The following is a 141,100-nucleotide window of genomic DNA, read 5'->3' as shown; positions in this document are numbered from 1 at the left end:
GTTTTCCATTAGTATAAGAAGAAGATACTGCAAAATGTTCACAGCAAAACTAGACACCAGCAATTAGTGTTAGGCACCACTAGTGTACCATTGAATTTCCTCTGTACCTTTTAATTTGCCTCTATAAAATTAGCAGATTTGAAATACTTAAACCCTTATAACAAAGGCCAATATATCGGCGACCAAGAAAAAATAGTGGAACTTCCACTTACAACTGTCAACACGACATGGGTTTTTTGCAACAAAAATTGCTAAAACCTAGATATGTGCTGCACGTGGAAGTTAGAACTACCATGATGGGGCTTCATGTTGACCAGCTAAGTTAATGTGGTAGACAGTTAGGTTGAGGTTGGTGCAAGTGGTTTTCTATCCAGTAAGGAGAGGTTAAGAGTTTGAATTATCATCTGTCAGATCTGGTGTGCACATGCGGAGTTCACTTGTATTTTGTCCATGGTAGGGCTGGATGAGATAAGCAAATCTAGACTGAATGAACAATGTCATTCGCCTATTGGGTCTGATGATGATTGGAGTGTCCAATCTAAATCGATCACCACTTACCATCTTTTATGAATATTTACAATCTTGTGAGTAACAGTATAAGCGTAAATATATGTTTTAAGTGTTATAAGACGTTTCTTTTATTTACTTTCCGTAAATTTAATAACCCATGCAATGCTGATCAAGAAGTTATTTTATGATTGGTAAAGGCAGGTTAGCAATTTTTACTTTCTTCCCCTATACAATAGTTGATGGAGAATGTATGGTTTTCGTCAACATTTTTAAGTTTGATTTTGGGTTCCCCTGATTTTAATGAAATTTGGTATGTGGGTACTAACCAACCAAGGTCCCACTAGAAAAACAGGCCATGCTGCAGCGCGGTCAGCGCAACACTACGTTACAGTGGTGGGTAGTTTTGTACTAAAGTTGCCAGATATAAACTGCCAGCTTATTTACATAAAACAGTAGCAGAATACCCGTCCTTCGTACGGGGTGGAAGTTTGCAGTTATACTCATGCTTTGTGTGTGCAATGGAAGAGGACGTGGTTTGAGAAAATTTGGTTCTTTTAATTTACGGAAGCTATAGGATAACACATATACCATAGCCATAATGTTATTCCATATTCCACTACACCTAAACAAAAAAAGTAAATTATTGAGTATTCACACAATATCAAAACATTATTAATAAATTAAAAACAAAAACATAAACTTAACTGTAAACAATCACAGCTCAAACTGTAAACAGTTTTCATTGTGCATCACAGCTTTTTGTTGCGGCTTAGTTCAAATTAGCTATCTTGTCATAAATGAAAAATAGCTTATTCCCTATATAGGAAATGCACTAAAAATTAATAGTGCTGCACCCTGTTGGTGAACCTTATAACTTTTAATAATATTGAAAATCATAGAACAACTTGTGCAATTGAGACAGCTGACAAAGTTCTTTAATCCCCTTTAATATGAATACTCATAAGGTAAACATGAGAAACTCCAGAGCCACTGGGGCAGAGCCCGAAATGATTTTTGAGATACGACTATGTCTATATGTTAATCGGGAATGTGAACTATCATCATACCAAATTTCAGCCCAATACGACCAGTAGTTAAAGCTTGAACTTCAAACAAACAAACAAACAAATAAACAAACAAACATACACACAAACTTTCACATTTAGTTCAAGCAAATAAGTTCAAATTAGGAAAGATAGAGGAAGAAATCTATGTATTCCCAATTTTTTCAAAAATGTGTCGGGGAGGGTCCCCTAATGAATATATGATAGGTGAGAATAAAATCACCCTCCCGCTCTCTGGTGGTGGGAGGTGTAAATGGCCCAATTTGCGGTTTTTTGTTTATAACTTGAAAACGGCGTGTTGTAGCTTAAATTGTTCAATGTAAAAGTTAAAGCTTATTAAATTTGCTACAACTTTGATCATATACATTATTAGTGAAAGACGCATAGTTTCTGAGATATCCGCGGTCAAAAAAATATAATGTTTGAAAAAAGATTTTCACCTCAAATTTTTCCTCCTTCCTTGTTATTTTCAGAAATATTAACGGAAAGGAAGGTTGTAGAGAATTAAATTTACTTCAATAATATATACAAATATGTAAATAGATAAGATGTAGGTAAAAGTTACAGCGTGTTTAAGATTAAAGAGTAAATCGTAATTTACACAAATAATTACCAAGTCTTGTTTTTTTTTTCATTGCATGATTTGTATGGTTTCTTATAATCATTTAGGCCAAACATAAGTATATTTAAGGTAAAAATTGGTAATAGTTATGTAAATAACAATTTGACAAAATATAAAGGTCTATTTATTACAATGATCCACGTTAAAACATACAAAATAAATTCATATTTAATTATAGTTCTTGCCACTGAGAAATACATCACAAATTCATGTTATGATAAAGATTGATCTCATTCTTTTTCATTGTCTTCTTCCCCATCATCGAACATTGTACAGAGCCTAGTCTCGTTTTCTTGTCGGAAAGAAAGTTCTCTTGCTTTATACAACTGCCCCACGGAAAATTTCGTACTTGATTTTTGTAAATGTACTAAAGATTAGCAGATATGTAGTCTAACCAAAAATTTGATGATGGAGATGTCCTTGATAGTGATTATCAGTTCCACATGACACTAGGTTGAGAGACAGAAGATGGACCCTCTCGTCCAAAAGGAGCCAGACCATGGATATTATAGTATTAAATCTTTGTTTCGGTAACTGTTGGTATAAATAAAACTGTTGTGATTTGAATTTTGGTTCTAGTTTACAGAATCATTTTCATTATTCGCATTTTCCCTCCTCCCCTTTTAAACAGTAAACAGGTTACAAACCATATTTTCAGGTAACTATTAGCACTATTAAACTAATGTTGATTCCCCTAACAGGAGAGGTTTACATTTCTTATCGTACCATTTTATATCTTAAATATACTTATGTTTGGCCTAAATAATTATAAGAAACCATACAAATCATGCAATGAAAAAAAACAAGCCTTGGTAATTATTTGTGTAAATCACGATTTACTCTTTAATCTTAAACACGCTGTAACTTTTACCTACATCTTATCTATTTACATATTTGTATATATTATTGAAGTGAATTTAATTCTCTACAACCTTCTTTCCGTCAATATTTCTGAAAAATAACAAGGAAGGAGAAAAAATAAGATTTTAACGAAAAATGTGAGGTGAAAATCTTTTTTCGGACATTATATTTTTTTTTACGCGGAAATCTCAGAAACTATGCGTCTTTCACTTATAATGTATATGATCAAAGCTGTAGCAAATTTAATAAGCTTTAACTTTTACGTTGAACAATTCAAGCTACAACACGCCGTTTTCAAGTTATAAGCAAAAAACCGCAAATTGGGGCATTTACACCTCCCACCACCAGAGAGCGGCAGGGTGATTTTATTCTCACCTATCATATATTCATTAGGGGACCCTCCCCGACACATTTTTGAAAAAATTGGGAATACATAGATTTGTTCCTCTATTTTTCCTAATTTTCTTGGGTTAATTTATAATATTAGTAAGATAAGATAAGGGATGGCAGGGAACCTTCCACAAGTGTGATCCTGCGGCATGGCCTGTTTTTTTAGTGGGGCCTTGTACTAAACCTATGGTAGTTCAGGTATAACATAACATAAAATGTGTTTATTTAAATTATTGTTTTCAATGGTGATTCCCCCCCCAAAAAAAAAAAACCCCTGATAAAACTGATTTTTTTTTTTTAAATTGCCCAGATAATTTTAAATAAAATTTAGTATGTTATAGCCCTTTAATTAACAAAAAAAATGGTACAACCCCATTGCTGTTAAAATTACGGTTAAAAAGTAATTGCAACTTTTGTGATTTTCCCCATAAAATATCATACTTACTCCCACTTAAATAGTATGTGGGACCCTTTGCTTACCCATGATAGGATGTTAACAAGCTAATTGGAGAAAGTATGTGTCAGATTGTTAATTAATATATTCTCAAAAGTTCCTCGTAAAAAAAATATTTTAACTGACTTTCTCTTATGGAGAACTGTCAAAAGATTAACCATTAGTATAACAGGAAGAATGATAATGTGATGTTCACATCAAAACTATTAAAGGCAATATCAAACAATTTTACTTAACACTAGCTGTTGTACGTGTGTCCGTGCTTTGCAACGGGAAGAGGACACAAAATAGAAACATTTTAATCTTTACATCTGTTGCATATAATAGTTACACATCCGCCAACGCTTTTAGAAACAAAATTCCGCCAACGCTTTTAGAAACAAAATTCAACTTTTGTAGCCTTAATAGAAACGTTTAAGTTATATGACTTTTAAATCTGGTAAGTAGTGGATACCACCATTTTGGTTTTGATTAATTTTAAATCTTGTGTAGGCTGATATGAGAAAAACTTACCAAATCTTCGAATAAAACATTGACATACATGCTTTATGCCTTCATCTTGATTGATTGTAAGAGGGTGGACTCATGGTCCAAGCACGTCAACCGAAGCTTATTGTGCATCCCGCTTGCCACTAACTGGGTAAGCCTATGCCTGTGTCCCTAACTAGGTGCAGGAGCTTTTGCCCAATGATAGCGTCTGGTTCCTCACCTGGCTGCTTTAGACCAAACAGAGACCTTCTCCTAGCCCTTAGTCCATCGCAGTCCAGAATATTGTGTTTTGCAGTCTCATCGGACTGGTTACAAAGTCGACACTCCTGCTTGTCATTGACAATTCCTAGAGTGTGGAGATGTTTCCTGAAATGGCCGTGTCCAGTGATAAGAGCAAGTACCTGCTTGACCTGCCCTCTCCCCAGCTTTAGTAGCCAGTGAGTGAAGAGGGTGCTAGGTTCTGAGAGCAGTTTTTTGCCAAGTGATTGTCCAGGATAATTACGCCAACGCTCAAGATGTTGTCCCCTGGACCATTTGTTGATTACATGTTTAGCGGCCGCTTTGCTGATGCCACAAAATGGCTCTGGTCCAAAGAGTGGTGTAGTGAGCTGACAGATTTATCAGCTGACAGATGTTTTAAATAGTTTATTGAATTTTGGGTTGCTATGAAAAGAAAAATAAACAAAGAGACATTCTTTTAGGCTTTTCAACCAAAGTGGTTCATTTTTATTTGCTCTAAACAATTAATTGTTAATTACTTGTAAAAGTATGATAAATTAAACAATAATATTTAGTGGAAACCTCTGGACTTTTATTTAAAGTATTTATCCTATATAAATGAGGTTCTTTTCACTAAAATTGGTGACCCCGACGTGAACACATCAAGAATACATAATGGAAGTCAATGAACAAGTATTGGCAAGACTAAAACTGATGGAAGAGCAAAACCAAAATCTCAGAAAACAACTTAATGATGTAATTGGAGTTGACTCTGAACATTCAAGACAAAATCATGATTCAGAAGAAGATCTTTTGGTTAATCCAATGAATCAGAAAACTCAAGAACGAAACAATTCAGTAAATCCAAGACCGTCTGAAAACATAACTTCAATTCAATCTCCACAATTAAAATTTCCCCATTTTTGGCGTGAGAAACCAGCACTTTGGTTCATACAGATTGAGGCAATTTTCTCTTTATAGCACATTTTTGATGAGAACCTTCGTTTCACACACGTTGTGACACACTTAGATGAGATGACTGCTTCCGAAATAGAGGATTTACTCTCAAACCCAAATCTGGAAAACCCTTACACGAGCCTGAAGAAAGAATTAATAAGAAGATTATCAGTCTCGGAACATAAGAAAATTAAACAGTTACTTGTAGAAGAAGAACTCGGTACAGATACGCCATCACACTTTCTCAGAAGACTGAAATCGTTAGCTGGCAGCAGCGTTCAAGATGACTTGCTGAGGATAATCTGGATGCAGCGACTTCCTGCGCATATTCAAGGCATCCTCCAAACCCAGTTAGGCGCTGGGGTCAGTACCGAATCATTGGCCGTTACAGCGGACAAGATCCAGGAGGTTCAACCTTTGAGTTCACCTGCAATGAGCTGTGACGCTATTTTGTCAAACCGAGGTAAGCCAACAAATACCTTTTCTCAGAACCCACATAGTCACAACAATCTCAATCAAGGAGGAGGTTTTGAGGCAATTTTGGAGAAACTTTCAATGCTGGAGGAGAAAGTTAACTGTCTTTCAGACGACTTGATGACATATAAAAATAGTAAGTTCAGATCGCAAAGTCAGAGCCAGCCCAGTAAACAGCATAGTACCTCACCCCACAATGACATCTACTGCTGGTATCATAAACGTTATGGATCACGAGCCACCAAATGCGTGACTCCTTGCACTTATCCTTCTACAAAAAACGAGCTAGGCAACTAGATGCGGTGTCGACTAGTTGTCATGTGCCTAGACGCCAAACTCATGAATCACCCGGTGACCCGGTGGTTGACAGCAACCACAGCAACAGGTTACAAGTAATTGATAACAATTCAGGCTATAAGTTTCTGATAGACACAGGTTCAGACGTAAGTTGTATACCACTAAATTTAGTCAAAAGACCCTTAAAACCATCTGGGATAGAACTCAGAGCTGCAAATAACTCTGAAATACCCACTTATGGTAGTTTATGTCTCAACTTAAATATTGGTCTACAAAGAACTCTAGTCTGGAATTTCATAATAGCTAAAGTAAACACTCCAATCATTGGTTCTGACTTCCTAGCTCACTATTCTTTATTACCTGATTGTAGTAACGGTTTCTTAATTGACAACATTACACAATTAAAAAGTAAATGTCAGTTCATGAATACTCAGCAATATAGTATTAAATTAATTACTTCCGACCCATCAAACTATCCACTGTTATTGGAATTTCCAGAAATCACAAAACCTTTAGGAGTAGCCTACCAAGATTTATTCCTCATAACACAGTGCATTACATAAATACGACTCCTGGCCCACCAGTCTCATCAAGACCAAGAAGGTTAGCTCCAGATAAATATAAAATTGCCAAATTAGAGTTTGAATCCATGGTAGCAAATGGAACTGCGTGTCGTTCCAAAAGCCCATGGTCATCACCACTTCATATGGTACCTAAAAAGAATGATGAGTGGCGACCATGTGGCGATCACCGAGCATTGAATGCTCGCACTATTCCAGATTCTTACCCTGTTCGACATATCCATGATTTCTCAAATTGTTTACACGGTAGTAAAGTTTTCACTGTGATAGATCTTGTAAAGGCATATACCCAAATCCCGGTTAATAAAGAAGACGTGCCCAAGACTGCAATAACGACCCCATTCGGTCTCTTTGAGTTCCCGTTCATGTCTTTCGGTTTGAGGAATGCTGGTCAAACTTTTCAAAGGTTTATTGATGAAGTCGTAGAGGGACTAAGTTTTTGTTTCCCCTACATTGACGATATCCTTGTTTTCTCAAAAGATCCTGTCGAGCACGAAGAACACCTCCGTATTCTGTTCAAGAGGTTAGTCAAATATGGCGTCCTTATAAATGTGAAGAAATCTGTATTTAACACTGACTCAGTAGTTTTTTTGGGATATCAAGTAACCGCTGACGGAACCAGGCCTGTGCCTGATCGCATTGACGCCCTTCAGAATTATCCTTTGCCACAAACTGCCAAAGGTCTTAGGCGATTTTTGGGAATGTTGAACTTTTACCGCAGGTTTATTCCTCACGCTGCAGAATTTCAAGCCCCTCTCCACACTGTCCTTTCGTCATTAAAAGGGAATCAGAAAGTCCCTTGGACCGATGTATTGACTGAAAAATTCAGTAAATGTAAGGATCATTTAGCCGAAGCCACATTACTTTGTCACCCCAACGCTAATGGTAAATTAGCATTTTTTTGTGATGCATCGAATACTGCAGTAGGATCAGTACTACAACAATTGAATCAAGATGGAATATGGGAACCTCTGTCCTTCTTTTCCCAAAAACTAACACCTAAGCAAGCCAGTTGGCCCGCTTATTATAGGGAATTGTTTGCCATCTATTCGTCTGTTAAACATTTCAGACATATATTAGAAGCTAACTCCTGTACTATCTATACTGATCACAAGCCCATCACTTTCGTTTTTCAACAAAAGAAGGACAAACTACCTCCTGTTCAAACTAACCATCTCTCATTTATCTCACAGTTCACGACTGACATTCAACATGTTTCTGGTGCTTCAAACATAGTAGCAGACAGTTTTTCTAGGATAGAATCTATTTCTGCCAACAAGACTAGTAAAATTGATCTGCATCTCTTGGCAGATTCTCAATCTAATGATGAGGAACTTAAGTCTATTCTCGAAAACAGTACTTCACTTTGTCTTCAACCAGTTCCAGTTCCTGGCTCTGATGTTTTTGTCTACTGCGATACAAAGAACGGTAGTGAACGATTGTATATCCCCAAATGTTTACGCAGAGAAGCGTTTAATTCAATCCATAACTTAAGTCACCCTGGTATAAAATCCATGAATAAAATGTTAACTTCAAGATATGTTTGGCCTTCAATAAATCGTGATTGTAAAGAGTGGACCTTGTCCTGTCGAGAGTGTCAACGTTCAAAAATTACTCGTCATGTTCAAACACCTATCAACGATTTCCCTTTGCCAAATTGTAGATTTGAACATATTCATGTGGATATCATCGGCCCATTACCCCAAGTTGGAAATCTTCGTTACTGTCTTACAGTAGTAGATAGGTTCACCAGATGGCCGGAAGCACACCCCTTGCAAGGTATCTCTGCAGAAGAAGTCTCGTCAGCTCTTTTCAATTGTTGGATATCAAGGTATGGTGTTCCCTTGCGAATAACAACAGACCAGGGTAAACAATTTGAATCTGCACTCTTTGCTGAGTTGGGAAAATTGTGTGGATTTTCAAGATTAAGGACAACAAGTTACCACCCGTGCGCAAATGGCATGGTGGAACGTTTCCACAGACAACTCAAGGCAGCCATCATGTGCCACTCCGCCTCCACGTGGGTCGAATCCTTACCCACAGTGCTTCTTGGAATAAGAAATGCTTTCCGTGTGGATCTGAACACCTCGTCTGCTGAAATGGTTTTTGGAGAGGTTTTACGCCTCCCTGGCGAGTATTTTATGCCAACAACCCAGCTAGCACCCTTAGAGGATCCGACTAATTTTGTGTCTCGATTACGACTCAAGATTTCATCATTAAAACCAACAAATATCAAGAGACACGGCATTAACCGAAGCTTCATTTTTCGTGATTTGGACACATGTTTGCACGTTTTTCTGAGAGTAGATGCTGTGAGAAAATCTTTACAACATCCATACACCGGACCTCATCCAGTGATCAAGAAAGACAGTAAAACTATCACGATAAAAGTGAATGGTTCTATTGTTAAAGTTAGTCTTGACAGAGTTAAACCAGCCTATGTCCTTCAGAATGATGAAGTTAAGCCCTCAACTGTATCTCAAACTTCAAAGGATGTGGATTTTCAAAAGTCATATACGACAAAGTCTGGAAGAAAAGTGACATTCAAGAATCCAATTTCAGTTTGATGGAAATCGCCTTTGTCCTTGCTGATATTATTATTTTTTTTGTTATTTTTTTTGTGACTTTTTGGAACCCTCCAAAACTCCATGGACTTCCAGTCTTCGTAGGGGGCTCCTGTAGTGAGCTGACAGATTTATCAGCTGACAGATGTTTTAAATAGTTTATTGAATTTTGGGTTGCTATGAAAAGAAAAATAAACAAAGAGACATTCTTTTAGGCTTTTCAACCAAAGTGGTTCATTTTTATTTGCTCTAAACAATTAATTGTTAATTACTTGTAAAAGTATGATAAATTAAACAATAATATTTAGTGGAAACCTCTGGACTTTTATTTAAAGTATTTATCCTATATAAATGAGGTTCTTTTCACTAAAGTGGCATGCTCGCACCTTTTTTTGCCAGCTTGTCTGCACTTTCGTTGCCGCCAATGCCTACATGGCCTGGGACCCAGCCGAGAGTTACAGAGTTCTGTGATGCAAGTCTGCAGAGGGTGTTGAAACACTCCCAGACCAGTTTTGAGGTGACTTCATTTGAGTCAAGAGCTTTGAGAGCAGCCTGACAATCAGATAAAATCACTATCCTTTTGTCTTGGTACCGTCTGGCTAGTCCTAGGTTGGCACAAGCCAAGATGCCATAGATTTCTGCCTGGAAGATGGTACAGTATTGTCCCAGACTTCCTGATAGTTCTCTTCTGGGTGATCGACAGTAAACCCCAAAACCAGATTTTCCATCGATTAGGGAGCCGTCTGTGTACCATATGAAGCTCTCCATATCTTGGAGATGCCCTTCCTGATGTTTCCACTCATCTCTGGAGCGGAATTCAACATTAAAGGGTTTGGTGAAAACTGCTTCCTTGCTTAGGAAGTCCGAGGTCATGTCAAGCACAGGACACTCAGCCAAAGTCTTAGCAATGGCGCAGTGGCCTGCCCCTGACAGGCCTTCCCTCCAAAGATTTGCAACCCTCAGACGGTAAGCTGCCTTGAGGGCCTCAGATCTGATGAAGATGTCCAGTGGTAGCAGCCCAAGAGCGACTTCTAGAGTAGCTGATGGACTGCTCCTGAAGGCTCCAGTGGCCTGTAGCGTGCCGAGCCTTTGCATGCTTTCTAGCTTGGCTATGACAGTTACCTGATTCACCTTTGTCCACCAGACTAGTGAACCATAGGTAATCTGAGGCCTGACCACAGCCTCGTATGTGCCTTCATCTTACATATCTTTTAATTTATTATTGACATTTTAAATTTCAATTTTGAAGTTGCAAAAATACTAATTATTAAATTTAAATGAACATTTTTAGCGAATTTCCCATATAGGGAATAAGCTATTACTGTAGTACTCATCGTAAGACCTGGACGCGGGACCGATTTTTTTTTTCGTTTTGAGGTCCCTAGAGGCCAAAAACACCATCCGTTCAAATTCATATATATATATATGTGTGTCCGTCAGCACGATAACTCAAGCAAAGATGATCCGATTTTGATGAAATTTGGTACAAACGTGTAAACGTACGTTTATTCGAACGAGTTCGCGATCCAGCATGATCGGACCATGGGAACGGGGGTTTACGGGGGGTTTTATGGGGTAAAAATAGGTTTTTCCCATTTTTGACCCAAAAAACATAAAATTTAGCAATTTCTTACCAAAGCATTTTGTAGAGCTTAAAAAAACAAATAATTAAGTATATTGAAGCGTTATTATGAGCCTAATGGTTACGGAGAAAATTCCAAAAAATGGTAAATTTAAAATTCCTATGTTATATTCTTACTAGCTGTAACCCGCGGGCTTTGCCCCGTTTAACTTCTTAATTTTCAAGATTATCTCGTTCGCATGGCTCAATCACGTCCTGGTTGAAGTTTGTTCGCTACGCTCACTCACCTTTAGGTTGGAGCTCGTTCGCTACGCTCACTCACCTTTAGGTTGGAGCTCGTTCGCTGCGCTCACTTGCCTTCAGGTTAGCTCGTTCGCTACGCTAACTTGCCTCCAGGTTGAAGTTCGTTCGCTACGCTCACTCACCTTTTGGTTGCAAATTAGCTGTCATAAATGTAAAAGAAATAATAGTGCTGCACCCTGTTGGTAATCCTTGTAACTTTAATGCTATTGAACATCGTAGAACAGAACCAACTTGTTTAATCGAAACAGCTGTTAAGATTCAATAATTCCATTTCTCATCAAGTTAACATGGGAAACTCCAGAGCCACTGGGGCGGAGCCCGAAAGGATTTTTGAAATAAGAATATGCCTATATGTTAATCGGGAATGTGAGCTATCATCATGCCAAATTTCAGCCCAATCCGACCAGTATTTTTCGCGTTCACTTGTCACAAACATACATCCATACATCCATACATCCAAACTTTCTCATTTATAATATTAGTAGGATGGAGAATAAGTAAACTGTTGTAGTTTGCTTGTTTGTGAACGTATTTTGATCAAATTTGGAAAATGTTTTTATTTCTTACTAACTATTCACATTTTACAAAAAAAAAAAAAAAAAAAAAAAAAAAAAACAGTTTTACGGTACCCTCCCTGATGCAGCAAACCTAAGTACTTGTTAAACTAATTCTATTTAAATCAAGAATAAATGTTATATTTTTAAGTAGACATTTCAGTGTAAATCCAATCAGTCAAATGGAAATTCGCTTAGTCTGCAGGTTTGCTGCGGCGGGGGTATTTTTAATTTCACTCTTCTTTATATTACATCACAAATCCTTCCATCTTCAGTTTCTTCACTCACAATAAATCATTAGCTAAGTCAGCTGTTATAAACTTTAGAAATATTGCTGTGCCTTATCAATACAGTTTTTTTGAAATATGAAAGAAACTATGTCTATAGGTACTATACAAAATTTTAAACAAATAATTTAGCATTAAAGACAGCAGACAAAACTAATATGATTATCAAAGCATCAAGGACTAAAAAATTTAATAGCAAATACAGTATATGTTTCATTGCATCTCTGATTCTACTCTACAAAAATATCAACAAACAACTTAATATACAAACCAGTACTTTTAATCAGTTTCATCGTCCATTGCCTTAACATTTTCACACTTACCATTAAGTAAACATAGTTACAGATATTTCATTGATTTTAGAAACAAAAAAACACTGTGTACTGCTTAGTTTTATGATATTTTCCTTGGTTTAATTTAATCAGTGGTGTGGCAAAACACAAATAATAAATGTATCAAATAAAGGAAATGTGAACTGAAAGCTACGTAAAGATAAAATAAGAGTATTTTGTACTATTTGATAGTCAAATATAGTTACACATATACAACAGATTTTAGAAAACAAAAATCAACGACGTATAATTTAGTTATTGAGCAAAACATAATAACTTAATTTACCTAAATATACTTATAAAAAACAATGTGATGTGCAAGTTATGTTAAGTTAATCTAACACATGTTAAGCAGTTAGAATTTATTTAAAGTAGCCTCCAAATTCATATAAAACATCTATACTTTGAAATTTTTATACTGTTTCCATGAAAACATATCAATAACATTATTTTCATAACTTGGACACTTTAAAAAATCGAAAGCAAAGCCGGAGTTGATACAGCAACGGTTATAGAATCTTTTTTTCTATAATCATTGACTTAGTTTTAGAATAAATAATCCATGATAAAAGGTTAGTTTAAGTAAACCTACCTCAAAGTTATGGAAAATATTATATTTAATTTCTTTGTATCAGCTGTCTGAAATTGTGAAATAATATGCAGTTTAGCAGTTCTTCTTGTTTACATTTAAATGTCAAAGCAAATGTAAACAAACATTGTTAGGGTTCTCATCACAGCCATGGAGACCAATCAATATTTACTTTTAAAAGGTTCACTTCAGAACTTTTAAAGCCAAAGGGGCAAAGCCTTTGGTCAGTATCGAAATGTGAATAGTCCTATAATGGTCCTTGGTATGGTTGCTATATTTTTGTACAATTTAAGCCCAGTTGGTTCAGTAGTTTTTGCACCTATTAGTAATACACATACAGACACCATTAGATGTTTATATAATAGTATAGAAGTATAGATATAGATATAGATATAGATAAAACCCCCTTTCTGAAAGTTACATCTTTATTTTTTTTTTATCAACATTAATAATTGATACCTATTTCATGGGTTAGGTTGAACTTCATGTACATTTTACGACAAAAACATTCATATTTCAATATCTTGTTTTACCTCTAATTAAAGGCTTGAATAAATATACCAATAAAAAAGTGTAATTTTTTATTAAATTAAAACCATTTTTATTTATTGGAAATTCTATTTCTTTTTTCTTCTGATCTTCTTAGGATTACTAACTACAGTTTTAATAGTCAATGGTTTGAATGAGTGAGATATGGGCAATTTTCTTTTCTCTATTTGATCTGGTTTTGATCCTTCTACTTTTTCCTTGAAGCTCTTTTTCTCCTTGCTCTTTTTCTTATGATTACCCTTTTGTTTTACTTCGCCGCTAAAGTATCTCTCATTGGTTGTTTTAGATTTTTTTATTCCCTTATTTTTAAATAGCTTATCATCAGGTGCAACGGCAGTTTGAGATTCCATGTCTTCATCATTCATTGGCTCCGTGTCGAGTAACATTTGATCAGGGTTGTTATCAACAAAGAATATATTGTCTTCATCTAAACTGTCACAATCACTATCATCGTCGTTGATGTTCCCTTTTTCAGAGGTTTTGAAAACATTGACACTTGAATGTTTTGAAATCTTGCTTTCACTTTTACTGAAACCTATAAAATCTGCATCCATAACATCTTTTGACGTATCACTAACTTTGATTATTTTCTCACCATTTGTTCCCATTCCAGGTCTAAATACTCTTTCACTTCCTTTATCTCTATAAAGATATAACACTTTTGGTTTAGTGGAAGGGTCACAGAAAACCGGTGCTTTATTTTTAACAACTGTGGATTCCTCTTGTTTTTTATTTACAAGTTGTTCACTTTTACTTTTGTCAAACGGTGTTGTCAAAACTGAGGGATTTTGGGAAATTATTTGATAGATAGGGTAAAACTGATTATTTGGAGTGTCTGCAATTTTCTGAAAGAAGAAAAAATAAGGTTATTAAATAATAACAATAAAAAACTTATATCCTTAGTAGAGTAAAAAATTATCAAATACAGTGATTGACTGTACACCATTGCCAACAGAACTTATAATGTATGACACTAAAATTTTTTTATGTAAAAGTGTTCAAACCCCTTAATTTTGTGTGTGTATGCCTGGGTTTGAATCCGTTTCACAAGCACCAAAGTCCTAGACACAACTTACTTACTAGCTAGTAACACACCAAATGCTTATGACAATGCTGGTAAAACAATATAACGTGGTAGCTCAAACATAAGACAGAATAAGGTCCATAAAGTCGGAAGTTACAAACATGTATTTGAATAACGTACTCAAAAATACAGGATGAGGATATTTGTATTTTACAGCTTCCTTAGACCATCCAAATTAGTTTATTTCAGATGGTCACTATATTAAAGTGATTTTAGTCAGAGGATATGTAAAAACTGTTTTTCATACAAAAACCTTTTAAGTCATACACTTTTATCCAGGCATTAGAATTGGAATGCCCTAGTCATAACTTATTTAATACTTCATCTAATGACAACATATTTTACTGTGAAATTTGAAACAAATAGAAAATATACAGTACATTTATGCAATCTCATGACTTGGTAGACATATGTCACAGTTCCTACAAAAAATAAATCACTGTGAACACTATCACATTAATTTAACAGTTTCCCATAATAAGAAATTTTAAAATATTACAGAAGGAACTGTAATGGATTTATTGGGGGCCCTGAGTATAACTTTCTAATTTGAATACACCTTGAGGTTTTTTCTGAAGCAATCTTGAATGTACCAAATATTTGGAATTCAATTTACACAATATACTTGATTAAAACTAATAGAAAACGTATAAACGACATTAATATGAATACTCTTGGTTCGATAGGCCTTGCACAGGTACGCAACATTGCCGGTAAGCGAACAGAAACAGACTTTTAAATGTATGTAATAATAAATGATAATAATAATAATCTCTTTATTGCTTTTTGACAATCGTACATTGTATAGCAAACGTCAGTCAATACAAAAAATGCAACATATAAGATAAAATATAATATATAGCTGTGTAAACTAAGGTCGGAAATTGGGTAGGTATTTATTTATAAAATCTATATATATATACTATGTAAAAACAGTAGGGAAATGAATAAACTATTAATTAATAACAATAAATAAACTCCTATCAAAAGAAATAACAGTAATTATTTTAATAAACATTCACTAAAATCTAACTAAACCCCTGGGGAAGAAAATGTTGTAATCAATTCAACTCCAACAGTATTTAGTGAACTCATCTACCCCGTAGAACACAAGATTCGTCAACTCTCTCTTCAGTCTTGTTTTGAACAAATGAGAACGTATGTGTCATGTATTCAAAATAGTAGAGGTTACAAGTTTCTCTCGTAGGCTCTTTTGAACGTCTTATTCATCAATAATGGATCTCCAGCTAAGCAATTTAAGTCATCAACATTTAATTGTAAACAAATAGAATTAATTTTGTACCTTGAGGCCCAACGCCATAGTTGAGAAGCCTAGAGTAGTCTTGGTAATGTGTTTCAATTGAGGGACTACCATGAGAGGAACATTGTTGCTGTGACAGTAACTACAGATGACTCTCGGTATCATGGGAGGACTGATGTCTCCGGCCATCATCACACAACTAAGTTCACCCTTCTCTAATCCTCTGGTAACAGACTGGAATCCCGGAGTGAGGTAGGATCTGAGAATGATTTACAATCAAATCTTTAGGCATTGAAAGTTTTGAAAATGATTAACTTTAACACAATCAGAATGTAACAGGATTAGGTTTTACCTTTGGCTGCTGATAAAACCAGACATTCCATCTCCGTTTTAAAGTTTTGCTGGATTCATAATAAAAAACAACATAGTTTTATTACACCAACGACAGAGTGCTGATGTAGCCTAACTTATTATTGGCACAGAACTACGGTATAATGAACGACGTGACGAAGGAAAAATGAGAAATTTTTTAACCAAGTTAAACTGGTAGAATAACTTTTTGTGAGCTATAGCATCTATATAATAATTAGGCATCCAAACAAGACAGGTAATTAGGCCTGCCTAAAGAGGAAGGAGGGCTCAAGTTTTTTGCATGTTCAGGACAGCTGGATATTTTTTGCAAATTGTCTGTAATTTAAGCTACAAAATGAGCTACTGTCACAATTAAGCAAGCTAGTTCAAATCTGACACCAGCACAGTTTTTCTTACTTAATTTACTACTATTGTAGCCAGTTCTCACCCATCTTTGATAATTAGTATTTAGGGCTACCAGGGTATAAATGGCCTTGATAGTCTCAAGAGAAGTCCCCTACAATTCGGGAGCCTTTAGTCACACTTTGCAATTCGCAAGAAAAAAAAATTGCTCCGATTTTTGTATGACGGAAATGAAATTCATGAATGACAGTAGTTGGCCAAACAATGTAAACACCAAGAAAATATTAACGACCACATGCAAACTCTTTCCACTTGATACGCAAAGCATTTACGTTTAGACACTTTTCTCCATTCAAGTCCGTATATACTTCAACAAGAGTTCACTCCACAGAAATATGATTATAACATGTGATTTATAACTATTCGTCCCATAGGGGTAGGAACTGATATTAGTGAAAGTAGTGAATGAAGTACAGAAAAGGCGCAAACATCATATTTGAAACCTTAAATCCACAGGCAACCTTTGTAACAGACAGGGATTTGTTCCAGGTCTTTCTCTAATGTAATATTTAATATGGGGAACTGCTTTCATTGTTTTACAAACTATTTTAGAAATGAAAATGTTGGTACTGTAGTTTTTAAGCGAAAACAAAATTTTAACCAATCGCTGAAGAAAATTTTCATAGAATTTGTTTAATAACGTATTCTAGACTACCTCTTACCTGAAAACATTGTTGTGCTTTTTTAATATAGGTTTTTCTGGGTGATTTTTTCCTTCAGCTTCTTTGGAAATGAGCTTGAGACTTTTGTTTTCTAATTTTGCCAATGGTAGAAGCCTGTGCAAAATATTGATAGTTATTCTCAATTACACACTCAAAAATGAAAGTGAAAATTAAGTTGTCTTTACTTAGCTGCAAAGGAAAGACCCTATGAAAAACTGTCACCCTCCGCACAGTTGCAGTGGGGATTGTAAAAATAGTCTGAAGATTTTGATAATACGAGGGCAGTTCGGAAAATAACCTCCATTTGCTTCTTGCGTGGGAAGTGGAGCGGGTAGCGCTGCCATGCTTGAGCCTGCGTGCGTCGCAGGTCAATCGGCGTCCAGCCGTAGTAGTTTAAAGGTGATCAGTTTTTTTGCCGTCGCTCGTCAAAATGAGTACTGCAATCGAAAATCCCGCCAAGTGTGAGGTGCGTGCTGTGATTCGGTTTTTGTAGCTAAATAGTATTCCGCAGCAGCTATTCATAGAGAACTTTGTGCTGTGTTTGGATCCAAAATAACAGGTAAAGGAGTTGTTCGGGAATTGGTTCACTCGTTTAAAAATGGCCGAACGAATGTGCATGATGAAGAAAGAAGTGGCAGGTCATCTGTGGAAAGTGATGAACTGGTTGAGAAAATCAACACAAATATTTGAAACAACCAACGATTCACCATCTCAGAATTTTCTGACGAATTTCACAAATTTCCAGGACTGTCCTGTACGAAATTGTGACTTCCTTAAGTTGCCATAGATTTTGTGCTCAATGGGGCAACTGTGTTTTAGGACTCCAAAGGGGTACTGCTGGTTGAATTTATGGAACGTGGTGCAACAATCAATGTAGATTCGTACGTTGAAACTCTGAAGAACCTAAGACGGGTGATCCAAAACAAATGCTGAGGTCTTCTGTCGTCTTGCGTCGTCCTTCTGCATGACAAAGCACATCCTCATACTGCCCAGAAAACCTTATAGACCAGTTCAAATGGGATGTTTTTCGCATTCTCCATAAAGCCTAGAATCTGAGCGACTACTGCCTCATCAATCACATAAAAAAAGGCTTGGCTCCCAGCGATTTGACGATGATAGGAATGAGAGGAACTGAAAGATGCAGTCATGGGATGGCTCAAGGCACTTGCGTGTGATGTTTTTGAAGGGGAAGTTAGTTCGAAGTGTTTAAATATCCAAGGAAACTAGTTTGAAAAGTAAAGGAAAGACGTAGTTTTAAGATGTATATCATAAAATTTGTTGTTTGTACTTCTGTATTTTATTTATAGAAAAACAGATGTCACTTTCCCAACAGCCCTCGTAATGAACAATTACCATAATCACAATCAATTTATACTCTGTTCCTAAATTTGTGTTTTTATATTTACTACTCAAATAAACATTTAAATTATTTGTTACTTAAGCATAATCTCTGTGGTTGCAGAAAAGTTTATGTTCTGAGTGAATTTTCTTTCTAACGACTATGCTAAAGAAGTAACTTTTAGAAACAGCAAATCAAGCCCTCCACAAGATACAACTTAATATTTTATTTCAAGTGACTTTGAAGCAATTAACCTATTCCACATAGCTACTAAATCAGCAAAATTACCTTGCTACCATCTTTGAAAAATCATGTAAAAATAAGTTTTTCTCATTATAGTACCTAGTATCTGATTATTATATTTGTAAATGCCGCCTCTTAGCTTTAAAAAATAGATGGCCAATAAATATATTATATTGCTTTAACAAACTGGATCTGTACAGATTTATCTCATTAATCATTATTCATAAGTTAATTTCATTTTACTTAGTGGAAATTATCTGTTCTTTAAAAACAGGAGTACCTCGACTAAATTAAAACTGGATTTAACTATGTCAACTAATTGTTTTACATAAATTTTAAGCATATAATTGTCTAAACTAGAACAATTCTTAACAATACATACTCTTCCAAGACTTTCTGAAGTGCTGCCACACATTCTGGATTACCGTCAGACCTAAAAAATTGAAGACATGAACAACTTGTTTTTATAAACAATTCACAGTTAATCCCTAGGTATGGGTGCTGACCATCGCTGAATCTTTATCTCTTTAAATTATACTGGGGGCCAATAGCAGCAATTGCTGCCACCACCTCCATTGTAATTTGGCCTTAACCCTATGCTGTGCACCATTCCTAAATACTCTCCTTCGTAGTCGGGGTCTTCCCCTACCACGATACAATTCAACACTCCATTACCGTTCCAACCTTAAAAAATTAAAACACTAAAATTAATAAACAAACAAATATGTAATGTTTACATCAGCTGGTCCTATTTAAAACAGCTTATAGAACCACTGTAGCAGTAATTCCAGTACAAAATTACTGGATCTTTGACGGCCTGTGTTGAAGAGCAAGGGTAATTTTTGACACTTCTGATATTTTTACTTGGACCTTAAGCTTTAAAATGAATCCTCAACATCCATGCTACCTTTTTCCTAGCTCGAGATATTTCATGGGGACCAATTGGCTTACAGGAATTAAATATATAGGCCTAGATTAGCTGAGTGTATATTTAATATTTACACTACACAATTTTTTTTATTTGTAATGAGAAGATTGTTCAGGACTGAAATGAGCTATGGTGACCATAATTTTGCAACAGCATCTAAATCGAGTACCGCTGTAACTTAGGTTACGTTGTCTTTGCAACAACCATTTTCTGGTAAATATTAAGAAACCACCACCAATGCTGATAATTTTACCTTAAGTAAAAGATATATGATTAAGAAAAACACTTGTTTATTAATTAATTCATTTTGTCCCCTTAAGTTACAAAGGCCAATATATTGGTTATCAATAGTGACATGACAAAAACTCATCTTAAGACTATTTACAACTAGTTGTTCTCCCTGTGGCCTCCCCGGGCCTCGCCACGGGGAGAAAACACAGAGAAGATCGGTTCTTTACCACCTCATCCAATGTAAATTGCTCGATTATGAGGTGCTTGTTTTTTATGTAAATTAGTTTAATCAATGTCCATGTCACAAGGCGAAATACTCTACAGATGGGGTTTTTTTTACCAGTTAGGCCTATAACACATAAGGCTCCTCCAAACTATGGTTATTGTGTCACTTAATTATATCTACAACATTTGTCTGCAACATAAATTGCTGTGGTTTTTTTAATACTGAGCTAACTTAATAAGTAAATAACATAAATCAATGAACATAATTTAAAGCTTTGAACACTATCCCACATTATAAGAAAAACGCACAATCACCTCTTTCGATGCAATATAGAAATTGAATGGAAGAATCAAAAGGTTAACTCAAGGAAAAGGAAACAAATACATGGGGAGCAAATTTTGTTTATGTATATGCCGAGTGGGCTGTATATAAATATATGCCGATACTTGATGTGAAATCTGTACGTGCATGTACATTCAATTTGATACCTCAATCATAAAAATAGGTTGGGTAGAAGAGCCAAACAAACTCGGGAAAGAAAACCCAAATTTAACTCCCATAAGAAATACATGGGAAGCAAATTTCGTTTACGTATAAGCCGAGTGGGACTGTAGATAAAAGCTTAGGGGTCTACAAAGTTTTACAGCTAGGAGACCAAACATCGAGTGTACAAATCCTGTCTCAGTCAGATCTGGTGAGATCTGGTCATGAAGAGTTCAACTGTTTGTGACAGAGGCTGACACAAAATAACCTGTTGATGGCCTAGGGCATAATCTTGTTGATTGTCTCTCAACTAAAAATTATAGTGACAACCACCAGATTGGCTGTATGTGTAGCTGGATATTTCTTCTTTTTTCTACAGATTTTAGCATCATATAACTCCCATGATCAAACATGGGGTAAAGAATGTTATGCCAGGTTTTAATGAAAACGAAGAGGATAAAATGAGTGCTAAACCATATTCATGTAAGCAGGGCCGCCCCGAGGGCGGGGCGACCGCACTGAGCGCCACGGCTAGTGAAGCGCTGCGGCTTTGGAAGGTAAAAAATTTAACAACTTTATCAGCAAACCTCAAAGGAATATTTTACGGGAAACTTGTAAACATGTAATCAATGACAATGACTATTCTAAAAAAAGGCAATCCATAGCTTTAGTTTTATTTATAAAATAAATACTGTTAATTAATATACAGGGTGACACAAAAGAACTGGGCGTTTTTTAAACAGCTGTTCCATTGTTGTCGCAAGTGATAGGAAGATTAAAGTTATGCCATTACCTTCAGTGAGGCTTGCCATTTTTGTTGAAATGGCTCAGTGGACCCTAGACCATCGCGTTTTCGCATACAATACTTTGCTCCGAAATGGTGAATCCGTCGTCAAATCCAGCGGGAACTTAGTCGAAATTTTAATATTGAACGCCATGAAACGGTTCCAAGCCGAAATACGCTATTAAGATGGGTTTTAGGGTTCCGACCGAACAACTGGGAATATAACAAGAAAGAAACCACCAGGCCTTGTTAGAACTTCGAGAACACCCGAAAACATCGCAGTATTGAACATTGAGAACACCCGAGAGCAGTATTGAATGAATGTTTCCTAACAAGGTGATTTCTCGCTTTGGCGAGACATACTGTGGCCGCCAAGATCACATGGCTTATCCACTAGTGATTATATATCCTTCGGGGGTTTCTTAAGGAGCGTGTTCATGCTCACAAACCACGCACTCTAGAGGATTTGAAGTTTGCAATCAAAGAATATATCAATGGCATTGAACAAGACCTCCTGACCCAATTTTCAGATGATTTTCAGACCAGAATGAACATTTGTAGATAAGTACATGGCCACCATATGTATGACGTCATTTTAAAAAAATGACTGTTTTGTAACAAAAATGTCAAATGTTTACCTCACTATGTACAGTATTAAAACCATTTTATTCCTTTTAACTACTGTGTAGCCTACTACTTATTTAAAAACATACGGTTCCTTTGTGTCACCCTGTACAACTCGTACTATTACTACTTTCACGTCTGGCATGTGACTTATTGGCAATACTGCGTATTCGCCCACACGCCCCAGCCCCACCTACACTTGCTTGTTTCTAACCTCAAAGCTCAAACTCTTACGTCAACTCATAGTCGTTTTGTGATGTCCGTTGTGAGCCGTAAATTCAATGTTTTTAGTAATTTAGTTCAGTGTAGTTGTTACGTTTATAAAAAGTACTTGCAAAACGTTTGATATTGATATATCGGATATTGATATTGATCGGATTTGATATTGATATTGACGCAAACGCCACAAATATAGGTACATTTTTTGGGGAGGAGGCGAAAATTTAAATCTCGCCCCAGGCATCTATTAGGCTACCCTCGGGGCGGCCCTGCATGTAAGTTATGAGAAGTGCTAACAAAGATTTAAAAAAATACAAAAAAAACAGACAAAATCACCAAGTAAGTAAAACTAAGCAACTGAGAAAGTCTTCATTGGAGCATGTTTTACAGAATAGGCCTAGGCTATTATTACAAATGCCTAAGTTAAAAAGGCTTTTGTATGCCGACAGTCACAAGAACGTTTATCCAATTTAACTTAGTCGATTTTTGATTTTTTTTCAGTGGAAGTTTTTTTCAATCAATGATGTTTCAATCAAGGTCAAAATTATTTCAAACAATTTCATGAAACATAGAAACAAAACCATGAAATAAAAATTGCAAACTTTTATTTTAAACAACCGTATTGTTTGCAACTGCTGATTGCAATAAAAGTTTGCAACTTTTTGTTTGAAACTCCGGTGTAAACATGGCTTTAATATTGATAAACTAGCTGTAACCCGCGGGCTTTGCCCCGTTTAACTTCTTAATTTTCAAGATGATCTCGTTCGCATGGCTCAATCACGTCCTGGTTGAAGTTCGTTCGCTACGCTCACTCAACTTTAGCTTGGAGGTCGTTCGCTGCGCTCACTTGCCTTCAGGTTAGCTCGTTCGCTACGCTCACTTGCCTTCAGGTTAGCTCGTTCACTACGCTAACTCGCCTCCAGGTTGAAGTTCGTTCGCTATGCTCACTCACATTTTGGTTGCAAATTAGCTGTTGTCATAAATGTAAAAGAAATAATAGTGCTGCACCCTGTTGGTAATCCTTGAAACTTTAATGCTATTGAACATCATAGAACAGAACCAACTTGTTTAATTGAAACAGCTGTTAAGATTCATTAATTCCATTTCTCATAAAGGTTAACATGGGAAACTCCAGAGCCACTGGGGCGGAGCCCGAGAGTCCGATCAGAATAAAAACAACTTAGTTTTCCGATTTAATGCCTAAAGAATCGGTGTACCAAATTGCAGCCTCCTAGGTAAATGGGAAGTGGGAGAATTAGTGATGAGTGAGTGAGTGAGTGTGTCAGTGAGGGCTTTGCCTTTTATATATTTAGATATATATATATATATATATATACACATCCTCTTTTATATATTGATAAATATTTATATTGTGGCTTTTGCCTAGCCAAACATAACTTACCATTGAATACTAAGTGGTGCAGCTAAAATGTTTCTTACATTCTTGGCTTTAGGTTTCTTCTGAGACATAGTTAGTAATTTTTCATTCCATTAATGACTTAAAAATACAAATTCATCTTAGCCTACCATATAAAAACATAAATAACTTAGGCCAGGCCTATAAAGTTAAACTTGTTTACAGTGTTTTTGAGCCATCACTATTTAGGTTAGGTTATATGTTTTGAGAGCACAGCAAACAGCGCAGACAGCTAGCTGTTAGCTGCATGGCTGCTGCATGTGGATGTGATCATAGTCTGGGTATTTTTACCCATGAGACCTCAATGTTCACTGAGTCAGTAGTAAACAAACAGAAGGATTGTGTTGTTTTGCTATAATTGCATTATGGTTGAAAGCAGGGTGGAAACGGCAATATTGAGGTTCACTCATGAACTTCGTCGACCCATGCAACCGTGCTTCATCACGGGATCACAGCCCTATTCACGGCCACCTTTAACTACCACGACCATCTAGCCATAGCTCCACTATAACTCCAGGCAAGGCACGTCCACGATGCAAGTATGGTTGTTTAGTGTCAGACGTCCCATAAGATAACATTGCAGACAGGTGACATCAGGTAATTATTTCGCAATTTATGGATTTAAATTTAAATCTATGGACATAAATTTATTAAAATATTGAAAATAAAACATATACAGAATTAAAAACCAAAACAATATGAATTGAAAATTTAATTCCGTGCATTTAAAGCAGGCAGGAGTCAATATTTTCAAACTTTTGATAAATTTATGTTCATAAATTAATATTTATGAACATCAATTTATTAAAAGATTGAAAATAAAACATATAGAACTGAGAACCAAAACAATATTTTAATTGAAAATCTATTTTTGTAGATTTAAAGTGGAGTCAATATCTTCATAGTCCAGTATAAGATTTCGTATTCTTAAAATGTATCCAGCAAATCCCATTAGTTGTATTCAAACAAAACAGCTGTTATAACCCTACCACTGAGCTATAATTCTCCCTACTTGCGATGTTGGCAATTCGAAGGCCGTGGCCTGGAGTTACAGGTCGTTGTGGCTATATGTCGTTATCATTTGAAAATATCTTATTTCCAAGTATTTTAAATTCCAGAAATACCTTGTATTATGCTCCTATATTCCACTCATTTCAACATTGATGTTTATGGCTTGTTAGTACCGTAGATAAAACATACTCTGTTTCTGGTTATTTAAAACCCCGTTTAACCAAAATAAAACGGAATTCTGTCCGGTGCACTGTAGAGATCGTGTTTTGTTTACAATTTGTTTCTTACGACGGCGCTGAAGGGCCATCAACTGTTAAAAAAATGTTGTCTTAATCTCTGAGTTAAAACTTAGAATTCTCAGTTTAAAGTCAGAATATAACAAGTGGGTGTTCCACTCTGAGATTAAAGTCAGAGAATTCAACTAGTGGGCGTCCCCCTTTGATATTAAAGTCAGAATTTAACAAGTGGGCGTTCCTCTCTGAGAAAAAAGTCAGAATATAACTAGTGGGCGCTCAACTCTTAAGTCAGAATTGAACTGTGGGCGTTCCTCTCTTATTGCAACGATATTATCAGCATATTGATGCTATCATCCCTTCTATCTTAGACAAAAGAAATAATATAAATTTCATTTCTGTTGTCTATTCTACTGTGTTCTTCTACTTGTAACGTTGCCAATTCTACCAGGCCGCGGCCTGGAGTTAAAGGTGGCCGTGAGAAGAGTATTTACTGACAGTGTATTACGGCCTATTCCATAGTCATCTGAACTATAGTTGCAGTTGTGGGGTCATACACCTGGTTCTAGGAGATCCTTCAGACTCCAGAAAAAGGCACTCAGAATTGTAACGTCTAGCAAAGCTGACGCCCACTGTAGACCTCTTTTCATGCGTCTGGGAGTTATGACATTGTTCAGCCAGTAAGTCTTAAACAGTGTTGTATACATAAAGAAAAACTTAGATGATTTTAGCTTCAGGGGTAACCTCTTCATAGCTGCAATACTCGTAACCGGAGCCAACTTGATCTTCCATCCCATCGGCTCAGTAGGACTGCAAATAGTTTCCCCACTCTGGCCATAAAGCTGTACAATAGTGTCAGTGTTGAAATCAGAAGCCTACCAGTTAAAGTGTTCGTAGCGCACATGTCAAAGGAAGTTGAAGACTAGGCCCCTTAACTCCATCAGGGAATTTTTGAAACCCCTGACTATGACTCAGTTTGGACATCATGATCCACCGCCTTGTATATAGTGTATATAGTCAAAGTTTTAATTTTTTATAACGCAATCCATCCAACTGTGGCTATGGGCAACGATGAAGAACCGGTAAAGGTAAAATTTACAATGGGATGGGGGCAGCCTACTTGTGTTGTTGGTTGGTCGGTTAGTCTATGGTGTAGTACGTTGTCGTGGGGTCACATATAGCTCATATTAATTTTTCAATTATATACGAATCCAATTAAGTTGTAATAACTTACTAATTTAGAACACTTTCAAGTGACAATTTATTTATTTATTCCAACGGTTTCTTCATTAAATACAATGTTGCCTAAAACTAGATGATTTACAAGATGGCAGTTCTGAAGATGAAAGTTCAAGATAAAAGTTCTAAACACGTAATTAATCGTGCTAATTCAAACTATGAACTATAAGTACGGTAGTAATATCAGTAGTAAGAAAAATCGTGCAATAATAACAAATATGAAAGCTGTCAATAAATATAGAACTACAATAAATAACAACAAAGTAAACTATGCATCGTAATTATATAATGGTAACAAGTAACAAGCAGTAATTTAATGATGGTATAACTTTACAACAAGCAATAACAACAACAATAAAATAATACCTACAAAAATAGACTGGTAACAAAGATAACAAATTATAAACTGTGAAAATAATATGAGACACCAAAAGATTAAAAAAGTATTAACACAAGTATAATCAGCAATTCGTTGGAGTGAGTGTGTGCATGCATTCGACATGGAAAGGACTCTGTGTCAACCACACAATAAACCATGCTTTCCGGATATTCTTTCCGGAACACTTCAAACCTTGCCATTCCCCGTCATTCAACTGCATTTTACCATAAGCATTTTCACTACAATGCTGTGAAACTCTTCAATAAACTTCCTTTCCCATTACAGACTGAACAGGATGTGGGTAAATTTAGAAGGTAGTTAAAGTCCATACTGATAGATAAGGCAATAGCGTCCGTGAAAGCTGGTATACACTTGAAAGACTAGTTTGTTGAATTAACTTGTAGTTAATGCTTGTAAATACTTATAGTTGTTTTCACTGTGTAAGATAAACAAGATGTTTTCAAGTAAGTATTAAAAGGGAGTATGTTTAATCTATGCTATAAATTTGACTTGGCTAATGCATGTATTGATCTGGCCTAATAAATTACTTATTGACTTAATACTGCCAATACTGGACGATTTGCAAATTGTTTTGAGTTTCAGCGTTTACAGCTATTTCCATGGATTGCACAACCCATTCGAAACCCAGCAATTCGAAATGGAAATTAATATGTTTTCTCCCGGAACGAAACCTGAACTCTTGTAGCGGAGATGTAGTTGGAAGGCACTGCATGGTGAACACAAGCAGAGCTGCGTTTATTTAAGGGCAAAGGTAGATTTTCCTAGAAGCCAAATTTGACAATGAAACTTCAATGCCTAAAAAGACTTGTACAACATTCAAAGTCCCGAGCCGTATTCGGAAACTAAATCCGACAGTGACAGTTAGGAAAGCCGGCTTCTTTGGTTTAGAGAAGAGGAGTGTTAAGATATCTTTATTTTTTAATACTGTAAATATCAATTTTTACATAAATGAAGTAGTTTTTAATAAAGAGCCTGATATTAATGATCGATACGCGGGTTCTTTTCTAATATTCATGACTAAAAGCAAGCATTTGATGAAACCATAGAACGAGAGATTGTTTATCAGTGATAAGTGATAAAACATTATTTTCTTAATTTCTCCTGCATGTCTGTTCAGGTTAATGTCACCCATGTGGCGTGAGAGGGAAAGGAAAGGAACAGCAGAAGCAGAGTCGTCATTATTTTTAGACAGGGCCGGGATTTCATTATTTTTGTCTATAATAGCAGCTAGTATCCCCGGCCCTGATTTTTAGACACTGAACTGACTGACACTGACAGAGACCAGAGACAGAAGGAGAGAAGACAGCAGAAGTTTCTGTCGTCTCCCCCGTCACCGCCGCGCCGCGTCGCAGTCGTCGTTCTCGTTCGTCGCCCTGTTTCATTTTCGTTTCGTTTCTTTCGTTCGATTCGAGTTCGCCAGCGCCAGGTTCGCGTTCGCCTTTCCCTTTCCCTTTGCATTGCTCGCGTCGGTAGTCGGACCGTACTTTCAGTCATTTCTCATTTGAGTCACAAAACAAATTAATTGTTTACTATAATAGAAAAGGTTCATTTTATTTTGTGGTTGGTTAAACAACGGAAATTTAAGTACTTCCTTGGAAGCCATCAAACACGTGAGTCTTAACACTATTCTATTTGTTTAATTTTGTTGACGTTCTTGACGTCTGGTAGCCTAGATACACGTAGGTAACTCAGACCTAAGGTGGTTTGGACCACATTTCATCAATCAGTGTGATTCATATCATATTCAAGAAATTAATTGCTGGGAAATGAATGCCATCGTTTCTGTAACTGTACTCATTTACCTTAAACCTGCAGGCCGAGGCTTATGTCATTGCTCCACGTCTAAGTTACAGTAGTTAAAACCTAAGTCTCTCGTACATGGAGAAAGTCTTAGTCTGGGTGAAAGCAAGATTATTCACGAATCACATTAGCTTATAGGAATCTAACATGTAATTTCCATTTCCAGTAGGCCTACCTACAAAACCTAAGTAACTTACAAGAGGTGTGCTTCTAGGCTAGGCCTAACTTAATCATGGTTCGAAGAATTAGGCCCTATTACCAAAAATAAACCTAAGGTAGTCAGTACTGTACTTGACCTAAGGTAGGCTAGGTGTAAGGGATAAAAGGCTCTTGAAACAGACACACCCAGCCTTAAAATTAGTCACGTTATTGTACTGTGGTTGGCTTTTAAATGTCCTGACCCAACTTCACTCCAGAAAAACCTGTGATAACTTAGACAGGTGTTTCCGTTCCAACTTCAACGTGTCCTTAAGTTCCTCTGTCTGAAAAGTTTGTCTTGAACACATTGTAGAGGTACAGTTCCGCAGAGAACCTGTTAACTTAACTTAATGTATATATTACATAATTAAGTGTAACTTAAGTACCAGATTAACTTAGTGTGTTTACTTAAATGTGCTAACGTTTAATATTACTTAATTTTGATTATAATTCGGTTCAATATAACTGAACTTAGATATCGCATTGAATTTAATTTTAAGTTAAGTTTAGGCCATGACAAAAATAAGTTAATACCCCTGCCTTAGCAAACTGGCAGACATAGCGAATTTCCATTTGCCTGATTGGATTTACACTAAAATGTCACATCACATTTATTCCCTATTTAAATAGAATTAGTTTAAGGAGTACTTAGGTTTGCTGCAACAGTTTATTTTGTTGGGAAATGTTTTATTACTGTAGCCTAACTTAGTTTAGTAAGAAATTAATGTAAACTTATTTTCAAAATTTTATCAAAATATGTTCATAAACAGGCAAACTACAACAGTTGACTTTTTCTCCATATAAATAACATGGGGATTTTAATTTTAAAATTATTTTGGAATTTCTCCATAGGCCTAACCATTAGGCGCATAACAACGTTTCATTATACTAAATTACTTATTTTTCAATTCAATGAAACGCATTGAGTACCGTACATTTGTTTACTAGGCCTATTTGAGTTTGTGTAAACATAACCCCCAAGACGGATCGTGTTAGTATGGTTTTATCTTAAATTTGTGTATTTATGGTTGTTTTGTGTCGCTATGACGGATCGTGTTAGCATGATTCTAACTTAAATTTGTGCAGATAAATATGGTCTGAGTTACACACCGGTAATCTTTGAGTTGACTCTTTAAACTCATTGTAAATATGACTGTTATTTGTTTTGAAATAACTCCTGTACCCTAATACATTGCAATTGCTCGAATTCGAGCAACATGTCACATGTTAGTTGCAAATTAATGCAATAGCAATAGTGATATTTTCTAAGTTTTTTGTTACCGATATGGTGTTTGATTAGTTTCTAAGTTATGTAAGTTACAGACTGACACAAATCACAGACGTTTTCAATCTTATTTATGACAATACATAACTTAACTTAAGTTATACGATGCATTAACCTAGACCTAGAAGTTGAACCACATCATCCAAAAGTGAAAGCTCTTCTCCGACTCCAAAGGGTTTAGTATAGTCCAATTGATAATCAACTTAATGAATTGTACAAATGAGGGTAACTTAATGATGAAAAACAGTAGGCTGTTTTAAACTTGTACTGTAGGAGGGGCACAGGCCTACTCAGGGTCACCGGCACATCAACCAACTGTTGACAATAGCCAAACCAACTGTCTCGAAATAGCCTAAAAACACGGGTTTACAGCTCTTATTTTCAAAAATGTTTTGTGAGGGGGCTGGAACTTCCCCCAGACCCCAGGTGTAACCCCCCCCCCTCCCTGGGAGTCATCCTAGTTATGTTTCCTTGTGTTTAGTACTTTAAGCTATATTATTTATTTGTATAATTATGTAAATTATTTTTCTTAGTAGAACCTACCAATTTTTTGAAGACACACTGTGTTTTTCATTATAAAGTTGACCATGCTCCATTACCGTAGTTGTTTTGTGAGTGTATATGAGAAAATAACTTTAAGCTCTAGATATTAAAGAAACATTATCTATTCAGTAAAAATTATGTTAGTAGTAAAACCAATGGTAGGGGATTAGCCCACACATAGACTGACATGTAATGCATATCAATCATAATGTAGCGCAATATATATTTTAAATTTCTTAGCACTGGATTTTATTTTAACTTATATGAACTATTTAGCAATATTTTCTTAATGTACAAAATAAACCCTGATGCCCAACAACATCAGGGTTAATTTTCTTCCAAATGGAGAACAGATTTACCGTTGCAATACTTGTAATTAGGGTGTAAAATGTATAGGCCTAGCTAGAATGCAAAACATAATTATTAGGCTATTAAAATGACAAGAGTGTGGTGAGAGAGGCATCAAGTGAATTAATTATAATTAGACAGTAATAAAGACACATTGGAAAATATTTTAAATCAAGTAGGATTGTGAATAGCATTAAAAAAGACTCTCTTCTTCATGTGGATGATTAGAAACTCAACACAATGTCACAGTGATAATTTTGGCTAATAAATGTATACATCAAAGTATTTTTGTTCCAGATACGGTACAGAAAAATAAGTAAAGATTAGAAAAAAGAAGAACAATATGTTGTATTTAGAAGACTATCTGGAAATGATCGAACACCTGCCGCAAGAACTGCGGGATAGGTTTACGAGTATGCGAGAAATGGATTTAGAAGTGCAGAATACATTAGAGAGTGTTGAGAAAAGAATAAGTGTATTTTTCTCAAAAGCGGAAGACATGAATCCACAAGGGAGACAAACCGAGTACGACGAAATAAAAAAAGATTACAGCAAAGCTATAGAAGATGCAGATGAAAAGGTTCAACTGGCAAATCACATGCACGAACTCGTTTCAATGTACTTGAGAAGGCTAGAACAGGAGTGTCACAAATTCAAAATGGAATTGGAAGCTGACCATGCCGGTATTACTGAAATTTTGGAAAAACGTTCAGAAGAAATGGATGTATCGACAAACAATTGTAGTCAGAAAGAAAATCGCTATTCAGTTGTAATGAATCGACCTAGCGGATCTAGCATGAGTGAAAAAAAGAGAGAATCGACTGTTCCAGAATACAAAAGATTATTGACAGTTGAAAAAATCCTGCCCGACATTCGACCCGTTAGTTCCATCCCTCAGCCTACTGTGTCTACTTCTGTGGCGACGCCTACTATCAACTACAGTCTTGGACATATGGGAGTCGGAGGAACTGCCATCGCTGCGGCTGCAACACAAGCCATCGCAGCCACGCAGCAGATGCAGCAGGGCAGGCGGACTGCCAGCCTCAAGGCATCCTACGAAGCCATCAACTCTGTAGTCAGTGGCCTGTCCATGAGTCACAGTAGTGAACTGGGTATCAGTAAAGAACTAGCAGGGGCCGCACAGACAGCTATTGCCGCTATTCAGGACACTAGTAAGAAAAACAAGAAGAAATCCACCACTAGTACTAGTGTGCAGCCTTCTCTGCCGGCCAATTTGCAAATGTCATCACAGAGCTCGACAGAATCGTCGTCCTCAAGTCGCAACGATGTTTCATACGATGCTAACGAACCTCGTTACTGCATTTGTAATGAAGTCGCATATGGTGGGATGGTCGCTTGTGACAACAAAAACTGTCCGTACGAATGGTTCCACTACCCTTGTGTTGGAATCACGGATCCCCCGAAAGGAAGTTGGTATTGCCCTCAGTGTTTGGCTGCAAAGAAACGTCGCGGCTCTAGAAAGAAGAAGAGCCACACCGGAACAGAAGAGAGAAATCCTCAAAGCAGCCTGAGACAAGTTTTGCAATCTTGATACTTTGGGAATGAATACAAGAAAGTTTGAACTTTCAAACAAGAAGTCTTCTTTTTAAGGCTATTTCATCTACACTTTTTCAATATTTATGATATTTTGAGTTTTTTACAGAGTTTTTAGTTTTGATCCTAAAGTGGACCAGTTTGACAAAGTGTTTTATTATTATATTTTTTACACATCCAAACATCTCTCATTAATTTATTTCTGATGAATCTCAAGAGTGAATCTGTTGTTTTCAATGTTGTGAAGGCTACTTATCTTGTCTACTCTCTTAAGTGCTAATGTAACTTGTACCCCACAAACCTGTTAAGTTGTGTTTACATCTCTACAAACACCTACAAAATAAGAGGAATAATTGATTCTATTATGGGTAGAGATACTCAGTTTGTTACTTTTACGACCCCATTCATATATTATATTACACAGTAGAACCACCATTTATGTTAAATCAGTGTCAGAGAACAAACATTTGTTTAAAGAAATCCAAGCAATAAAATACCCATGCAGCTGCAAACCTGCTGACTAAGTGAATTTCCATAGGTCTGAATTGATTTTCAATTAAATTTATTTAAATATTATTAGGTTTTACGAGTACCTAGGTTTGCTGCTACAAGGAAACTAATAAAGTGTATTTTTTTGTAAAATATTAATAGCTTAGTAAAAAAATAAATAAATTTGCAAAGTTTAATCAAAATATATCCATAAACAAGCGGCAAACTAGGTTTACAATATTTTTTGTAAGAATCACATGGGAATTTTAAATTTAAAATAGTTTAATCACCTAATCAGACAATAACCTGATTGTTACTACCATAAGTATGTATATATATTGGTTTTGATTTAATTGTTACTGTTTTTTATAATTTTTTCTAAATAGTGAAACGGCGTTTGCAATCTGAGTGACTTCAGCATATGACGGGAATATCACAGTCTTATGTATTTTCCTTCCACAATGGTGTTAGCTGATATGTTAACAAAACTATTAAATCATTCAAATCATCAGTTAATTCTATTGAAAATAGAAGTTTTATATTGGAAACTTACCAGCTTTTTATATCCAAAGAAATCAGATTTTATTGTAAAAGATTTTCTAAATAGGCCTAGTTAAGTTACGTAAGATAATTAAAAAAAAATCCTATATAGTTTTAGTTAACAAAAAATATTTGTATGTTTAATTTAGATATCATGTAGTTGAAACACATTCCTATTTATTATTTATTTTGATTGTTAGGATTCTTATTTAGTGACTTTTTTTTTCAGAACATAAACAATAGATGATTACATAACTGATAATTTCTTGGACAGTGCTCACAAGTTAGTTGGCACTAACAATACACACGCTCTCATAAATTCATAGGCGAAGCTGCGATTTTTTAGTTAAAGGTGCGTTGTCCAAGGCGCGTCTGTTGCGTCTGACGCAGAGCGATAATCGGCGAACGATGATCGCTGGGCGTCGATCGCTTAGAGGCCTGTTGTCCAAGAACGCGTCTATTCAGTTCAAAAGTTGGTTGCTGACTGTGTTAAAATTTATTTTGCTCTAGCGTTAAGAGCCAAGTGTTGAAGATCCTATTCATCGAAGAGATAGAAAACGAGGAAATTCTGGACCTTTAGTAAACCTCGATTGTGTACCCACAGTGTTTTCAAAAATAGAAGTGAGGAAGTATATTTTAAAATACTTATCAAAAACCACTTTAATACAGATAAGAGGCTGTTAAGTGATTTTTTTTTACCTTTTAAAGAAAACTGTTTAAGTTCCTTTGAATCCTTAAAAGTTAAAGTTGTAATAATTTAATTGAACATTAATTTATTATTATTTTGAAATTTTTCTTTACTTAAATACAGATATCCCCTATTCTAAATAACTCCCAATACGTAATCCATAGCTAAAATAAAAGTCAATACTTTGGTGAATTATTTTAGACTAGGTATAAAGAGTTTTGGGAGTTAATTGGGGTGACACTCCTCAGCGGACCCAACACTACAAAATAAAACCCTAAAACATTTTCTTGCAATTTTTTAAGGTCATTGACTTTACATTAAGATACTGTATATTATGGAGTATACGGGAGAACACAGAAACAACAATGCAATAGACGCAATAGACGCTGGCCGTCAGCGATCCCGTCTGCTCCTGGAGCAGTGCCCCGCGTCAGACGCTAGAGACGCTCCCTTGGACAACGGGCCCATTGAAATCAATGCTTAGCAGTCCCTGAGCGTCCATCGCCAGCGTCTATTACTCAGCGTCAGACGCAACAGACGCGTTCTTGGACAATGGGCCTTAAGTTACTACGGTATTTCCTCTTAGGTAGTAGGACCTACATTTAGTAACAAAGTTGAGTCCTCTTGATGTACAGAGTTGTATTAACATATTAGACAGTTTAAAATGGAAACTGATTAATGTACCCAGTATTATTTTAATTAAGAGGAACTTCAGTCTATAGTTCGGCAGCTTAGAAAGCGACCTCCTCCATCATTGGTTTAGCATTAGCGCGCAGGTCGTTTTCTAAGCGGCCGAACTATAGTTAATTGTTGTATGTGTACAATTGTGTGCTTTTTGTGATATCGATTAAGTGTGTTTATTTAAGAATATTTAAATATTTTATAATTATCAAAATGTATTTAACTCTTTATAACACATTTTCAGTGTCGTTATAGTTTTTTTTTTGTAATTGATGTTTTTCTTAAATGGTGTTTTAAAAATTCTATTAGTACATTTTTTATGCCCAGTCTGGATGTTCAAAGATTATTTTAACTTTTAACGTTTTTTATACTGTGACCAAGAAGTTATTTATTGCTTTGAATATGTGTATCCAAACAAACACTACATAGCGAAGAATATTGTTTTTACTCTCTATTAAGGTTTTATAGTACCTAATCAAATTTATTTTTTAATTCAGGTTTCTTTAAATCAAGTAATACTGTTTGTTGAAACTTTTTATATTGGAAATCTAGATGTGTATTCTTTAAATATCAACAAGCTATATAAGTGTCATTCAATGCTAGAAAACACTTGTATTTTTACTGTTCTGTGTTTACAATAATTGTAGAGCCAAATGATCAATAAATGTGAGAAGTAAACAATCTCAGAATAGTTCATTTTTACCTTGTTTAATTTTATTTTGTGTAGGTTTGTTTTTAAAAGAAAGTTATATTTTTACATTCAAGTTACCAAAATGTGAATTGGAAAGGAGATACTAAGGCTATATTATAACTTATTGAAAACTCTGAAAGTAAACTTGTGTTATTTTGCTGGAAATTGTACGCCAAAGTGCCTCTAATATTTAAAAAAGTACCTTTTTAATGTCACATTAAAAATTTATCTTAACTTTTTTCATTTGGAATAGGTGTTGTAGGAATTCTAAGTATAGTTAAAGCATTTACCCCCAGAAACATCTCAAGATTTACAATTTATGTCATTAAATAATATGACCAAAGCGTAGTAAGTCATGGACTATTTAGAAATGATTTTGAATTGAATTCTTTAAGATTATCAGATTACGTATTGTTGTCCTAGTTAACTTAAGCAGGCTACCATCCAGTTATGATAGAGAATAAATTCTAAAATGGTGGGCAAAAAACATTCCATGTCTTTGTTTTACACTTTCCATAATATTTAACAAACCGTGGGTAGAAAAACTTCTTAAATGAAACATTTGACATTGAAACAACTGTAAGTTTGGGGTTTCCAAAACTAAGAAATAAGTATTTTGACTTTATAATATTATAAGAAATCATTACCCACCACCTTTGTTATTTACGTTGTAAGATATAATGTTATTTGTGATGATGTATTCAAAATGAAAAAGTAGTTTTAATTGCAGACAAACTTAACGGCTATAAAAAGGATTGACGATAAAGAAACATAAGCCTAAATCATTTTATGATTTTTAATGTGTTTGGTGCTTTTTATTATTTTCTATGTTCTACAACCTTTTTGGCTATCTGATCTCGCTGATGCTAGTTTTTGCCGGATAACCAAGACTAAACTGTACTAGTAGAATCCCTGATGTCATCTGTCTGTCGGGTGTGGGAACCCTCAGTCCCCATCTCATCCAGTTTCATCCGGTCGGATAATCAAAACGAGCTAATCAATGGCCAGGAAATATTCTCATTTAAATTCTGCAAAATAGGATTTATTATTTGCAGTCGGATACAAGCATGAAATATTTTGAACTTATAATAAAAAATCTTGTGAACAGCAGTAAAAGGCGAGCACGTTTTAAAGTAAAGGTCATAGTAAACTTAACAATTCTAAATACATTAATATGCAACGTTAATTAGTGCAACAAAATAATGCTTGTCTCTAACGCAGATTATCAAATAAGACTACTTGTTAAGTAGACTTCTGATTGAGGTTTGCAACGCTTGATTGGGGATAGTACAAATTCAAGAACATATAAAAAAAAATTTGTTATCAAGAGTGACTTGCTATTAAGGGTCTTGTTATTGAGGTTCCACTGAACTTATATTAATTATGCAGGGCTGATTATGAAAGAGTGCCCAAATCTTCTTATCACCAATATATTTTAAATTTTTGACCAATAATTATTTCTTTAAATGTCTATTGCAGTTTCATAACTATGGCGAGAGGTCAACAGAAGGTGCAGTCGCAGCAGAAAGCGGCAGAAAAACAAGCAAAAATGAAGAAACAGCAGGGTCATAATGTCAATGAACAGAAGAAGGCGGCACAGAAGGCTTTAGTCTTTGCTTGCAAAGTCTGTAAAGTAAGTAATCATTATGTTCGATTACAGAAAAACTAAATTAAATTTTTTGTTGTCAGTTACTTCTAATGATTTCAAAATCAATCTTATAATTAATACGCAAACACGAAGTTTGTCGGTTGAACTCCTCCGCCATTTCTTAACCGATTTTTTCCATTGACGTCTCATTGGAAAGAGCGTGTCGCGTAGATTTGCAAACTGGCCTTGATTATTTCAAAAAGTCCCTTGGGCTCTGCCCCAGTGGCTTTTGAAGTTCCCATGTTATCCTTATGAAGAACATAATTGTTAAAATTTTGATCAGGCTGTATAATTTAATTGCTGTTATTTATTTTTCAATTCAACAAAACACAACAATTTACTGATTTTGTTGAAATTAAATATTTACTATTTTAATTTACATGCGTACATACTGTATTACAATGTAAAAAATCGAGAAAGCCTGGGCAATTTGATATATTTGACCAAATAAGGAAAATGAATTGACAGGGTACTGTAATTCTTGAGCAATCATTGAAAGGATTTGTTAACCATGGAAACATAGGACGCCAACAAGTAAAAGAAATATAGATAAAAAAAACTACTATCGTTATCATCCTTTATAATGAAGAACACCTACAGCTACAATATGAAGATTCCCACAAACAATGAACAAGGATGTTAGCCGAAGTGCTACTATTTTGTAGGAAACATGCACTTAACTTTATGATGATTGGCAAAGGAAAAGGAAAGGGTGAATTAAACTGGTACGGCAAGGACATTAATAATTAAATATACGTTTTCATGAAAGTTAAGTGATTTTAAAAGAATGTGACTAAAATGAAACTTTCATTGAAGGATTCACATTATTCACATATTTAAAGGAAACAAAAAAAAAACATCTGAACGACATTAGGCCTTTCAATTCTAAATTTTCTAGGTAAATATAATTTACGATATAACAGTAACCAGCCAAATGATGCCAATTGATGCAAATAAAACTGCGACAGAGAGGTAATGCAGAAAATCAGTTAGTTCTTAGTCAAGTAAACAAAACGTTATCGCTATAAAAAATTGACTGAAATTTGTAAACGTACTGGCGACAATGGGTGGTACCATGCAGACTACATTATCATTGACGAAGATCAACACGGACAACCTAATAGGGCTATAACTGGGAAACATTTAAAAAACCAGATCAGCTTTTGAAAAAAGATAAAATATTTGCAAGAAATGCTGATTATATGGAACTGTTAGGTACATAATCTATGAATTGAGTCTTTTAAACTCATCGGAAATTATGATGACTTTTATTCGTTTTTAAATAACTACTTTACTTCTTTACAATTGCTCGATTTCGAGCAACGTGTACACTAGTATATTTTATTCTGTGATTTAAAAAGTAGTCTGTGATTTAGTGGTAGGATGTTTGCAGATTGATTTTTAACAATTCAAAACGTCAAGATTTTACCTTTTCTTTTATACTACAGCAACACACCACTATATTTTTGCAGGTAGTTGAGATATTATAATTATCTACAAATCTTGTTTAGGATTAGGTTGTTTTAGGTTGGGTTAGGTTAGAACCGAGTCTTAACTCTAAAACGTTAATCGTTGTGTAATGTTACAAAAAATTTATATATAATAATTTAAATTTTGGAAGCATGTCGGACGTAGCCCTTTGGAAATCTGCCTGTGGGGTAGAGCCCTTAAGAAATTTGTACTTAAGTAAATGTAAGAAATGGCCTTAACCATTTACATAAAATTTGATTGTATCACTTTAATAATACAATAGTAATATAATGTAAAATTCCACTTTCCCCAGTCTGTAGCTCAGTTCTTGTTTTCTTGTCAGGCCCAGATGCCCGACCCCAAGACCTACAGGCAGCACTTTGAGAACAAACACCCCAAGAATGACCTTCCTGAGGAGCTGAAGGACGTGCAGGCGTGACTCACATTTCCATCACGTCTACAAGCTTCCAGTTGCGCCAACATAAAGAATTTCAGTTTTTCTTGATCGTCACATGTGACTGACAAACATTGAAAATTATTGTTTATTTGGTGATAAAGTGTAAATGTTTTTGGAAATTGAAACAATTATTCGGCACTTGTTTTTTTAACAGAGTATAAATTTGAAATGCCAAATTGCAATTTGATTTTAGAATAATCCTATGTTCCTAAAGAGTTTTCATGCATTTGTCATGTATAGTTGTACATTACAGCATTTTTGTATAATAAGTTGAGAAGCATTGCCGGTAGAATGTTAAATCTCAGCTTTGGAAATCCGATCTGCACAAATGTTTTGCGGTTCTTTTTGCCGATTTGCATGTGAGATTGTTTTTGTATAAAATATTAGTATTAAGTGTAGCAGCAGATTTTATTTGTGGTATATTCCAGTGTCCAGGGTTAGAATCCTTAAGTTTTTATTTTAATGTATTTGGTGATTGATTGCCTAGCTGCTTGTTAAACAGGTTTTGATAGTAAATCTTAAAACTTATTAATTTTTTGTGTTCTATTAATTGTTCCTAAGTCCGTACAAAAATTCTTTTAGTTATTAACTAGAAGTAAACTTTTAGTTTCTGATTTAACTAGAAGTAAACTAGTCTGATTTCTAAATTCTTAAACTCAAACTTTGCCTTGCTCAATCTGGAAAGATAGTCAGTGAAACCACCAAATGTTTGGAATTTTTCAATAAATACACATTTTATATACTTTTAACATTTAAAGAATCTTCAAGTTGTATGGATTGGTTTTGTTGTAAAAGAAAACCTTGTTTAAAAAGAAAATGGTAAACTCTTATTTAATTGGCACTTCCCTTGCTTTTGGACAATCGTCCATTTACCCAGTAAAATTTAAGTTTGGGTTCTAATCAAAACCTACCAACAGTCTCGACCAATACAAATTTTCATTATTTTGTCAAGACTTGTGCTTGAGATCTCCATATCAAGCCAACACAAGTCGTCCACAGATTGTTCATAGTAATTGTCCAGAATTTGTACTTATTATGTCATTTATTAATTGTTTTTAGTACTAATGCTAATTTAACATATAAGTTTTTGTAATAAATTTGGTAATCATCTGAAGTTTTTGATGATTTAAGTTATCTTGTAATTAATCAAAAACGATCTAATTTGTTTACACATACAGAGTCAATTAAATATCCGTGGCATCTTAGACTTGCTTACAAACTAAGAAAATTCATTGGCATTTTTTAGGTTATATCACATTGAATTTTAAGGCTGTGATAACAAGAAAGGGAAATAATTTAACCAGCAATTATAAAATAAAATTACTCATTTTATTTCTAGAAATGGCTTGTACATATACAGCTTACTTCTATATAGCTACCACAATCAACTCATTAGAAGATTTGTACATAAAAAGTTATCACATTTTACAAAAGTCAATCTTAAAATAAATTCAAAACTGTTAAACTTTCCTGATAAAATTTTACGAATAGAAATTTGCTCGATCGACATCACAGCTATTCTGGTAGTTTACACGCTATGTCTAAATAAAGCTAAGAATGTTGAGTGGTTGCTAAGTTAAAAAAGATTTACAAAATAAATATAAAATTATCGTACATCGATCACATAAATTAAAATCCTGGCCCGAAGCCTAGCAGCGCATATATACAATTCTCAACACCGGTACTCGTACGGCAAGATGCAGTTCTCTTATTGGCCAATGAAATAGACAATTACAAAGGCACTTTGTGACACTCGTCACGATTCTGTCAGTCAGTAAGAAAGTTTTGAACGATCATGTAACCAGTCCTTCCATTTTTTGGACGATTCCTCGGTTTACTCAAAAGATGAAGAAGTGGTCACATAGCGGTTTGAGCGGTTTTAGAATTATTCCGTGATGATCTCATTGTCTACTCTGCTGTTGCGTACTCCAGTCTTGCCAGTCCACGGGTAGATGTCCGGGCACGGCTGACACGTCCTCATGTACCTCACGCCTGACTTGTGCCACAGGTTACACACCTTGGGGTTCATACACTTCCTCGGCCTCTCCTGAAACACGTGGTAAGGATAAGAATTGTTAATTGTCATTAAATATTGTAGTCACAGTCAAATTTGATTTTAGGAGGTCACTTAAGACATTTTAATATCTTCCAAGACAAAAACACTTCTATAAAAGGCAATCAGTGGTGTAGTGGGACGGGAATGGCATTTCTATTCTGCTTTTTCATAAGAACCTATTGGTAAGTGACCCGTATTCTTACGCAACCTTGGCGGAACACTGGAAAATGTACTACAGTACTACACCACTGAATGCAATCGATTCGACAAAACAATCTTAAAAACAATTTCAATAATTGCAAATTTTTACAGAGAACAGTAGTTAAGTAAATGTCAAATGAACTGGCTGACTACCTGTACTTGAATTTTAATCACTTTACATTTTAACTTTTTGTCTTTTGGTTTTTCAACTGTTTCAATAGATCGTCTTAAGCCAATCTATTCTTTAAAACCCGATCATAATGATTCCAAAATTTCCAGAGCCGCCAACATTACTTACTCTCCTGTCCTGCTGACATTCAACAACAAAATGACTAAACCCTGTTCTGAGAACTACACACTGGACGTCAAGTGATTTTCCAGTGCAATTCCAGAATATATTTTTTGTGACTTTTACCACTTACACAAGGTGCAGGAGGCGGTGATAAAGTGGTAGCTGACTGCCTGTTCTTTTACTTTTTGATTTTAGCGAATTTCCCATATAGGGAATAAGCTATTACCGTAGTACTCGTGGTAAGACCTGGACGCGGGACCGATTTTTTTTTTTGTTTTGAGGTCCCTAGAGGCCAAAAACACCATCCGTTCAAATTCATATATATATATGTAAACCTACATTTATTCAAACGAGTTCGCGATCCAGCATAATCGGACTATGAAAACAGGGGTTTATGGGGGGTTTTATGGGGTAAAAATGGGTTTTTCCCATTTTTGACACTAAAAACAAACAATTTTCAATTTCTTTCTAAACCGTTTTGTAGAGCTTAAAAAAGAAATAATTTAGTATATTGAAGCGCTGTTGTATGCCTAACTGTCACGTAGAAAATTCAAAAATAGTGTAATTTAAAATTCCCATGTTATTCTTATATGGAGAAAATGAAAATTGTTGTACTTTACTTGTTTATGGATATATATTGATAAAATTATGCAAATTTATTTATTTCATCCTATACTATTGACGTATGGTCAAAAAACACTTTTTACCTTCCCCGTAGCAGCAAACCTAAGCACTCATTAAATCTAATGTTATTTAAATAAGGAATAAATAACCTATGTCTTATTTATGGAAATATTTTAGTAGAAATATAATCAGACAAGTTGAAATTCCCTTAGTCTGCAGGTTTGCTGCGGCGGGGGTATTTGAATGTTTCAATTGTTTTACAAAAATTGCAATTCACACAATTAGTTCACTAGTCCAATTTGAGAGTTTTTTCACTTGTCATTGAACCAAACTGATAGAACATAGGTCCGGTTACTTACAGGGTAGTTGCAGCCGAAGGGGGTGAAACCGTTGAGCCTGGACATAGGGGTTGGGTCTCGCACCCACTGAATGGCTTGCCAGTTGGTGACTATCCACACTTCAGGCATCTTGTTGATGGCGTCCATAAACGCTATGAAGCCTTCCTTGTGGTGAGGTTGTGTGAACCAGGCTGCATGGTAGAACAGGCCGAATGGTGATCTGAAATGTCAAAAGTAAGTACCAGGGTTACTAATACTAATGGTCATTGTGACAATGTATGTTAATCATATAACCTTTTTTATGCTCAAATGTGGACTTAACTTCAACCCTAACAGAATATGATGCCTGCAGTTAAAGATTCAATTTTGTTAAGCTCTGCTGAAGTTCAATAACTTAAACAGATGAAAATGTCGAGATATTTATAAATCTGGTATAAGGGACTTAGATAGAGGACTATAGATATTTCCCATGCGATCAAATTGGTTGCTACCTTTGGCAACATTATTTTCCAAAAAGACTCAAGGGTTAGCTCAGTGCTTGTGCTTCACACTTTTCTGTTCATGTCTATCTCAGTAGCGTTTTAATGATTGAACTTAAATTAAAACACTTTTAAGGGAAACTAGTCCAAGCTTTTTAAAATATCCACACACCAAGTTTAGGGATTCGAATCTGTAATTATTTTACCAAGGCACAAGATGATAATCATTAGGCAGGTAAGACACAAAAATAAAACTTAGAACCCTGTAAATTACTTCCCACCCATTGTTTTCCCACAACCCGGCTATTTATTAGGAGCTACTACCCTATCAATTCTTCTCAATCAAAAGCCCAAAACTTTAACTCACAGTTTAGTACACTTGTCACTTTCAGCATCAGCCATTTTTGTTTAGTTGATACTCGCACAGATAGTTGTACATGATAGTTAGGTTATGTTACTCTTTGTGTCTGATAGAGGGCCTGTCAGCCTTCAAAGATTTCATTGTTTGAATACAATTCAACTTACTGTATTTAACCTTTTCCGCTGTTATAAAAATCCTGAAAACCACTGTGTGACAATGTTCACAAATATTTTCTGTCATCAAGATTTCTGTACCTGTTGCTTGTGAAGTGTCTTTCAAAGTTCTTGATGAGCATCTTGTAAACCCCGTCAGACGTAGGTGGGTTGCTGCATGCATCACCCATCGAGCATCTGCCTCCGTTGAGATCCTGCCACATCACCATCGGTACTTCCCACACTCCTGCAAACAGATATATACGTTTGTATATAAGTAGTAAGCTGGTAATTTGTTTAACATTCTATTTCACTGATTTAAGTTTATGTTATTTGGGGGATTATTGTGAATATTTTCAATATCAATTAGTAAAAAATAATCATGATCTCTTTTTTAAAGAATTCTGTTTCCTTCCTAGGTTGAGAACGTAGGCCTACCCAAACATAATAAGATTATCTCTACACAAACCTAAAAAAGTTGGAAAATCACAAAAAAACCCATATAGAATTGTATAGGAGTCAAAACAAGAAACCTTAAACTCCAAAAGACGATATAGTTTGTACAAACAGAGGATGTGTAAGCACAACGGACATGCCTGTACAAGATTGCAGCTCAAACGAGACACCATGTTTGTTAAGTACTAATCATGGAAAAGTGTCCGACTGCAATCCCTCATAACATAAACCAATAATTTGGTTTACTGGTGTGAACAAACTATGGTTAAGTTCATGGTTTTTCATTGTTTACTTTTTCTTAATTTTTTTTACTTTTTCTTTTTTTTTGTTTACTTTTTCATAAATATTTAATTATCTTACAGCTTTATAAACCTTGTATTACCTGTTATTTTCAGCAGTAAAATTTTTTGTCTGTCTATCAAATTGAAACTCCTTCATGGATTTTCTCAACTGAATAGACAAAGATCCTACAGTATTATATGAACAGAGCAGATTTCATCTCAAAAACTATAGTAGACATGGATTGGAAGAGTACTGTAAGTTTAACATTTAGAGTTCCTACACTGCCCAATGTTGGTGAACATTTCCATGTTTTACAGTATTTCGTACAACATTTGTTTTTTACGAGTTAAATATTCCAAAAACTTTGATTTATTCATATTTTTAAGACTAAACTGGGGGAGTTATGTTTACCAGGGTATGAGCGAGTGGGGCAAGGAGGAATCATACAGTCGTGGAATATCTTGTAGTCCAAGGTGTAAGGCCAACTGGGTGGTTTGTTTTCATAGACCGGCATCGAGGAATCGTAAGTGAAGTTGGAGTCGTAGAGCATTTTAAACATCTTGTTGCCTCCAATCTGTAATAAAAAATAATTAAGTAATCAGTCCCAACTGGTTGATGATATCAGGAAGACTGTATGGAATCCAATATTGCTTAACCTCCAGTACAAAAGTTTTCGACTGTAAAATATTTATTTTCAGTTTAGAATTAAGAATATTCCATTTTTAAAACGTTAAATTTGTAGGATTCCTCAATTGTTTCAACTATGCATAACCATTTTCTGAAAAGAAAGCTACATAAATACTAATAATTTGATCAACTCAAGAGAATATATGGTGAGCGATAATATGTTTCCATCATTTTAAGCCCCCCATCGGGCTTAATACATCGGTGAGCATGTGCACGACGGTGTTGGCGGTGAACATGCTCGCCCATGTATGGGGCCTGCGAGCCTTGAACCGGTTCCTGTTTTCAAGCCAATTCATGCACCATATTTGTTCGTGGTTTGCATTTTTTTCTCATCTCCCAAACAAACAAACCCATCGCAAATAGCCACAATAGCGTTAGCATCCATTTTAAACACAGCTGGACTGTCACAAATGAACTGTCACAGCTCAACTGTCACAGCGCGAGAGAAACAAGAGTACTGGGCGGGCGGTGGTGGAGAGCACGTTCACCAGCATGCTCGGATCATCTGTCGGAATCACCGAGCATGTTCGCGAGCATACTCGACCATCCGTTGGAAACGCCGACCATGTTCGCAAGCGTTTTCGCCAACAGGCTAGCGAACATGCTCGCCCGTGTATGGGCTTAAGTCGCACAAAAAGTAATTTTTTATGTAAATAAAAGTTGAACAACACTTTCACGGTTACTTCTAAACATTTCTGTAGTAAATGCATGTTTACAACTGCACTGTCAATTGCACTGTTGTCAATCACATATGTATAAGGAAAAGTGGCTACTAACTTGATCATGGTACCTGACCAGAGGCATTTTAAAGATAAAAAGAAAATCTTTTAAATTAATTTTTTTCATTAAAAAAATCAAATGTTTACTACCATAGACTAGTGGTCTTTGTGGTGATCTAAAGCAAAGTATTACCATTACAGTAAGCCAGTTGGTAAATCTTGAATCAGCAATGTTTGGCTTTTCAGCACAACTTGCTACCATTGAGCTATATTGTTCTGTAAACCTTTCCTTCTTGAAAGGAAAATTATCTAAATCCCTCTCAGTCATCCCAGGAATCAAACCTACTGCTCAAAATTCAAGGAGGATAATAAGTATGTAATTAATAGCATGCCACAAAATTATTTAAAACTCATGAATATTTGCTGGATTTGAAGAATATTTGCTATCGTCAGATAACTCACAGCAAGGAAAGGCGCTCTCATGCCTCTGATGTCTTCTTGGCGAACTCCTCCGTAGGCTGATAGGATCTCTCTCTGACCAGCAATCTCCTTGGTCCACTTCTTGACTGAGAACTGCTCTCCGAAACTATGTCTGTAGCACAAAAAAAAAGCCATTTATCAGCACACACACGGGAGGTATTAACATAACAGTAGTTGATAAACCATCGAAGTGAAGATTTGTTATTACTGTAAGCCTTCAATACTTGAATCCTGATCTAAAATCTGATGTGCAAAGGCTTCTGATTGAGGATAAATGTAGCATTAGCAGAACAACAACTTTCCTAAGGAGGTGCTTATTTGTTTAATTTCCATGCAGAATAAAAGCAAGAGACCACAATCCAATCAGCTTCAATCAAACAAATGGTGACTGATTGGCTGTAAGGGACAAGAGAGATTTTCAGACACTGCAATGGAGTCCACCCAAACATAACTCATGGAAGGAAACAGTATTTTTTCTCCTATGGTTGTGAAAAGCACCCACAAAACTTGTAAACTGTTTACGCTTGTGGTGTTTTCTGTGAACATATAAAGGAAGACTATTGTCTATTGTCCATCCCTATTATAGCAATCCTTTCATTGGTCTGACTTTCTTAACTGTTTAATGTGATAGTTTCCTGGAGAAGAGGATTATTTTGATTTATTCTGAATGGAGAGATCCTATTAAAGTCATAGGACGTATACAAAAAAATAATCTGATGAGATATATTGCCAGAAAGTTGATTTGGGTAATGGAAATTTCATGTCAATAAACAATTTCATGAAGCTAAATAAATCCAAAAAGATTTTAAATTGAAGCATGTGGTTTAAGCTAATGTCTTCTTTTAGATAATTTTACTAATTTTAGTACGTAATCTCTATTTCTCTTGACTTACGATACAGAATGTGATGCAATTTCATGTCCGCCTGCGTAGAGATTCTGAACTTGGCTATAGTCGGTCCACTCGTGGGATACATAGAAGGTAGCTGAAATTGGACAACCATTGGGGTTGGTTCGTCCTTTCTCGAAAAGGTCGCTGTAAAGTCCCTTGTTCAGGTCGTTGACTGAGTCGTCAAAGGTCAGAAGAACGATTTGAGGCGTTTCTTCAACTGGCAGATCCCCTGGCACAAAATGTTCTCATGTCAAAATTCATGGTTTCTTGTTATGCCATTTGTAATGGGTATGCTGACCAATGGTGGTAGAATTAATAACGTTTTTAGGCCTAATATTTCTGTTTATTTTTAATGAAACAAACTTTTTTAGAATTCACTAAATTTCTAGATTATGTATAATACCATTAATATTGATAGATATTTAGGATGAAAAACATGTTAATATGGAATTAAGGTAAAAAAGGTTAGTTTAAAAACAGAATAACTGACACATATTATTTTTAGGTAAAAGCTTGGATTAAATAAAACTGTGTCATCCTATTTTAAACTGTTGTTCTTGTAACTGCCATCTAGGCCTACTTCTGAAGAAGCCTCTGAAAGAGGTGAAATATCAAGTATTATTATGTGTGTGTTTTATGTCTTCTTTGACTCGTCTGCAACCTTTCATCAGGTGAGTTAGCTGTGACATATATTATTGTCATTTTTCTCAAGTCTAGGCCTACTGTTGATTCCTCACCAGGAATTTCTTTTCCTCCACAGCTACAGTCGGGCAGCAGACAAACGTCCTTACGACACTTGGCGGCAGTTTTGTCAACCTGAGGTGTTGGGTAGATCGGCTCCGGCCTGTCAGAGGTAAACACAACTATCATTCACAAATCTCCCAAATCTTAATGACCGTTTGTTCAAAACTACGAGAAGTAATTTTGAGTACCGTATCACAATACTTTAGAATTTTTCCTTTAAACTTAAGGGAAAATTTGTGTGGAACTCAAAGATGTAACTAGAATTACTCGAATTTAAGCATAACGTTTTCTTTGGTGTTGTGTTTCATACCATGCAGCTCATTGAGCCACACGCACGGGTTCTCTAGTCTATAAGAGTCCTTGATAACGGCTACCTTAGATAATTCTAAACAACTGCTGAAGAGTTAATAATTATCATCCAACAATATTTTTTCAAACACAAAAGTGATCATAATTTAAATATCTAAAATACTGTGAGATTAGAAAATTGTTTTTGTAGTTTTGAATTGTTTTCCAAGGGAGTCCATGGAAGCCAACGGCCATCTTGAATTTGCCCACCATAAGAGCAATGTTAATTTCAAACAGCCGCTGAAGAGTTAATTACCATCTCAAATTATTTTTTCAAAAACCAAAGTGATTTTAATTTAATTATCTAGTATACTGTGAGATTTTACATTTTCATTGTAGTTTTTTAATTGTTTTATGAGTTAAAATGTCTAGGCTCCAAGGACTCCTGATTTTGAAAAAGTCTAACTTTTTCTCCAACCACTAAGCGCATCCAATAATTTAAGATAATCATATATACTGCCCTTAGCGAAACATGTGTTAATTTTATTCTTACCTAGAAGGTGGGAATCTGTAGATGTCAACAAACTCTGCGGCCTTGGACACAATAGAGGTTGAGGGTTTCAGTGTAGGTCGGCCCCTACTTTAAAAGTCAAGATGTCAGCCTAGATTTACTCAACAATGAAAATAAAACCAAACAAATTCTTTAGCACTGCAAGTTGATAAAAATAAAATTGGTAACACCTGTTTGGCCGTTGAATGAATAAGTTTCATCCAACCCTGTGTCCAGTTTAACCATCAAATAGGAGCTGCATTTCCCAGGATTATCCGATCTCCAGGCAAGCATTATATCCACTCAGACTGTGGTACTTCTTATCCATGGAGACCAATAAATATCTACTTCTAAATTTCCACTTGAAAACTTTGGACATCTTATTAGGGGTAGCTCGGGTGGCCTGAGGATATTTTAAGGTCATGAATAGTACTATATGTGTTGGGCGGATTCCTGATCTACTTTGTGAAATATCATCTAACTTGGTAAATTAGTTTCATGACAATCAAAGAACAATGCTCTTTCAAATTTGAAATCATATTAGTTATGTTTATTTTTTCTCAACAGCATCTACCTGAGGGAAGATGGTGTGCCTCGCTGGGGTGGCTCTGCCTCGTTGGGGGAGACAGTGTATGTGGCGCTGCCTCGGTTGCGGCTGCTTCCCCTAGACAAGACACAAACTTCGTAATGCACAACTCATAGAAAGGGAAAAATGTAGAAAAACCAAATAATGTGAGATGAAATTATTTTTATGAAATTAATTTTTGGTAATTTTTATTAGGTATTTTAAAAAGATTGTTGAAATTTTCTACACGAAAACAAGCTATCACAGCTCAAATAAGATCTGGATTTGATTTGGATTGACAAAGGTAAAGACTGTTTTCTGTTTTAGCTACTTTCACACCTGATTATATTCAAGATCGTGAAAGGTTGTGAACGCTTTTTTACATCTTTTGATGGAAAATTTCCTCAAAAGTCCCTAATAGCCCAAGCAAATTAGGAAAAATAGAGGAACAAATCTATGTATTCCAAATTTTTTCAAAAATGTGTCGGGGAGGGTCCCCTAATGAATATATGAAAGGTGAGAATAAAGTCACCCTGCCGCTCTCTGGTGGTGGGAGGTGTAAATGCTCCAATTTTCGGTTTTTTGCTTATAACTTGAAAACGGCGTTTCGTAGCTTAAATTGTTCAATGTAAAAGTTAAAGCTCATTAAATTTGCTCATTAAATCTTTTAATCTTAAAAATACTGTAACTTTATACCTACATCATATCTATTTACATATTTGTATATACTATTGAAGTAAATTTAATTATCTACAACCTTCTTTCCGTCAATATTTCTGAAAAATAACAGAGAAGGAGAAACAAATAAGATTTTACAACAAATCTGAGATGAAAATTTATTTTTGAACATTATTTTTTTTTTTGAGCGCGGATATCTCAGAAACTATGCGTCTTTCACTAATAACGTATATGATCAAAGTTGTAGCAAATTTAATAAGCTTTGACTTTTACATTGAACAACTTAAGCTACGAAACGCCGTTTTCAAGTTATAAGCAAAAAACCGCAAATTGGGGCATTTACACCTCCCACCAGAGAGCGGCAGGGTGATTTTATTCTCACCTATCATATATTCATTAGGGGACCCTCCCTGACACATTTTTGAACAAATTGGGAATACATAGATTTGTTTCTCTATTTTTCCTTATTTGGACTTATTTGCTTGAACTATAATATAGATTTAAATTATTGATCAATTATTAATGTTTTACAAAATACTGTAACATGCTATGACCAAAACTGTGAGGTTTTGGTTTGATTATTGATACACTGAGTTTATAGGACATTTTAAATAATTACAATTTATATTTCTCTAAACAAGTAATACGAAAATTAAAGCAAATCAAAAGGATATATTGTTTTATAACATTGCTTACATTAAATGATGCAATCAATACTAACTACATCCAAGAATTTATGTACAATTATGTTGAAACACAGAAAGAGAAGAGCGATGCAACAATGAAATTAGTAATACATAGATACAGCTTGACTCTTGAGCAAATACAGTAAAAAAAAACTAGGGTTGAAAAAGTTATCATGCTGAGATTTATGTAAATCTGTGCCGTCTAAAAATTCTAAGGCAACATATTTCAAGGCCAATAATAGATTGTTTAACCCTTCACCACTTAACTTTAGCCAAGCAGATGCAAACATGAAACATGCAAGTTAATCTGATGGAGACGTGTTAAGTGCTACGTAGTCTACAGTCAAACTTCCTACAAGTCAATCGTAATCACAATCAGTACACAGGGCTGCACACAGTTATTTGTTACGATTCACACCACTTTAATACACATAAAACAATCATTTACATACTACTTACTATACGTCTGTTTAAGCTTTTTTACAATCGATGCATCCACATTGTATCAATCATTGTATCTCAGTTGTAAATTTTGTCTCTCCAAACTTATGTATTGTATGTATGGGGAAGAAAATATTTTCATAAAATAAGTCACCTTCGATTATTTTGTTATAATGACAACTCTTCTTCGAAATTTACATCTCAATAGTCACTGTACGGAGTTATTAAACTCAACTTATATAGCCAAATACTATAGTCCATGCACAAACTTTTGGCAGTTTAAGGGCGGTTTCTGGGGTTTCATCACACCTTTTTTAGCTAGGCTTTTATTGGCTGTTGCTTCAAAGTTGGGGTAAGGTGAAGAGGGTGGAATAGTTACCCCTCAAACCGCCAAAATTTTGTGAACAGAATATCAATTACATCTTGATTATCAATTTTACAAGGGCTTGATTTGTACTTTAGGGAAAAAAGATTTCCATTGTAATAGCACACAATTTTCCTCCTAAATCTAGCATTCTTTTTACTAAGCTTACTTTTTAAAGCATTCTTGGTAAAAATCAATGAGCTTTGCTACTTCATTGACATAAACAACATTTATCCATTAAAAATCATCATAAAATTTTACAAGCTGTAGCTGGATGATTTTGCTGTAACCAATATTTTATTTGTTAAAAAAAAAGGTCTTTTTGGAAATGCACAACTTTGCTAGACGTTGAAACTACACATTTCTCTTCATCCAGTTTTACCTCTACATTTTTGTTACCTCTACAACCTGAATTCAGGACAATCCACCTTGTTCTTCATTCTTCGGCCGCTACCCTATGGCTAGTTGAAACAAAAAGGCATGATTTAGTCATGTTGGTTTCTTAGAGCCATAAAAATCGTGCAAAATATATGAGCAAGCATACACATTAATAATTTGATCTTTTGAAAAAATACAAAAATCGTAGGTGATTCTAAATTTGTATTGAAACCCATGAGTAGATCTACAGCAGATTTCATGTAAAAAAATCATACTCGCATTAATTGATTTATGTTCAATAACGCAACATATAGACCCAATTTGACACATAAGCTACATAATTTCCTGTAAGAGGATTGGAAATCTAAAGCTTGAAAATATTATGACATTTTTTGTAAGTAGAATAAACTATAAAAATAGTATTTAAACCATAACCAGAAATAGTTTTTTTGTCATACCATGAAATCTACTTTTCACACCATAAGCACTATAAATTCTGTGTTGGAGGTGATAGGTTGGATTAGATTGAAATTAAACATTTTAGGAACTAACTAGCCACCTGCCTTTTTGTAAAGCTTCAAATAGTGATTCACCAAAGGCATTGGATTTTTTTCTTTCAAACTGTACTAATGAGTTTGGGACAAAAAGAAATCATGACATTACTAATACAAAGTAGTGCTGTGTACCATCCACTACGCCGTTCATTCTGCATTGTACATTACTCTTTTGTAAAAGTTCAAACCCAATAATTTACAAACTTGATTACCCATCTCATGACCACACAAGACTAGCTGATTATGTGCTAAGAAATGAAATGTGAAAAAGTCAAGATATGCTTAAACCACCTTGCTTTATCAAATAAAATGTACAAAAAAAAAATATATATATATATATAACAGTGTGGCTAAATATTGTATGATTATCCTAAGCGAGGTAACAATAAATACAACTAAAGTGGTGTGATTTAAAATGGATGTGGTGTGTTACTGAATCCCATTTGCCAAGGTAAACCGTGAGTGTTCTAGTGGTCACAGTGTTGTAGTATATTGTTGCAAAGTTTGTGATGGTCGCTATTGTAATATTCATACAGTCCATATATATCTGATTCACAGTAAACTGTACATCTGTATAGTCTCAGTGCTACAATTCACAATGAAATATTGTCATTGTCAAGTAATGATGAGCGGCAAGCATGCATGGCACTCCCGTGCTAAAATTATGCACTTAATTAGCGGATTGAAAAAGTTAAAGACAGATGCTCAAGGATGATGGAAAATGTTTCAAATGAAAGCATGACCAGAAGAACACTGTAAAATTTGCTTCCTACCTGGTCAAACCAGGAGTTGACTGGCTTTCTGGGGAAGCTGATACTGGCCTGACTCTGTCATAACACAATCAGTGAATTAATCTCTGTCTAATGTTAACATCTTAAAATGTTAAGAGTGTTTTTTACAAGTGTTTGATAAAGTAACCAAAAATATTGTGAGTAGTACAGTGAGTATTAATCGATCAAATAGAAGAACAAAATGAGTGACGTATTCGTACCTTAGTGGTTTGTCGCCACAGTCTGCGTCGTTGTCCAGTTCTTGTGAACATTTGTCTGACAGAAGCGGCGGAGGCGTGTTGTCCTCTACACTAGGCTTGCGGCTGAAAGAATTCGAGGAGGGAACTGGTTTCGGGAAAGTGCCAAGTCTGAACTTGTCTCTAATTTTTTCTACTGTCGTCATTGCGTAAGGAGTTGTGCTTTCCACAGGAGTTGATGAGTTCTGACCCGCTCCTCTAAAGTATGAATTTACCTCTGCTGCTATCGGTGGGAATGATTCTGACATGACTGGTTTAGTTTCAAATCTGTTTGATCTTACAATGTTTCTCGGTGTGGTCTGGTAGAGTGTTGTTCTATTTGGGGCTTTGTTGTCATTTGTGAATGAAGATGATATCAACGAATAAGGATCAACCACTAATGGTACAAAGTTTGATTTCAAAGAATAGGTTTCTTTTTGTTGAGATTGAATACGTCCTCTTTCACGTGCATTTTGATATCTTTCCCTGTTATTTTTATCATCAGCCGTTTCTTTTTTCTGTTCTCTGGGAAAATCACTTTGGTCACTGGATTCAGTAAAAGCTGTTCCTTGTCTGATTGTTTTACTAACATCATCTTCTGCGGTTGGAGAATCGGTTGAGGTCTTATAGTATCTAACTTCTGGTTGTTCAGTTTGAAATCTTGCCGGTCGAACAGTTGAAATGTTTTCTGTCACATCCGTACTCGATGTTTCAGGTTGTACTGTAGTGATTCTGACTTTCTTTCTTATTTGCATTCTTCTCATGTTCTGTCTTCTTTTGATCACTTCTTCTATGTCCTCTGTAACATCATCTACCTGGTCTTCACTTGGTTTTGAAGTTGTTTTCCAAAATTGTCTGGCATTAGTGAATTGATACTCATCATAGTTAGGTACCGGGTTCGGTTGATTGTTTTCTTCCTCTTCTTCTTTTTGAATTCTGTCCTCGTTTCTGTTATCTGTAGAATCTGGTGATCCTTCATCAGAAACTTCCTTATCTAAGTTTACCTGATCACTTGCTTCATCCTCTGTCACAGGTTCAAATCTATTTCTATACCTCAATCTTTTGTTGGCTTGGTTTACTTTTCTAACGAAATCGGTACTGACAAAGTCTGTGTTTGGATAGCTCTGGGTGTTTCTGTTTTCTTGTCTCACAGTTGCCTCAGTAACCTGTTTCTCTTCAGTTGTTTGTGGGGTTTCACTTCTTGTTGTTGTTTCAGTTCTAGGAGGACTCCTTTGATGAGTAGGTGTTCTGAATGGCACAAAATCAAACTCTTCATTATCGTAACTCTCAGCATTGGTGAATCCTTTTGGTGAGTTCTGTTCTTCCTGTTCCTTTCCATTTTGACTATTTTGTTGTGTATAAATCCTACTTTGACTTCTCATTCTAATCTGATTACCGTTGTTATTTGTAGGCAATTTATTGTTAGCCTGATTGCCATCTTTTTCTCCAGTTGAGATTGGTTCAGAAACGTCTGTATGAGAATTTATGTCAGTTCTAGAAGTCTTATTAAATTTTTCAGGTGAAACAGTAATGGCTTCTAAGGTAGCTAGAACAAGACCACCTACATCCCCTTTCAATCTCCCTTCATCATTGTTGATTCTCAATGAATAAAGTGACTTTTGACCTGACTGTTCGGTAGTTTGAGATCTTGTCAATTGCCTACTTGAAAGATTATTGTTCTCATTTTGTGTTTGAGAAAGGCTTTTCTTTGGGTATGATGAATTCAAACTTTCTTTCACATTAGATTCTGTTTTCTTTTGTTGGAACCGTCGACTTAATGGCACATATGAAGGAGTATAATTTTCTAAGTCTGAATTCTCTTCTGTCACTTGATAGCTAGGTTGAATATTTCTCACAGGCGCACTCAAAGGAATTTGTTCTGAAGGTTTTTTGTAAGTATCATCCTCACTCAATTTTCCCTCATATTGAAATCTACTTCTGACAGGTTTTATAGGAATAAGTTTTACAACACTTTCCTCTATTGAAGGAGTAGTCACTAAACGGTTAGAATACCTTCTAACAGTCGGACCGTCATCTGAGACCAGTGGAGTTTCTTCTTTTGCTGAACTTCCATAAGATTTTTCTGTTTTATCCGCGTTGAACCTTTGAGGTGGACGAACATCGGGTAATTCTTGAGTGTTGACTTTGCTTCTAATTCGAACATCAGTTTCATCATTTGGGGTTTCTTTAGTGCTTCCATTTAGTGAATTTCTATCTTGACTGTTATAAATTAAGTTTCTTCCTTTTAATATATCCTGAGTTTCTTTTAGACTCAGTAGCACATCTTCTGTTTTCTTCTCGAGAGCTTGTATTGCCTTCAGTCGAGACTGTTCAAGTCTAATTCCAACAGTCTCTGGTGACAGTGGGGGCAGTTTGTAAGGTCTCACAGTCTCAGCAATATTGTTGGTTGTTGTCGATAGTTCTGATGTATCTTCATAGTGTTTGTTGCCTCTTCGGATAGAATACTTTGGTCTCAATGTAGACTCTTCAGTTGTGGTAGTGTCAGTTGGACTCTCGGTTGTACTTGGTACAACTATTCTAAACGGTCTTGTTTTTCGCTCCTTGGTTGTAGATTCAGTCGACTCAGGAGATGTTGTTGATGATATCTCACTTGTTTCAAGATCATGTAAAAAGTATGTATACTGTCTAGAACCTGTGTTGGGAGATGGTTCTCTCTGCAGGGTCTGTGAATTTAGTGCATATGTTTTAGGATTTGTTCCCGCCACCTTTGGCTCAGTTCTGGATGGATTATTTGCAGCAGCATTCTCCAATCGTATATAACTCAGTACCAGATTATGTGTGTCACGTTGCGGACCACTGCTCGGTGGATCTTCCACTCGGAAAGAGGTCAAGCTCGGCCTTTGTCTCGGACTAGTCTCAGTTTTTCTGGACGAGGTAACGGGTGTCTTATCGTCATCAAAAGAGAATGAAGCTGTCAGCGTCAAACGTTTGTTAGTAGGAATGTTTGGGTCAGCCTGTTTTTCAGTCAAGTTTTCTACACTGGTTGTAGGTTTTGCAGGATCTTGACGCTTAGATGTTCTGGATCTGAAGCAATACGATATCAACAACAAATTAAATTTCCTTTTCTATAAACGTACAGAGTTGGCATGGAGGATTATAAAGTAATTTACCAAAGGTGGAAAACAGTTATTGACTGTCTTGTTTGAAAAGAAGAAGAATTTTAAATGTGAGAGAAAGAGCTGTAATGTCAACAATCTATGAAGTATGTTGAACTTTAGGTAGTTGATTATTTTTTGAGAATAATTGGTACAATGTGGTTGCATTCTACAAAATAAATTTAGAACCCACTCTAGCCTTACATACCTACCATTCTGTCAATTTGCTTCCAACAAATAATTTTATTGCCAATATACGTACTGTGCAGATGAATAATTTATAATTAATAACCTTCATTTTTCAATATTGATCCTTTTTCAATAATTTGTACATTTGTTCAACTCAATGCTGTTATTTCTTCAAAATGATAGTAGTTTAAATGTAATACTTGTAATACGCAAAATAGATATGCTATACAAACTTCTGTGGTAATAACTTTGGTCAAATTCGTTTGATTTGGTTTCTCACTAGATTTTTGCTTTAAATTAACTGAACTTTTTAAAATATTAAAACATTTTGATTGAAGTTTGTTTAGCTCTCTTTGATGAAATTACAGTGTCGTCGTTTAGCAAAACAATTGCAATAACTTTAAAACATCCATCAGAATCTTCTAAAATCCTCATTCCTGTAGAGGTTCTAACAATGAATAATGTTAAAAGTTGTTAATTTTAATATATAGTTAAAATTTAGAATTTTATTTGCATTCAAAAATCCACTGGTTGTTCTACACACATAGTTCATACTCACTATTCCATTCATGTACCTATTTTGAACATTTATTAACAAATACATTTTCACATTTAGCACAATTAGTGTGATTTTCTGTTGCACAATAAACATCAAACACACATACAAACATTTTGATCGTCTACACAACCACCAAGCCAGGATATTACAAGAATGTGTTGGTTAATACAAGCAATATTGCTGACTAGGCATTCTGTCGATGGCATGCGCTTACCTGTTACCCTTCACATCTATATCAGCCTGCTTGTAGTCAATGTCTTCATCCTGGGAAAAGAACACCCATTTGAAACTTTAAAATAAGTTTTACTTATGGAGTTATGGTAGCAGTTGATTTGGCTCTTAAAAAATCATATACTTCAAATCTACAGTCAGCTAGTTTGGAGATATGATAATAACATTATACAATAGTAGTACATTTTGTTGATCAAATGTAAATACCTGAAATTGAATGATTTGGTATTGATCAGAGTTACGTTATTAAAGTTTAAATTGATATTTTTATCTGGCAATAATTATTCTTATTTTGTGTGTGTAATGTTGTGTACACAGTGAGACATAATAAGCCCTTCGCTAAATTCCCTACTGAAAAATACCAGAAATCAAGCATTTCTTCAAACACAAACAATAATTGAGTCATTTATCAGCTATTTATTATAATATGCCATGCATTTTGTACAGATGGTTCTAAAACTTTTATTTCATTAACATCAGTAGTGTTGCTAGCCTAGTGGTTAGCATCTCAGACTTTGGTGAAAGTGTACAGGTTCAATCCCTGACATGTACACAAAAATTGGAGGGATTTTGGCCGCTTTCCCTTAAAAGCGTCAATGATTCTACATAATGTCGTGCGCCTAGACAACCACAAAAATGAATAGAATAAATGATTCTAAAAGTAGTTTGTACCTGAAGGTTGTAGTTGTCACTGTAGTCTTGAGCCTGGCTGTAGACGTCCTGTTGTACCGCGTTGTATGACGGCGGGGGAGGGGATGGTGTGTACTGGAGAGTGGGTTTGCGGGAGGGAGGAGGGGGTGGGGGAGCTTGCACTTGCTGCTGTACGGGGGGTTTGGGCTGTGACTGGTATTGTTGTCCCTGGTATTGACTGTAGTCTGGAAAAAAATAGTCAAAGACGTTTCATAACATTAACAAAGAGGGAATGTATTGTACATTACATGAATAATAAAAAAATATGTTTATTGATATAAAACAAGTTTTTTATACTGAAAAAATGTTAATAATAACATGTATGTTTCAAAATTACCAGCTTTCATCATGAATGAATGCAGAACTTCCATTCAAGGTTATATTTACAGTTTTGAAGTAAAAAATGTACACAGTTGAATTGGCCCACCGACAGAGTATGGTCATTTAATGGATCCTGCCAAATAAGTTAAAATTTTGCCTCATGAAACCTGAACGTAACTTAATTATTGTAAATCAATCGAATACCTTCATATAAAAACTAGTGATATATAATGTTAGTATTCAGTTACATATTCATATTCGTATTCATTTGAGATGGGGACGCCATCTATGTGCGTATTTTAACCCAAATATGAGTTAGAATCTGACAAACAACCCGCTTATTTACCTCTAAAACATGGGATATGGCAATGAATCTATCCAAAGTGTGACGTCATGGATTCTGCAGCATGGACTGCTTCTCTAGCGGGGCTTGGTTAGGGGCACAAGGGAGACGAAAATTCCCCCGCAACGAAGAATGGAGGGGCTGCAATTATCTCGGGGCCCATAGTGCGTCGCTTGTAAACCAAATACCTGATCCATAAGCTACAGTACTGACTTTTCAAACCAGCAAAGCTCTGTTTATTAGTTACTTTATAGAGTAACATACCACCTTACCACCTAGTTTAAACTTGTTCATTTACCAATGTCCTTGTACAGATCGGAGTCGTCCTCGTATATGTTGTAGTAAGGGTCGTAGGGCGAGGGTGTGTACTGCTGCTGGGTCGAGTTGTAGCCTCGTCCTGTCACGCGAGTGGTCGTCTGCTCCACATATTGGGGCGGTGAGATGCTTTGACGGCTGTAACATTGTTATCGTCACAACATATGCTGTATACACATGAAATTAAATATTGAACATACAATTTTAAATCCGATAAAAATATACAAATTAAGACAGTGTGGTATTGTGTAGATGATACTCAAGTAGTTAGAAGATTGTACTGTAATCAGGGTATCTAAACTGTTTTGAAAAGCTAACCTTTGCTAACAAATAATACCGACTATATTTTAAAATAAAAACTAATGTTGAAATTCAAAGTTTTAAAACTGGACCCTATGTAGAAAGCAAAGTTTAAGTATCGCCATTTACTTTTGGGTACAGGTAGAGATCCCATCTATATGGACCAGTAGCATTTAAAAAATACCCCCGCCTCAGCAAACCTACAGACTAAGCGAATTTCCATTTGCCTCATTGGATTTACGCTAAAATGTCTCCTTAAAAATATTACGTTTATTCCCTATTTAAATACAATTAGTTTAACAAGTACTTACGTTTGCTGTAACAGGGAGGATAACATATTATTTTTTGTTATTTTTTTGTTTTTTTTTGGTTTTGTAAAATGGTTATAGTTTAGTAAGTAATGCATTTTCCAAATTTGATCAAAATATGTTCATAAACAAGCAAACTACAACAGTCTACTTATTCTCCATAAGAATAACATGGGCATTTAAAATTTACAGTTTTTGGAATTTTCTCCGTAATCATTAGGCGCATAAAAACGCTTCAATATACTAATAAATTTTTTATAAGCTCCACATAATGGTTTGGAAGTTTTATGTTTTTTGGGTCTAAAATGGGAAAACCAATTTTTACCCCAAAAAAGCCCCATAAGGGTTCCAATAGTCCAATCATGCTGGTTCGCGAACTCGTTCGAATAAATGTAGGTTTACACGTTTATACCAAATCTCATAAAAATCTGATTATTTTTGTTTGAGTTATCGTGCTATCAGAAACATATTTGAACGGACGGTGTTTTTGGCCTCTATGGAACTCAAAACGAAGAAGTAAGTCGGTGCCGGGTCCAGGTCTTACCATGAGTACTACGGTAATAGCTTATTCCCTATATAGGAAACTCGCTAAAAGAGTTTGATATAAGAACACAAAAAAACTGATAAAGGTAACTAGATTAAAAAAGTATATAGTTGAATAAATGAGCCAGCCACGTTTGTTTGAATGAGCAAGTGTAAGAATGCTAGTTTCTGTTTTAATTTTTAAAATTATTATTATTGATGTGATATAAAAGATGGCTTAGCTTATAGTTTGTTGTTCCTTAAGTTTGGCTTGGTTAAAAAATTACATATTGACAGAATTCAGCACTTAACAGTGAGCAATTTATCAGCGGCTTTCATATAAAAACTCATACATCAATCATCATTGAAAAACTGGCTACATATAACCTTAACAGGAATGAAATTTCTATTTCTGTAAACAATCAAAGGTAGTTTACAATTGAAATCTGACAAAATTCCATCAATTTTAGTTTTAACTGCCCATTTTAATGTTGCCCGTTCTCGTATGAATGATATAAAAATCACTGTAGGGTTGTGATTTTGTGAATATTTGTCATTTTGGTCAGTGAGTAAACAACAGTCAGTGGTTATTATCCTGCAACTTCACCTCAAGGCATTGATTATGTCAGTTTGTACAGTGAGAGACATTTTACTTACCCATGTGTGAGAGAGTTAGTCAGGTGATTGTTGGAGTTGGAAGTAAGTAGCGTCATGAGAGATCCACTTGTTTCTACGTCAGAAGTCGAGGTCAAGTTCGGTCTAGTCAAAGGTCGCTGGCGGAAGTCTTTCAGTGATTTAGGATTGTGGAGTGAGGTGGATGAAAAGTTAACTTTTGTACTGTCAGTGATTTGTGAGCTGTTTTGTTGTGATTGTTTCAAAATCGTGTCAGTAGGTTTAGGGAAAGGTTTAAACTTATTGCTTTTACCAGAATTCCGATTGACAGATCGATGAGTGGTCCCTTTATCCGCTGATAAGGCTTTGAGTATGATATCTTGTGGTATTTGGTTTGGTTGTAATTTAGGGGGAAAACTGTTTTGCAAAGTCTGTTGAGAAGATGTGGATTTGTTCGGTTTTAGCGGGATAGTGCTTGATTCTAATAGAGTTTTTATGAAATTAGTATTTTTGTCATGAGTCAGCGATGTGATGTTCATTTTAGGAGACTCATTTTTAAAGACTGGATGACTGACAGAATTGTTTTTCAAATTAGACTTGATCAAAGATTGTTGACTTTCAGCGATATCTTCCACCACTTCGTATTGTCCGGTTTTGAGAGGTTTCTGTCCTTTTCGTTTCTTATCTTGATCATAATCATAATCGTAATCGCTATTTTTCAAACTATCGTCTTCATACCTTTTATTAGTATTGCTCTGGGTACATTTGTGATTTTTGTATTTTCTTCTGCAATTAATCTCTTCATCCTGAGAATACGGAACATTTGGATCAGTGTCATCCTCCCTTTCATCTGAAGTGTCATCATATTCTTCATCATCTTTTGTTTTCTCAAACGACATAGAATCTATATTTTTTAACCTATTTGGAATATTAGGAGGTTTTATTGGCTTTAAATGTGGTGAATGGAGGTTTTCAAGGGATTGGTCCTCGTCAGAGTAATCATATTCCTCATTGCTATCATAGTATTCTTCATCATCATATTCTTCATCATCTTCTTTGTACTTTGACCGATCCTCATGTGGTAAACTACTCAAAGAGTTTTGCTGATGTACGGTGTACAATGTTGGTTCATCATTCGAGGATCCATACTTTGGATCTCTGTTAGGGTAGTAATCTTTATTTCTCGGATCTCCAGAAAAAGTATTGAAACTATTAGTAAAATTAAAAGTATAAGGTGTTGGTGACGGATATGCAAAATTATTGGTCTTGTGGTTTCTAGGTACAGTTTGAATGCTGCTGTTGTAATTGTTCTTGGACAAAAAACCACTTAACTTAGCAGTTTTTGTTCCAGAAGGAGCATTACCATTATGTTTTATATTAACATGACTGTTATATTCATCCTCTGAACTGTATAAACTAGGTGCAGATACCACATCTGATGGTCTGCTATTTGTGTACCTCAGTTGGTTATTTGAACCTCTGATTTGCTGAGGCGCTTCTGTTATATATCTAGATTGATTCAATTTCGGTTTTGACTTAGTTCTGTGCACGCTTTTTGTAGTAAGCGTTGGCCTTGAAGATGCTTGTTCAACATTAGAGCCATACTGATAAGGAACCTCACCTGAATCTTGATCCTGTTTATACTGTGATTTTTTATGACTATTTAAACTATTCACTCTATCTTCTGATTGTGGGTGATATTGTGTTGGTGGGTGTTTACTCGACAGTCTTGAGTCTTCAGATAAACCATCAAAAAATGTATCAAAGTCAAAATCAGGGTCTGAAAATGGGTTAGTGTCATCTTTATATTTTTTATTTGGCTCCTCGAAGAATTCTTTAGGTGGACGAGGAAAATCAGGCGATTCAAAGTCTATCGATGGATCATTTTCTTCTTCAGTGGAAGAATGATGTTTTGTTCCTCCATTTCTTTCTTCGTCTTCTTGAACTTCCTCTTCTTTTGAATCATCTTTCTCATCAGTCTGGCTCGATTCTTTTTGTGAACTTTCTTTAGAATCTGACTCTCCACCATGACGAATGTTCTTTTTGTTACTTTTGTTGGTGTTTGAACCAGTATTGAGTTTATTCTTTGTGTTGCGCTTCTCACTGTTAGGTTTGCTGGGTCTTTGCTGGTTATCTTCATCATCTTTATCATGTTCATATTTTGTAGGAGGAGCAAGTAGAGATTCTTCACTGTGACTCGCAGATGGGCTCAAATTCAAAGATGGTTTGGCACTAGGTTTTCTATGTTCGGTAAAAGTATCATTCTTTACGAAACCTTGATGCTTTCCCTGACTATTATTAGAATTGTTTGAGATTTGTGTTTGATTTACAAAAGAACTAGCTGTTTGTTGAGTGTGATCCTTACTCCCAGCATTGGGCAAAGCAAACAAGTTGGGAATTATAGGTGACGTGTTATTCGATGATAAAACAATTACATGATGAACTGTCGCATTAAACGGAAAGTTGTTTCTTGGCAAAGTTTCGAGATTGAAAAAAGCATAGTTGTCCGGCTGATTTACCGGCAAGTACGGGTTGGTTGTAGGTTGACTTGCGGCAAGATTCGGTCTATCTACACTGCTAGGAGTTATGAGAAGTTCAGGTGAAGGTTTTGGTAGTTTCACACCTTTCCCAACAACTGGGACAAACTCATCATGTTCTTTTATGGGAAATCTAAAAGGTCTGGAGAATTGTGTGATGGGTGCATGTAGCCTCGGAGGTATGTTCTGTTTGTTGAAGTATTGGCCATTGTCCTGACCGTAGTGGTGTAAGGGAGGAGGCCAAGAGGGTGCGGGAGGAGGGAAGGCGTGGGCGAAGGGGGAGGTGGCCGCCCAACCGAGGTTCGTTGAGGCGCTCGGATGATAACTCCGGGTATCTCCTGGGAAGCTTAAATTACAACACAATTCATTACTGTTTGTCTAAATGTAAAATATTGTTTGAAATGATTTATAAAATTACTGAAGTCTTCTGTTTGAGAAAACATTGTAAGACTCATCTTTATTTAATAATAATAGTTGGGGACATTTAATAAAAATAAAATCCTATATTGGTTTTAAAATATAACAAAAAAAATTAAACTTTGATAACAATAAATCATAAATACCCACAGAGCCAGACTAAGTAAGTTTATTGATTTGGTAAGTTGAGTTTTATGGTACTGGTAGTGCACGTTTTACTAAATGATTTATTAATTTACTTTTGGTTCTAGCCTACAAACCATCACTTTTTATCAAATGATATTTTAAAATAGCTAAAACATCCTTAGGGCGAAGAAAAGTTAAGTTTTTTTTTTATTTTGAAAGTAACATTTACATACATAAAACATAAGAACATGACATATTGACATGAAGAAAATATATTATAAATTTTACTTAATCACACACACAAGAATTAATCAGGATCTAGGTAACAACAATGAAATGTAAGAAAGGTAGGAAAGAGAAATAAAAAGGTTAACAAGTATAATAAATGGTAAGAAGGCATAGGTTCAATGTCAAACTGGGCAACATTCACTTACACCAAATAAAGAACATTCTTAAAGATAGTGTCGGAAAGAGTTGTATTTTTTACTAATTTCAATTATATTATAGCCATCACAAAGAGGAGCTTTTAGTTAAAGCACGAGAGAAGTACAGTATGTTGTGGTTCACTTTGACAAATTATTTCTTACTATTGGAATTTACCTTTTAATTTTCCAGTTTCTAGAAGATTTCTCTAATAAAACCTAACCTTCTTTACCATCAAAGTGTTTGATAGTAGTGATATTGACACAGTTAGTGTTTGAGAGTAATGATATTGACACAGTTAGTGTTACTGATATTGGCTGTTGTACCGATGGTAGTTAGTTTTTATTTGAAATAACAAAACAATATTATTTAATCATTGGCTAGAAAGATTAAGAAAGAGTGACCAGCAGTTTAGAAGTTTTAGTTTTGTAGGGTTGGTAGTGGTTAGTGATAACTAGGTTCAACTTTGTCAGTTTTAAGTTCACTGGAAATATGGTCATCTAAGTTGTGGTTGCTGTAGAAAATTGTAAGTAGTTTTAATATTGTTTAGTAATAAGATTTTAGCTGATTTATTGTATATAGCTTTGTAGAAATCACTTTTGGAAAAAGATGAAAAGGAATGAATAGTTTTCAAATCAATTTTAATGCATTTCACAAGGAAAGAAAACAAGTAAAGTTTATACAGACCTGTTGAGTTTTGTTCTAGGAGAAGCACATTTTCACAAGAAGTTGTAAAGATCTTAAATCTACTTTTAATTATTAGAATTTATAGAGAATAGTTTTTATTGGGTTTGTGTGATGTTTTCAGACAGAAATCAACCACTTCTTGGTACTACCACTTCTTGTTCACCTTCTTACGATTGGTCCAGTAGCTTTTGCACCACTTCTAGTTTGCATGGTATCTGCTAGTGCCTGTTCTGACCATTAAACCAGTGTCTCTGTTTAAAGTAAGATCTTTCCACTATTTTATTATTTAGTATAATTTTTGGAAGTAACAACTGGATATTTAATTTCATTTGGAAAGTGTATTTTGAGAAATTTGACATCCGTAAAATAAATGCATCTTTGGCCTACTTTGTCTTTTAATTTATCTCACTTCTACTACCAGCTTAAATTAGATTCATCCTAAATTAAAGTATACTACCTAATTGGCTACAAGGTAGGGGTATACTGTTTACCTGAACTTCACTTGTCGCTTTGTCCGATGGATCGCTCGAGAGGATGAGTGTCGCTTAGTCACTGAGTCAGTTCTGTTTATAGTCAGTCAAAACAGTAACCAGTGAATCAACAAGTCATAACACATAATGATGTGGTTTGTCGCAAACAATCGAGATTACAGTATTTAAACTTTTTTAGTCTTTTTTAGTCTTTTTTTGCCTTGTTAGATATACCCTTTGCACTCAATTACTTTGGTTCAGATATAATCATGCATGAAATTATAGTTAAATGTAAAACTACTATCATGCAAAACTATCTGATCAAATAGATTGGGTACAATAGATCTTCAAGAATAAATATCCAGCAAAGCCAAAATTTACTGAAATAGTATATTGATCAATAAGCAAATAAACAAAGCCTGAAAATATAACTTGCAAAAGTTACATCCCTTCTTCCTTTTATTCGCTTTTTTAAACAATCATAGGTATATTTTCTAAATTTTTTTGACTAGCAATAACTTTTGTAATTTTTTAAAAAAGTACCATAATTATATCCAAGCTATAGCATTTAATGGAGCAATAAAGTTTCAGTCGTAATTTATCGTAACTTACGTGTACTGCTGCTGTGTGCCGAAAGATATGACGGACAGTTTCTCTCTACCATTGGATGGTGTGATCTGCAAAAGACAGTCAATTCTTGAGTTAGTAAAAATTTACGTAGAATATAAGGCAATAAAATATTGAACTAGTAGGTTGGTAGTAGGACTACGTTAACACGATTTCCTTAGATTCGTTTAAAGATCGCCATGGAGATTATAAAAAACTGTCAAAACTGTCAGATAGGCCTGAGTGCGTTTTGACTCCCCAGAGTGTAAGATTAGTGATTCAGGGGAGGGGTATTAGTGGAAGGGGGTGTAGTGGGCAGGATGTAACGGAGACCGGGTACAGTTTCTTAACTAGGCTACCCTAATATCGATTGAAAATTAATATAAATTTGATTAGTAAACCTTCATTCAATTTGTTCATAATCAGCAAGTTTGGTTAGGTTATAACAGTGTCATTTTATTCTTAAAATAAATTCTGCTCATCCCCCCGGTCAATCTTTCCACTCCCATACGCGCCGCACCGTGGAACCGGTCACTGATACCAGGCCGGCACTCGCCCCGCCAAGCCTCAGGCTGTAAAATGACCCTCCTCAAAGTGTTAAGGCAAACGGCACTCGGCCCTGCACTCATTAAAAGTGCAACGATCAAGGACAGCTGGCTGCAGTTTGAACCATCCTAAAGCCATACAAACTTTCCTCAGAACTAAACCAGCGGCCTCATAATTATTTTGTGAGCTACTCCAGTTGTATTATTCATCTGCAATGCAGTTCATTCATTGTAAACAAGAACTGAGACCCCTTGACAATATGATTGCAGAGTTATATCGTTGCTTTATCTCACAACGTGTCTTTTTCTAGTCACTTTACCTGGATAGCGTTTGAGTGTCTGCTAAGACCGTCTCTGTCCCTCGCCACCTGGCCCAGGGTAGCCGGCTGGCCTCGGTACACTCTCTGTTGTCTGTCGCTCTCAACTTCTTCTGCCGGCCCAAGCTCCTCCTCGGCGTATAGGTGATGCTGGAACATACACAACAGTAATGGGAGATCTTAGGCATTAGCTGAGCACTCAGAAGGCAATTGTTTGAAGCAATTTGTAGCATTTGAGAGCTTTCAGCCTAACAAAACATTCATCAAACTAAAACGTAGGCATCTACAATAATTAGAATCTTGGTCTGGGGAGATGATGGAATTCGCAAAAATGCTGAGTGACATTCCAGATGCGTTGCAGAAATCCATCTTCGGGTTAGTCTAAAATTCAATTGCTGAATTGAACTGAGTTCAATTGTGGACTGCCCTAAAGATTGGATTACTGAAAAATACCCGAAATAACCAAGATTTTTTCAAATTCAATGCAGTTGTCTTCCGAAGACCATAATTGTAAGATATTCATCAAATTTGATTCGTAAGTCTGTTTTAAAAGAAGTAATGTAAAATCACTTGTATCAATTGTATAACATCTTGATACAAAAGACTGAATCAATGCGACAATTTTAAAATTCAGTAGCAAGAATGAAACATACTTTGGGGATGGCTTCCTCACGCTGGAGTGGTCTTTGTGGCACATACTGTTGTTGCTGCTGCTGCTGTTGTTGTTGTTGCTGCTGCTGTTGTTGTTGCTGCTGCTGCTGATGTTGATGCTGCTGCTGCTGTGGTTGTCTAGTCTGTTGCTGCTGCGGCCGCTGTCTAGGTTGAGGCTCTTGTGACCTGGCGGTGCTCACTACCTGAACATCAGGGGCCCCGCTGCTACAGCCCACATTGCGGGGCCAGTCACACGTCTGGAGCTCGTGGCTGTGACACATGAATCACATCACGTTGTGTCTTTTAACTTTAAAAATATACTTATGAGGATATATAGGGTGAAAGTCATTGTCCTGTCATTCTAATTTTTTTTTTAGTTACAAGGCCAAGGTACCAAACTTTCAGCGGGGCTGAGATCATTGGCTCAATCCAACTACGAATTTTTATTCTAAAGTTCCAGCTTTAACATGGCAATAGGATATCCAATTCTATTGACTCAAATATTCTAGTTCCTAAATACGATTCTCTACTTTTCTTGCTTCACTGGACCAATCGTATTGTCCCACAGTCATCATTACAATTATAGTTATTCATCATCATTCCATGGCAGCCAAGTCAAGGTTAACTCACCTGTACATAAGTCCGCCAGTGCATGACTCTAGCAGTGCACCGCCGAACACACACACGTAGTACTGGGTACAGTCGGCGGGGTGGGGGTAGTACCCGAACTCTTCTGGGCAGTCAAAGTCCACCACCTGAGATGCTGAAGCTCCTGCGCTTGAGCTGGACACACTGCTGCGGCGTTGTTGGCTGAGTCCACCATCTGGAACACGAAGAAACTGTTAGATGAACATTGGAGTTAAATTGTGTAGCAAGACTACCTGAGTCTGGTCTCGATGAAATACTGGAAGTTGTTTCCAAGGTCTAGAATGAAAATGGGTGATAAAAGAGGAGGAACTTTTAATTGGCAGGGCAAGGAAAAGTATAAACAAGAAGTCCAAAAACACATAGTGGCCTTAAGAAAACCACATAGACCCATAAAATGCCAAAACCCTCCATAGCGATCTGCTTAGCATATTTTATTTGCCCTCTAAAAAGGAAATAAAAAAATACAAACTCAGTAACAAAAGTCTCTTCACGTTCAGTGAAAAGTTACAGGTTGGTCAAACAAAACATAAAACACTGAATGTAAAGGCTATGCATCATTTCATATTAAGGTGTATTATTTTATCCTTCTATAGTAGAGATGGATAAAGTTTTGAGCGTAAGACATTCTGATTACTGATTAGAAACAGTTGTGTTCGTAAAAGCTTTATAGAATATTCGGAGCATTTATTTATTTATTTTTGGAACATTCGGAGGGTATAGGAGCATTTATTTAAAGCTGAGATAAACCGAATAATAAAATTTATTCACCTTTTTCACAAGGTACAGTTTCAGTTTTACTACCACATTCAAAATGAACTCAAGGAATTCGTTCGGCACAAAACTGACAAAAACTTTGGGTAGGAAATATTTTGCAACGCCAGAGATCAGTTCAAGAGTCAATACAGGTTTGGTTGGACCTCAAGGTGGACGAGTTCTAGTTTGTGGTTAATTATAATACCAGCAGAAGACTGTCAGTGGCCAATCCTGAGTAAACCTGCTGCAGATGAGCTTCAGCTTGATATAAATAATCCTGGGTTATAACCCCAGGAATTATCAATAAGTTGCAAGTAATGACAAACTAAAGGAAAGCTGGTCCTTTTGTTTGTCAGAAACGAGATTTTGTGACTTTTTATTGTGTGTATCATGGTCATTTGCGATTTTTTTGTTTTTGTAAGGTAATGGTCCAAATCTTTGTCTTTTCACCATCTAACGTTCATATGTTAGATAGTAGATAGTATTATTAATTAGCCCAATCACAATTGATAAATTATCCCCTTGCCCAGACAATATTTTTTAGAGAAAAGAGGGGTGCGAACAGCTAAATTTTGATCAACGTTGAATTTCCAATTAATCCATTGGCATTGCTTTAGACCTAATTTATGGTGGCGTTTACTGAATATTCCCTATTGTTGACTTATGATTTATGATGATTTAAGTCTCCAGAAATGGTTTTTGTCATTTTTTCAAAGCAAACTAAACCTAAACAATTTTACCCTGGCAGAGAAATTTTGACATTGGTTGGGTTCTTCTTAGTTGAAAAGACATAGGTCTCCAAATGTGTGAGTAAACTTATATCTTTATAAGTACATAAGATTTCAATTGATACTAAAAAAACTAGTATAGATGAAAGTCTTATATTTTTAAAAGATGCAAGTAAAAGTAAGTTAAAGTTTCCCTTTTTTGCAACAGCATAAAACTACATGAGTACCTTGTCATGGCAGTTTCCAAGCAGACATTTAAACCACAAATTAACTACCGTACACAACTAGAAGAGGCTTTATAACGGCAACTCTGTACTAAACAAGCTTGATTTACGTCTAAATTGATTGTAAAATAGCCAAGTCATTGTAGCTAATAGTGCATTGCAGGCTACGTTATACGATTCCAACAGACGACAGTTATAAGTTATAACTGACATTTTCAGCTAGGAGGATGCTTTGAACATTCAATTATATTTTATCTTAACACGCCTATTTAAGGAATCTGGTTAAATTAAAGTGGACTCAGAAATCGCCCTGAGATCTTTTTGTTGTTTATTTACGGCTTTTCATAAATATGTTTGGTAGACGTAAACTTTTATACTAGTAAATTCAGAGTGTATAGGCCTATAGTTAGTTAATAAAGAACATTGATTTACCAAACAAGATAGCTGGATCCATACTACGTTAAATGAAGTTAGTTTAACGTTATGGTAATGTATAGGGATAGCGTACGGACATCGCGTAGATGTACAATAAATGTGGGTTCAATATTGTTAAGTGCTTGTGAATTGTTGCAAATAAATATTACTTATCTTTAAGGTTTTAAATTGACTTGTTTGAACCGAGTTCAAGTAAAAATATGTATTACTCCACCGATACAATTACAGTTTTAAATTACTAAGATGTTTAATTTAGTCAGTCTAAGATAATTGTCAATAAGATAATTGGGTTTATTTTTAGTGAGATATTCAAAGAAAAATTAAAATAAATAAATAACATGCATTTATAAATCAGGAATATTTTCTTCAACAAAATCAGCGGATTAATTTGGAGTTACAAAAAATTTACTGCTGCTATTGACTTTAGCTAGTATTTTTTTTCTTCCAACTACTTAGTACTGCTGGTTTCTACTGGTACTGGTGGTGGTGGTGGTGGTGGACTACTGGTCGCTTAAGGGTGCGTTCTACCCCTGCGGTTTCATGTGAAAGCAATGGTCAGCCTATAATAAATAAATGTCTCCAATATATTACACCCTATCCCGACACAACTCCACAATTACCTCCCAACTTTTCTCCAGAACCACTAACATGTGCGATCTACGACGCCACACCTTAATCCACAACAGTGTTTCCAAAGGCTACATTTAACATAGAATCAAAGTTAGGATGCCATTTTAAAGAGGATTAAACGTTGGTTAGTCTATGATTAAACTATCTAAAACATGGGGTGGCTGCAATATCGTGCACTATCGTGCCAAAAGCCTGAAAATATTTTAAACGTAGACGAAAAGTTACAATTTTAAACTGCTGTAACTTATTATAGAATCGTTACTTCAAAATTCTGAAACCAGGATCGCATAGGTTGTTTCTTGTTCTTTAAAACCCCATTTATTGTTTTTCACTAGCATGTGTAGCTAGCTTATATATAGGTAGCTTACAAAGGCAGTTGCCGTGGATCTCTGCAACTAGCAAATTTGAATCCGTAACGTACCGAACGCAACATCGTACTAAGAAATCTGAGCTGAGGTAGAGCGCAACCTTAAACCTCATTTAAACCTACATTTTTCAAGACACATTTTTTGCTGCGGTATGACAACAAATTTACTGTACTAGGCTATGCCAAGTCCACAAAAACCTTAAACCTTAACCACAAAAATCCTAGTGCTACAAAAACCACAAAGGTGCAAGAAGAGACACTTGGAGTGCTATTGTAGATTAGAAGAACCCGACGTGTTCTAAAACATATAAATTTTATTACCCACAAATTGTTACTCTACACATAATCAGAAGATAACTTAACTTTTAACTGATGCTATTATTAACTACTAATACAGATTTAGGAGAACTTCCTGCCAATGGACCCAGGAAGGTAGTTACAGTTAGGTCGAGTTACAGTTCATGTCACCCAGAGCTAAGAGAAGGGTGGGCGTGGTGCGGCTGTAGGTTTACCTTCACTGATACTTATCCCTGTGTGACCGACTCTCACTCATACACTATTTCAGTTACTTAGATACTCGTAAGAAAAAAAATGTTGCCCTTTATGCACCCTAACAACGATGGAAATCTTTTGAAATTAATAAAATATCAGGTTCACACGTCCATCGTGTGAAACTGAATCTGTCATGGCACTTTTGCCAAAAGGTGATCGCGGGACCAAATTTTGTTGTTGAATAGAATATTCTTCCACAATATTCTTAGAAAAATCGTGAACCAATAGATCTTACGGGTGTTTGACCTATAATCGCTAAAATGTCATTATGCCTAATAGTTTTTACTGTCTCATCGGGTGACTCTTTCGTCTAGACTATTTATGAAATACCCAATCAAGGCAAGCTGTGCCCAGCTTTGAGCAAACAAAAAGCTATTGACTTTTGTTAAGCCAGTTTACTTTCCGCACGGAAGTGCAAGCGATAAAGAGTGTATTGTGAGTTTCCAAATTTCTGCACGGAAAACACAATGGTTGTTTGTGTATCTAGTGTGCAAAGACACTTTGCGCTCGTTACACATTATATTTTTCCTACAGTTACTATAAACTTTGATAAACCATAGAAATAATTAGTCTTTCAAACACTAAACAACACGTTTTAGGTTAGGTCAAATGGGAAAAACTGGAACTACTTGATACTTGATACTTGAAAGTCTCCCACTTGAAGCACTGATGCGCCGTGGTCTTCAGTTTGTTGATGGCCTAATCATTGAAAATCTTCCATAGAGTAGTAAGGCCTCTGGAGAAGGAAGTCTTTTAATTTGGTTTTCAGGACTTTTTCATCTTCTATACTTCTTAGTTCTATTGGAACTTTGTTGAAAAATTTAACACACATGAATATTGGTCAATTTTTAGCTAGGCTAGATGACACCAACGATGTTAAAACTATATGCTATATAACGCTATATATAAAACTATAATGCTATATAAAACTCTATAACGATGGTGAGTTGTTTATATCGTTGGATGACACTGAATGAACGAGCTGATCGTAGTCGTAGTATCTTTAAGTGTTGACAACTTATTTTCAAGCGTACACGGATACGTGCCTAATAAAAACACACTGTTTTGTATTTTTTGGTTAGAATACTGGAGTGCGGCAAAAATGAGTGCAGCAAAAGTAATTAAATGCAGCAATTAGCTACTTTGCGTGCTCTAATCCGTACAAGAAAGCCCGCTTTGTCAGGTAACTATAGGACAACAATTTTCTACCATTCTCGTGACATTTACCCCTGAAATTATACCAAATTCTTCCTTAAGTAATCTGTTACATCATACTGAAAAATCCTCCCAACTGCAAGAATTCTGTTTCAGTTTCCTCCTAGGCTACATTTAGCATCAATACAACCATTCGAAGCTACATCGATCAGAGATCGGTACGTGTTGTCCATTGTTGGATGTGACCTTGGCGGGTAAATCAGACCTCCTGCCAGGCCGGGAGGAAGGACCGCCAAAGGTCAGCGACAGTGGAGGTCGTAGTGCGGGGGAGATGACCAGAGGGCGGTACAGCAGTCCAAGACGCTCTATATAGGGAGACCCCGTCTGTATCTCGTAATCTGATTGTCTATGCCGATTGCGGAGCGAAATGTTCATAAAACCCTCTTTATTATCTTCCCACACGGTGGATTAAGGTGTGGCGTCGTAGATCGCACATGTGGCTCTGGAGAAAAGTTGGGAGTTAATTGTGAACTTGTGTCGGATAGGGTGTAATATCTTGGAGACATTGATTTTTTTTCGACTGTAATGCTTTTAATATGACAAGATAATTTGTGTTTTTCCTTTGAGTGGTTTACAGCATGATTCACTACTAATGTACATCGTACATTTGTCATACGCAAAACAGTTTAGGAGCTTTAATAGATTTTCTTTCTACCATCAACTTTTGAATACAAAGTATCCCATCTTTAAGTCTATGGGACCGGCTGTAGCATTAAAAAGCCATTTACAAAGTGTGCTCTTATCGAAATGATTTTTCTCTCTTCGTTTTGGTTACTACTGTGATAGTTGATGCGACGTTAAAGTTTATTTTACAAATTTCCCTTTTATTTTTACTTAGTTTGGAAGTTATCGTATTCAACAAAATCAGTCCTGTCCTTTGCTTATTTAAACTACGTTAGTTTTATTCTATAACTTGTATTGCTGCATTTACTTACTTTTGCCACTCGAGTGGTGCGCGACCACGACTGCTCTAGTCCACTTTTAAGGCAAGGGATCTCCCACATCGTTCTATTTTACTTACTATTGTGTTTTGGATTCACAACCCACACCATCGAGCATCTATTTACCCTTTCTAATATATTTAAACATTTAAACCACCTATTCAAACTCAAGACTCATAACATATTATAAAAGTTCAATGGTTAAAAAAAACCTCGAATAAAATATAAGATACAGTTATAGTCAACAATTTAGAAAATACATCACACTATTGCACTATCTGCTTGCGTGCGACATCACCGTTTGGACATCTTCGACGCCAAGCCTGGTTGCTATATTTTTTGCTCAATCCCTCACATTAAAAGGACAATGTCTTAAGTTTCCAAACAGCAATTAACAGAGCAATAGAGGCAATTAAGATAGGAAATAACGCGATTCTTCCTTAAACTATCGATATATCGGATAACTATTATAAGTTTAGGAACTCTTAGAGATAAAAGTCACAATGATTAGAAATATTTTCTGTAGACAATTATTGTGGATAGACAATAGTTCTGTGGACAGTCGTGAACAGAAACTAAATCACAATTAATTTAAGACCATTCAGAAATATGTTTGGACAAATTCAACTCAGTTATGGATTTTCCCTTTGCTAGAAGTTAAAGTTTACGAAAGAGAGCAAACTACCAAGAAATCAGATTTTTTTATTCTAAAATAATAACAAATAATATGAGCTTTCTTCTCTCACTGGCTCACTGAATTCCTAGATTTCATTCACTTGCCTGGAATGTGAGCTTCTGCTCATCATAACCACGATGAAGAATCTTGCACTTGAACATTTCTGCGACATTTTTCTCCTGTTTTCACCGTGACACAGATTCTTCTTCAGATGAAGGTTAAATATTATATTTGTCCACTCTAGTAGTTTTCACATTTACTATCATAATTCAGTTTTTCACTAAGGAAAATTCAATTGTAAAATCAGTATTGAAAGCAATGCACTCCCAATAAATGTTTTTTTGTAAAAAAATGGCTACAGCTGGTCTTTATAAATGTGATGTCTACTTCAGTATCCAAAAGGCAGTATTACAAATGACGCCAACGCTTGGTTACTGACTAAGATCAGCTGATTCTTTGCCAAGATCACAAGTCACGTTGCCAAAATAGGATTGCAAAGAAGGCACAAGAGGACCGAAAGGTCAGATGTGTTTAGTGATTGGGAGTTCCGTGGGAATATGAGTGATAGATCGTTATTATAAACAATCTTTCAGGTTCTTAAGTTTGAAATAACACTAACGAGAGGTCGTCCAGTGGTCGAAACTCGACCAAAAATATGTAATGTACTCACTTATCTATTTTCACCCCACACTGTAAATAAAACATGTGATTGGAGTTTCCTCCATTTGTTTTGATTTTCTGTTTATATTTCGTTGTTATTTCGTAACCAGCATAGCAACGCATAAGATCCATGTTAATTTTTTCAAATTTTTAAACTCATTTTTTGTGCTTATCTTTGAGCCTATTTAAATTTATAAAGGGATTCTGCACACCTACAGGAAAATAGCTTTCCAACGGTATGCGTAGAATTTCCCTACGATGCACACGAGCTGAGAAAAAAGGTTTTAAAGAAACATGCTTGCCTATTAATATATAGATAGATAAAGAGATAAACATTGATTTGTACTTGTAATTGTTTTGTTAAATTATATTTATGGACATTCAGGAAAAGTCTGATTCTTCTCCTGTGTGGATCACTTGCTAAAAGCCCGATGTTAAAAGGAAAACGAGCTGAGTTTGAAATCAAGAAAACGTACAATATACATTTCCGTTGACACAAACCGTCGACCTTCGGATTTCTTGGTTTGACTTCTATAACCACTCTGGTGCCCAGTTATACAACACCTAAAGACTTTTCCCATGACCGCGCAGCCCTTGACAATTCAACATCCTTTTTATTTACTCAACTCATTTAACCTCAAGGTCTGCGGTTACTATGCTGAACCAGAGAAGTGGATTAGTGTAACACCTGTTGTATCTCAGCCTTGGGCAAGGCCGAGTTACGAGGTACATTGTTGTTACATAGTCACCGCTGCAACGCATAAGACCAGTGTGTAGTATGTGGCTCTAGGGTAATTGATTAGGCTTTGTCATGCGAACTTACTGTTGTCGAGGAAGTTATTAAAAGTGGCCCTGAGGTCTATGTAGGTTAATACGTTGTTTGAGGAGGTCCATTGAGAAAAAAATCGGTTGACGCTATGGATGAAGGGAGGGTCTAAACAAAACAAATAGGTACGAACCTTTTTTGAATGATGAAATTCATTTGTGTTTTTAAGCTGCTATAGTAAATGAAGAATAGGATTTACAGAATTTAAGTGATTCAGTGAGTCAGATAACAACTTTGCAATTCTGACACACCAGGTTGTGTATTTGGAGACGAATATGAGTTTTGAAAAGATAAGACAAGCTTTGAGAAAAAAGCCTAACAACTAAGGACAGTTGGGTCCAGTTTTAAGCACTTAAACAGCTACTCTTCTTAGGATTAACCATGCTATTGTTAGGTGAGGTTTCTGCTATTCAACTACATCCACACGAAGAACTCTTCACTCAAGGTTGAGCGATGATGAATTATCCATCCAGCAACAGATGAAATAACAGACTTCGTTCTATTGGGCGCTTAAATGAGTCCGAGACAAAAAAACTATTTTAACCAGGCTGCCATTATACCTCTGTGCCTATTATGTCGCAATAATACCTATATCCTTGAGCCGAGTGGGAGAATACAGTGACATCGTACGCGTGACACATACGCACGTCGCGTATAATGGAGTGACGGCCGTAGCGAAGCGTATTTACACGCATCCTTTTCGACTTTGACCCCATAAAAAGCTCGATTGGGACTGTTGTTGGACAATTTGCCAAGTCATAGCGTGGGAGATGCGTCGATTACGTGAGCAAAGATGATGACATAGGTTTTGTGGTGTTGTAAAAAAGTTCTGGAGATTTGTGAGTTCGTTGGCATCGTGATATTTACGCATAGAAAATCTTATTCAATTAACTTGTGACTGAACAAATAATTCTAGGATGTTTGAACTTTACACAACTCTTTCAAAATTGACCTTACCAACGGCGGATTCCAGGATATATCCCGAAGACAACCTTTACACTGATGGGTAATCATGAACGCCTAGAAATGCAGCTTCTTTTGAGGACCAATAGCTTCTTCGCATTACGAAATGGTTACAAACATTAACCTATTGAACAATGGACCATCGTTCTGGCAACCTTTTACTGCTACTGCTTCGTGGATCGTGAAACTGAGAGAAACCTCACAGCGTCAACGTGTAAAACCAACTCAAGAAACAGATCTCGCTAACAACCTTGTTAGAATTAGTCCAATGACGCAACTGTCTGGACCGCCACCCGTTACCACAGTGTCACAACTGCTACCGCTCCAGCTCCACGCGCGGAGCGGTTCTTATGTAACGTGTTAATTGGTGTTGCGGCCAGTGGACCGCATTTTACTGTTACACTTGCCTTAAACATCTGGCGAATCGGCTAACGAGGATATTTCAAGTTGGTTGATTGTCACGTTCCCAATATTTTTCTTACAATTCTTTAAATATATTTGGATAAAAATGATGCTAAACACGGCCGTGCCATGCAACACATATTAACAATATTTTGGATATTTACTTGGAAATTATATAGGCCTACTAGCTTTGAATTTGGAAATTAGTAAACGTCCCATTTGTCTGTTAAAGCTGTAACCATTTTCAGAGGACATATGAACGTATTGGAGTTTACCAATGGTCAGAGAGCACTGATGTTAATTGATTTATCTGTTTTACAAAGACTATTTAAGTTAACCAAAATGAAAAGATGACTTTCCGTAAACTTAGCATCTTTTAGAACACATAATTAGTTTTAGTGCAAAAAAAATCTATAAAAGAGAAAATCCAACTTATACAGCAGTGCACTCATTCAACCATGGTTTAATTGAATAGAACGTGGGCTACATCTTCTGCACATAGAAGCGACCGCGAACCTTCAGTATCCTAAACTGAATTATAATAGGTTAACTGCTATTGAGGGGAGTTGATTTACATTGCCAATTGAAGGTGTTGCTCGGAGGGCGCCGAGTGGCATTTCACTTCGGCATTATAGAGGCATTAACGCCAGCGGCGTGTTGTAATATTTTAGAGCACTTGAGATAAAGTTCAAGGATGCCATTGAGTGTGTGGAGATTAACGTGTGCAGGATTTCCTGGTTGCTTTTGCCACCTTTTGCAGTAGTGTATATATGTGCTGGAGTATATGCAGTCTGCGTGCATTTCCTAAAGAATAGTGCTGGTCTTCCACCAATGATTATGATGTTTTTGTACTATCGCCGAACCACAGTAAACGTAAATGTGATTATATGGTAATTTCACAGATTAGTCATAGATTTGTGTACAAGTCTGATTATGCTTTTTTTTTGTGTACCAATTTCTTCTCCCTCGTATAAGTAAACAAAACATACTAATCTTCCGATAATTTGTATACTAATCACACTGGTCTTCCTTCATATTTCTACGATTTACCTTGATATTTCTTGTGCAGCATGGAATGTTGAATGTGGACTTACATGGAATGTTGCGTGTGCATACCACTCTTGATCTTAATCTTTGATATGCTTGTGTGCCAATCGCACTGATCTTCTACATATAGAAGATTCTTTATATGGCGTAGGAATAAGAAACGCTGCAATGTTATCTGCTCTTGTGGATTTTAAAGTAAGTTGTGGTATCGGTTTTGTATAGACTTATTTATAACTTTATACGGATTTTTGAAAGTATTCAACAGATCCTTGATACGATTTTGTTTTCTTTAAGTGGATCCTCTTTAAGATTGTGAACAAATCTTTAAAATGTTATGTAGGCCTACTGATGTACAAATCTCGCAGATATCCTATGTATACACAGATCCTATCTTTCTCTCTGTGTGTTGTGTATCAGCTTTCTTCCTGCGCCTTCTTCGCATCTCCGGTTCTCCAGTCCCGAGAACAGTTTCGCTCTCGACGGTTCAATGAAAGTGGTTTAACACCTCATCTGCCGCCCGATAAATTGGGAGAGATACAAGAGATAACGAGTGTAAGCCCGTGTTGCTTTCTTCTGGTGATACAGGTCCTGTTGTACTTTCATTCTTAAACTGTGACACACTTATTGAACTCGTATTATATATCGTTGTGACTTATTTGAGACATGAAATATCAACAATCATCCACACTCTGGATTTCTTCATTTTCTCTTCTGGGCCCCATTTTTACGATGCTGACACACCCAGGGTGAAGATGAGTGGAGGATGAGTGTGGAACGAATAAGCTCTTTCACTGACTTAGATTGGCGTTTCTTTGGACAGGACCATTTATTAAAATCCTAGAGATCGAGGACAGCTTGGTCCACTTTTGAACAATCAAAAGGTCCTTTTCTCAGTATCGAACCGGCAACCTTCTGATTCCCAGTCCAGTCCTATTTTCTCCCAGATACCCAGTTATATGCTCGTTGTGCCTTTAGCTTCCAGTCAAAAACGAGTATGAATAAATTGATATGCGTTATAGGAGCTTCAAATTTACAACGCTCTGCTTTGGAGGGATATTCTTTAATTGTTTTCCTTGCAGAAATTATTCGTCATTTGATAGTTACACAATAGTCACGGAATTGAAATTAAAAATTGAAATAGTCAAACAAAACCTTATGTAAAAAGTCAAATTGTGCAGAATTGAAACAACAACCAAGTTTCAAACAAAATTCCGCCAATACTCAAATCTATAAAAAAAATCCACCTTTACTGCGTCGTTAAGTTATTACTTCTCATTGGTTCATATTTTTTTGGAAAGTCCCACCGAATCGTTTGCGCAAGAGACGGTGATATGATAATTTACATGAGGAAACACTTTGTAACGCGGCGCCTCTAACACACAATTACTCAATAGATTCACGATCCTGACATTTTCAACAAGTCTGTACTCTCTATAATTCTCTGTACAATAGTCGTAATTAGCCTCGACCCAGACGTTCGTCGTTAGTCTTTCATCGTCCGTCGTTTGTCGTTAGTTCATCGTTCGCGGTCCACCGTTCAACATCACGTTCGCCTCTTTGTGAAGATTAACAATGTTCATTTAACGATCGTGCCATTTCAGTTTGCAAATGCTTTAACCGAACCGATACAGTGTGAATAACCCACGAGGTGTGAACCGATAACCAATTGGATGCATTACTATGTGCTATACCTTAAATTTGTCAGCCTCCCAAGTGACTATGATACGGCACTTTGCTTTGAGAGGGTAGTGGTATGGGATTTGGTTAAGTGAAATAACATGCAATAATGAGACTTAAAATTATAATGTAAATACTCATAATAATGTAGGGGTTTACTTACACTTAGGTCATGTTTCATAAGCTATGAATCCATAGTCTTTAGTTTAGAATAATTATTAATTATCAACGACATTAGTACTTCTGGATTTAATTACAATTTAATGCATTTATATGTTGTGATATTGAAGACAACACGAGTTAATTAAAAGCAAAAATATGTTAAATTCGTGTTACACGACGTGAAATGCGTTTCATGTTACATAAAAATGTGTTTGCCCGATTTGAATTCGTATTTGAAAACTTTCTTTACCTCCAAAAACAAGGGTTGTTTACAATCCAGCAACTCCTACTCAAACTGTCTTCCAATTCTCGAATCATAATTAAATAGTCCAACATCTTTGATATGCTATAAAAGCAAACTCTACGATAGAAAATCGTGTTTGATCAAATAAATTTTGCAATATATATAGTGTAGGCCTGTAGCATATGTAGGTGAAGGCCGCGCGAAGGAGAGAGTTGTCCAAACACCTGACTTGACCAACACTTTCTTGTAATTTCACTCCAAATGTTCGTCTCAGGATTCACTTTCGATGACCCACTCCGCAGATATAGACGAACAAGTTGCAGGCGGATCTGGACAATGGTATCCAACATGGGATTGTGCCGAATATACGTAGATACAGACGTGTAAGCCAAAGGCGGGTCTTGACAATACTATCCAATATGAGATTCTTTCAAATATACGTCAATATGTACGGTCATCTCGAAGCCAGATCTTGACAATGGTTTCCAACACGAGATCGTGCCAAATATAGGTAGTAATAGTCGGTCACTTGATGGAAGATCTGGACAATGGTATCCAACATGGGATTGTGCCGAATATACGTAGATACAGACGTGTAAGCCAAAGGCGGGTCTTGACAATACTATCCAATATGAGATTCTTCCAAGTATACGTTTGGACGGTCATATCAAAAACAAATCTTGACAATGATATCCAACATGAGATCGTGTCAAATATACGTAGATACATGTAGTAACAATAGAGATCGATGATACAGACGCGCAAGCCATAGTGGATCAGTCAATGGTATCCAATATGAGATTCTTCCAAGTATACGTCGATATGAACGGTCATCTCGAAGCCAGATCTTGACAATGGTATCCAACATGATATTGTGTCAAATATACGTAGATACATGTAGTAACAATAGAGATCGATGATACAGACGCGCAAGCCAAAGGTGGATCAGACAATGGTATCCAATATGAGATTCTTCCAAGTATACGTCGATATGAACGGTCATCTCGAAGCCAGATCTTAAATTAATTTGAGGATGGTTCTTGTCAATAGTATGTAACATGAGATTGATCCAAGTAAACACATAATATGTAAATGTGCAGCTTGAAGGTGGATCTTTATGATGGTATCCAACATGACATTGTGCTAAGTATACCCAGTGGTACACGGTCTATATGCATAACAGAATTTTAAATCTTGAATGAATTCCTTACTATTTGGAACATGGAATATTGGCACGCCTTGAAAAGAAACCAATTTCGATTTTTGCTTCTTGCAATGTTTCAAGTGGGGAGAAATTCAATTTCCATTATGTTAAAGTTGGACACGAATAATGGTTAGCCGTTTTACACAAACATAGATAATATGGAGTGGAAATCAGACCAAATACTTCGTAAATTAACTAAGAAAATCTCTACCGTACGTTGTCAGTGCCTGGCTCTACTTTTATCCAGAAATCGTTTTACTATCGAATCCAATTTGCAATATCGTAAATCTAGGAAATTCCGAAACTTTCTTTAATGTAATTAAACAATCAACCGTTTTAGTAGACCATTTACCACGGATTTAAATCGGTGCTTTTACGATTCCGGTGGTCTCTACGTTCACTGCCTGCTTTGTTCTGGTTGGCATTTGAGCATTTGGCGCCAGAGATGTGTCTGGTCCATGACTCGAAAATGCGAAAATTATTACGTCCAGAGCCATTGCGCCCACGGCTACATGTGTGGGTTTGTGTGGGATGAGCACAACCGTTACTGTCGGCCGGGACGACGACCCTGTGACGTCACTTGGCCAAAACAACCAGGAAATGTACTTTAAACACTGTAAAAAAGTACCGTTCCACCTTTGAGCTTAGAAGAAGAACAATCTCTGGTAGAGAGTTTTCATGTAGATCTTTTGCGAGAAGTGTTGTACTATAATGCGTTCGTGTAGTTATTTTTTTTTTTCAAATTAAAAAGTTTAGCCATAGACCAATTAGATAAATCTCACTGGAGAAAATGAAATTGGTGAACTATTTGTGAAGATGCTTACATTCCACGTTAGCATAATTTGAATTTAGTCACGTTTAGATAATCATAATAAACAGTGAATATTCTGTTCAGTAAATATTGTATTTTTAGCTTATACTTATCTACCGATGATGTTCCTCTCTCAAAACTCACCTGCGAACAAAATAAAACTCATTAGGATAAAACAAACATTAAATTTGAGGGAGTTATTGTATCTGTACAGTTGTTTGTTTATTTAGCTTATACACGTAACCTTTATACAAAATCTAAAGTTTAAATATTCATTCAGCTTTAAAATTTTAACAATTTTGTGAAGGCCTACTGTAGGCCTATTGTTTCATATGTAGTGGAATTTGATTTTAATTCGATCTTAAAGAACCCTGCATTTTAACTAACGCTCCCACCCCTACTTGTTGATTAGTTTAACCTGTTAATATCCTAAAGATAAACAAATAAAAAAAAAACAACCTGAAATATTTGTTAAATAAAACACTCCCCTAAAAAACTTTATAATATAGGTTTATTTCACTTTCAAGAGAGTTTCCTGACATCACACAACTCTGGCACCCATTTCAAACTTTGTAAATGCCAAACAACTGACACGAAACTGTTCTAAATATGGTCGGGGCTTAAGAAATTAAATTTCCCTGACTTGGCAAAACTAAACCGGTAGTGTCCCTAATCGTCAAAAACATATTCAAGTTTTAAGGTACTATTTGCTCGTAGAAGTAGGCCTATAAGACTAAGGAAGTATAAAGTTCCTGTTAGCCTTGGCCACGCCTATTGGTCACTCTGTTACATTCTTATGTTGATGTTGGATCGGAATTTGACGGCCAGTGGACACTTGCCAGGAGTTTGGCGATGTCAATGAGCTCTGCGTCCTGTTAATTAGCTGCGTTGATTTCACGAGTAAAATATGCAAATAAGGAAATAAGGTGGGCCATGCAGACGATGTAATAAAAGAAATCCTTAATGTTAAATATATTTCTAATTTTATTGTCGATCACCCTGTACCTTGACGAAAGAGTTTATCACTCGATAATATCTAAAGAAAAATCTCAGAACGATCTGGCAATTTATTAAACACAGCACGTCGGTTTTGTGTTCTGTTATTACAAGAATAATAATATAAGATGAAATAAAATAATACATTTATACTGTATTTTTTTCAATAAACCGTAATCTGAAGTGAGTATCAACGCCAAACGTTTGAGTCATATTCATGTAACATGAAAATAGTCATCCTTTACATGTTCAATACATAACGTTCAATACATTTAATGTGAATAACCATATAAAACCAACTATAAAACAACAACCGATTCAACAGAAAGTAAATAAGTAAATACACTATCAAACCCACTATCAAAACGACAAAATATGATGAAAAATAAAATCTAACAGTTTATAACTTTATAAACAAGACCGTTTATAAATACTACCTTAACGAGATCGTTAAACCAATCGATGAATCGATCGAAAACTATGTTTGAACATCAACAACGTCCTGGTCACTTTTCTGTTTCAGCCATGTTCAAAGTATAAAAACAATAACAGGAAATTCCAATTAAATGCTGAAAAATAATAGCTGAAGTTTTAATGGTCTTCTTTTGATCATTATCACTTTATCACGTTGAGGTCGGTGGTTGAGTGTTAAACTACCAAGTTCATAACTTATAAAATGAACGACTTTGCCTGTAAAACATTGATCACTTGGTAATTTAATGAATTCATAATCAAGATGGACCAAAAATATGCTAAATTTCAAAATTTAATAATTTCACTAGAGTTTTGTTAGTAAAATTTTAAAGGTATTTTCATCACCTTATTTTACATTTATGGGTATTTTGTTACTTTCCTGAAGCTTCAGCGATAAAACAATCGACCTAAAACCATACTTGAACTATTGAACATCAACGCCAACCACATTCTGCTTCAGCGGTGTTAAAGACATATAAAATAAAACGACATACGAAATTCCAATTAAATGCTGAAAAACAACCACGGTTGTAGTTTTTATAACCCTCTTTCGCCATTATCACATATCTCCACCATAGTGGTTGGAGGTCCAGTGTTGGATTACCAAGGCCACAGGTTACCCAACTACCTATCAGCTGGTGATCATATGTTCAGATGTGCAGATTGCATCTCTTACACGTGTTAGTTGCCTAATCAGCTGTTTTACAATTATCTTACAACCACAAATCATAATTGTTGCCGCGAGATCCTTTAACTACTAACTTATATACATCACGGGTAAATAAAGCTGGATTTGGACACCGCAATAAGAAATTAGATTTTGCTCGAAAGGGATCTTGTTTGGAGTAATATTTTTGCGTGGTGATTATATATGTACGATTTTGTTGGTTGAAGTATCTAACATTTTTAAAGGGACAACAAATCGGATGAATAAATATTGTCGAAGAAGGATCCTTTAAACTGAACCTTTTTTGAAGTAATCGAGTCAGATGTCGTAGAAGTTTGATTAAATAAATACGAGAGCAATTTGTCGAAAAACGGAATTTTCATACCTAATTGATTCCCTTTAAAATGTATATATTCAGTACATTCATGATTAAGAAGCTGTTATCGAGATGCGAAAACGTGGGAAAACGTATAGGTACCTGAATTATTCGGTGCAGCCACGAAATACATCGTTGTCAACGGATCCTGACTCACCATCCACGTCATTGACAAATCCATGTCTGGTCTTTTGTAAACCCGGCAGTTCGTGGTACCAAAGATGCTGGTACCAATTTGCATTACATAGGGAGTGAAATTAACGTTATAAAACTCATTGAAACTTAGTCCAAGGTTGTCATCACTACGGAAGCAAACCATCAAGACTTTCATTCCTAACGTGATAGAACCCAATGAAGCTCTGAAAAGAAATAGCAATTCATACTAATTTGAATAAAAACAAAGCACGGCGAGTGGGTGTTGATTCAGAACCCGCAGAAGGGAATGCAACATGTTAGGTAATAGTGCGACCAGCGACTGGCCGAGTTTTATAACCGATGTCCAGCTCACATATATAGACCACTTCCTGCAGTTGTGCAACTCGTACACGCTTGGACCATTTACACAACCTCGCAGCCTCAGGAGGGTGTGGGAGTAAGTAGAGAGTGGGCAATGGCTTGGGCTGGACAGGATTCTTCATTTAGGATCGGAGAAGAGAATTACTGTCCGTTTGTAAGGACTTGCCACCAGGTAAAAAGGGTAGTTTGCAGAAACTAGTCATTACATACATGGATGGACAAGCAAGTTAGATTTGCGTGTCGCACCCTCAGAAGGGTGTGGGAGTAAGTAGACTGTTCATGGACTGGACAAGATTCCTCATTTAGTGCTATAGGAGAATCGTATAGTCCCTTGGTACGTACTTGTCAACCTTTCCAGCCCGGTACGAAGAATGGTTTACAGAAACCATTACAGACATGGATGGCCAAGCGTGTTAGATTATACGTCGCACCCTCATCAGGGATTGGGAGTTACTAGAGGTTGAGCTTGAACTAGGCAAATACCTCATTTAAGGGTCAGAGAAGACTCTTGTAGTCTCTTTGTACGTACTTGACAACTTTTCCAGCCAGGTAGAAATGTAGGTTAGCAGAAACCATTGCATCCATTTCGTAAACTAGTTAGATTCTTGCTTGTACAGCCTCATTAGTGCGTGGGAGTAAGTAGAGAGTGGGTAATGTACATGAACTGGCCAACACATCTGGTCTTTAGGAATGGTCAAATATGGGGTTACAAGTCTCTGTGCACTTAAAAACCTTTTAAGCCAGCGTGAATGGTTTGCAGGAACCATCAAAGACATGGCTGTCTGAGCTAATGTAGTGAGACCATTCCCACAACATCGCATCGGGAACGAATTGGACAATTTTCTTAATGTCACTGGACAAAAAAGGGCTAACAAATATTTTCATCCAGGTAAAAAGAATGGTGGTTGGTTATAATGATCCATTTTTGCCTCAACCATAGTCTGATGTTCTACATTATTATTTCATTTCAGTAACTTTTCATCAATTGAGTACATTATTTATAGCCTATGCCAGTGACATTACTATGAATGAAACTCGAAGGCTTGTAAGCGAAAGCGGTCAAAATCCCACAAATATTCTTGGATATGTTGGAGCTGTTACTTTCGCCCGAAAGCCCGATACGCTAACCACTAGGGAATTAGAAAACACGGTGAAAGAGGAAGAGTTAAGATGAAGATGGTGCAAGAGGAATCAAGATACAAAAATATAATCCGAAAATAGTTTTGGAAACAAGATAGTAGATGGGAATTTTCTTCTCTTTGCCCGGAGTAAAGGCTTCCATAGGAAATATACTCCCGATGGGAGTAGGTTACACAATGGAGAATCTACTCGTCTTAGGAGCACCATATGTTATTACGTGAGATGTTGGTTCTAGGGAACAACATTGCTTGCTAATAAGATATCTGATATCAGGTTCAAGAATCCTCCTGACATTTTTCACAACGTCCCACTTAAGACTTGCTGACTGAGAAAACCGATTTTCAGTGTTAGCTTATGAGCTTTTTAATGATTTATTAGTAAATTAATAGGCAATGACAGAGCTTTGATATATCTAAACCTGATCAACAACTTAAATCTCTTAATTGAACAAAGATTATTAGCCTCAAATAAGCATTACAAACAACTTTGGATGAGAGAGTCTAAAAGAAATCACCATTAAGAGATTCAATAAATCATTGATTGGATAAAGCACCAAATCAGGTTTCTACAATTACCATTCTATTGGAATCTTGTAAAACTTACAATAATTAGGTTAATCAATTTAAGTATTAGGCTAGCATTTATAACATTTTCCATGAACTACACTACTTACGCTGATATTTTGGATCAGTATTGTTGGGAAGTTACGTAGAGAATCATAACAAATTGTCAGGAAAGGTAAAAAAAACCATAATCATAAAAACAGCAATTAATGAATGTTCACTTGTGTTGTACACTGACAATTCATACAACTTTGACCTGTTCTAGCCCTTATACTAGACGTTGTCAAACTTGCACCTGAGATACAATTTCAGATTTCCGAACAAATCTTTCTATTTCATTGACCATATACCCTGAGAAATCAAGTCACTCATTGGTTTTGTAGATAGTATCGTAAATTATACAAAGGTATAATATTCTAGAAACTACACCTTAAAGTTATAATCATAAACGTAACTACACCTCATGTAAATGTTAAGGTCGATACTTAAGTAATCGTTCATAATTATGTTCTAAGTACTGTAATCCTAAAGGACACACAATCATAATGTGTACTGATATACCATAAAGTACCTTATTCGCTTTAAATGTAACTACAAATTATCTTTCAAACTACGTGTGAACTTATTACCAATAGAAAAGCTTAGCTATTAACACGCATACTGTCACTTATTAGTTGGAAATCACTGGATTAACCAGGATTTAATGAACAAGACTTTAAATGATCCAAATGACAGGATACGATTAATTGCATAACCCGGGAGCTGTTGGCTTGATTTACCCAAGATTACCACGATATCGGCCTGGGGCACAGTGGACGGCCTTGCCGGTGTAATGCTACTGGTTTTTTATTTGCCCCTGGCTTACACTAATACAGCTTCTCACTTTGCAACTGTTACTTCATTTCCTTTACAGTTACAAGTTCTATGTGCCACCTGTTGCAGATTATGATTTTGAATTACCATGATAATTACAAAAGACTTGTAGATCGTAAAGGTGGCTCATAGTGGCACCTGGTAGGGCGCGTTGTTCCACTTTCCAAAAGTCTGTAAGTGGGTAGGAGAGCTTTTTACTATTTTTGATCCAAGTTCTATAACAACCTTACATATCTTACATTTTAATGAAAGCTAACATAAATCAGTGAACGCTAATTAGGATACAATATCTAAATTCAATCATTAATTGCTCACAACATTTAAAAAGATACAAAGGAACATTTCCCAAGGGCATTTTTTATATGACCCATGAACTTAGAAACGTCTAAACACGGATAGACAAGTTAAATAAGAACCTAGATTATCAATTTGTATTGTGTAGAAATATTATTGTTTCTGCGATTCCTGATGTTTAGTACACGAATTTCCAGGATAAATAATGGCTGAATTTAAAACGAAATACCACCAACTTTAAGTCTTTACGGGTAGTACAATCCACAATCTACCTTAAGAAAAAAACATAAGGAATCGGAAAAGGAATCGATTTCTTTTACAAAAAACTCCAAAAAATGTAACTAATCGTCATCAAAGCTTCTTCACCGATGTGGCGGAGGAGAGAGTGAAACCATCTACCGAGGAGGTGGACGACCACGGATAAAAAACCTTCAAGGACGATGTGGCAGAGTGCAGTACTCCGTCACCATGGATAAAGATAATAGGAAGACACTGATCAGTTCTTATGCAAAGTTCGCTCACTTCGGATCCTCTTTGTCTGCACTCTCCAGTCTAAATGACTCTCCTTGAACTGTCAGCATTCTTACACTCCAGATTCCGACAACTCTTCCTTTTGGGTAAACCTCGCAAAGGCAAGGACTTGTTTCGACTTGTGCCAGTGATTGTGCTTCTCTAAAGTCTGTTTTCAGAAACTAGGATTGTTAAGAGTAAAGTAGACCGCACGTGAATTGTCCAAAAGAATTCCTATGTGAAACAACTGATTGTAGCTTCTGTTTTGAGGTTTATGTTAGAGAGTAAAGTGAATAGGATTGTTATGTGAACTGATTAGATATGTTCTTTTAAACTCTATAAGAAATCGACAAAATTCAATCAGTTCTCATCAAAAAATTTTAATGTAATGTACGGTACATGAAGATTGCATTTATGATTTGTCATTCGATAGTTGTTTAAATGGCCGAATGGTTATGGTTTCAAATCTGAAGGTTGCTGATTCGATTAAAAGATCTTAGAGCAGGCCCATAATTATAAAATCCCTCTCTATAAAGTGCAAGAAGCATTTCATGTAACAATTGAGGAAACAGCGTTTTTTGGGCATTTCGACCCTGCTGAGTACGAATCTGCCTGTTGCCAAAGCGAAATTTGAACCGGAAGTGCGGTATCCAAGATGGCGGCCAAAACTCGTTTTGCCCTATATCTCCCTTGTTAGTTGGCCTAAAATTATGGTTTAAACTTGTATATAGGGGGTTTTCAGATGCCAAACACATTACAACACTCAACATTTACTTAAATTAAGTTTTAAGGGCATATCTTCCAAAATGGCACCCAAGATGGCCACAAAATCTCCAATTTCCGCATATCTCCCTTGTTTTTTGGCTTAAAATAATTATTCAGACGTCTGCATAGGGGTTTTCTCGGATGCCAAACACATTGCAACACCCAAAATTTACTTACATTAAGTTTTGGTGGCATATATTCCAAGATGGCACCCGGGATGGCCGCCAAAAACTCTTATTTCTGTATATATATATATCCCTGTTTGCTTGTTTAAATTAATTATTTTAACGTCTAGAAAGGTATTTTCTCGTATGTTAATCGCATTGCAACACTTATTATTTACTTCCTTTGAGTTTAGAGGACATAGGCTATGTTTCCAAGATGGCAATAAAAACTTTATTGTGCTTACGTGAGCTCCGTGCTTATTATTGTATTTAGTGAAACCTGTCACATATCTATTAGTGGCTGAATATGTACTACTATTTTTCAAATGTCAATTGAAAATTTTCATTTAATGTTAAAGTAGAAGGCATGTTGTTTTGTACTCTGGTGGCCGCATAGATAACGCATAGTCCAACAGAATATGTAACTAAGTCTAGAAAACAAATTATTGTTGTATAAAACGTTATTGAAACCAATATGGACATATGGCGTGCAACTTTGGGACTCCTACTTCAAATATCGAAATTATACAAAGATACCAATAAAAAATGCTGAGACATATAACTAATGAACCTTGGTCAACAATAGAACGCTACATCAAGATCATAAGATCCCTACAGTTAAGGACGAAATCGTTACCTTAAGTGAAAGATATATTTCGAAATTATAATGTCATCAAAATCATTTAGCATTAAACTTACTAAACAACACGGATATCGTTTACAGGGCATCAATTCTGGACCTGCCCTTCAGATTTTTGAAACGTGTTTTATCAAAAAAATGTTGTTATTGACAGTGCTTAACAGTTATTTTTAAAGCTCAAAAGTTACTTTGTTGTATTGCATGGAATTTACTTATTGTTCAACATATTATTGAACAGGCTGTTGTCGTTTTCTCCAAACGTGTGTTTTCCATGTTAATTTTCTATCTAAATGGATACCTAAGTATTTAACCTCAGTTACTTCAGGAAGTTGGGTGTTGTTTATTGTGACAGGACAATTTCGATTTAGAGTAAAAGAAATGTGGACAGATTTAGTTTAGTTAATTTTTAATCTCCATGTTTTAAATCAATCGTGTAGAAAATAATCGTTAATAAGATTACATCTTTTGTTTTCCAACCATCTATAACAGTTTGTCTATGAAGAGAATAGTTATTTGTGCAACTAGTGAGCAAAGACAATGTTTACATTGGCTCGCTGATGAGCGAATTGGCCACTTTCGTTCTTTCACGTTGCAAATCTAGAGTGAGACAAAGTAATTAGAGTGAGACAATGTTAACATTGTCTCACTGATGAGCGAATTGGCCACATTGCTTTCTCAAATCAGTGAGATAACATGTACAGTGTTAGGTAACTATAGGAAAAGTAAACACTTTAATGCATTTCTACGAAATAATTATTTGAGGTAAGTATAATTTGTAATCCTTAGTTTATTCAAACTTAGAGCAATAGGGAGTTTTTGAACAATTTGTTAAATAATCACGGCAAACGCTATTCGTTATGTTTTCTCGTTTATTAAATGTGTATATCATTATTAGTATTACAACCAAATTGTTTATTATTATTTATTATTATGTTTTAAAGTGCCTTTGTTTAATTTAATTTACATGCACCACCTCTTTCGGATTTTTCGTATGGTCTAAAATATAATTTGTACATATTCTGTTGGACTATGCGTTATCTATGGTGTCACCAGACTCGGAGTACAAAACAACTTGCCTTCTACTTTAACATTAAATGAAAATTTTCAATTGACATTTAAAAAATAGTAGCACATATTAAGCCACTAATAGATATGTGACTGGTTTCACTAAATACAATAATAAGCACGGAGCTCACGTAAGCACAACAAAGTTTTTATTGACATCTTGGAAACATAGCCTATGTCCTCTAAACTCAAAGGAAGTAAATAATAAGTGTTGCAATGCGGTTAACATACGAGAAAATACCTTTCTAGACGTTAAAATAATTAATTTAAACAAGCAAACAGGGATATATATATATACGGAAATAAGAGTTTTTGGCGGCCATCTCGGGTGCCATCTTGGAATATATGCCACCAAAACTTAATGTAAGTAAATTTTGGGTGTTGCAATGTGTTTGGCATCCGAGAAAACCCCTATGCAGACGTCTGAATAATTATTTTAAGCCAAAAAACAAGGGAGATATGCGGAAATTGGAGATTTGGTGGCCATCTTGGGCGCCATTTTGGAAGATATGCCCTTAAAACTTAATTTAAGTAAATGTTGAGTGTTGTAATGTGTTTGGCATCTGAAAACCCCCTATATACAAGTTTAAACCATAATTTTAGGCCAACTAACAAGGGAGATATAGGGCAAAACGAGTTTTGGCCGCCATCTTGGATACCGCACTTCCGGTTCAAATTTCGCTTTGGCAACAGGCAGATTCGTACTCAGCAGGGTCAAAATACCCTAAAAACGCTGTTTCCTCAATTGTTACATGAAATGCTTCTTGCATTGCCTTTTTTTTAAACGGGCCTAGTCTATCTTGGTCCCAGATGCCATTTTTTATTGGTCAATCAGATATTGATGATATCCTACTATATATCTAACAAAAGGACAACCTGAGATAGGCATTTGTGTTTAGCACGTTTCCTTACAAAAAACACAAAAAACTGAAAACATAATTCCTTACAATAATAGTAAATCGTACTAATTTCACAAAACTGTGTTTGATTATTTAACTTAACCCTTAAACACCTTGGCACATATTAAAGATGAAATGTAAATCTTAAAATTAACATAAAAATCTAAATATAAAAGTAATTCGTTGACTTTTAAAAATACCTAGCTAAGTAAATGTGGTGAATTTAGTTTTCGGCTCATCTTTCAATTTGTAATTTCTTTATGTCTTCTTTATAATCAGAGAACCAGAAGGGTAATGACCGACCTCAACCTTCCTTAAGAAACTGAAACTATCGACCTTGTGTAACAAAATGTTCCTGTTCACGTAATCTGTAAGCTCGAACCTATAAAATCTACTTTCCCACGACCGAATACATTTCGCTACAGATAAGTTGATAAAAGCAGTTACAGCGTTTCCTGAACACACGAAGTCGCAAATCAGCGCCGATTCCGCGGGTCGCAGGTGACGGAGATTGGCCAATATTAGAAGGGGCAATTTACCGTTATCGGTTAAATAAGAAACAGGATAAGGACATGCGGAAACCGGGTCTCCTTGAGATCAGGGCGTTGTCGGCAAGGACGGGGACCACGCCCTGCTGGGCACCCGCGTCCGCGTGCAGCCAGAGGTGCAGGACGTGCGGGAGTCAAGGTCCGAGGTCGAGGATTTGGGAAAACCTGGAGTTGTTGATTAATAGTTGGAAGCTTTTGATTTGGATTAGGTGCACATTCTAGTTGGGTTTTTTCAAGAAGAGTACTGTGATTATTTCAATAAATACGCTCTTTGCAAATAAAAGTGATGTAAACTCGTAAACTAACCATAGCCTAACCTAACTTGAATAGGGCAACTTTTAATTTTTGGAAAATATCTCCTATTTGTATTGGCTGTTTATAGTACCATTAGTACCGTCAATAATTGTTTGTGTGGTTGTCAATAAATGGTCCTGGCTAAAGAACTATAGTTTGTATGATGGAACATGACCCCTGACCCTCCGTCTACCTGGGGTACTGACCAATGGTTTAAGGCCCAGGCCAGTCATAGGTAGACGGAAGGTCTGGACGCAGGTTCCACCATACAGACTACAGCTGATCTTAGTCATTAATCTATCGTATAAATATTTCAACACTAATCTTCGTCTTTAAAAACACACCTTGTTGTGTAATCTTATAAATCGACTAATCTAAGTCTATATTTGTTGATTGAATGAGCCCATGCCTATTAAATTGTCAGACCAGCTAAAACATTTGTTTACTAAAATAAAACATTTTTATACAAACAAAAGTAAGTTAGCTGGGTGTTTTACTTAGTGTGCTATCGTCAAATTAATATTTCCTTTCAGTTTTCATACTTTGCTAACTGATGTGATGTGACATAACACATACCATAGTTTCTTTTTTAAGTTGTCCTGTCAATAACGATTGTTTAACAAGTTTTTACATTCGATAGAAAGCAGTAATTGACATCAGACAGTGCTTGACTCTGTCAACTCAACTGAATTATTTAAATCCTAAAGCTGGTTACAGATTCGTCGTAGGGATTCGTTGTACTTCTTGAGTATTTAGAATGTTCTACGACAATGCAAACACCCATGGGCAGGTGAAGACCATTGGGCCTTGACTGATATTGACATTATGTCTTCAAGGGTCAGCGAGCATGATGACAACATTACAAAGGGAGAAAGTCCTAGGAAGTAATCGACAACAATCCATTACGGTTTAACAAGCCAATACTGAACTTTCTATTGTAAGATTTATAAGGTACAATTTGTTTTATCTTCAGCAATGCAGAAATACGAAGCTGCCGCATTGTAGTGATTGTGGTTATCAACTTTGGCTCTGCGAAATTGTTGATGAGGCAGAATGATAGAGGTGGAATTTCCGGGGTGGTCAATGCTGATTTGAGGTGGTAATTTTCGTCGCGGTAGGTCAAACCTTCACGAGTGAATACGATGTCTGTAGATTGATTAATAATTATATCTTGCTTAAATATTTGTGAATAAATGTACATGACTCATACGAGTAGTATTGCTCCACATATTGTTTTAAGTTAATTGGTACTGTAACTGACATCCTGAACTGTTAGAGATGAAGATAAACCAGTGTAGGCCTATTACCACAAAATTATTGATGACACAAAAAATCAAACAGAGTCAAGCACTGGCTGATGTCAATTACTGCTTTCTATCGAATGTAAAAAAAATCAAATTACCTTACGGTAACACAAAAATTAATTGGTATTTTTAATAAATACCTCATTTTACTTTTTTTTAATTTTGGTATTATTTTGTTTTACACTTATTCAAGGTAAAATTCTTAGAAAACATGGTCTCGAAGATTTGAGAGTTGGTAATTGTGTTAGTAAACATGACTAAAAAAGTTTGGTTTCTTAAACATAGGAAATACAACAATTGAATTGTTGATACAGTCTAGTAAACGATTTCACGATTTATATTTTGTAAAATAAAACTAAGCCCAATATCCAAATATACGCTTTTTGCATCTCTTCCAAACACAGCACTTTTGCAAGTCAACTATTGCAAGAAGAAATCCATCGGTAGGTACAACAGTGGCCCTCCGAGTGAATCTCAAAGTAAAGACTTGATTGTATTTTCTGCTCTATCGGTCCGAGAAACATACAATGACCTTCCAAATTACCGAAGACCGAAGAGACAATGGGTAATTCCTCCATGGAAAGTGTAACGGATGACTAGGCTTCATCAATCTCTGATGAACTTGATGAAAGTCCGATGACTGTCGCCAGCTGACACATGTCCTCTAGCGAAAGTCAAGATCATCGGGAAAGATCGATCTTGGATACTTTGTTGAATCAGTGAAGTATTTTAAAGGGGTAAAGGTGTAAGAGTCTTTTGTTTGGTGCAACCCAACCCTAATAGTAATTTTACCTTTTGTTTAAGTGATAATGAAATGGTCGCCGATTTAAACATGAGAAAGTCTGTATGATGATTCAAAACTGGGCCCAGCTGTCCTTATCATTGGAATTTTGATAGAAGTGCTGTATGAAGAACCATATAATCTTAGACAATACCTCACTTCTACTTTTCATCCTTCATTCATACTTAAGTCATGTAGTATTTAGGTTAAATAAAATACGCTCAGCATTTTTTCCATCTTAATCGGCAATACTAACATTTTCCGTGCTTCGCAACAGGTACAAAAAGAAGAAGAGCATGACAAATCTTGTTTCTTAAAACTACCAAAAAAACTTTACATCACCCTATTAAAGATTCAAAATAAGACTAGTCATTGACTGCATGCCATATGGTGTATAGTCAATGGTACAGTGATCCTGGCCTTCAGTTTATCTTTGCATATAATGCCAATCTATTGGTTTAGTGTTTTTGTGCGATGGGATCCCTAGATGTTATAATTGATGGATTGTCAATTAGGACTTTGTGATTTTAAAAGTGTGTACGAATCAGTGGCAGTAGCATTGCTAACCCGACCTTTTTATGTGTTTGTCGTTTTTATATGTATATATATGTCAATATATGTACCTATCCACCATACTTTAAGCTAACTATTTACAATGGTTTTGCTATGAAGACTATGATTAACCATTCAATGTCCTAATGTATTCGGAACACTGCCAACTATTACCGCAGTATGTTTCTGTGCTATTACACACTGTCTATGTTCAGTCAAAAGTATAATTGTCCTAAGTACAATAAACGATTGACGTTCTTTTACCCACGACCAACTACTAAATCTACCAAAGCTACTAAAACGACTTGTCTCCAACTAAAGTATACTAGTAAAGTATTAAGTAAATTGAACAGAAGTACTATCCAATTATTAAAAATCAAATACAAAACGGAGATTTATTATAAAAAGCAAGACAACCTTTCATATTTTTATTTTAAAATATGAATCACAGATTAACGATCCTATTAATAATTTAACAATGACCTCAAACTCTTGAGGCTATCAATCAACTAATGGCTTCGAGTGAGAAAAACATCCTGTCTTCACTGAAGTATTATTTATTTTTTTCATATATTAATAATATTGTCTGTTGATATGTTATCACGGAGCAACATACATTTGAGCAACATACTTTTACAATTTACCATTAAACTGATAATCTAACATTAATTTCATACTGTAGTTTGATATAACCTAACGATCAGTTTATTTTCTACTTAAATTAACAATACTAGAGGAACAACTCTGTATCCAGTAGTCAATGGTAAAACGTAAGATTGGAATTTCTTCCATTTGTTTTGATTTTCTGTTTGGATTGCTATTGGTAATCGCGTGCTTCTTTTTTAGTCAGTATTACAAAAAGCTGATTTTGAAATACTATAAAAACAACAAATTTCTTTAAAAAATGTTTGGCTTTCTAACATGTCCTACTACCTTTGACTATCCAATGTTGCTACTACTTACAGCCCCCGTCACATAAACTACTCCCGTCGCATTAAACCTGCAAACTAAGAGGACTTCAAACTGCTTTGTGACAAAATTTATCTCGATTCATAGAAAGAAGAAATCTTCACTCGGGTTTCTACAAGAATTAATAGCACTGTACAAACAGTGCCATCAAGGAAGAACAGGTTTATTTTACAAGTAACCCAAAAACCTAAAAAGTAAAACAAAATTGCCCATGAATAAATTGTGATATTACGTGCTATTATTGGGGGGGGGCACCCATCTGAGTTAAAAGTAACTTTGTTGTCAAGCCATTTAGATAATTTTGAAGAAAAAAAATTTAACTCAAAAATAGCTTTTTTACAAGGTGTGAGCTCTAAAATTCTCTTTACTGTTAAGTTTGAATATAATATGTCTGAAAAGTAGTTTTTCAGACTTGAGGGTTCATTTAAAATTACAGTTAAATACATTGACGAACACTAAATCTTTTCAATAACTTTGCATAATCAGACCACAATTAGTAAACTCTCTTGATCTGCATTACTAATTTTAATTAGACAGGAACGAAAGCGTGTTTTGCAAGCCTACATGAAGCAACATCGTTATAATTAGATGCTTATGAATGATGTATTGTCAAAATAACGCCAAGCGTACGGGCGTGGGCCCATGTTATCTAATAGGTTGGATAACTATATGGTTCAACCAGTATGCGGTTTTCCAATGGTTGTATAACTTTATTATTTAATCCGGGTTTTAAGAAGTTTTCATACATTATTTGATTTAATTTGAATTCTTTTTAGCGTTGAGAAAAGGTTTGTCACAATTTTTTAAAATCATATTGGGAGTGTGGCTTAGGGTGCAATACTATACATGTGTATGTTACACATTTTAAAATAACGAAAGGTTCGGTTAAATTGTAAGATTTTAGGATAGAAACATTTAGGTGAAATAGTAAACATCTGTAGGACTAACTGTAAAATGTAAATATAAAACTCAAGTGCCGTTTGTTATATTTACAGATGTTTCATAATAGTATATTTCGTACCTAGGGCCGAAAATGAGGTTTTGCCGGCTCGAGATAGTTTTTAAGTTCGAGACGAAGTCGAGAACTTAAATCGATCGAGAGCTGCAAAACCATTTCGGTCCGTGGTACGAACACTATTTTTCACCACACTTTACCCTATTACCACTATTCACCACTATAATAATGCACACTGATAGTCAACACAACTACAACTTTAAGGTTATGTGAAGAAATAATTTGAGGAATCAGCAAAAATAAAAATAAATAGTTGCTAGGCAACGGTGACAATAACACAATTCTACTGCAATGCTATAGATTTTGATTGTGTATTTAAAATGCATTCATGTTTTAAGTAAGTAAGCGGACAGCTGATTTTGCGGCCCCGGCCTGTAAAAACCTGCTCGGTCCCCAAATTATGGACAGCTGGCATCGCCAGCAAAACGTAACTTTCGGCCACCAATTAACGCATGTAATACAGCCAAAAACATGATAGTGTGGTGAAAAGAAATTATTTGGAAAGTAAGGAAAGGTAAAAGTAAAACTGTCACAAAATATCTAAATGCAGGTACCATTTAGTGCAAACTACAAACTCATAACACCCTCCTTTGTGTTGGTTATCTATGTTATAACTTTGTTCACGTAACATGTGTTTTTAATTACCTTAGATACTTTTATTAGGAACGCCTTAATCAGCCTTTATCAGCTCTACATGTTTAATAAGTCTTTACATTTAAAAACTGTTGTAATAACTGTAATAATTTATAGTAACTCTAGGAGATGATTCTTATTCGCATTTTGCATCCAAAGATGATTGAAGTAGCCAGCCGAATTAGATTACCATTTTACATCCTTTAAATATTTACTGGATTGTATAGGCCTATACACTTTTAATCCGATAGTCCCTAAGTGTAAATATCATCTAAGCATCTTAATTTCCATTTAAAATGCACTATACGCCATAACAAATCTTAAAACTCATAAATCCTTTCAGATTCTAACAATTATTTTAAGATCTTAACAATATTTTTGTGTTCATTCAATGCAGTAAAAAATTATAATATGTAGCCTATTGATTAGAATTTTTCTATAGACCTTTTGCTTCATCGTTCTCATTTTTTTGCGCAATATTCAAAATGATGTGAATTATACGAGTGTACAAGCCATTAATACGTTCCAAACAACTATAAATTGGAGTCTATGCATTCAAAGTTAGATAATTGAAGCCTACTTGCGAGCTCCTCCATAAAATAATTTACCAATGACGTAAACACGAAGATGAGGGCTATAGGCATAATGAAATCATGTACATATAAACTAATAGAGGGTGAACGTGTGCAAAAGAGGCTGGTCTACGAGTCAAAGAATCGTATGGGACGTGTGAAATGTTTTATTCAAACATAAAAAAAGGAAAATGTCACTTTAATTGTCAACGAATTTGAATTGTTAAAGGGAAAAGATCAATTTTGGAACATAAGATTTACGTTGTAACATTCAAATTAGGAATTTTATAGATCTGAATTAATGATAAAGTATTTTCCATCTCCTTAATTAGATCCTCTTCTGACATACCCCGACTGCCACCAGTCTTCTGTCTACATGTACACAGGGAAAGTTCTGGGAGACTTCTCATATTCCCGAATGCAATTCTCTATTGTTCCATGACCTGTCTATACCTGTTATTAAGTATTGCTACAATATAGACTTCCCTGAGACTATGATAGTTACGGTGATAGGGAATCATGTGTTTTGTTCGGGTGTAAAAACTGTTAGAAGTGAATTATAGCCTTTGTTAGAGTGGTGTATTCAATTTCTCTATTTACTGGGATCAGTTAAAATTGGTTGAAACTACTTTGATAAATTACTATCTATCAAATTATAACTCAACATACTTGTTGAGGGATAAAGATTAGCAACACACTAGTGACACCTAGCTAACAGCCTTCGATTTTGTTTCGTAGTTATAAGAGGTTTTATTCCTGACTTGAGTCAATTTGTAAAACAGTTTTGTAACTGAAATTCGCTCATGAATAAAGACCTTATTTATTTATTTATTTCGACAAAATTTATATCACAGTAACTTTAACGCAGAAGAAATGATTAAGATGTAAACCCTTTCACATAAATACTGTGTTTCAGAGTTTTAGACTCCTCTGGGGTAATACCAGTTGCAATTGAAGTAAAGATTTCAGTCATAGACTAATGCAATTAATGTCTAATGTGATTAGTATTGTTTTCAAATAACGTAATTCAACTCTTGATAGTATTTCTTGGATACTTTTTTACTGAATAAACATAGTGAGTAAGATATACGTGTATGACAAAATATGATAACGATTTAAATTTTTACCACACAAATTTGACAGGGATCTATTATGACCATTAACTCAATGAGATCTATTGAAAATTCTCTAATATCTACATGATTCTGGGAGATTTTTTCATCAGCTTTGACTTTTGCACTGACATGACTGTGGAATTGGGGTGAATAACCTTAACTGCATCTTTCAAAATATAACTCATCAGATAGTACAGAATAATTGGCGTCGAAACCTGGACTTCAGAAACAAAACGGCATCGCACTGAGGTGGTGACCACAAGCCTACCCTGTCCCAAGAAAGCACGTCCAAAACAAAGCACCATGCAGTCCATGCTCATCGTACTTTTCGGGGATATTTCATTACGAGTTCGCCTCTCCCGGACAGAACGTGAATGCTGTCTTGCGTATAGATATGGGTGGTATTTCTTCAATATCCCATGGCCCTGAGACAATTGGCGACCGCGCTCGTGCTGGACGACGCGGAACGGACTTTCTCAGACTGCGGACAGACGTTATGCAACTGTGGACATGTGTTACTGTAACTGTAACACGGCTAGCGGTCGCTACTGTGGTCCGCATTGAACCGCACACTGTACTTCACACTTAGGCTTCAGGCAGATTAGGACGTGATCGTGACGTTTCAGTGGCTGATGATAAGCCTACTTAGGCTGTTCTAGAACTGACAGAGCTGAAGAGGACTTTTCTTCTCAATCTTATTTTTTTATTTTACACGCTATAAACTGTTGTGTCGTCACCCTTCCACATGAATTGAGGTTTAGTGACATAAAATTGTCGTAAATCTTATATTTTAAACCTGCCCGTCAATTCACTACCACCACTTCATCACCAGCACTTGCTAATTTAGCACATACATTTGTAAAATACAAAGAAAGAAATAATGTTTGTATGGATGTGACATTGAGTGGATTGTATTCACAGAGAACACTCCATTCCTCTTTAATTTACATTTACTATATCTTCTGGCAATCTAAATTATACAGGGTGTAATATGAATCCTGTTTCAACCCTCGCTTTAGCTTGGGTCCCCAGGAGAATCCCTGTGTCAAATTATGTGGCAAATAGAGTACTGTATAAAAATAACTCAACGATAGCAAAAAAAGTCAACCTGGGGTAAATCGTAACTTATGGAGTCTGAGCCATGCAGGATCGAAACCTTAAGAGGATAGAACCAGGAAGGGGACTTAAGAGCAATCAAATCTCCCAGCATGGGGCCTCGTGAGGCCCTTCGAGGGCTACACGGAAATATATCAACGTGCGAGGAAATTCTTATCACCTTCTTATCACAAGAACACAACAAAACACCCAAAAGATCATATTCACCAGTTTATGGTGTTGGGACCCTCACAACACCAAATAAATAATAAACACAAACGACACCACGTCCATAAAAGGTCAAACGGACAACACAATTTGTGATATTAAATTGAATCACGTAGACGTCCTCAGAACAGATAAGGTACGAGGATGAGCTAATGGTAATAGCCGACCTTGACGGGCGGAGAAATGGTCGATTACATGTAGGGCCAGATTGTCGTTTGTAGATCAAGGATGACAAGGGAGTATGGGACAAGGTTGAGACTACAGGTGACATCCTAGTCTGTCCATACTGGGCGATGTACGGAGGATTGTAAGTATATGTAGTAGTAGCTTCAGATTGCTGGAATCGAGAAATTCTTCAAAGGATTTCTCATAATAAAAGATGGTTTCACCGTTTCACCCATAAAAACCGTAGTATACCAGATGCAATGACTGAACAATTCGACATAATTTTATTTGTTTCACCCAATAATTGGCAATAGTGAGCATTCTAAAAGTAAAAAAATTCTAATCTGGTGTAGTATTTATTCTGTTGGATATAGGAGTACATTTCATCAATGAAACTCGCTAAAGATGAAAATGGTTGGCCTATCATTAATTGCTTTATCCTAATCATATTTAGTTTTTTAGTTGGTCAGTTAAAAGAATAGTGCAGTATGACGATCTCTGTATAGTTAATCAGAAGTACCAAAACTAGTTTTTTCATCCTTTTCTCATTTTCCTAGACAAAGTTAAATTATTCAAGTTCAATGCAAAGCTAGGAAAATGAGAAAAGGACGAAAAACTAGTTTTGGTACTACTACTGATAACCTATACAGGGATCGTCATACTGCAATATTCTTTTAACTGACCAATATAAAAAAAACGAAATATAATTAATTATGATAAAGCAGTTAATGACAAATCAATCGCAACAATTTTCATCTTCAACTAAACAAATTTCGATACAAAAATAACCTTTTTATTCCAACCCGAATATATTTTTGGCGATCATTATGATATACTGTATATTGCACTACAACAATCTTATTTCATTGATGTATAGACTAATTTAAATGTATCGACTACAATAATTAATTTCTACTTGAATTTCCCATTGCGTTGGAGGAGTAACATTATGATCAAACTATGTTTCATCAAACGACCTTGAGTTGAAGGGTCGGGAGCAGATATTTAAGTAATGTATTAGTTGTGTAGATACAAGCTGTATTAACACAAAACACATAATATTTTGAGCCAGAAATGATAGTAACAACACTGGCACACGCGTCTAGAGGATTTCTATGATTTCTAGAGACACTCTCCGCGGGAGTCCTGGGTAAAGAAACTCATCCAAACAATGACAAGAGAAAGCCTTGGTGAAACATCTGATACTTATATTCTCACAGCAAATGTATCTTCACAGCCTTCAAATTAATACAAGGATATACGAGGTCAAATGAGGCCTGCATTGTTTGGATTGCGCTAATGAACTGCTCGAAACAGCTGTTTTGTTTGAGAGATTTTGCTTTCTTCGGTGATTAGGATCACGTAGAATTCCAGAAGATTGTGGAGAAATATGGAGGGTTATTTTCACAGTAAGGTGATATATATATAGGCTACAAACATAGTTTTTATTGGTGCTATAAGTTTTGGTGAACTTAATTGTCGACACGCAATCGAGGTAAGGTATAGTCTGTATGATGGAGCCAATCTCCTAACCCTCCATCTACCTGGGAACCAGCCAATGGTTTAAGCCGAGGTATCAGGAGACAAGTTCCATCATACAGACTATAACATTAGTTTCATTTGACCATTTGGTATTTGGTAACGGTGAATTGTTAACTATCTATAAGACACAATGCTGATATACCAGGGTATTTTTTTTTATGGGATTAAAAACTGATGGGTGACAAATATTCTGCTGTTTCAAAATCCCAAATAACTTGGATAGTTGGGTCCTGTTTAAACTATCATTTTAGATTCATTCATTGAATCATGAAGGAGAACTTTTACAGCCAGTACCTAACCTACAAACCTTAATTCAATGATCATTGCACTAGCAAATCAGCATTGTGCACTGAAAGCACTGATGCAAGTTAATTGACACATTTCATTACATTATCACTATCAGCTGACCTATCTCAATTGTAAACGCAGAGCGAAAGTCTACACCGAGTGCAGGGTCTCCATATTTGGGCTTTACAATTCCGTTGCATGTGCAACCTTTCACGCACACAGTAACAGCTTAGCTAATGTAAGGCGCCTTTCAAGATCTACTTTCACGTAATGTGGGTTGATCAGTGGTAATAGAACAAACTAAAGTTTAGCTGCTTTATCTTTATCTACATTATTTTACATTAATACATCCATTTCCGATGTAACGCCTTAAAAAACAATGGGAAATGCAGCAATTCCAACTAAAACTTTAAAGAACACTTGATTTGTTAGGGTTTATTCTGTTAGTTTGAGATTAGAGAACAAATTGCGAAGCTAACTGTTAACTAATGAAAATTCGTTAATGCCGAGTATGTTCTTTTAACTGTTCGTTTTTGTGCTTAACGCTGAAATCAATTTGCGCCACACTTTAGATCAATATTTGAAAACCAATCGTATGACAATTGAAATTATCATACGCTACTAATCAAACTAGGCATTATAAAGTAAAAACATAAACTACGTGGTTGACTATATGTTTAAAAAGTACACAGGCCACTTTACTAAATACGTATGGAAATTGCACATGTGACTACAACTGTTGTAGAAAGTGAGAAATATCCACGGTAAAATGCCCAACTGGGCGCACATGAAAAGAGCCCAAAAACTCAGGCAGACGCTTGAAAAGCGCCCGTACCTCCAAGGTCCCTCCCAGGACGGTGCGAAAAGAGCTCGGGTTCTTCCTAGAACTTTCACAACGAGTCTTCAAAGGAGAAAGAACCAATAACACAGTTGAAATACATGAATTTATTTACCATATTAAAAGATACAATGTTAAAAGATACATTATTAAAATATAGATTATTAAAAGATATTTACATTACTAAAAGATATAGTCTGTGGTTCAATTACAAGTTTTGTTGGTGATAACGAAAATTGAGTCGTTAAATTTAAGAGCAAAATAATTACCGTATACAAGCTACTAGCAAATTAAAAACCCATTAGCTAACGTGCGATGGAACTGGTGATCAATGAATCAACCTCGACGATGATACGGGAACTGGTTCCATAACACGGTTGGTTACTTTCGATACCTCGAAGTTCACTTTCGATATAGAGATGGTCACTTTCGATGCAGAGATGGTTACTTTCGATTATCCAGATCCAGTTCTTCTGGTTATTGCAATTAACCCTCTCCCCGCTTGAGGCTAACATCTTCATAACCCCGGGTTTGAGGCTAGGGAGTTTGGGAGAAGCAGGTACCGTTTCATTTACGATTTCAATATACATAAATTACACAAGAGAAAACTTACAAGTTTGGACCATGGACAGGGTTCAAAGTGGAATTCTGACTCACCTGAAAAAGATAAAAACAGAGTTAGTGATTTTTGTACAGCAGTTTATTATTTAAAGTTTCATACAATGAGCCTATTTGCCAGTGATAATACCACCTATACATGTAGGTGAAGTATGTAGAATTTAAATGGACAAAAGGAATGCAATAATTGAAAAAATAGGAATATGGACAAATCTTTCCAACTCTGTAGCAAAATTGTGTTCTTGATTTGGAACCATTGATTATGAGTCCACAAAAAATATTTTTAATTTAAAGATAGCTAGTGATGTATATCTAATTATCTTTACTATGAATCAATTACATATCTGTCAGTAAAATCTATGACACAAGAAAAAAACCTTTTGTTTGGATAACAAATTGTTAAAGAAATTATGGAGCTTACGTTAGCCAAGCAAGATACAACGAACATTTTATTTGCAGCAGATGAATAATAATTCAGCCGGAATTGAATGGACATTAACTACATTCTCCCTTGGATTTTTTTAACATAAAATTCAAATAAAGGAAAAAATACTTTACACAACTCGATATTTTGTGTCCGCTTCAAAGTATATTAGAATCAGTGGATTATTTTAACCATATAGCCACCAACACGTAGTGATATTATACTCGATGACAACATTTTATAGTACCGTATTTCATGTTGAGACCTTCTTACAGACCATTACGTATACAAAGGTCGCACAGGTGCTACAAATGGCACCAACGCCATCAACATCAACCAGGCTTGGAAAGTGAAAGACTCTTATTATCGCTATTACACAAAGCGGCGTGACTGGGAAAAGTGAATGTTTGCGAGCGCGTGGCTCTGTCGAGAGGTTACCCGGTCAACCGTGGCTTCTGGACTCATGTAGAGCATCTGGCCTGCTGGACAATCAGGAGAGTCTAACAGGACCAAGGAGTTCTTGTAAATCAACTGAACTGTTCGACCTCCTGTAGTATCTGGCCTGTTGGACAATCAGGAGAGTCTAACAGGACCAAGGAGTTCTTGTAAATCAACTGAACTGTTCGACCTCCTGTAGTATCTGGCCTGCTGGACAATCAGGAGAGTCTAACAGGACCAAGGAGTTCTTGTAAATCAACTGAACTGTTCGACCTCCTGTAGTATCTGGACTGTTGGACAATCAGGAGAGTCTAACAGGACCAAGGAGTTCTTGTAAATCAACTGAACTGTTCGACCTCCTGTAGTATCTGGACTGTTGGACAATCAGGAGAGTCTAACAGGACCAAGGAGTTCTTGTAAATCAACTGAACTGTTCGACCTCCTGTAGTATCTGGACTGTTGGACAATCAGGAGAGTCTAACAGGACCAAGGAGTTCTTGTAAATCAACTGAACTGTTCGACCTCCTGTAGTATCTGGACTGTTGGACAATCAGGAGAGTCTAACAGGACCAAGGAGTTCTTGTAAATCAACTGAACTGTTCGACCTCCTGTAGTATCTGGACTGTTGGACAATCAGGAGAGTCTAACAGGACCAAGGAGTTCTTGTAAATCAACTGAACTGTTCGACCTCCTGTAGCATCTGGCCTGTTGGACAATCAGGAGAGTCTAACAGGACCAAGAAGTTCTTGTAAATCAACTGAACTGTTCGACCTCCTGTAGTATCTGGACTGTTGGACATTCAGGAGAGTCTAACAGGACCAAGGAGTTCTTGTAAATCAACTGAACTGTTCGACCTCCTGTAGTATCTGGACTGTTGGACATTCAGGAGAGTCTAACAGGACCAAGGAGTTCTTGTAAATCAACTGAACTGTTCGACCTCCTGTAGTATCTGGACTGTTGGACTTTATGAGAAGAATCTGATCATTTTGAACAAGGACTTTGTAAAGCGTCTGACTTAGTGTTGGATCTTCTGTGAGGCATCTGAACTTTTTTGTCCTAAGACGATAGGCATGTGTCCGGGATTGTTTTTCACATTACTTCGGGCTATATCTAGGGGTTGCGGCATTATCATTTGGATAAAATCCATTGGTGATTTGGGGAATTTGAACCAGGGACCTCAGGGACCAAATTCCCGTGCTCTAACCACTAGACCAGCTCACTCCCCCAGGGCATATGGACTGGGGGGGACATCATTTGGAGGATCTGGAAAACGAGGACTTCATATGAATCATCTATTAAGCTCCGTATGAAGGATGGAAAAGGAATGAGCAAGGACTTCATGTAGAGCATTTGAACTGTAAGTGTTGGATCTCATGTGGAAGATGTCAAAAATATAAGCAAGAACTTAATTCAAACAATAAACCGTTGGTGTTTGACATCATGAAGCTGAACCATTCTTACACCTCATTTACTATATCTGTTGGACAGTTGGAGGACGTTAGAGTCTATATTCAGCACTGTTCTGCTTATGTAGATAATCATATTGTTTCACCATTTTCTGAACATTTGGAATGTTCATGTAGATAATCTGGTCTGTTGAATATCATGTAGAGTTTCTCAACTGTTGGACATTATCTGAACAGCAGAATTAATTTATTCCTGAAACCATCCTGTTAAACTTCCTGAGAATAATATAAAAAAGTAGGAACTTCATGTAAAAATCCAAACTGTTGGCCCTCACATAGCTAAACCATTTTTGGACCTAAGCTATAATTAGCTAACTATAATTATAGTACTGTATCTGAACCGTTGGAGGAGGAGGACATGTCAGCTGTTGGACCCTATGTAGAGCATCAGGACTATCGGACCTATTTACAGTTGGACGGTTGTTGGCCCTTTCACCAGTGATATCACACCTGCAAGGAGAAGTACCTCCTTTGGATTGCTACACAAACTAACACATATCTGCCGACGTTTACTTCACATTTATGTATTACGGTTATGTGAACCTTATGTAATCTAAAATATTACCCTTCACACAGAATCTGGATTGCGTATCTAAAGTAAGTATCTTGGGTTACAACTCCAACGCGTAACGGTGCTGATCAAAATTATCTCCGGGTGCTAAATCATAATGAAAGCTGTCAAAGAGACGCAAGTGTTCAATGCATCTACTTTTACTAATGCTAGTGAAATACCTTTCACGCTTCCGCCAAAGGAGCTACTAAATCGTTATACTATTTCATGTAATCCCGTACTCCTTATGTCCTTTAATAGGATTTATTGTCAGTTAACTTCTCAGGTAAATAAATGAGGCCTGGGTTATGGATAAATTTATGTTTTTGCATGAATAAGGAATCATTTCAGATTTAAAGAATACCGCTCTAGCCACTCTGCAACCCAGCCAATTGATGGACATGGATAAGTATATACTTAGCTAGAACTAATTATTTAGCTATAAATAAACTTAATTTTAAGTGTAAACTTTACCGGATTTTGATTAAATCTTTAATCGTTACCATAGCCTATACCAGGAATAACGATGGGTGGTAAAAAAGACGACCAGTAGGCAGAGTTCACCAGCTTTTTTCCTATCTTATATGTATCTACGGCGAGTTACCAACTCATTGTACCATATCTATTTCCTTATAACCACAGTGAGTTTCGATTTAATTTCCACGATCGAACCGCTTTTAAACAACACAAATCCAAGGTACGCTTCGTAATAACTGCATGTTTTGGATTCTGCTTGGGTCCTAACAACTTTCCCATTTCAAAACCAAGGATATAACAAATTCCTCGCAGTGTGGTGGAGGGGGAGGATCAAACTGGTGGTCCTGCGTCCTCGATTCAGGACCTGACGACCTCGGGGTTGCTACATACAATTCCCTCGGCCACCGGACTACAGCCAATATACAGACATTGTGGTCAAATGGTCGACTACTATGATAATTTGAGATTTGTGCGTGTAGGAAAATGAAATAAATAAAAACAAATAATGATAAATAAAAACATCCTCTTACAAGGCCGTGGTTAGACAAAAGTGGCACCTCCACAGTGTTACCGAAATAGCTGTATCACTAATTCATAATGGATCGTCTGTACGAACTAATATAAAACAGTTTTAGAATTTTAGAACCCAAAACCTAAACTTTAAATTGAATAGCGCAAATAGATATTTTTTACAAAAGTCCTTACAAACTATGAAATGAATGCAACAAAGCTAATGCTATCATGTAAACATAGACATACTTCTTTAAACAAAATCATGATGAACTGTGACGATTTCGTTACTGAATTGTGTTTAGCAACTTATTTAACCACTTTAAAACTTCGTCACAATATTGAAGAAGTAAAAGGACTCAAAGGTGTGGCTATATAATCAACCTCCTTAGGTTTAATTATGATGTTTAAATCTGGATATGTTTTTGTGCTAAAACCTGGACTAGAACCACCAAATTTCTCCCTATTTCTTATAACAAAGATAAGATTAAATTTACCTACTCCAAGCTGCAACTGAATAAGATGGACGGAGAGCGAGCGGGAAAGTAGAGATTTTCTGCTGCATGACTCGGGCACTTTGCATTAATGACCTATCATTTGATGGTCACTGGAGACTGGAATATCTCTACAGTAGTTGGAGTAGACCACAAAGGAGAAACAGTGAACATTCTAAGTTGCACACCTGGGTGTTAATATCACAACTCTAGTTGGTTTATATCATATGAAAGAACATAAGACCTTGCACTGAAGCTCGTTAGATTTACTTAGAAGCACGGGTAGTTGATTTAGATTCTGGAGGACAATGGTACACATCAAGTTACACTAATAGCAATCAACAACTTCCTATAGGTTTGTTATTGATGCAATACTCTTTTCACGCCATGTCCCCTATCAACAAATTAGTATATCAACCTACCACCTATCCATATTCTGTAAGAGTGTCTAGGTTTTTCTGGCCAAGCTGATGTGGCATTGAAATATATTCAAAGTGCAATGCTTGTTCGTGCTGATTCACTACCCACTTTTAGAATGCCGCAGTCGGTTTTAAAATGCTATTGTTCCTGAGAATATTACTATATGCAAGCAAAATCTCTCTTTCAAAACTAGCAACAGATATCGCTTTCATTATTATCTCAGTATTTATAGAAAATACAAAAATATTATTTTCCTACAGTCATCCGACAAAGTTGGCTTCCTTGTACTGTTTATAGTACAGAAAGCTGCTAATTGCTGCATATTTATACTTTGCCGTACGGTTTATACTTTGTCGTCCGGTTTATACTTTGCCGCACATCAGGATTCCAACGAAACAACACAAAACAGCGTGGTTCTATTATGCACGTAATCCGTGTACGCTTGGAAATAGGTTGGCAACACTTAAAGATAATATTACTATGAGCAGCTGATTGACTATTATAACTACGATTTAACCTGTCATTTCGTATTTATAGTTTTGGTATTTCTGAACTTTCTGGAATTTTCTTTTAAAAGTTTTTAAAACATTCCTACGATCTTAATACACAAGAAAATACCTTAAAAACATTTTTTTAGGCACGGAAACCACTTCAAATTACAAAAACATACGGAACTATATTCTCAAAACGCGGAACACATTTCTTGCCGAGGAAAAAAATAGGAGTGATACGGACCGGGTACTACTTTCTCTAGGGCACCTATTTGTGTTGCCAGCTGAACCTAAAAACGTATTGTATACTGTTTGAAAGACTAAATATTTATATGCTTTATAGTGACTGTAGGAAAAATATAATGTGTAACACGAGTGCAAAAGGCCTTTGCTGCACTCGAGATCATTCCGCACTCGTCTGCGGCTCGTGCGTAAACATTGCTCTCGTGTGCAGCCACTTTGCTCACTAGTTACACAAATAACTATTTCAAACAAATAATGTAACGCTATTCGGTCATTCTCATCATGACTCTGATTTTGTCCTGAACTATCGGTGTAGAGAATATCATTGATAATATTAAAGCAAACACCGTGTTGAATAACGTGGATTCATTTTATTAGCAATATAGTAATTTCCCGAGTAATACTACAGTACGGTATAACAAAAATCATAAATAATTTCAATTTCCTACATGACACGTATTCTTGTGAACTTCTTTATAACTGTCCAAATATTATACTTTGACATATTATAAATGTATCTTAAATGTTTAATCTCCAAACTCAATTCACCGTTTGCATTCAAGAGGAACGCTACTGTATATAGAATTTGCAAGACATCCACCTCATCTGTTTGCCAATACCGCGCTGCCAAAGTATAATAAAGAAACAAAACGGCTGGCGTCACCGCTAACTCAGCTTTACTCTCTATTCACTTGCAGATTCAGAACAAACTTCCAACCTGTTACGACTGTTTGCGTAACCGACTCTGTTGTGTTACCGGTTTGTCGGGGCTTGGCACAGTTCCGAATGCATCGCAAACACAGCATACTGAAATGAGCACGAGGAAAATCCAGTTAGGTTTTTAAAATCACTTTGATTTTAATATTTTGTTTCGTGAATATTACTAGAAGTTTTGCTATTAATTGAACTATTGTTTCTTCGTTAGCCTAGTCAGCATCTCGGACTTCAATATGATTGGGATGAGTTCGATTCCCGGGATAAATAAAAAGATTTAAAGGTTCAGATGGCTTTCTCCTGCATCCATTTGTGATACTCCAAATTAAAAGCCATTTTCGTAGACAATAAACAATTTATCACAGGGATAATTTCATTATATTCATTGAAGACGAGTAAAATCTTGTTTAAATGTTATTTTGATCAGTAGAAAATTAAATGGAGATGACTAAAATAGACACGATTAGAAAGATAAGGGCTAATAAAGATTACAGGCTGGTTTAGTCATTATTAAGTCTCTCGTCAATGCTGCGTTGTACTACTAGGTGCTAGAGGTCATCCAATTAGCTTGGGAAATCCAGAATAATAGCTGTCTTCGTTAATTAGTAACAGATAACCTTTCATTCGATATAGGTCAAAACCATTATGGATTTTAGCTAAAACCAATGTGATTTTTCTTTTTGAGCAGTTACAGCCGAAGATGGCCAATCTGATTCTTTGCAAGGCATTTGCAAAATTCAGATAGATTCAATTGATTGGATTAATTGAGTTTTTGGAAATTAGAAAAAATGCAGTCAAATGCATTGCAGTCTGAATCAAACGTAGATATTTATCTATGGCAGGTCATCATCAAATTCACCACTTTCTTAGGTGAATAACATGAAACGTCCACCTTAACCTTACAGCTCAAAAAAGCCCCCTCCACAAGTGTTTTCGAAGTGTCTCCAACAACAAAGACGTTTACGTTTTCACGGAATCTCCATTTTCTCTCACTTTGTTCCACGCTGCACCCGAACAATCGGCACAAAGCGGCGGTACAAAGCAGAATTTAAGTAGATAAAACTACGGAAATGAAAGCCCGTGATGCTCCATCGGGGGCACAAAACATCTCGTCCACGTTTCGCAACGTTTGCCGCGAGATGCTACGGATTGGAGCTTTCACCTCATTTGCATCGCGAGCACAACTACAGCTCAACTCGGTGTCTACTGACCTGCGACAAGATAGTGAGGGAGTGGAAGTCCCCGGGTGGTAGATTATAGATAAAGTAAAGGAGGTGTCTGGGACTGTAGGTGTTATTAAGAGTACTTCACCTGGTATGATTGGCAAAGAAATGTAGGAGGATCTGTAAATAACAATTTTTAATGAGGGAGTGAAGTATTGGGAAATATTCTTGGTGTGGTGTGTCATCTTCACCTGTGATTAGTAGAAAGGCAAACCATCAATCAAGTATGATGATCGCTAGGTAGTGTATCGAGGGAGAGGAGATAGTAAATAGGAGATAGTAGATAGTAGAGGAGGTATCAATGGAGTAGATTAGATCAAGTGCGTGACACAGTCTGAGGCTGTAGGTAGTATTTTACCTTTACCTTTTCTGAATTGGCAAAGAGTAGTAAGTAGGATGATCGATGATTGATAGTGTTTGATGATGGAGGAAGTCAGCAGGATGTTGAAAATTCTGGATGTAGGGTGTGCATATGTTGGATAACATTGGCTAGATGTAAATTATCAGGGAGTAATGTATCCATTAATGATTGGGTTGTATCTCGAAAGATAACTGTTTACATGACCTATCAGTCCTTAGAGACAGAATTACTGTCACAACAACCTCGTTGAATGACCAAACACACAATCTTAATCTTGGTCATTTTTTAATGACCAAGATTAAGATTGACACTCTAATAAAAACCCTGCTAGTTGAAAGTTCAGCTTGACAGATGTAGGAGAATGCTAGTTGGAGCAAGTGGTAGATTTGTGAAGTTTACGTGAACAGAAAAGTAGATCGCATTTCTGATAACCGTTGTAGACATACCGGTCCACGGATATTTGTACCATTAGTAGCCTAGTGTTTATCATTGCCAAACAATGAAAAATCAAGTGATTTAGCACTTAATCGTTGAGCATCGCTTTTACTACGAGAGCGTGAAAAGGGAGTGTATAACAGCAGTTACTCAACTGTTTGATCGAGGATGGCCTCAAAACAACTTCGTGACTCTTGCAGACCACAAGCAAAACCTCAGCTGAGTCAAATCACTCAGTCAGTCGGGTAATAGCTTCAAGTAATGGCTTTTATTAAATTACAACATCAAAAACTTCCCAACTTCCCATACAGGTTCACATTTTACTAGGCAAATTCTCATCATTCGAAAAATTTGGATCAAGTTCATGCAGTGGTATTTTAGAAATCTAGACTACTGATAGTACTATTGATTTTTAATAGAGAATGTAGGCTGAAAAAAACTAAGTATTAAAATTTGAATAACTGTTACGTTTATCTTGCCATGTGTATTTTCAACTGAAGAGCTGTTCTAAGATGATTTAGATTTATCTTATGGTTTTTTTTAAAGATAAATGAATGAAAAGCTTAAAAATGAGTGAACCCTAAGTATACAACATACGTAAAATTTGTGAGACTATTGTACTTGAATTTTTTAGTACCTGTGTCTAATTAGACAATTATTTAAACCCTCCAGTAGTTTGTAAATTTCAATTGGTCAACTTAAAAGTTCAAAAATTGGTTGTTCTATATTATTTTTTTTTTTTACCGGAAGGACCTCCTTATTCATCATCAGACACACACACATTTCAATGATTTTCTTCAGCAGACGGCTACGACCTAAGACACAAAATTATGGTTCATATTCCCTCCAAATTGGTCATTATATAAACCCGCCAAACTAGAGCGGTGGCAGCTCTTCATGTATCCACAGTTACGAGCTTTCACTGGCTTCCGGACTAGAAGACTATGATTCAAAAATGATTCCGGAATGACCACCGCGTTTAATTAGGGTCTAACTGTACCAGTAATGAGGATTACGGCTCTATGAGAAAGCATGACAGAACCAGAAGCATTAAAAATGGCTAAATTGTATCATTGATGCTTATGCAATAGACATCAAATGTTTCTTGGACACGTTGAACCAAACTAAAATCTTGACAACAAAATATTTATTCCTCTGTATTTATCCACAGAGCCAAAAGAAATTCACAGCTTTGACGAATAAAGTTGTTCCGAGTGGGTTTAAAACTAATTTTCTAAGTCAAAAGTTGTTTATTTAATCCTGACCCTGATCAATTCCAGACCGATCCATCATTTGCCATTGGGCTACCAATTGATGGTGATTTCTAAACAGATTAACGTTAAATGGTACATTCTCTTACAAGAAAACAGTTAAACTGTCGTTACTGAGGGAAAACACCACACCGCGATATAATCCTTTTCTACTAAGAGACATCAGTGTGTTTAATTTTGTGGGAAAAGAAAACTCTGTTAGGGAGCGTTCCAAACTCCCTTAAAATTTCAAATACACTAATCCTAACATCCTCGCACCGAAATCTCTAAATACCCCCGCCGCAGCAAACCTGCCGACTAAGCGAATTTCCATTTGTCTGAATTGATTTTCAGTGCGATATACACAGAGGATACGCGTCCGGTAACCAGACGTGGATTAGGCGTCCGGTAGGGGGTCCCGGAACGCCATTACCAGAATGATACGATGTTCAGCCATCAGTGTTCGTGGTGTTGTGGATAGAGTGCTCGACAGATATGCGATAGGTCCCCGGTTCAATACCCATCGGTAACTTTAACTTTTTGTCACAGATTTTGTTTTGAATGTAATTTCTTCTTAACTGTACATCTTTTGTTAGAATTTTTGGCATTTATAATTTTATGTTATGAAGAGAATTGAACCTTCATTTGATTTTTTTCACTATCAGCAAGTTTGGTTGGTTAGGTTAGGTTATGACAGTAACTGCCATAATTTTAACTGACAGAAAATTTTTTAAATTTTCTCCGTTACTAATAATCGAACAAAAATACTTTTACATACTAAATTATTTTTTTTTTTAAGCTCTTTAAAAAGGTCTAAAGAGAAATCGGGAAATTTTGTGTTTTGAGGGTCAAAAGTGAGAAAACCCAATTTTTACCCCATAAAACCCCCCGTAAAGCCCCGTTCCCATGGTCCGATCGTGCTGGTTCGCGAACTCATTCAAGTTTATCCCGCTTTACACCTTTAAACCAAATTTCATCAAAATCGGACAAAAATTACTCAAGTTATCGCGTTCACGGACGTGTATATATATATATATAAGTCTATATATATATACATATATAAAAATTTGAACGAATGGTGTTTCTGGCCTCTAGGGACATCAAAATGAAAAAGTAAATCGGTCCCGGGTCTAGGTCTTACCGTGCCACCTACAGTAATAGCTACTTCCCTATAGGGAAATTCGCTAAAGGAGTAGACTGGATAATAAAACCCATGCGGAGCTCTACTCAAACTTACCCTGGATATTTGAAACTTGAGGACTTCATGTAAAGACATCGGACACCATTAAACAGGCTTCCCAGTGACCTTCTAGAGGACGAGAAGTTGAGGTCAGCCACTGGTTGTGACATCACGTGATTATGTTGCAAGCAATATGTGAATGCATAACTACCTCCGCGCCTCGTGTTAGCATAGGAATAAGCGATCACCCAGCATCCAAGACAAAGAGATTCAAACCCGTCGGACTACAACACAATTTCACATAAACGGATTACAAATCTTCAATTGAATGATTGAAAAGTTTATGTTCTGGTTTCTGTTCATTCTGAAATCCACGACAAATTGGATACTAACTAACCTTTTTAATACGGAATGGATGTAGCGATTTTTTTAGTAAAAATGGACATAGTTGATTGAGCTACTCACACAGTGTGTTACAGTCGCAATTATATGTCCTTGGGTTTTGTTGCTGTCATAGTTCATGTGACATAACGGATGCTATTGTTTACAAAACGTTGACCTTTCAATTTAGCTTAGTTAAAAGTCAGCGTATCCACCAAAAATCTGTTATAAATTGACATCAGAGGACTCTATCTGAATCAATTCAAGTACGTTCATTTGTATGATAAAACTGACATTGACCATTAAAACTATTACATAGAAATGGGTTGTCTAGTTTAAAGGACGGGAAATTGTAGATTGTTTTTTATTACCCTACAATTGTTTTAAGTTGTGGTTTCATTCTTCCTGCAATTTACAATACATTTGAAACTTAATTTTAAGTAAAACATATAAAGTTTACGTGAATTATAGTCTTATTCGCTTCGTATACCTCAGCAGAGGTAAAATTATCGCTACAAATCCCATGCTCCCCGTGTAAACCACAAAGAATAAATTCCTCTAGGTAAGTGGTAAGTGGTTTGTGAAATCTGCTTTTCAAGTAGATTGGGTGTCTGCACTAAGTGGTGCGCTATAAATCCAGCAACTCGTCCAATAAAACACTCTTCCTATTTGATTTCAAATTTAGTAGCTGTGATGCAAGTTTACATGCCAACGTTATAAATTCAAATAAGTGAGATTCTCGAGTTTAATTATAGTTACATGTTTATAAGTCCATTACTTCGTTGTAACTTCATTGTTATGTCTATACAAATTGAAGACTAATTCAATAATTGTTTACCTCATGAGATGTAGAGAATTCTAGATACCTCAGTGGTTTCATAGAATATTACGACGTGAACAAAGATGTCAGCTGTCCCACACCGTTTGCTAACCACCAACAAATGGAGTATTAACAATGTCCCACTTGCTGTACCAATCTTGATATGATCGATTGGCCAATCCAACACTACTATAAAGACTCATTCATTTCTTGGGAACTCGCACAGCCATTTATGTTTTGAAATGTGATCCCAACAAAGCGTTTTCTCAGTCGCACGGTCCAGTGTGCGACGACTGCGCAACTCCAACATATTGTCCGGCGCGCCCACACAGCGACTGCCCGGTAAATGCCAAGGCCTTTGGCCGATATTGTATCTGAATAAACAGATTAACGATAGGATAATCGATTCTTTGAATTCGACCGATCGATTTCGTTATCCATGTGAGGAAATCAAGAAACATTTGTTAGTGGAATAAATAGTTGTAAGGAGGAAATATCATTGTCTGTTTTTTTTTCGGAACGGCGTTTTTTGACTGAATGTAAAGTGATAAAAGGGGTTTTGTTTCTAAAAGGCTTGGATACTTTGGGGGATTCGTTGAAAAATACATGGTAGGTTTACTATGAACGTACTATGAACTGCTATACCCGTGCTTGGCAACAGGAAGAAAATGTGACCTACCTAGGCAGCCATTAAAGTGTATCAGTGGTGCTGATGTGTATTTAAAAATACAGGAACTCTGTGATTTGATTTGAATTGATAAACTGATTTAAGTGTAAGCCTACTAACTTTCAAACCCAGCTACTTTTGATCCTAAAGAGTATGTCAACATACCTTAGTGTAGCAATAACGTCAATTACTTGATATTGATGCTTCATGAATGAGACGTTTTACCATAATTCTTTAATTTTTAGTCAAGCCTTTTTATATGTAGCTAAGTATAAAGATTACAAATGAAACTGTGAACAATACTCTACAAAACTTATACAACCTTTCTTTAACCAAACATAACCCTCTTAAATAATGCACATGTTCTTCAAATCTAAATAAACATCATAAACATCTTATTCGAGTAAATAAACAAACACCAGTTAATTGCATTGACCTGCTGTTTCATTAAATAATTTAAATCATTTAAACTTTGGGAGAGTGTCACACGTAGCCCTTTCAAAATCGTCATGGTTTTTAGTGGGGCCTTGCCTTGCATGTGAGACAGAGTCCCTAGGAAATTTGATCATACAAATAATCTTCGGCAAATTTACACACTCTAAGCTTAATTTTGATCATGGCCTTATCCATTTACATAAAATTTGATTGCAGAACTTTAATAATTTAATAATAGATACATCCTATCAATATAGACCATTTAGCAAATCGAAAAAAGAAAAAGTTGAATCAGCCTTATGCAGAGTGTCCTATGTTCTAAAATTATATTTGAATACTTAGTTTGTTTTAGTTTTTTTTTAGACAAAAAATTATATAGCTTACAATAAGTTTCCATTGGTTTGGCTTGGTTTAAAGTTGGATAACTCTATGAAAAATCAGTACTTGATATCATTGCACTGCTTACAAAGTCAGTGGTTCAAATAATATTAAGTTAATTTTAATTTTATGCTGGCTCAAACTTCCTGAGAATGGAATGCATACCTGTTTAAATATCCGATATCCAAAGGTAGAAACAACCAACGTAAATATAGGAAAATCGTCTATTGAATACCCTGAAGGATATCACCAATTTGAAGAACAAGAACGAGATGTATCCGGTAGTAGAGATAGCTAGAAATCCCAGGAACAAGAGAGTTTCAATCTCTGGAAAAACATTGTACAACAAACATTTAGACTGAAACATTCACAATACTCAATATGAGTAGCTCAGAGGATTTTATCGGAACATATCAGAATTCGTGTCAAGTTCATTGATATACCAAGATAACAGTAGTCAATTGTTGCGTTTGGAAGTTGCGAGACTTGGGCGTGTGGTGGCCTGGGGCTACCCACAAATAGCCAGGTGGAGACAACAAGCAAACGGACACCCCATTACAGACTGCCTTGCCGGCGGTGGGTTGCACACTGTGTGGAAACGAAAATTGTCAAGAGAGGGAAGTACGTGGAGCTCTTGCAGCAACGTCAAGAAATTGTCAAGACAGGGAAGTACGTTGAGCTCTTGCAGCAACGTCAAGAAATTGTCAAGACAGGGAAGTACTTGGCGCTATTGCAGCAACGTCAAGAAATTGTCAAGACAGGGAAGTACTTTGCAAATCTTACTGCGAAATGTTGGTTGTGGCCGATTATCAATCCTAGCTACAATCTTAAAATGAATAAGGTTAAGAGTGGTTTTGACAGTGGTTAACACAATTGGCGAGGTCGTGGTTGCCGACAAGTTGTTTCATGAAGAGGCTTTTGAATCAGTTTCGATTTCATAGTTTTAAATATATTTCTCACATTTCTGATGTTCTAAATGCTGTGTATAGCTTCAATACTGTTTAAGAATATTCTATGAAATTAACTTTAGCATTTCCCGTGGGAAAAACGGGATACCTAATAGCTTTGGAGCTGATATACCATGAGGAAATCTAAATGCACCAGTTTTTGAGCTATTTTAACCGCAACCTACGGTCAAAGGAAACATAAATAGCGAAAGATTTAAAAACAATGAGCAAGTCCAAGGATATATTTTCAGCGAGGCATTGTTTGTCCACTAATCACTGCTTGGCGCATTCACAACCTTGCCTTAAGCGAGTTGCTCAATGAAACTGAGAGGAGTGGCTTACCGTGTGCGTTATAAGGGGTGTACACAGTCGATTATAGAGAACTTGAATTCAGGGATACGGAAAAGTATATTGGATTATATTTCTACGATAGCAAACCAGTGTGCGTATTTAAATGTCAATATGAATTAGGGTATTCTTTTCAATTAATGGAATAAAAACTTTGTTCCCATCTGTGTTCGTCCTATTTGTGTGGTTGGTCCCAAAGCCAGGACCTATATCCATTTATTAAAACAGGACCAGGTCATTTAAAATCCAAAGGATTACTTAACTACATGGCTATGTTAAGTACCGAACATTAACAATGAGAACAGAATGATATCATGGTAAATTCAGAGACAAGCACATCAATATAGTCTAGGAAACCCGACATCTTTATCACCAAATGTAAAAAGGTTGTGCATTGCTGAAAGATCTTCTTGATCTACCTTTGTTTTGACATAAGGTCGCAGCAGGGGTTTTCCAACTCAAACCTCAGCAAGGGATGATTGTAGCAAGAAGTGAGGATAACTGTGTAACCTTTTTACTAATCAGTACCAGCTGATTCATTTGCCAGGACCATTTTTAAAAATCCCGAAGATAAAGGACAACTAGGCCAAGTTTCAAAACATCAACAAGTTTCTGACGTTTCTTAGAGTCGAATCAACATTTTAAATTGCTAGGTAAACTCTATAGACTCTCAGCTACCGAGATTTGAAATTCGATCTTAAACAAAGCTGGGTCAATACAGCTCCAAAGCGATTTCTCTAGACTACGAATACACACTCGCCCGTACTTGCACACGGCCTAATATTTGTTCTGGCTCACAGATTGACCCCGATACCTCAAGAGTCGGAGGCAGGTCTAGGCGTCATCTGTTTCTTGGTCTTATTAGAATATCAGGCCCACACGCATTGTGCCTGGCTCTGATGCAACCTGTAATGTTGATCTTCTCTCGAGACGTCACGATCACGACTTACAATACGTCCTCTACACTCCGTACACTGGTATCCTTCCCTTGGTATGAATGGGGCATTCAGTTCAATACACTTTATAGCCGAGCACGGCAATGCCGATAGAGGTTGATCGTATCGTTTTATTTATCCGAGGCTTTCAATGGTCTTCAGCACAATGATCAAGATTGGATAATGGTTGAGCATTTGGAATCCATTGCAGAAAAGTGTGTTTTTTGTTAAGTTAGAATTTAGTCGATTTAATCGAATAGAATTGATGCAGAATGTCTTAGTTTTCTTGTTTCTTGAATGTTTTTTTTTAACTCGGCTTTTAAGTGTTTCTTAAATTTCCCCTCAGTATGAAAGTTAATCATTCAACATTGTCGTGGAGGGAAAAGGATATAAGTTATCTGTGCTTAGTTTAAGGCTGAAACAATTCATTTTTCTCTAAATAGGAGGTATAAATTCTACTAGGATATAGTTAACGTTTATGTATAGACTACATACAAAATGTACTTGAAAGGAAATTAAACTCAGAAATAACCAACAGTGTGATGAACTTGAAAGAAGACTTCAATGATCAATATAGGCTATTGAACATTGTCTTCGGTAGATGACTGTGTCGCTGCGTTCAATCTTTTGGCTGATCATGAGAGGAATTGTTGCAACACACCCAAAGACAGTATATTAAAACTTAAGGAAACCTACTTTCAAACTCAAATTATTGTTTGGTAATATAAGAGTATGATGTTCGTTAATTTAAAGTGCATCTTGCTGGCAGTGAACACAGAATATCTAACTCAATCTCAGTAAAATTGCATCTTTCTAATCGTGGTCTCCGTGTTTTGGTCAGACGAAAATCGAGAAGACTTTAAAGCCCACCAAAAATAAGTTAATTTGGCTCAATGCATTTTAACCTATCAATTATTGGTGTTCAAACAAATGATCTACGTTAGATACAACAAGACGAGGGCTTTGGTCAATTCCCTCACATAAAACTTTAAACATGCCAGTTCCATAGGAAAACACCAAATTAACCATTCCCTGCAAAATATACCGATGAGGAATAACTTGTTCTTGTATACTCCAGAGGTATTTCTACAAGAATTGTTGATGATTTTCTTAAACGCTTTTAGAGAAAGATACCTTCACCGCATTTTACCTTCATTGCTTCTTTATCTTTTACATTCCAACACGGGATTTACCATCATAAAATCCCAATACGAAATTAAGATTTTCAGGTTAAGGCAATTCTGTGAATTTTGAACGTATCCAGTTGACAGTTTAGCCAATACGATTAGTATTCAGCCAGTGTCCACTAGGCGGCTCACCCAATTACGTTGGCCAACATGGAAGTGTCTAATTGTGGCCGAGGTGTTGGCCAACCTGACACACCGGAAGGAAGTTACTGCTCAGGGCTACAATGGTCTACTTTCTTCTTTCTTGTGTTCATTCTTCTGTCATTGGTAGGCGTCGCGTCACTTTTGTTACGTGAGTGAGTTGTAAAAAGTTGCGATTTAATCAGCGGGTACCTCTGGGTTACGGAGTAGCTTTAGGTTAGGTTAGGTCATTGTTTTCAATAGCATAATCACTTAACCGCTTAAATGATAAGGGACATTTTGTATACATAGTTCCATGCTTGATATAAAAACATTGCTAGAGGAGAATGAAGTGAAGTTACCTTTTAGCGTCTAGACATTCCATCCCCATGTTAAATTTGTAGCCAGTTTTTTAACCAAAATCATCGTAGTTGATGTGAGCCACCGACAGATTGTGCTGATCTAAATTACTGATTTCTGACGAATAAACAATATTTTTTAACAATTAAATTAATGGAATGACTTATTGTGAGCTAAAGCAACTGATATGACCCATCAACTTGGCCAGCAACAAAAAATAAGGTCAAAAATAGAGTTTTAGTCACTAGCGCATTCTGTGACTGGCTCACACAACTACGTACTTTTTTTTAAGAAAAAAATGGCTACAGCTGGTCCATATAGATGGGATGTCTAGTAGCGTATATCTTACATTACATTCAATATGAGATGCTGTTGTATTATATTAACTGTAGGTGTAGGTATACTCCTATGTAATTTACTATGCAAATATTTTCGCCGATCATGCAAGAAAGCTACCAGCAGAAATACACTACTTAATGAGAGAACCCGAACTACACGTTAATAGCACTAACATTTATGTGCATTAAAACTAATTCATTATGAATGGAAGCCTTGTAAAGGATATAAGGTTCTTTCCAAAAGCTTTTCAACACTATTACAAGTATGTAATTTTAAACCTGATTCACCGTTAGAAAAAAAGTTCACCAGCGTTTGTCAACATCCATAGACAATAGGGAAAACTGAACCTAATTTGACGTTACTCTTACTACTGAAAAACCCCAGGTATTATATAAGTGGTCTAGTTTCCAGTGGTATGGGAACCTGTCGCCCTGCCTCAGCGACAAAACCAGCTGTGTGTAGTCACTGATTAGCACTTGTTAAGTTTGCGAATTATTGCTTTATTTATTAACAATATTAAGTTTCCTCATTTATGTTGTGACCCTTTACTTTCTCTCAAGGACTGAATGATATAAGGATTTTAATGCAAATAAGGTTTCAATTAAATTTGTTGTGTAATCTTTGGCCAATCCAAAATCCTATCCAAAATCCAATCCTATGGAGTAACTAATTTTTAGGATTAATATTGAAAGTGAATCTTTAGTTTTTTATTGAGTATATGGTTTTAAAGTACCTGGGGACTGAGCCATAGCATATTTTCATTTTACCCCTATAACGAGTAATCTTCAGTGTAATCTATGCTCAATAGTAACAACTAATGTTTTCCCCTTTGTACTGTATTTTGTAATTTGCTTGTATAATGTGGATGGATTTTATAAAGATACATGTTACAAATCTTTTGTTTACATTTTGTTGCCAACATGGTTACTTGGCAATCCATAAGGCAAATGTTAATAAAGATTTGACTTCCAATTTCATTTTTCACGTAATTAGATTTTTATTGGTAGTTTTAACTGCAGTAAACACTTTTTTAGGCCAGATATAAATTATTTAAAACATTTTAAGGAAATCGTCGAAGCAGTTTTCGAGATCTTTGTGAAATGCAAACATTGCTCATATAAGAGATTTCATTAGGTAAAAACATTTTAAATGAAATATATTAAATTCGTTAGGTCAAGGAACAAATCTTTTCTATGTACGATTGCTCGCGACGGCCTTTTCACAATTCAAGTGGTCCAGTATATTATGTATTTGATTCGTAATAGTTTGGATCAGCCAGAAAATATTACAGTGTTTCCTGCAAGCTAATTGCTAATACAGTATTATTTGCATTCAAGAAGTTTACCTTGGAAAATAAATGTCTGTTGTTCAATCAGACCTGAGTTTACCCACTGTAAAGCTTATTCAGAGAGACAAGGCATACTAGAAGTAAAGTAACTAAAGATTTAAATACGAAGTACTTAAAACCCCAACCATAATTTATACTATGGAACCTAGGTCGCGTTAGGTCATGTAACAAAGATTGAACCCAATTTAAATCCCCGACCCCGAGCAAGTTTCGCGTTAGGATTGGTCCGGAGGTGGGCGGAGGCCCGACATAACCGTCAATCATTCTTATCCTGCGATCCAAGGACCAGGACCAGTTAAATGTTCTGATGACCTTTGATCCTTAATCTGCGTCAACGTCGAGGCTAGGTGAGGTCGCCATGTAACATTGATTAACCCCTTGTTAGAGGCTACGAAACCATTATGTCTAATAGCTGTAACTTTGCGTAAGGTTGTTAAGGTTTTTCGTTAAGTTATGTCCTAAACTACAGAAAATATATATACCTGAGATAGGGCCCACATCCCTATTAGGTGCATCACCGTCACTCGCACATATATTTGTCAGTACAGTAGACCCTCTCTAATCCGGCACTGCACCACTCCGGCACTCCAGTAATCCGGCGACTTTTGACGGGAGGTCTTCCCCGATCGCGGCAAAATTCTGATTATCTCCCGCGGCAGTGTAGACATCATAATTCTCTCACGTGGTCATGAAAACGTCATCGTCGTCTTGCGCGATCGCGGCAAATTCATGAACATCGCCAGCAGACGTATAGACGTTATCATCGCCTCCCGCGGTCACGGAAACGTCATCGTCGTCAAGCACGATCGCGGCAAAATCACGAACATCGCCAGCGGAGGTATAGACGTTATCATCGCCTCCCGCGGTCACGGAAACGTCATCGTCGTCAAGCACGATCGCGGCAAAATCAAGAAAATCTCCCGCGGACGTATAGACGTTATCATCGCCTCCCGCGGTCACGGAAACATCATCGTCGTCAAGCACGATCGCGGCAAAATCATGAACATCTCCCGCGGTCATGTAGACATAATTGTTGCCTTCCACGGTCGCGGCAAAGATTTTATCATGTCCCGCGGCCGTGTAAACATCATTGTCTACTCCCGCAGTCCCGGAAATGTTATCGTCAACTTGCGCGATCGCGGCAAAATCATGAACATCTCCCGCGGTCACGAAAACGTCATCGTCGTCATGCGCGATGGCGGCAATTTTACGATTATCTCCCGCGGACGTGTAGACGTTATCATTGCCTCCCGCGAATACGTAATTGTCATGCCCGTTCGCGGCAATAGCGGTTTCCGATCACGCGAACTTCGGAGACGTGTTTTAATTGCATTTAAGTGTTTTTAATGATAACATTCCAGTAATCCGGCATTTTCACTAATCCGGCAGTATGGCGGTCCTATATCTGCCGGATTACTGAGAGTCTACTGTACTGAGGCCTGGGGGAGCGAGCTGGTGTAGTGGTTAGAGCGCGGGACTCCGGTTCCTGAGGTCCCGGGCTCAAATCCAGCCAAATCACCAATGGATTTTATCTAAGTGATAATATACGTAACCCGTAGGCCTTGCCTGAAGTAATGTGAAAAACAATTCCGGGCTCGTGCCTAGCGTTTTAGGAAAAAAAGTACTGAGGCCTATCGACTGAGTGATTCCCCTAGTCAGTCTACCAATCTAAAAAAAATAAGAGTCGCGATTTTCTAGTAAAGTTGCCACGCCAGTACTACCTCCTGTTGTATTTCTAAAATTCGTGGTTTGTTGTCAGTATAAAAGAATTTTTTTCAGATTTAATCATAATTTTTGTTGACAGCAACACGGCCTAAAACGTATTATAAGCTGAATATAAACGTAATACGAGTATTGAAAGGAGTGAGATCTTGTAGTTTCGTCACCTACTAAGCAATACCATAGATAAAACATACTTCCTCAGTATTTTGTTGCTTAGTCTATGGCAGAGCTATTACATTATCCAGAGCCATTTTCTTAAAAGCTCAATCATCAAAGACAGCCGGGTCTACATTGATACCATGAAAAGCTACTGATTTTTTTCAGGATTGAACCAGCGACATTTTGAATGCCAGGTGATCACTAAACAATTCAGTTATCCCAGATATATCATTATATCAAATTATTATCATTCATTACTACCTGCCACAGGTATAGTATCTTCAGTCGAAGGTATATTAGACTGAACCTGAGCCCCGTATGCTAATGCTGTGCCAGTTTTGTAACCGCTCCAGACGTCTGTTGCAACCAAGTCCACCGTTTATATTAATGGTTACCGTTGTACGTGTAACCAGCTGGTTTTTCGGCCTTGTCGACAATATTTGATCATAAAATATTATGGGAATTCCTCAAATATTTGTTTAACTAGGTATGGTAGAATAAATTTCCATTAACCTTGATAGAAATTTGGTTTAAAAAAGATAATATATTATTATTGATGGTGTGGTAGATTTATAGAATATAGGTTGAGAAAACATGGAAAAAAGTTGAACGAAAAGTAGTGTGTGAAAAATTAGTCACGTGTACAATTTTTCTACTGAGTACAATTCCTTGTAAGAATACATTATCAAATGTCAAAACTTCGTTTTTTCTTTCGTAATGCAAAACTGATTAATTTAGAGGATTTAAAACTGGACAATGTATGTACTGTGTTTAAATTTTTAATTAAACTGGAATTTATGCAGGGCTATACAAACTTTGCATATAGAGACGATTCTCTCATGTAATTAAATTCAGGAGCTTTCCACTTTTACTGAAGAACAACATGCCATCTGCGCAAAGCTCTCACGTGTGTTAATTGTTAGTTTAATCGGTTGCACGCCGATAAGGCGAGCGGCGCCTTTAAATTAGTATAAGATTTATAGTTGTTTAAATGGTGTGCGTGTATGTACTATCAATGATTAAGACATTGCTATTAATACTGTGTGAAATAATAACTATCATGCATATAAATTAAATCATTTATGCACTATGCAGTGCACGGAATGGATCTTATTTTGGTTTGGCTTTAAATTATCGATTATTAAATGCCCTCCTCCTTACATGTTTAAATGTTTGACAACGATTTAAAATATATTTTTTAATTGAATTAGGCCTACTTAAAAGTATCGTAGGTGGAAGTGTTATATTATAGTTTAATAAGTTAAAACACCTATGTTCTGACACATTCCAATCCCCTGTTAAAGTCAATTATTTATTTATGTTTAAGAGGCAAACTTTTTAACCTAAATAAACTAAAAGAACTACTTATTGTTAGTTGTAGCATACCTTAAGTCAAATAAACCATCAAAGTATTAACACTTTGAACGAAAATAGTGTTGTAGCCTGTAGCACACTCTGTAAGTGAATTAATTAACTAGGTTCAATTTGAATAAAAATTAGCTACTGCTGGTCCATATAGATAAGGTGTCTAAGTCTATGACACCACGAATAAATTTAATTGGTCAGGGGTTTTTTATATGATTCCCAACTTGTTTAACCATTATCACAAAGTTAAATTGTGTTTTAATCTATTTTACTCAAGTTCATGAACATGTTTTGGTTCATAAACCAAATATGTTTATTTGGTGCTAAGCCATTTTAATGGTCAAAATTATAAATAAAAAATAAACGAAGTTGATAAAATCTGCACACCAAACGGTTTTCAATTTTAGACACCGTTTCGCAAACGCTACATATAAATGGAAAGTAATATATTCCTGACACTAATTCTACGCTGCGTTGGCAGATTCATAACCGGTTCTGCTGACCTGGTGACCTGATGCTCCTCTGTAACCTCTACCTGACCTTTCTGACGTCACTATCAGCTGATGAGCCGATCTGCAGACTGCTCTCAGTCAGCTGTTAACGTTTATCTGTACGCATCTTACCGGTTTAACAACATTCTCACTATGAGTATGCAGTTAATTTTTTTATTTTGTAAGTTATGTGTGGTTATGTGTAGAAGGAAAGGTTACGGAATAAATTGTACTTTATTGCATTGAAGTGAGTTCCGATTTTAAATAATTGTCCTCAATGGTAATAGTGTTACAGTATCTTAATGAAAGCAAAAACATTTGGGTTGCTGGTCTTCTTAGAGATTTTTTTTTATGAAGAGGAGGAGGTGCATGTTCCCTCTGAAAGATTCGAAGGGGTTTACAGTGAAATGTGCGAGATCAGATCTTTTAGAGGTTTCATTGATTGAGCTTGATGTTAAATAGTAAGAGACACATAAATAATCCGAATATTAGAATTTTAAAGTCCCAATTAAACCAACCTGTTAAGGGTCACAGCGTAATCGGTTTCTTCCAACTTGAAAACACGATTCAAAAAAAATTTTACTTCAATGCGTTTATCGTAACCTAAGCTGTTAGTATTTTAACGGTTTATCATTGTCTATCTATATATTCTTAATTTTCATACGTTATTATAAATCTCCAAGTTTCGTACGATATGCCGTCTCAAGAACTAGTAAATCCGGTTAGTTTATAGTAAGATCCATCTGTATTTTCGGAAAATACAAACTAGCCGAACTATTGTGATTTCATTTTGTCTGAAGGATGGAAAAATACATTTAAAAACAATGTTTGAATTACTAAATATATATAGGTAGGTGTACCTATTGTATTTGTGGTATTATTGGATATACACAAATACAATAGACCTGACCTATACAGTATAATCATGTATACAATCGGTAATATTATACTCTATTATCTTCGGACCAGAAAATCAACTAACTAACTGCTAAAGAATTCTAAAACTTCTAACAAATTATGCAGAGTTCAATTATTCATACGGAAATAGCTTTGGCTCGATGCGCTGTCCCTGACACAACCCACAAAAGAGAATGCAATTGCGGCATAATGCAAGCCCGACCTTGAGCTGGGGACACTGTTATTATTTCAATACTGAAGTAGGTTAGAGCCATTTGGACACGGGTAAAACTGTATGTAGATCAAACATATGTGTGTCTTATGCGTGTGTGCCTTACATCAACCTAATATACTTAGATTTGGTTCACTTCAACACACCCAGTGTAGGCCTACGTATATGACTGAAGGTTGGGCGTTGAATGAAGGCGATGCCAGCTTTGTTATTGGGCAAGATCAGCTGGTGGGAATACAATTAAGGCAAAGTATGTGCTTTTTTGTGATAACTTTATCATGTTAGTACTGGTTGGTTTTGAAAATTGATTAATATGTTTTTTGGAAATTCGATGTTATAACACCTGTTTTTTTTTAATGTTAATAAAGAGTATTTTATTAACATTTTTCATCGTAGGCCTATGCTTTGCTGTGGGGGATAGCTCAGGACAGTTTTTATAAGCTATCATGCCTTTGCTTTATAGAAAGGTGAATTTACTGCTTAACAGGTCGGTGGGCTCTAAATTATTTGGTGACGGAACCTCTACATATTAATTACCATATTGAAGACTATAATTTTCTTATAGCTGAGGATAATTATGTTGGTATCCAAAAAGTAAGCCGGATTATTGTCAATTAGTTTACTGCATTTTAAAGCTATATTTGTAAATATTAAATATTTAAAACCAATAATTGTGACAAATCACACTTTACTGATTAATTAATTAATTGTGTCAGCGTTAGTTTTGACAATCAATTTTAATGTGGCCATAATATATAACTTTATTGACTGTATTCGGAGGATTGTAAATCTTTAGGGAGAATCTTCTGATTAGCTCACACTAATAAAAATAAATTAATATCTGTGTGCATCTTAAATTTGCCCCCTACAAAATCACTCGAAAGGAATAAATATTCCTTTAAGGATTTTAATGTAAAGCATTTATCACATTACAAAATGCTTTTAAAAATTTTATAGAAATTTTATAGAAACAGCTGAGTTAAATAAGGAGGTATACTTTAGGGATCACTAAACTGATAGTGGCCATTTTTCGTAGAATGCTTTTCCACCAAGTATATTTATTACAATATATATTCCTATAGAATATTACAAGGAGGACTGTTAGCTCGGCGTCGCTGGTTTACTATTACGAGCTAACTCCAGTTGTAAGGATAGCATCTCACCACAGACAATATAATAGTTTAATGTTTCTTGCATTGTCTGTGATCTCACTATCCTCCTTCAATAATTGAGAACCTCTTTGGCTTGAGGCTTTGACTATTATTCCGCGCTTGAGGTTTGTTTATTATCAGCTTTTATATTAATTTCTTTTGTTAACTATTCTTTTTGTATGGTTTCCAGTTTTAATTCGTTGCGAAAGTACACATAAGGCTGACTCTTAAATATTCTTCTTTTGTTAATTTACGTAATTAGGTTTTTGTTGCCAGTTATAACTAAATGAAACACGTTTTCAGAGCAGAAATAACATTATATACAACATTTGAAGGAAATCGTCGAAACTGGTTTAGAGATCTTTGTGCAAACAAGCATACAAGCAAAAATTGCTCATGTGAGAGCACAGGATTTAATTTTGTTGTTTCAAATAAGCTGCATGGGAAAGTGAAATTACAGGAATTTGACAAATAACCGAAAGGAATTTCAATCAACATTAAAGTCTTATTTTTTAAAGGATGACAACCAATAATTATTTCTTAAGCAAAACCCTCCCTATCTTTCAAACCTTGATCAGAGGTCTCGATTTATATAAAAACGGAGATGATCTCCTGCAATCTTGAGGACATAGCCTAATTCAGTCTGTACAAAATCTTCGGCTATTCAGGACCGGTTGTTTCGCGTGATGAAAATGCTTCAAATTTTTTTATGATTGGATAGATTAGTTATATATTCCAAGGATACAACCGTTTACAAAAGTTATAAAATAAATCTGTGATAAATTTAACCAGTGGTTGAAAAGTGAACGCGATCTACACACAGCGGCAGTCTTAGTAGCCCACCTGGCAACGCACGTCATCGCTTACTTTCACTCTAATTATCAACACTTTTATTCAGAGCAGTAATTAATGTCTTGATTGGTACAGTTAGCTGCTGTATGAGCCCTGCTGTATGTTAATACACTGCAAAGTAAAGAGTAAAGATAATGTTTTGTACACTGAAACTACTGTTTAAGGACCATAAGATACATTTCTGATCATTTTCCATCAATAAAAAGAGAACAATCTTATGTATATAACATGTATGAATGATATGTATGTGTGTATTATTGTGGTTATGTATATTTTGTTTTTAATTTATATTTATTGGTTTACGTTTGTAAAACGATTACGGTCATACAACAAATTAATATTTTTTATTAAGGTATTGCAGAATTTTTGTGTTTTTATAATTTAATATTTCAAAATAAACAAAGATTAAGATAAATCAAAATTTAAACTAACATAAAAGCTAATTATTTACTTAGGTCCAAAGATTTTTACGATTCAAATCACCAAGATTACGTGAGAGACTTTAACGGCGGTTAGAAAGGAATATCTGATCAATCTTTAGAAAACTACACTGTAATCAACAATAGCAAATTAAAGTCGTTTGTAATAAAATTATTTGATAAGTAATATAATGGTAATATATCAATTATATATGTAATTTTTATAAAAAAAACACGTTAGTTAAGATTGAAATATAGCTCATATCATATTTGCCAATTGTATTTTACCCCTGTCTTCTCTCCCACTGTACTTAAAGGTACTCCATAAAAGTTAAATATTTATGATACATATATTTTTACCTAGATTCGGGAAACAATAAAAATTCAATTTGTTTTTAGACTTAATTGAAAATAAGTAGGCCTAATATACAACTTAAATATGGGTAAACATGACAATTTATTGTTGTAAAATTTCAACTCACCAGGGTAGCACAGTAGGAAGGCACATATAAAGAATCCAATATTGACCGACATGATGGCGGGCGGATCAGCTGTTAACACAAAAACTGTTTATCACCATGCGCGCAATAATCAGACACTCGCGCACAACAACAACCGCCGACCGCGCAGGCTTAGTCACTGACAGACTGGACGAGGCAAGCGGCAGCGCGCGGTCGCAGTCCCTTTCACCCCCCACCACCGCGCCACCGGGCGACCTAGGCCTGCGGGGGTGCGATTGTAATTGGCTCCCGATGATTAACGGGATTGAGTAATTGGAAATGGACAAACAAATTCACACGTGTTTGTGACGAAATTTGCTTTACTGGGTGGGATATTGAGTATTTTTGTGACACTGTTTTTCATTGGTTGATTTATAACTTTTATGCAAGGTCGTTTCATAGCATGATGTAATTTTACATTGTAATATATTTGTCAAAGGTTGACTATAGTAATATATACTTAGCAGTTGTGCAATTCATTGTAACAGCATATTGAAAACTGAAGGGGGCTAAGAATAGTTTCCTTTGCCATATTAGGTTCAACAGGATTAAGACTCACTAAGACATAATGTATTTTGATAAAAATGTATGTAATGAAAAATAATTACTTAACACGGTACATACTATGCTTTAGTAGCTAAGGGTTAAATGTTGATTTTCTTCATAATAGATTCCTAGTTGTCCATTTCTCTGGTAATGTAACCCAGACCCAGCACACTGATTAGGTAAATTTTTAAGTCCTGACAACCTAACCAACACGAATAACACGATTGTGTAGGTTAGATGTTTATTTGATTTTTTGAAGTTTCTGGAGTTTCCTGTAGCTCAGACCTGTACGCATCGATTGTGTAGGTTATGTAGATCAGCTGGGAATTTTTGTTTTGCAGTCTGCCTTCATGTCTTAAGGTAACACTGATTGTTTTGTTGCAGTGTCACGGTAAGATAGGAGAAAAGGCAACTGTTAAGGTTAATGACTGTTTTATTTATGTTTTTAAACGTATATAATGCTAATTATTGCCGAAACTGAAATGGTTGATATGGTATTATGAAGGTTTAATCTTTAAAACAAACCTAATAAATAATTTTAGTATTTGAAATCTAGGTTAAAAACCAACATTTATTCAAAATTTGCTCAGGACTTAGAGCGGTCGAGATGACTATGATTCCCGGGTCTGAAAGGGTTAAATATACGGTGTTTTAGTCATGTTCCGACTAATGTTTCCCTTGTGTACTTCCTGGTGAGACCTCTAGAAAATCCTCCTATTTTGTACACATGAACTAACAAACAATCCTTTACTGCAGGGGCATCATTGGGGAATGGGCAAGGAGGGGCAGGTGGGGCCTTCGCCCCCTCTGGTTCTTGGGTTAGAGAAAAAAATATGCTGTACTAGCTAATATACAAATATTTTTTCCCTGTCAAATCCTAAAAAGCATGATAGGTGTGAAACCATTTTAAGCCATTTACAAAGAACCCACATTGCCTCTTTTGCATACTGACCCCGTTGCAAGGCACGGTTATAGCTGCTAGTATATACATAAACATGCAGATTTTTTTAGAAGCATTGCTTTGTCATTTACTTTTATGAATTATTCAAGCATTGAAATAATACACGTGTATCAATTTTACCTAATTTATTTTGAACATTGTAGACTACCAGTTTAATATAGTTAAATAGAACCTTTTGTACTTTTTGTGTCAAATTATGTTATTGATTATAAAATTTGATTTGCTTTTAAGTACTTAAATACTTCTTTTTTTATTTAAAACCAAAATAAACTGTTCTAAACTACAGGCTATGAATACAATCCTATTCATTGCTATAGGTCTAATTGTTGTACAAGAGAAATTGGTCAAGAATCTAATAACAAACAAAATATTAATACATTAAGGATTGATCGCGTTTCTTAGATGACTAACTTGCCAACAAATTATTATGTTTCTGGCTGTTGTCAATGATTGTTAGTTTCATTAATTTTCTGCCTAAATTTAAATATACTTTAGGCCTACTCATAATTTTGTTTTTATTGGAAGTGCTTCTGACAATTAAAATAAGCTTACACCCCTCCTTTTTAGGGAATTTCCCATATAGGGAATAAGCTATTACCGTAGTACTCATGGTAAGACCTGGACCCGGGACCGATTTTTTTTTTCATTTTGAGGTCCCTAGAGGCCAAAAACAACATCCGTTCAAATTCATATATATATATATATTTATTTATATATATATTTATATATATATTTATATATATATTTATATATATATATATATATGTGTCCGTTAGCGCGATAACTCGAGCAAAAATGATCCGATTTTGATGAAATTTGGTACAAACGTGTAAACCTACGTTTATTCGAACGAGTTCGCGAACCAGCATGATCGGACCATGGGAACTGGGGTTTATGGGGGCTTTTATGGGGTAAAAATGGGTTTTTCCAATTTTTGACCCAAAAAACATAAAATTTTGTAATTTATTTCCAAACTATTTTGTAGAGCTTAAAAAAACAAATAATTTAGTATATTGAAGCGTTATAATGCGCCTAATGGTTACGGAGAAATTGTTAATTTAAAATTCCCATGTTATTCTTATGGAGAATAAGTAAACTGTTGTAGTTTGCTTGTTTATGAACATATTTTGCCCAAATTTGGAAAATGTTTTAATTTCTTACTAACTATTAACATTTTACATAAAAAAAAACACTTTTACCCTCCCTGTTGCAGCAAACCTAAGTATGTGTTAAACTGATTCTATTTAAATAGGGAATAAATGTGATATTTTTAAGGAGACATTTTAGTGTAAATCCAATCAGGCAAATGGAAATTCGCTTAGTCTACAGGTTTGCTGCGGCGGGGGTATTGTTTCTATACTGCAAAATTTTCCGGGGGTGGACCCCCGTACCCTTCCTGTTTCCTGGGGGCTATTCCATACCCCCCATTCCTCCCGGTGTTCCCCCCAAAGGATTTGGTAAAATGACGCCACTGCTTTACTGTTTAGCCCATATGTTTGATATTAACTATTTTGGCATATATTCAAGCAGATGGTTGCGTTAATAGAGAAAACAGCTATTTATAATATCCGCATGTCGTCCTCAGGGCACGGTTTCAATTAACAGCAACCTTGCAGATCGAGATCATAACTTACACACCCGCACCCGAGGAAAGTAACAAGTCCAGTGTCCGTAAAGTGACCGGGACTTGTTTGTCCACGAGCCCTCCAGGCAAACTTGTAGAAAGACTTTCATAGAAAAGACAATTTTAATTATAAAATGAACAGAAAAATTTAAAATGAAGAATTTAAAGAGTCAACTAGCACTTGGACCTGACGGTTGTGACAGTTCATGACCCCCTCGGCAAAATACAGAACGGCACTCGCTCCGCTTCCCTTCTTTTTGAGATCCTTCTCGATGCCTTTTCAGCCTCTATTATTCATATCCCCCACCCTCCACTGTTTTCCCAACCAATAGTTGACACAGTAGCACCCTGCCACTCACCAGATACCCAGGGCCCTACAAGGAGTTGCTAGTTACAATTGTATTCCACACCTTCACTAAGCCGCGCCCCCGCTGCACTGGCCTTTCCTTGGACACTCTCTTGCGACACTCGGCCACGTTTCTTAGCTATGCACTTCCATTCCTTTCTGTTGTCATTGAAACCTGCTCAATAGTTGGCTGATAATCGTATCTATTGCGAAATGTCGTTTGGTTTGCAGAATTGAACCCAATGTTGTCACGTGGTTATTGTGTAGTTCTATAATTCTATTTTTCCTCTTGGAAAGTTCTATATGTTGATCATTGTAATTTTTAATCCAGTAACCTAATGCATGTTACCTTGCATGAAAAGGGGGAGTAGGTTTCTTTTTTTTATGTTGTTTGTAATAGAACCGAGATGCTAAATCCAAGTTTTCGACCTCGGCGACCTTCCGATTGTTTAATTTTATAAAAAGTATTTTTTTTAACATTTAAATTGTTTCTCTTTATTCCATCACTGTTTACAATTCAATCACATTGCTTATATTATTATTGACAACATCTGTTTGACAAAATCTGTTAAACAAATTATTTAAAACAAAGACTTGTAAGTTAATATGTAAGTAAGTAATATACAAACATCTCCCTTTTTTAGCCGTCTTGACTGTCCTTCTTTTTTAACATAGATTTAATTTTTCTTATATGGTGTGTGTTTCTTCTTAAAACAATATTACTTTCTAATTTTACCAAATAAGAACGAGGTTCCGGTAATTTTTTAAAAATCACACCAGGATTCCAAAATTTGGTTTTAATATCCTGTACTAAAACCTCTTCTCCCACTTGGAATTCATCTTCTTTCTTCAAGGCTGATCTGTTATACATTTGTTCTTGATACCTTTTGCTTTCATTTATGCTTTCATGTACCTCAAAAGAAACTGTTTTAGGCTGTAAATAACTGTTTGGTATAGGTAGTTTTGATCTTATGTGTCTGCTGTTTAAAAGCTGAGAAGGTGAATAATCCAGGTTTGCAACAGGTGAGTTTCTATAATTTAATAAGAAGAGTTCAAAATCCTGTTTACTTTCAGCACTCTTCCGTAACATTTGTTTTACAATTCCTACAGCCTTTTCTGCTAGTCCATTACTTTTTGGATAGTGAGGACTTGATGTGATTATTGTAAAATTCCAATTTATAGAAAACTGTTTCATTTCATAGCTATTAAATGGTTGATTATCAGCCACCACATACATAGGGATCCCATTTCGACTAAATAGCTCTTTGAATTTACCAATTATTGTATTACTGTTTTTACTGTTCAACTTAAATACATCAATCCAACGTGAATAAAAGTCAACAGTTACAAGATAGTATTTACCTGCATATTCAGCAATATCAGCTCCAATCTTGATGAAGGGTATTTGAGAAACACTGTGAGCTTTTAAAGGTTCATTCAATTTTGAACGTAGGTGTTTCATACATAGAACATTGAGATACTGTATTTCTTATGTCTGATGACATTCCTGGCCAGTAAAAAAATAAATTGGCAGTTTTCAATATTTTTGTTGTTCCCAGATGAGTCTCATGCAGGTGTGACAGCATAAATTTCCTCAGTTTACTTGGTATTATAAGTTTGTCATTCAAATATAGTAATCCATCTTGATGAGTTACATCATTTCTCATATTGAAATAAGTCTTTAGATCACCATAATTAACAGATTTTGGCCATTGGGTTTTACTAAATTGTATTACTTTGTTTAAAACATCATCATTTCTTGTTTCTTCTTTAAATTCCTCGAGACTTCTATCACTAAACTTCACTTCAGAAGATTCAATAGAATGCACAATACCATCTAAGGGTTCATGCCATTCAACCTCATCTTTAATACCATTCCGAGATAAAAAAATCTGCAATATGCATGTTTTTTCCTGGCAAATATTTTAGTTTAAAACTGTATATCATTAATTTAAGTCTAAGTCTTCTTATTCTGTTATTGACAATTTTAAACAATGGCTTATTAAAAATTGACAAAAGAGGTAAATGGTCAGTAAAAATTGTTACATTTTCATTTCCATATATATAGTTGTGGTATTTCTTGCACGAAAAACAAATAGCTAATAATTCTTTTTCAATTTGAGCATAATTAACTTCTGCTGTGGTCAGACTTCTAGAAAAGTAACTAACAGGCCTGCCATTTTGCATGCAACAACACCCTACAGAATCCTGTGAAGCATCACATTGTATTTCAATAGGAAGTGATGGATCAAAATTCCCTAAGACCTGATTACTACAGAGTGATTGTTTGATTTGTTCAAGAGCATTAGAATGATGTTCATACCATTGCCAGGGAACATTCTTTTTTAGTAAATCTCTAAGAGGTGATGCTATTGAAGCCAAATTAGGGACGAAATTTCTGATGTAATTTACCATACCTAAAAATCTTTGTAATTCTACCTTAGATGTAGGAGTTTTAAAATTCTTTATTGCTTCTATTTTTGAAGGATCCGGTTTCATCCCTTGTTCACTGAATATAGCACCAATATACTTTACCTTATTAACACAGTATTGCATTTTACTATAGTTAAATCTAATATTATGCTGTTTTGCTCTTTCCATTAACTGCTTTATAATTTTATCATTTTCCTCTTTAGTATCAGTAGCAATGCACAAATCATCAAAATAGATTGAAAGACCTTTAATATCTTTGAAATATTTGTGTACCAATCTTTGAAATATTTCAGGTACACAAGAGAGGCCAAAAGGTGCCCTCAAAAATCTGTAATTTCCAAAGATTGTGCTGAATGAACACATTTTACTGGATTCTTCATCTAGTTTTATATGATAAAACCCTTCTTTCAAATCTAAAATTGTAAAGTATTTCTTATTACTTAAGTTTGGAGCCAAGTCCTCTAGCAAAGGAATTGCATACCTCTCTCTTATGATATATTTATTAAGTTGTGTAGGATCAATACAGATTCTTAAAGATCCATTTGGCTTTTCTAGTACTACAATATTATTGACCCATTCAACCGGCTCTTCAACTTGCTTAATAATTTCATTGTCAATCAGCGAATTTAATGCCTTTTCAAATTTATCTTTAATTTTGTATGGTATTCTTCTAGCAGAACTTACTTGTGGTACTGCATCTTCCTTTAATTTTATCTTACAAATGTCAGGGAAACAACCCACACCATAAAAAACATCTTTATAATTGTTATAAATTTTAAATTTTTCTTCATCTTCTATTACTGATAAACCATTAGCAACAGTATCTACCTTCTTTATTAAATTTAAACTTAGACAAGATTTCAGCCCTAGGATTGGAGTACATTCTCCACTGACCACTACTAACTTTACAACATCCATTTTATTTTCTGTCTCAATCTGTGCATCTATGTATCCTACTGGATTTATTTGAAACCCCCCGAATGAAATTAGTTTGCTTAGGTTTTTCTTCATCCTATTTTGTAGTTTATTTAGTTTTACAAAGGAATATGGGACAATGTCTACTTCAGACCCAGTATCAAGTTTCATTCTTACATTGAACCCTTCAACTTTAACACTTTTATACCAAGCTTTTTCTTGATTACCAATGGAATCAACTTCACAAACTGTGTTAATCTCATAGCCTTGGCAATTAGGCACAAAAGAACTACTACTTTGATCAGTTACTTCGTTACATTTCTCATTAGAAAGAATATTTAAGTTTGTCCTACACATACTTGCAAAATGATTTGACTTTTTGCATTTACTACAGATCTTACCCCAAGCTGGACATTGTTGTTTTCCATGACTACCACTACATCTGTAACATTTAAAACATCTTTGGAAACTGGAAAATCCTTGGAGAACTATGGTTATCATAATGGTGAGCTATGTCTACATGATGGTTGTATCATGAAAGGTTGGAGGGTGATGATTCCTAGATCTTTACAAAAACATGTCCTCGAAGAACTACATTTTGGTCATTTGGGTATGGTAAAAACCAAAGCCTTAGCACGGAGCTTTTGCTACTGGAAAGGTTTGGACAAAGATGTAGAAGATAATATTTCAAAATGTAGACAGTGCAGGGAAAAACAAAATTTACCGAAGAAAGAAATTAACCATCCCTGGGAGCCAGCAAGTGAACCATGGGAGCGGGTCCACATAGATTTTGCTGGGCCAACCAACGGAAACTACTTTCTGTTGGTAGTAGACGCATTCAGCAAGTGGGTTGAAGTCATACCTACGAAGAGTATTACATCTTCATGGACAATCAGAGAGCTGCGTAAAATATTCACCACCTTTGGACTACCAAGTGTTATAGTCTCTGATAATGGTCGTCAGTTCACCTCTTCTGAATTTAGTAACTTTTTGAAGAAATGTGGAACTTTGCACAAGAAGACAGCTCCTTACCATCCTTCTTCGAACGGCCAAGTCGAACGCTTCGTACAAACGATAAAGAAATTAATCAACTGTATGTCAGATGAATCTGGTACACTTGAAGAAAAGCTTCACCAACTTCTGATGAAAATACGTCAAGCTCCGAATTCAACTGGCAACAGCTCATACTTCTTGATGTTCAATAGAAAGATCCGCACATACTTAAGTTTACTCTTACCTAAGACAAAGGAAGAAACTAAACAACCCAAAGGAATAGTGAGATATTTCAACCCAGGTGAACGAGTACAAGCACGGAACTATTCCGGAAATTGTAAGTGGAATTACGGAAATGTCCAAAGTAGAGACGGTCGCCTTCACTATTTTATCAAGATGGACGATGGACAAATTTGGAGACGCCACATCGATCAAATGTTGCGTACGAAAGTTTAGGGGGAGACCATTGTTAGGGGGAGACCACTGTTAGATATTTTGCTTCTGTACTTCTTGTATAAATCCATATGTTAATTATTTATTTACATTGTTCATAAAATAATATTGACTTTCCAGTTATGAATAAATAGTTATACAAGTTACAAGTGCTTGTATTTATTAACCTGTTTGGTCCATTTGATTTCTCTCCTCCAACTTACGTGTTCCAGCAAAGGTTTTAGTTACTTGATAAACTTCTTTCTTCTCATCATGAATATTTGTAATTTGAAGTACTTCTTTCTTCTCATTGATTTCATTCATATTTTGTTCGGTTAACTCCATTGTTTTGCAGGTTTCTATTACATTTTCCAATTTTAAATCTTCTCTCAAAAGTTTTTCTTGGACATTTTTTGAACTTAATCCCAGTATTATCTGAGCTCTCAACAGTTTTTCCTCCTGTTCTTCAAATTTACATGGTTTGACTAAATTTTTTAGGTCCGAATAGAATTTATTAAATGGTTCATCTTGTTGCTGCTTTCTTTTGAAAAACTTATAAATATCCATGATTTCATTCCTTCTTGGCGTGCAATACTTCTCTAGTGTCTCTAATATAGTTTTTACTGTTTCTGGTTCATTTTGTTTGAAATCTTTATAAATTTTCAATGCTTCC

At 35.8% G+C, this 141,100-nt stretch overlaps 6 protein-coding genes across 8 annotated transcripts in view; 3 read left to right on the top strand and 3 right to left on the bottom strand.

The window, feature by feature from the left end:
* The first annotated feature begins 5,644 nt into the window (after nucleotides 1-5,644).
* On the top strand, nucleotides 5,645-6,337 carry LOC128989183 (uncharacterized). The gene has a single exon (XM_054411054.1). The coding sequence runs from the start codon at nucleotides 5,645-5,647 to the stop codon at nucleotides 6,335-6,337; it is 693 nt and encodes a 230-aa protein (XP_054267029.1).
* Nucleotides 6,338-9,848: 3,511 nt separating this feature from the next.
* LOC128989182 (uncharacterized) lies at nucleotides 9,849-10,577 on the bottom strand. Its single transcript, XM_054411052.1, has one exon. The coding sequence runs from the start codon at nucleotides 10,575-10,577 to the stop codon at nucleotides 9,849-9,851; it is 729 nt and encodes a 242-aa protein (XP_054267027.1).
* Nucleotides 10,578-13,699: 3,122 nt separating this feature from the next.
* LOC128990197 (uncharacterized) lies at nucleotides 13,700-24,162 on the bottom strand. Its single transcript, XM_054412485.1, has 5 exons — nucleotides 23,939-24,162; nucleotides 19,424-19,474; nucleotides 17,460-17,573; nucleotides 16,066-16,282; nucleotides 13,700-14,523 (listed from the first exon to the last, which is right to left on the bottom strand). Exons 1-5 carry the CDS (start codon nucleotides 24,004-24,006, stop codon nucleotides 13,747-13,749), a joined length of 1,227 nt encoding a protein of 408 aa, XP_054268460.1. The 5' UTR covers nucleotides 24,007-24,162; the 3' UTR covers nucleotides 13,700-13,746.
* A 3,851-nt stretch (nucleotides 24,163-28,013) lies between these two features.
* On the top strand, nucleotides 28,014-39,760 carry LOC128990199 (zinc finger protein 706-like). Of its 2 annotated transcripts, XM_054412488.1 has the most exons (3): nucleotides 28,301-28,446; nucleotides 37,133-37,286; nucleotides 39,115-39,760. In XM_054412488.1, exons 2-3 carry the CDS (start codon nucleotides 37,143-37,145, stop codon nucleotides 39,208-39,210), a joined length of 240 nt encoding a protein of 79 aa, XP_054268463.1. In that variant the 5' UTR covers nucleotides 28,301-28,446; nucleotides 37,133-37,142; the 3' UTR covers nucleotides 39,211-39,760. The 2 variants fall into 2 exon arrangements, with proteins under 2 accessions (XP_054268462.1, XP_054268463.1); XM_054412487.1 differs by lacking the exons at nucleotides 37,133-37,286; nucleotides 39,115-39,760 and adding an exon at nucleotides 31,308-34,095 and having other exon boundaries at nucleotides 28,014-28,446.
* A 775-nt stretch (nucleotides 39,761-40,535) lies between these two features.
* LOC128991138 (mucin-2) lies at nucleotides 40,536-132,329 on the bottom strand. Of its 2 annotated transcripts, none has more exons than XM_054413899.1 (19): nucleotides 132,160-132,329; nucleotides 68,415-68,607; nucleotides 67,787-68,054; nucleotides 67,137-67,283; nucleotides 66,278-66,342; nucleotides 59,247-59,401; nucleotides 58,267-58,469; nucleotides 57,578-57,627; nucleotides 53,485-56,544; nucleotides 53,267-53,320; nucleotides 49,402-49,491; nucleotides 48,831-48,917; nucleotides 47,983-48,089; nucleotides 47,249-47,474; nucleotides 46,338-46,467; nucleotides 44,881-45,043; nucleotides 43,834-43,978; nucleotides 42,761-42,959; nucleotides 40,536-41,275 (listed from the first exon to the last, which is right to left on the bottom strand). In XM_054413899.1, exons 1-19 carry the CDS (start codon nucleotides 132,209-132,211, stop codon nucleotides 41,114-41,116), a joined length of 5,556 nt encoding a protein of 1,851 aa, XP_054269874.1. In that variant the 5' UTR covers nucleotides 132,212-132,329; the 3' UTR covers nucleotides 40,536-41,113. The 2 variants fall into 2 exon arrangements, with proteins under 2 accessions (XP_054269874.1, XP_054269875.1); XM_054413900.1 differs by having other exon boundaries at nucleotides 48,831-48,914.
* A 7,285-nt stretch (nucleotides 132,330-139,614) lies between these two features.
* LOC128989181 (uncharacterized protein K02A2.6-like) overlaps nucleotides 139,615-141,100 on the top strand; it is a 4,703-nt gene continuing 3,217 nt past the window's right edge. The window contains exon 1 of the mRNA XM_054411051.1: nucleotides 139,615-140,277. Within this exon, the coding sequence (XP_054267026.1) occupies nucleotides 139,615-140,277 (663 nt within the window). The remainder of the gene's footprint in view (nucleotides 140,278-141,100) is intronic.

The sequence above is a fragment of the Macrosteles quadrilineatus genome, unplaced genomic scaffold (assembly GCF_028750875.1).
Source record: "Macrosteles quadrilineatus isolate MER2022 unplaced genomic scaffold, UCM_ALF_1.0 Scaffold_3__2_contigs__length_128488019, whole genome shotgun sequence".
NCBI classification, from domain to species: Eukaryota; Metazoa; Arthropoda; class Insecta; order Hemiptera; family Cicadellidae; genus Macrosteles; species Macrosteles quadrilineatus.
Note: the sequence above shows the minus strand (reverse complement) of the source record. Positions and strands in the feature narration are given on the sequence as shown.

Coding starts and splice junctions, on each gene's coding strand:
- LOC128989183 (XM_054411054.1), top strand. CDS start 5,645: ATGACTGCTTCCGAAATAGAGGATTTACTCTCAAACCCAAATCTGGAA.
- LOC128989182 (XM_054411052.1), bottom strand. CDS start 10,577: ATGCAAAGGCTCGGCACGCTACAGGCCACTGGAGCCTTCAGGAGCAGT.
- LOC128990197 (XM_054412485.1), bottom strand. CDS start 24,006: ATGTCTCAGAAGAAACCTAAAGCCAAGAATGTAAGAAACATTTTAGCT. Junction 19,475..23,938: donor GCACCACTTAGTATTCAATG/GTAAGTTATGTT, acceptor TCAATTTTTTAG/GTCTGACGGTAATCCAGAAT. Junction 17,574..19,423: donor CTTCAGAAAGTCTTGGAAGA/GTATGTATTGTT, acceptor TATTTTGCACAG/GCTTCTACCATTGGCAAAAT.
- LOC128990199 (XM_054412487.1), top strand. CDS start 31,354: ATGTTGTATTTAGAAGACTATCTGGAAATGATCGAACACCTGCCGCAA.
- LOC128991138 (XM_054413899.1), bottom strand. CDS start 132,211: ATGTCGGTCAATATTGGATTCTTTATATGTGCCTTCCTACTGTGCTAC. Junction 53,321..53,484: donor TGTGGCGACAAACCACTAAG/GTACGAATACGT, acceptor GTGTTATGACAG/AGTCAGGCCAGTATCAGCTT. Junction 43,979..44,880: donor CCCCACTCGCTCATACCCTG/GTAAACATAACT, acceptor ATCTGTTTGCAG/GAGTGTGGGAAGTACCGATG.